General features: G+C 31.7%; 3 protein-coding genes across 3 annotated transcripts in view; all 3 read left to right on the top strand.

The window, feature by feature from the left end:
* Positions 1-7,543: 7,543 nt before the first annotated feature.
* LOC143052029 (uncharacterized) lies at positions 7,544-113,958 on the top strand. Its single transcript, XM_076225004.1, has 8 exons — positions 7,544-7,598; positions 100,812-101,146; positions 101,973-102,214; positions 103,812-104,001; positions 105,590-105,664; positions 110,316-111,735; positions 111,943-112,230; positions 112,536-113,958. The coding sequence occupies exons 2-8, from the start codon at positions 100,915-100,917 to the stop codon at positions 113,956-113,958; spliced, it is 3,870 nt and encodes a 1,289-aa protein (XP_076081119.1). The 5' UTR covers positions 7,544-7,598; positions 100,812-100,914.
* On the top strand, positions 22,935-34,281 carry LOC143051648 (uncharacterized). The gene is made up of 5 exons (XM_076224544.1): positions 22,935-23,241; positions 24,203-24,423; positions 25,228-25,324; positions 26,964-27,047; positions 31,212-34,281. The coding sequence occupies exons 1-5, from the start codon at positions 23,112-23,114 to the stop codon at positions 33,179-33,181; spliced, it is 2,502 nt and encodes an 833-aa protein (XP_076080659.1). The 5' UTR covers positions 22,935-23,111; the 3' UTR covers positions 33,182-34,281.
* Positions 113,959-141,885: 27,927 nt separating the features above from the next.
* LOC143050991 (uncharacterized) overlaps positions 141,886-144,179 on the top strand; it is an 8,613-nt gene continuing 6,319 nt past the window's right edge. The window contains exon 1 of the mRNA XM_076224069.1: positions 141,886-141,905. The gene's annotated coding sequence lies outside the window, so the exon portion shown is untranslated. The remainder of the gene's footprint in view (positions 141,906-144,179) is intronic.

Genomic DNA, 144,179 nt, shown 5'->3' on the forward strand with positions numbered 1-144,179 from the left:
GATAACATCAAAATCATCAATGGCCTCTTTTCCTATAGTTATATTTCCATTTGCATTATATTTATTCAAAGTGAATGATAGTCATGCAATTGCAGATTTTAGGAGTGTCGAAATAAAATTTAAGAATGGAATCAATTGTACGGGAATCGTTATTTCGTTGTAGAATAGCTAATTTTGTGTTAAACTTAGGAGATAACTATATTGTAGCGTTTATAACATGACATATGGACGTTTAGCAATACAAACATACATATCATAACATAGGTTTTGACTGGATGTGAAGATATCTATCAAACTATAGCAAATGAGAATACAGAGATCACATGTTAGGGTGTCACCTTGTTACATAGTAGATTCACAATTTACAATTCGAATCAGTTTGTCTGATCAGATCATGATATTTTAAACAATACATGCGTTCCCAAGTTCAGTCACTCGTGTTGAATACATTATATTACCTCTGCACAGTCCATCATTATCAGGTGCGGATGTATATATTTAAAAGGGTTCCAACCAATGCAAGCCATACATAAAAGGCCATATGTTCTCATTTGAAATCATTAGTTGTCCAACAACAAGGGGCGTTCCAACCCCATGAACATCCCCTGGATATCCCACTGAACATAGGTATCTACTTAGTGTATACTGTATAGAATGATATACTACATAACCTGAAAATTCAGTCGTTATATTACGCTCCCTATCGATTACTACATTGAAGGACAATGACCAAAAGGGGCGCTGTAATTATTTGAGTTAACTATTTCATGGAGTATAAGTTGTTTTTGAAAATGCAAATGAGAATATCCAGACCAACGAAAGATAACTTCTGATAATGTAATGGCGTTGCTCTTGTCAGCTAGTTAATTAACAAATCAGTGTGTCAGTTCATTTAAATTTGTTATCCCTAATATATGACTTTGGATTACTCATTTGCTTTTCTGTGGTTTCATGATATACTTGTTTTGCATTTTTCACCTTAATTCTTTTTTTTTTTGAGAATGTGTCGGTTAAAAACACTGCAAAACTCCTGTTAATGAAGTTGTTTCAATTAGGACTATGACGTGTCTTAGAATGCTGTTAACGATAACGAATGTCTATTGAAATAAGGATATATGCATGTACATAGTTGTCGTATGATGATCTTAGGATAGATGATTACTTATAAGGGTCACAGTCTAGTCATTAAAATTACGATGTCCTAAGTTGTAGAAGTGGTAAATTTTTTGGAGAAGTGAAATTCCATTACCGTTTCGTTTGCAAAATGTTTTCGTGAACACCATTAATGGAAAGTTATTTTATTTGTGCAATACAAAATATACTCGCAGTGTTTTATATTATGATGTTTAATAAAAAAAAGTTTAGAAAGTGTAGTTGTTATTTCTGCATTCAACCTTTTTGTGCTGTCAACTTGAAATTTAGTTTTTTGAATGCCTTGTAAAGTTATCATGCATTAATCCCTTGTGCATCTGCTTCAATTGTTTTTATAAAACCAAAAAAATATGACTTCTAGTTTGTGTGATGACTTGTTAATGACTTGGCAAGTTACTTTTTCTCATTATTTTGTACAATATTGACTGTAGTGTAGGTCATCATTTTGTACAATACTGACTTTAATGTAGGTCATTATCTTGTACAATTTTGACTGTAGTGTAGGTTTTCATTTTGAAATCTATTGACTTTAGTGTAGGTTATTATTTTGTACAATATTGACTGCGATGTAGGTAATTATTTTGTACAATATTTACTTTAGTGTAGGTCGTCATTTTGTACAATATTGACTTTAGTGTAGGTCATTTTGTCAGCTGGAAGTTGAGAATCACGTGGAAGATAATACGCCTATATGCATGAAAACATTAATCAATCACTTTTTAATTAATCGATAAAGTGCATTTTTTAATCAAATAAAAAAAAAACATCTTTCGTTTATTCCCACCCGTAACCTATCAAATAGTACAATTGATCGCCTCGTGATTAAGATAAAGAAAACAAACTTGCTGACAGATTACGCATCATCCTCAATAGACAAACTTCGTTTAATGATAACTCAAACGGACGCTCTACTTCTGTTTCAATAGTTGTGAATGTTAAGTCCATGGATGTTCGAAGTCATCGTCATATTTATTTCATTTAAACGTCGACAGTATTTATCCCGAGTCGTTTGGAAAATAGCGAATTTCCATGTCGTTCGCCATATTTGATTACCTGTTTCAGTTCACCATGAAGTCAGTCGGCCGGCCAGTTTGAGCTATTTTTAAAATTCCTTGGCGACGTAAATCGTCATTTCGCTGGCAAGATTATGGGTCATGCTAAACGTCACTGATGAGTTCTATGTAGACAAAATCTCTCATTTTGAGTATCAAGTTATAATCCTGGTACCTTTGATAACTAATTAAGGATGGTCAACAGTACGGTGAAACCACCAACCGATTTTTAGAGCAGACTTATATAAAAGGAAGGTGAAGCAAATGAGAAAACAACCTATTGATTTTCAGAGTAAACCTATATAGAAGGAATGTGGAGCGAATGGGGAAACCACCTATTGATTTTCAGAGCAGACTTATATAGAAGGGAGGTGAAACAAATGGGGAAACCACCTATTGATTTTCAACGTAAACTTATATAGAAGGAAGGTGAGCGAATGGGGATTGATTTTAGCTTAAATGTCAAGTTCACAGCTGCGATGGAACACTGAGCATACAAACATAAGATGTGCTATTTGTTGTTTATGTTATAAATAATACTTACTCTAAAGTCCTCCCTATGATTTAAAGGTAAAAATAAAATACTGAGCCAAGATGTGTTCAACAAAACCTAATAATAGTATTTATTTGACTCAATTTTAGTTAACAATTGTTATTGGCTGCAACGGTGTCATTGTATTTTTTACATTAAAAGAGAGGCAAAAGGTACCAGAGGCACAATCAATAAAATTGAGAATGGAAATGGGGAATGTGTCAAAGAGACAACAACCCGACCAAATAAAAAACAACAGCAGAGGGTCACCAACAGGTCTTCAATGTAGCGAGAAATTCCCGCACCCGGAGGCGTCCTTCAGCTGGCCCCTAAACAAATATATACTAGTCCAGTGATAATGAACGCCATACTCATTTCCAAATTGTACACAAGAAACTAAAATTAAAATAATACAAGACTAACAAAGGCCAGAGGCTCCTGACTTGGGACAGGCGCAAAAATGCGGCGGGGTTAAACATGTTTGTGAGATCTCAACCCTCCCCCTATACCTCTAACCAATGTAGTAAAGTAAACGCATAACAATACGCACCTTAAAATTCAGTTCAAGAGAAATCCGAGTCAGAAGATGTAACCAAAGAAAATAAACAAAATGACAATAATACATAAATAACAACAGACTACTAGCAGTTAACTGACATGCCAGCTCCAGACTTCAATTAAACTGACTGAAAGATTATGATTTCATCATATGAACATCAGGCACAATCCTTCCCGTTAGGGGTTTAGTATCATACATGTACCATCATAACATATATGAGAAGAACATAACCCGTGTCATGCCAACAACTGTTTTTAAAAAAAATAATGTGTTTAGTTCCGATGCAAAGACCTTATCAGTGACTCAATATTAACGCCAAAATATGCAATCTTTAATGACTTGACAACAGTATCGTAATTATATCCCTTCTTAATAAGTCTATTCAAAGGTTTTGTAAGTTTCTGAGGTGAATACTGACACCTTTGTGCTTTATAAAGAATATTACCATAAAAAAATGGATGTGAAATACCTGAACGTATTAGAAGTCTGCATGTTGAGCTATATTTACGAATAATGTCTTTATACCGATGATAAAATTTAGTAAATGTTTTGACTAGTTTGTGATATCGAAAACCCTGGTGTAATAATTTTTCAGTAATACATAAATTTTTCTCGTTAAAATCTAAAACATTGTTACATACACGAGCGAATCGTACAAGTTGAGATATATAAACACCGTAAGATGGTGACAAGGGAACGTCACCATCTAAAAACGGATAATTAACGATAGGAAATGAAAAATCATCCCTTTTATCATAAATTTTAGTATTCAGTTTTCCATTAGTGATATAGATATCAAGATCGAGAAAAGGGCAGTAGTCATTGTTAGTATTAGTTTTATTTAAAATAAGTTCAACAGGATAAATTTCATTAATATATATACTGAAGTCGTCATTATTGAGAGCCAAAATATCATCCAAATATCTAAAAGTATTATTAAATTTGTTTATCAGATGTTGTTTTGATGGGTCTTTGCTTATTTTTGTCATAAATTGTAACTCATAACAATACAAAAACAGGTCCGCAATAAGTGGTGCACAGTTAGTCCCCATTGGAATTCCGATAATCTGACGATATACGGAATCCCCAAAGCGAACAAAAATGTTATCTAGTAAAAATTCAAGGGCATATATAGTATCAAAGCATGTCCAATTAACATAGTTTTTTTTGTTTATTGCTACTAAAAAATGACCTAAAAGAGTTTGAACATATATATTCACATTCTGATTTTTTGAATGCCCATTTAATTAGGTGTGTGAATTTGTTCTTAATGAGAATGTGAGGCAATGTGGTATACAGGGTAGAAAAATCAAAACTTTGAACAGATTCAAAATCACCAATATAAGCATGCAATTTATCAAGTACTTCCAACGAGTTCTTGACACTCCAAAAGTAATTAATTCCACTATTTTGAACAATATATTATCAGACTTTTAATTGTACCAAGTGTGCTGGTAAGAAGAATAGACAATTTAGTAGTTGAACAATGGCTTGAAGACGAAATAAATCTATATTTGTAAGGGGTTTTGTGTAGCTTCGGAAGCCAATACATAGTTGGGACTTTCATTGTATTTGGCTCTGCTTGTAAAGCGGTGGCTAAAAGTTTATGTTTGTTACAGATTTCGTTTTCTGAAAATGGAGTCAGTTGGAATGTTGGTGAATTGGTGATTTCCTTTTTCAGAACCTCAATGTAAAATTTACGTCAAACAATAATAATATTATTAGCAGCTTTATCTGCGGGGACAAAAACAAATTCCTTGGCTAGTTCTTTTAGTTTATGTTTGATACGAGAAATAGGTTTATTGTGGTTATTGTTTATAGTAAAATGTTCTTTAAAATGTTGAATACGTAAATCAACTATCTTCATTACTGAATTAAAAAAAGAGTCCAGAGATTTTTTGTCAGCTTTTTCCCGTTTTATCCATTTCATACAGTAAGTATGGAGTGAGTCGTGGATGATATTACGACACTCATTCCATTTAATAATTGACGGGGGACGATATTTAGGTCCTTTACTGAGGAATGATTTTAACTCTCGGTCTTGAACGATGTTAAGATCTCCTGTTATAACATGGGAAATGGGTCCATAAATATATTCGGAATTACTGCAATTACATGAAGTAGGTGTATTTTCACTGATATTAACATCTTTACACAATTGACTATAATTAAACACAAATTTCCGGGTAGATTTCTTGTAAATATAACAAATAAGAGGTAGCTCGGTATTGTCAAAATATCCAGGAATTTGTTCTTTAACAGAATGGTCGTTAAATATACCGGCAATATTTACAAAATCAAAGCCTTTATTGACATACTTAATTTTAATAAAATGTTTTTTATGATCTTCAGGGCGATCAATTTTGGGAAATAATTTAGAATAACAATATGCCATAATAATTTGAACAATTTCATACTTAGGACTGCTATATGAAATTGTGTTGCAATCCTCCAAAATGTTATTTAACTTATTAACCGGTAACGAACAGAGTTTTGTTAACAGATAATGTTTGCCGTTGTTTTTTGAAACTCATAAGTCGAAAATAAACTGACAAAGTCATGGCTAAAAAGGGAAAAATGCAAACAAACAACAGTACAAAACACACAACATAGAAAACTAAAGACTTAGCAACACGAACCCATCAAAAAAACCGGCAGTGATTTCACTTCCTCCATAAGGGTATGCAGATTCTGCTCCACATGTGGCACCAGTCATGTTGCTCAAGTTAGAACAAACCCATAATAAGTATAATTCGGTAATTAATAAAGTTAGATCTTCTGTTCTATGTAATTATAACGCGACATAAAACTCAGGTAATTAAATATAAACGTCAGTATTTATTGGAACGCTCAAAGCCGAATACTCGAAATCCAGTAGCCATTTTCACAAAAAATCTTAAGTGTAAAATTAATCTTACGATAAAAATATTTAGTTGAATTTTTAAGGAATATTTTAAACTTACGATACATTTTACACTTAATTTTTTTGTGTGAAAAGGGCTACAGGCATGTTTACGAACAATCACATTGTAAATGTTACATGCATATAACTAAAAGGACTTAAACTTATCACCAAATATGTCTCAAGTCAACTTTGCCTGAGGAAGTTGAAAATTTGTTTCTTTTTTAACATATATTTTTTCAATAAACAATCAATTTTAGAAAGCTCTGTTAGAAGTCATGTCAGTTACGACATATTGACTGCTAAGCTGATGATACCTTTCAAGTAATGATAGTCTACAAGCAGAGGTACCAACCATGTGCCGTTAAACCTTACCCTATCAGCCATGTCATACAGCTGAAGGACACCTACGGGTGCGGGAATTCTCGCTACATTGAAGACCCATTGGTTGCCTTCGGCTGTTGTTTGCTCTATGGTCGGGTGGTTGTCGCTTTGACATATTCACCATTTCCTTTCTCAATTTTATTAACTTATGGAAAAGACACTATCAAAGTTCATTTGAATGTTGCATTCAATACAAATTGTTAAGCACATGCCATATTGGGCTCATATGAAAGATAATTGATCGAATATTTCAAAAAAATAAGTTTAAATGTAATTCGACTATTTTGGTCCCGTGGTATGTTTCATATGAAATTTAGGGAAAATGTGAAAATAAATCGAAATCCTTTGGGGGAAAGTCGCAAAGACACATACTGTAGCGATAACAGGGTTATGTTTTGGTGGAAACACGTTGCCCAATGTCTCTTGTCATTTTGGTAAAAAGGGTGGAAATGCAAGATATATGCCTTGAAATATCGATATCAGTAACATTCAAAATAGCTGATTTCAGAAGCTAGTTTTCTCAAAATTCAACCACTCAAACAGGTTGCTTGTCTAAATCGTTCTCAGTCAAGCAGTACACTAAGTTTGTTCTTTAACAAGGAAAATTCATTGATTACTTAATGTGGCAACACCTGAAACTAGCCCGATGAAGAAAAAGAGAAAATAGGGGGAGAGGCAATTGGATTGATCGATGTTTAAAGGTTTCTGTCAACTTGTTAATGTGTAATATATTAAACGAACGAAAACTCATTTTAAGTGTTTTAAGAAACAATAGTTATAATATGTTGGTTTTTATAAAATCCATTAAAACAATGAAGATTGTGTAAGAAACTTACAAACAAATACATTAAACAGATATAGACATTATTTTAAAATTTTTTTTTGTATACATCGAATTTCTCATTATATACTAACATATTTCCGTTGACAAAGTACAATTATTTCCTGACGAAAGGTCTGTCACAAAATGGCGGATGACTCCCTGATGTGAATGATTGGATTGTGAAACAAGAAAAGGTAGGGACTAATATCATTGTTTTCTTATTTAATAAATTACTGAAGAATAGACAAATGAATTTTGGCAAATAAGTTAGTCCTTTTACGCTTTCCAACATCGAAGTTTGATCTTACAGTGTTTGCATATATATTCACGATACTTCCGCCTCAATAACGTTAATGTTATTTGATTGCCAAGAAATGGCCTAATAATTGCTTCTTCCTGTAACAAATATGACTGCACGTGAAGTGAATAAATGTTATACACCTTTATTGTTTAGTTTGTTCCACACAGATAAGACGTATTAATGTATGATCAGGTTAAATACACAAAATCTGTCTGTTTTACTTGTTGAAGACAATGAACCTACAAACAACTGTCTTAGTCTTACAGTGAAATAATCGTATTGAGGATACCATTAACAACCAGACTTTGATAGAACCATTCAAAATGCTTATACAGTAAGTGAGTCCACATGACATGTCAACCAAATGAAGTAAAATTTTGCACACATGTTATGATAGTCAGTAGAAATAAATTTTAATTTTAAAAGTTTATTTTACGTTATTGTTAGATTTTATAGCGCCATCTTCTTAAAAGGGCTCAAGTTTGTACAATAATATCAAAATTGTGTTACTCTGAGTATGCTTGACAAGGTTATGTTTAACTGGTATTTGAATTGTTTTTCTTAACACGCATCATCAGTCCTTCGATACTTGGCAACATGTTAATGCCTGCGTAAAGGTAAACTTTGGGGCTGACCGGTTTAAAAGAAAATTATTTTGAGCATATTTTGGATACTTGGTAAAGTAGTAACAAAAGGATATAGCATCTCTTTAAGAACTATGATTTTTTAAATCTTTTCAATACCTTTATAAAGGTTTACATGTGTACTACAAATTTATTGATTTTTGAGCTAGGGTCTCTTTCACCGTTAACAATTGTTACATGGCAACGGAATAAAAATGGGTAATTTTCACATATTTTTTAACAAAAATCCGTGTATTTAATCATGAAAACTTATTTATCTTTTGACACTAACTTATGATATTTGGCATGAAGGTGTATAACATTAAGACAGTCTATATCGTAAAATGAAAACTGCCTTATGACCTTGACCTTTGAGCTCAAAGTCAAAATATTTGATTTCTTTACTTAATTTTATGACTGGAGCACATAATTTTCTCTCCATTGAAAGTTTTTTTTTATAATACTTGATGCACAATGTCTTGTTGTCCCTCTAAGCATCAATATCCGACCGGGGACATATAAATGCTGTTCGTTCGTCTCTGTCCGAGCATCGGTTCGTATTGTAAACTATCTATCATAATCTCTTTAAATATAAAGTATAAAAATAAAAATAATTCAAAACGTATTTTAAAACAACAGTTTGATATTCTGAACAAATTTAAAGTGATGATTAAAGCTAAGCATATAATAGATTCAAAATGACCATTTAAAAAAAAAAATATGTAGCAATTATATCTCAGATGTCAAATACTTCGAAAGATGTACGTGTAACATTTTGACCGAAACTGTAACAAAAATGATATAAAATAAATGTATCGATTTCAATGTGTTTTATTGGCCAAATGGTATGCAGATCAGAAAACAATATTAAGGTTATTAAAAAATGATGAGTTTCATCATAATTTTATACTTTTCTTCTAAATGGAGTGATACTTAAATGGATTGATGTTAGGTTTCAAATTTGATATCAATCTAATTGTTCGAATACTGGTTTGTCATTTAGGGGCCTTTTTCTGCTGACTTTCCGGTATTATCTTTGTTCATTTTTGAAGGCCGTACGGTGACTTATAGTTATTAATTTCTGTGTCATTTGATCTCTTGTGGAGAGTTGTCACATTGGCTATCACACCACATTTTCTTTTTTTTTATATTCTTAACCAAATACAACACTTTTAAATCAAAAGGTTTCGTTTAACCTTCAGGTAAAATATGTATAATGACGATAGTTCTATTCGTAGATTTACAAAAAATGTGGTGTGACTGCCAATGAGACAACTCCATATACAAGACTCAATTTATAAAAGAAAACCAGTATGTAACAAATAACGGTCTTCAACACGGAGCTTTGGCTAACACCGAACTGCAAGCTTCTAGTATAAAACCATTCAAACAGGAAAATCAATTTTGTTTGCTAGAAAATATATTTGATGATCTATATATATATATATTCTATTATGCAATTCTACTAAACTTTAATTCATTTTGTTAATTGAAATAAAAACGACAAATTTTGCATTTACTTTATTAATACATCATATTTTGATTCATTGTGTAATGAATAATGTAAATGTACATCGAAGCACCTTCAACTTTTTTCTGGAGTTTTTTAAGCACAAACTAATAATGACACTCTTGTTCCACAATTTTAAAATCTATTTCTTCAAGTGCAAAATACGAAAAACAAATATATGCTTTGTGAATTAAGTTTTAAAAGCCTTAAGCCACTCTACATATCGTTACGATGATATATAACCTGTTCATCAACTACACTTGTTAACCAGATATTATGCTTGGTGAAAGTTAGCAAAAGAGGGACGAAAGATACCAGAGGGACAGTCAAACTCATAAATCGAAAATAAACTGACAACGTCATCGATAAAAATGAAAAAAGACAAACCGATAAACCGATAAACAATAGTACACATGACACAACATAGAAAACTAAAGAATAAACAACACGATCCCAGGTGGTCCGGAATGGTAAGCAAATGACAGGTAAACATACAGCTCTTAGAAACTGTTTTATGATTGTCGACAGGTCACCTACTGAAGTTTCTTCAACCCCAATCAAGCAAACACATCGTTTTTATATCGACACAGACTATTTATATTTAGATGGGACTAGAACTCTATGTATCTGATACATACTAAGCTTAAACACTTTTCTAATTTTTGTTTATCAATGACTTGGCCACATGTGTTCTTTAAATGAAAATATTTGAGATGGCATTTTAAATTTGGAAACTGTAAATATATTATATGATATGTACCTACATGTAATACATTTAGAATATATGGTTTAAAGTTACTACACTTTATCATTTGCTCATAGTATGCTTTACTCATTGTGCCAAAATTTCTGTTTTTATCTTAAGATACTGGACCGTTAAAAAAACCATTACTTTTGTTAGTTTTGTCTGAATTGTTTTATATAATCAATTTAACGTAATTATGAAAACATAGTGTTTACCATAACAGATATTCAACACCATTGACTAACAAATTTAAACAAATAATTAGAAACAGTATAACAAGCAATCGCCTATTTGAAATCTAATATTCTGGTGATTTCTCCTAATCTTTAATATAATATCAGCTAAAATCAATTATATGATAATGAACGCCATTCAATATTAAATAGAAAAAGGGTTGCCATTAAAAAAAGTTTATAAATGATAATAAAAGGTTTAACCTTCAAACTAAATGTTTTAAACAACCTTGTCGCTATAAACGTAAACATGTCCGGTGTTAAAATATAAGTTTCCTGCAGATAATGATACTATCACATTAGAGTTAAAAAAAATATAGATAGGTATAGTGTTATTGTTTCTCATAAACATATTATAAGACAAGGTTGTGACTGAATGACGACTAAATTACATATTATATAGTAATCATACTGTTACATTAAAGTTAAAAATATAGTATAAAATTATTGTTTCTCATAAATATCTATTTCTTATTTGGCCTTTTAAACATTTTTTTTTTATTCGAGCGTCACTGATGAGTCGTTTGTAGACGAAACGCGCGTCTGGCGTATATATAAAAATGTTAATCCTGGTATCTATGCTATGATATAGACAACGATTGTACATGTATAATACTCCCTGCATTTTTTTAAATTACAATTGACTTTTCCTTTGGAAGCTTTTTGTAACAGTAATGCTAAAGATCTGCATTATATTGCACACAATACCAACTTCTAAGAGCCCTTGAAACATCCTTTTTCAGCATATTGAAACTGTTAATGGAATAAAATGGGAAATCTTGAACATGTATTTAAACAAATCAAATAAAATGACTCTGTTATGTGACCTTTAAACTGTTTATCTTTGAGCCATTTGAACTCTGGTTGATAGTTGTCTGAATGTTAGTCATACCACACCTTCTTATATTTATATTGTTGTCGAACAGGATTGGTCTCCTGAGTTTAGGGCTTCCTACACTCTCAGGATGTTAAAAATCCATTTCAGAATGTCATGCTTGTTAGTCTAGTAAAAACTAACATGATTAACTGAAAGCATGTGCTTGTCCTGATATGCATGTCATGCCTCATTAACCAATTCGTTATCATAATTATCAAAAAGACAGTAGAGTACAGTTACATGTATAATAAGAAGAAATCATGTATTCCAGTTCAGGGAAAGTGCAAAGACATTAAAACAGACCATATTTATCCAACCTCATATCATGCTTATACTTCAAATGTGCATGTATCACCCATGTTTGCAGTCAACCATTCATAAATGGTCTGATTTATAAACAGTTAAAATTATCAAACAATGTTACTTGAATATTATGTACCTGGTCCAACAGGAATAAAAAGGCCATCTCTGCTGAATAAATTCCTACTCAATTGTGATATCACCACTTCGGTCACTTTCTTATTTCCATTATGGTCTGGATTGGCACAGGACCTTGAAGATTTCCATAACAGCCCTAAATTTTACCTATGCACAGAGTACACCTTCAAGTTTGGTTGAAAGCTACAATATCAAATACATTTAAGAAGAAAAATCAAACTTGGCTAAAGCATTGAAAAACAACAGCTTTACATTTTGTATTACTGTCATGACTGTTGAGGACAAATGTTTAATATTCACAAAAAAACACATGTAGCATGATTATCAAACTCATTATGTATGTCATGCATGGTAATAATCATTTTAGCTTTCTTCATTTGTTGGTCACCTGGTCAATAAGCATGCAAATGTGAACATTCTTCCAAATTTGCTTTATACTAAAGAATATAAATCTCTTTCTATCTATCAAGAATAAGAATAATCCTTACATTTAGATTCATGTTTTACACGAAGATAAAAACAAAATTGCTTTGCATGTTTTAAATTGTCAAAAATGGATGCTAGTTATACAAGTGTTTTTCCAATCTATTCATGCTTATCAATATAACAGCTGCTTATTATTTATGTTTAAAATTTGAACCATGATAAGTCGACATTGTTTCATAATTTGACTTTTCATAACACAGCCTGTAACAGGTATCAACATAAACAAAAGTATACTATCTATAAAAGGGGAATGGGAAATTTACAAAAAATCCTAATAGCATTAACTGAAAGGAGATAATAATTATTTACCTACCTAAAAAGTCCACACCTGTATGATCTGAGATGATATGAGATGTATGATATGGGTGTCGTTTTCTAATGTTTTCGAGTATCAAGTTTCGTACTAGATATAAAAAAAAAGATATGTAAAATCAAAGGGAAAGGCGATTTATCTTAATCTTTATAATTTGCAGCAGTGTTAAGCATTATTACGTTTAATGCACCTGTTTAATACCCCGCCAATGCAGAGAAAAAATGTTTTGGTGAATTTTTATAATATTTGTGGGTCCTTTGTTCTGTTGTATATAGTTTTAGTGTCACTGAAGCATATTTTAATTATAATTTTAATCATCGAGTTATATTAAAGTAAACTATCAAGAAGGATCTTGTTTAGTCATTTCTCAAATGATGTTTGTATGAAAAGATATATTTTTCAGTTTAAAACCACTATTGGTGTATTCGTTTATAATATGTTGCGGGACATAACATTTTAATCAACATATTGTTGTACCGAGTTCTTGTCTAATCGTAAATGATAACACGATAACGTGTTTAACGGTAGGGACATAAAGAATTTTCTGCTGAACCATATGACTCTTTTATCGATGATACTGCTTCTGTTGCACCCATGAGCTCTAACATTTTTTCTAAGAACCTAAAACAATTGGTATGTTTCTATGTGGTTTCAATCACAAGAAGGCATGATATCCTATATGTACACGATATCTTTGTAAACATGTTATAAACATGTTGTAAGTATACGTTAATTTACGTTTTTTGATTGAGTTAAGCTTTCCAACTGATATTTATTGTGTGTTTTTTTATGCTGTGATGTGTTACTATTGTTTGAGAAAATGGAAGAAGGTTTGGTACCATTAGAACGTTCAATTCCGCTGCAAATGTTTGCACCTGTCCTAAACGTTGGTTTTCTCGTTTGAATGGTTTTACACTTAGTCTAGTAATTTTGGAGCCCTTTATAACTTGTAGTTCGGTGTGAGCCTAGGCTCCGTGTTGAAGGCCGTACATTGACCTATAACGGTTTACTTTTAGTAATTGTTATTGGGATGGAAAGTTGTCTCATTGGCACTCACACCACATCTTCCTATATTTAGTAACAAAAGTAGTTAGTTTAAATGTAAATGTCGGTTTTTGATCTTCCATTAAAGTGAGTCATTGTCCTGTCAATAAGTTGTTTGTATTATCTTTCATTTTTGCTGGTATGCTTTGTACGTGTGACTTTTTGTGTTTCTTTTGTACATATGATGTCGCTTTGTCTGTTTAAACATCCCGCGAGTATGTGATTGTACAGATGCAACATTAGCTATACACAATGGGCGCTTGTTTAATTTGCCAATTTTAAATTATATTTTTTTTTCATTTATTCTTATTACATCTTTACATAAGAGAAACGATAGGCAGAACAACTACTACCTTGAATGAATATATTTGGTTGCTTTGTAAATCGAAATGAAAAAAATAATGAACTACTTGTAGTACATTTAAAGCTTTAACATTTTAAGTACATTTGATTTTTAACCCTGTCTGCTAACATTGCCCATATTAAATTTTATAATTGTTTGTATATACATTGAACGACAAAATATGTGACGTATTAAATTTTATGACGTCAGACACGCAAATCAATGAATGTGTTTGTATATAAATGTTTTTATGTTTTGTTAAATTGTTTATTTTAAAATTGTTAAACGATGATAACTGTTGTACCAATATTTTGACTATTTTATTATTATGTCAGTTTAGTACACGCATCATTGTAAATATAAAGGAATTTGATGAGACTGTCATCAAAGTGAGAGGTTTAGCGCTATAAAACAAGGTTTAATCCACCATTTTCTACATTTGAAAATGCCTGTACCAAGTCAGGAATATGACAGTTCTTGTCCATTCGTTTTTGATATGTTTTGTCATTTGATTCACTATTTTTGTGATTTTACTTTTTTTAACAGGTAAGACAACAAATTTAAGAAGCTGAAAAGAAAAGTTACTCTTATTAGGTATATAGATATATAAGTATCGAGATGCACCTTTATGTAGGAGAAAATAAAAGCATTATAGCAAAATAAGTGCCTATGACACGTTTCCACTAAGATTGAACTTTAGGTATATCCAGAACATTGATTGTTTCTGTTTGTCTCTGATTTATTGATTATTTTTTCAATAACAAATTAAGACTTAGCATATTGCATGTGTTATGTAGAAACCTTTCCATTTTTAAGGCTATGTTGTGCCATCTAGATGTGTTTAACATATTTGTTTTATAAGTGTTGGCGTCTCATTAATGTAAATCCAAAAGTCCATTTATTCATGAAATACTGTGGATTCATTATTATTCGTTGGATACCAATTTTCATGGATTTCGTGGGTACCGGGAAACCACGAATTTAAATATTCAACGAATTGCAAATTTTCTAAAGGAATATATGCATACTTTGTCAAAACCACGAAATTAAATACCCACGAATATGCAAGTTTTCCTTAAACCACGAAAATTGGTAACCATGAAAATAAATGAATCCACTGTATAGTTTGTATACTTAGTCCATGGCAGCATAGTTGCAACATGTGGAATAAATATATCTGTTATCTTGCCTTTTTATTTGAATATCGAAAACATGGATATTTCAGAATCCTAACACAGAGGACAGCATGTTTAGTTTATCTAATCAGTATACAATCTAGCTGATAATATAGACAAATATCTATGGCGGAATCTGGTGAGGACGTGGTACAGTCAGTTGACAAGGTAGACAATAATCCGTCTCACAACAGTCAGACAGAGTTACAATCAGTGTCAAGTTCTAAGACAGGTACTTGTTTTTAACTCATATATTGACTTTTGTTTCCTTTGGTCATTTCACACACATATACGTGTGTTACCTCTCGTCATTTAATACATGTATTGACTTTAGTCATCTATATACCTTTTCCAGTGTCAATATGTTATGCAGTATATTTGGAGAGACAGAACAGCTATACAACAAACACATTAATTGTTATCGAAGTGATTAAACCTGCAGTCCCGGCCTCTCAGTAAATCGTCATCTGAGATCATTTCGGTACGACCTGCTGATCTCAGACACTCTTCCATCACTTTTCATAGACCACAGCGAGTATTTGTCAAAGGTTGACAGACTGGCTCATGGACAGTTTCCCCCAAGGTCACTAAAGAACAAAAAACAAAAAATTAGTTAATATCATTACTTGTTTCATGAAACTCAGGCATCGGTACAGGACTCTTAAAGTTTTAAGGAATTGTTCCCTCCTCTCAAACATCATGATTGAAAACAAATACCACCGTATTGATAAATGATTATGTGTATGACGGTCAAGACTATCATTCCAGTTTGACAACCACATCATTCACATGTCAAGATAAGATTCATTACTGATGAAGGTGTTCCTGAATTTTCTATTTAGTTGGTGATGTTGGATAATTTTAGATCTGCTCTTTACATATATATCATCTGATCATGATGTACATGTTTTGATCAGGAAAGAATCTAAATATACTGGCTTACTTTTTGATATGTTGCAAAAGTAACAAATAACTTCGCAGAACGAAACATGCGTAATAAATAAGATATATAATTTGTCTTACAGAATTTGAATGGAGTAGTACAGATGTTCGGCCGAATACACTAGAACCGTAAGTTTTTGCTATTTAATTGGTTTAATATATTGGTTAAGAACTGGACGGTTAATCAGTAAATTATCTTTTGTGACATCACAAATTATTATGTCTACGATGTCGCGTTTTCATCCAGTATGGCTACGATCTCACGTCCTCGTTAACGTTCTTCCTGGATATCACTTTATCGTGTATGTATCAAGGTAAATAACTTACTTTTAACTTTGGACCAGGGGGCGCTTTACAATTTCTGTAAACAAATAAACTATATACGCCATTTGCATATTTTTTATGATATCTGGAGTTGGAAGATTTTAATTATTTATTTTTTAATTTTAGAAATGAAAGTAAAGTTTTAGAAGGCACGCTTTTGTATTGATATAGAGCAGGTTGAATCAGCACATCAAATTGACACCAAAAGTTTGAAGTTTGATATCGTTCTAATGTCAATAATTGTATTGATGCCACATGAACAGCATACTTGTCTTGTGTTACTGTAGTATAACAATCAGAATTAGACAAGCATAACCACACCTTGAGGTTATTTCTTCATAGACAAAAAAGTATTATCGGCTTTCCTTAAATAATATCAACGTACTGCCATGATTTCATGGAAATGCATTATTTCTCAGGGGAAAAAAGTTGTTTGGGACAAAGTTAGATAGAGGAAATAACATACATGTAGTATATAAATGGACAAATTATAAAAAAAAAAAGTTTAACAATCAACTGGAAAACACAAATCAATCAATGGAGCGAGAGAAAATTTACGTTTCCGTGAAAAGAACATGAGTAACACAAAATAAGGAGAAACATTATTTGTCTGGTCGGATTAAAGTTATCGTGTGTCTCTTATGATTGCTTTTTCAGTCAGTGCTGACATCAACAAGTAGGTAAAGTTCTTATTTGGTCAGTCCAAGGGAATACATATAATAGTTCAGTGTTATATATGCCGATGAATCTGCCTCAAAACTGTACATTTCTTAGCCGATTATTATGCCTTGGCCTGCCCCTTCTGTTATGGTCAAAGACTGAAAATAACTCCTGTTAAACTTTGTGATTATGTTAGTTTTAGAGGCACATTCTATGTAAGGTTAATAGTATTTGGTATGTAATTGTATTAGATGAGAAAAATGAAATCACAAAATTACTGAACATGAAGGAAAATTAAAAAAAGAAATTCCATAATCAAATGTCAATATCAAAAGCTTACAGACATCAAACGAAAGGATAACAATTATCATATTCCTAACTTGGTACATACATATTCTTATGTAGGAAATTGTGGATTAAACCTGGTTATTAATCTCGCATGAAAAGTTTGCATGGCGCAGATTGAAGTGTTGCCGTTTCAAGTTGATCATACTATCGAAATGACATACACGTGAGACATATTTCTGTGTCAACAGTTTACTTTGTAACCATAAAAATTTGAAAAATCAAACACAAATCAATCCATAGTATTTAATTGATATTATAATAATATTGAAAATTTCCATAAAGATATTTCATTAAACTTTTTGTCTCAGTTCACCTTCTCCTTAAATTTGAAAGTTATATATCATAATTTATATTTACAGAATACAAACAGAAGAAGACAACTTGTTACAAGCAGTGTGTACTATTCTCTATACTGTACCTAGAGCATTTGAACACTACATAGACAGAGAGTACACAGGTGGTTTTCTCCAAGCTATCCGTGATTATAAAGATCAGTTGAAGACTAAACTCAGACCAGAGGAATGGGATTTACTCAGCCAACTATTAGGTACATTACTTACATATTTTACAAGATATACCTTAAAAGGTTTCCTATGTCTTAGTTATCAAAAGTACCAGGATTATAATTAATTACGCCAGACGCGCGTTTCGTCTAAATAAGACTCATCAGTGACGCTCATATCAAAAAAATTATAACGCCAAACAAGTACAAAGTTGGCGAGCATTGAGGATCCAAAATTCTAAAAAGTTGTGCCAACTACGGCTAAGGTAATCTATGTCTGGGATAAGAAATTCCTTAGTTTTACGCAAAATTCAAAGTTTTGTAAACAGGAAATTTATATATAAAAAAATGACCACATTATTGATATTCATGTCAACACCGAAGTGTTAACTACTGGGCTGGTGATACCCTCGGGGACGAAACGTCCACCAGCAGTAGGTTTTTTTTTAATAAAACTGATAGTAATTGAACAATAATTATTTCTGTAAATTAAATTTGCAAATGTAGTTGCTATACATCTGAATGAGGTCAACAATAAATCCTAAATCATATTAAAATTGTACCTTTAAAGGTTTTCTATGTCGAAGATGGTACTAAAACTAATTATAATCGAAGAATAATTCTTCTGTAACTTAGATTTGGAAATGGAGTTGCTCTAAATCTGAATGAGGTCAACTATAAATCCTAAATCATAACAGTTGGATCAAATAGATATAAAACAAGAATAAAGTCAAACAAGAAATTTGGAGATTTGAATAGTCCAGATATCTTCAGATTGATAAAAAAAAATGGGAATGTGTCAAAATGATAACAACCCGACCATAGAGCAGACAATAGCCGAAGGCCACCAATGGGTCTTCATTGTAGCGAGAAACTCCCGCACCCAGAGGCGTCTTTCAGCTGGCACCTTAACAAATATGTATAGTAGTCATACCAGTGACAATGGACGTCATACTAAACTCCGAATTATACACAATAATTAAAATCAGGAAGCATACAAGACTATCAAAGGCCAGAGGCTTCTGACTTGGGACAGGCCCAAAATTGCGATGGGTTAATCATGTTAATGAGATATCAACCCTCCCCATATACCTCTAGCCAATGTATAAAAGTAAACGCATAACAATACGCACATTGATATTTAGTTCAAGAGAAGGCCGAGTCCGATGTCAGAAGATGTAACAAAAAGAAAATAAACAAAATGACAATAATACATAAATAACAACAGAGTACTAGCAGTTAACTGACATGCCAGCTCCAGACCGCAATTAAACTGGTTGAAAGATTATTTCTTCATTATATAAATATCAGGCACAATCTCTCTCGTAAGGGTTTTAGTATCATACTATCATAAAGTATATGAGAAAGACATAACCCGTGTTATGCCAACAACTGGTTTTAAATACATGTGTTTAGTTCCGGTGCAAAGACCCCATACCTCTTTTCCATACATTTTATGAATAAACTTAAATTGTTTGAATTCAGGTTAATAGTTGCATGTTTCTTAATGAGACAACTATAAAGATTTGCAGTTGCAGATATATAGTATACCATTGAGTAGATTATTCTAAATCAGTTTAGCTCGCTGGTCAATAAAATACAATCATTTGCTGAAGTTTCATATATAGTTAAGTTTCTTATCGAGTAATTATGTAAATATCAATATTGAACTTTAAATCCAAAAAATACAGTACCAAAAAAAAAAATCAAAATGGAAAGTCCCTAATCAAATAAAAAAATAAATATTCAAACACATAAAACGAATGGACATTAACTGTCAAATTCCTGACTTGGTACATGTGAATTAAAACTGGTTTTATTGATAGAAAAACCTCTTATTTTTATGACAGTCGCATAAAATTAGAATATATTGACAACGATGTGCGAACAAGACAAACAGACATAATAGTTAAATTGTAAAAAATATAACTAAATTAGCCAAGCTCAACTGTGGTTCAAAAATTATAAATAAAGAACTGTTTTGTCAATCCCGCCGCGGTGATGCAGGCATCCAATAATACCGCTGTCCATTTATTTGTATGCACTTACCAATATTAGGTTCCGTTTTCTTATTTTAGATTGATCACAGTTATGAAACTTATGAAACTAAATTTGCCGTTTTAGCACTTAAACTCCAGTTTGTGTTTGAGCAAAAAAAAGTAAGACACCTGTATATAACGCGTGTAACACCTAAACACTAATAAAGTTTTGATTGTGTGGCATAACGTTTGTCTTATCGAGTTTTTCCTTTTATAAAACGGTTTTTTTGCCGTCTGTTAAATGGACACATTTTTCTTTCATTGTTGATTTTATTAATTGAGGAAATTTACAGTTACTGTTTACTCATAAAAGAAAGTTAAATCGGTCATATTGTTTTCATTTTATTAAAGTTATCGTATTTGATTGTTTTAACATTCGATTTTTTTTTCAGTTTCTTGATAGTATGTAGAGAATCGTAATGTCAAATAAGTTTGAAAAGGAATGTTTTCGATCACTAAACACAGATTCAATTATATTTAAGTTGGTTTAACTGTTCCAACGTTATGGTATTATGATGTTATAAACATTCCTTTTGGTGTTCATAATATATATAGTATATAACGTCACGAATCCCTACAACCAAACAGACATTATTATTAATAATAATTTTCTTTTTTTCAAGAAAGCAACTTTGTAGTTTTTTTCAGACTCTTTTATATTTATATTGATATTACATCAGACAACTAAATTTACAAAACTGTTCTTACTATCTTACTTGATCACCGTGGTTACCATTTGTTTTGTTTCTTTTCCAGTTCACCACAGACTATACCATTTCTATGATCAGATAGTACAAGACACCATTTTAGATAGTGAGGTTCTTGATCTACTGATTTGCAGTATCCTAAGCAAAGAAGACAGAGCAGAAATAGAACACTACCCAAGACAGTCTGACCGCAACAAATGTATTTTAAATCTTCTAATTGAAAGACCACAAGATTCCTACCAAGTCTTATTAGAAGTTCTTAAGGAATCCACGACTTGTCCAAAAGACCTGATAGAATGTATGGAAGGTCAACTTTATTCCCATCATAAACTTGTTTCTCAGTCCAAAGTTAAATCATGTGAGTATTTAGTTGTCAAATTGATCATTTGTATGAACTTGGGTGTCAGGTATTTTAAGTGACAACGTGACAAAAGGAATGATGGAGAGGAATCGACGCTTAGATAACAAAATACACAAAAAACTCATACAAGAAGAAAAATGCTCACAGTTACTAAGAGCAAGATCAAATTAACTCACTAGCTATTATATACGCGTGTGTGTACAGAAAACAATGCAAAAGTTATTCTTTTGTTACTGTGCGACTTGTCTGTTAGAATTGCCTCCCATCTATTGCAATTTATTAAAAATTCTTTCAAAATTGCAATCGTTTTACAAAACCAAATTGATCAGAAATATCAACAAATTGCTGTAGAAAACCAAAGTTTTGTCGTAAAATTACAAGGTGATAAAGCAGAGCATACTGACAACCCTATAAGACTTTGATTCCACTTACATGATATTGAAAATCAGTCTAACATTTTGTATACATATCTTATTGTACTTTATGATAGGCAGACATTTTAAATTGATATACAAATTTCCAAACTCAGCTGTCATATAATTTTTCTTTCGAATATTCGAACCGAACATTATTTGAGTTAACCCATTTTATATTAAATACAATATATGTAAAATTGCAATAGGATTTGTTTCATTATAAGTTTTCATGGGAGATAACCTAAGATCAATATTCCTTGAACAAAAAAGACTTTCCGAAAGAAAAAAAAGATTTCCTCTCATGTAATCGTCATTCGGTATGCAAGAACTTGTACCTGCTACTAAGACCTTATAAAACGTCACCAGTGTCTGAGAAGAAAGATGACGAACTATGGTGATTGCTAAACACTTTAGTCCTATTTCTAAACAAGGTAAAAAAAAAACCCAGCACAACCTTGTTGGTAAATATGCAGCAACGACTTCACAACTGATACATGATATTCCTGACGAATAGACTATAGGTACTAACGTTGTTAATTGTATACACTACATGCTATATATAGTGTTTTTTTTTTAGTTTTCTTTGTAAATTATAAACTTTTACAGTTTGGCCCATTTTTTAGTATTTTTAGTAGGGCTCGGTACTTTTTTTTTCCAGTCATTGTGTTATTATCATATCATGTATTCTTGTCTTTTTTTAGCTTGTGTGCTTTGAGTATATGCAATTTTGTTGTTGTTGTTGAATCATGTGTGTCTAGTTGTTTTTAATAAGATAACACAATGTGAACAGATGTATCCTTTTTTGAACAGTTTTATTTATATATTGTAATTTTGAATGACTGACATTAAAGTGAGAGGTTTAGCTAGCCATAAAGGGAATTTAATCCACCATTTTCTGCACAAGGATATGTCTATACCAAGTCAAGAATATTAAAGTCAATTTACATAAGTTTGATAAGTTTGATCTATTTGTTTACTTGACAATGGAATCACCGTTTTGCATTTTCCTTGAAGCTTAGTTTTGTGGTAAAATTTTACTTTTAAACCTTTATACGTGTGTAGCTTCTTTTAAGCAATCTTACTATATTCCAAAAAGATAAATCTGCAGTTGATAACACAGTAAATTGCTTTTCTGTTATTAAGTTACAGGGTTCCATTCAGTCAAAATACAAAAGAACTACCACAATCTGACTCAGAATTTGTCCAATACAGAATGTATCATAGATTCATTAATATCAAAGGGAGTGTTAGATCCTGACGATCGGTCAGAAATAGTCTATAGTGGAGTACAGGCCAAAATAAACAGAAAACTAATAGACCATGTCCGAAGTGAACAAGATTATCAGTTTTTTTCTTGAGGCACTGAAAGAGGATCCTACGAATGCAAAGCTGGCATCTGACTTAGAATCTACCGAGGTGAAACCAGAGGAATTCAATGTACTTCAAACAGGTTTAGTAATTTTCTTAACTAATGATAAATAGTAATGCATAGAACATCAACATAAAATATCTCAATATAGACAAAAGATGTGGATGTAAGGTTATGTGTCGCCCTTCTGGTCTTTTTCAAGCAACCCAACTGCATTATAACAGGTATAATAGGCTGTAAAAGGCAATGACAAACTGAGGAACAATTCAATAGACACAACCAGATGGATGCTCAAGCAATAAACAGATATGACAGACATACATACACAACAAAATGCATAATTTAGGTCAACTCGTTTAATTATTGAAAAGCAAAGTTAGCAATTTACACGTAACAGAAGTCAAGTGAATAACATCATTAGTCTATAGGTCTCAAGATAGTTTTATCTCCTGGATAGCCCCCAATGGGTATATTAAAAATTATAGACAACGAAGATACAACAGTAAACTATTATTATCAAAACAGTTCGGGGAACCAGTAGGGTTAACTATTTCTGCACAATATATTATGTCGTTGTAAGTTGTATTCCCTCTAATTCTTTCATATAAACAATCAACATATTTCTGGGCTTCAGTTGCCTTGTGGTCTAACTAGTTGAACTGCTGAATCACTAGTATGCCAATAACCAGGTTGTGAGTTTAAACCCCGTCCATGTCACGTGCGCAGGAGTATAATCTTTATCGAGTGTGATTGTGATCACGGAATAGCACAATTATGTTTAAAAGAGGAACGAAAGATTCTAGTTGGACAGTCAAATTCATAATCGAAAACAAACTGACAACGCCATGGTTAAAAATGAAAAAGACAAACAGACAAGCAAAAGTACACATGACACACAATAGAAAACTAAAGAAAAAGCAACACGAACAAAAAGTGGCGTCTAACATGTTTAACACCAACCAAGCAATCAATCCAAAACATTTCCATATGAATATCCATAAATGGGATTCCTAAAAAAAAAACACTCATTTTTAACTTACAGGAGTAAAATTACCATCACTTACATACACACCAGGGTTCCAGACAATGGTAACATTAGTTTCAATGGTAAAAGCTGTCCAGATTTCAAATAAAGAACCAGAAAGCCATGACACCAGCCTATCAGCAGACTTATATAGATTACAGTCTTGGTACAAAAAGATGCTTAAAATGAAACTAATGAATTCGCATCAATATCAACAATATTTTCAAAGAGTTAGAGAAGTAAGTTATTTTCTTAAGTTTACACAGTAAAAGTCTTAAAAAGAATATTCTATTGATTCTATTTTCGTTTATTGTTTCTTGTCAACAACCGATTGAACAATAACATTAATAAAAATTAATATATCATTAAAAAAGGGTTGACCCTGATGTATGCATTATCTTACTACACAAAATAGTTGTTTTTTTGCCTATAATTTGATTTTCTGGAAGCAGAGGTTGTCGGTGAAATGTTGTAATATTTTTATTTTTATTGTTTTTGACATATCTTTAAGAGAGCTCATCCAGAAATTTTTCACTACATGCTTTTGATTACTTTTCTCCCCTTTTAAAACATATTACTTATTATGAGGTAATATTTGTATTGTTAAAAAAACTGAGAATGAAAAGATGTACAAGTGATCGGAATAAAAAAAAAAAGACTTGTGATGTCAAATAAACACTGTATATCATTTTATTCTGGTATCACCTAAGATGAACAAAGGTTTATAGAAAAACATATTAATTAACATAGCATTCGCTTGTACATTTGTTGAGGAAACATCAACTATATAAATTGAAAATACTGACAACGCCATGGCATTGACAGAAGAAAAAAACAAACGACAGTTTACACAATACAGTACAACACATATAAAGACTGAGCAATACGATAACCACAACAATATAGAATGATTGAAGATGCTCTAGAAGGTTAAAAACAGATATTGCTCCACATTTGGCACCCGTCGTGTTGTCATACTTAAATTAGAAATAAATTTTGTTTTTTTAATTATCAATGTAACCATTTGTTTGATTTGTGAACAGATATTGGTCAGACTAGGTGAAAATGATAATCCTGTAGATATAACATGGAATGTTGGACTGCAAAAACAAGTTAGGAAGGTTCTTTGTGATTTAAAAGGTAGCCTTATTGACATGTAGCATAAATATGTGAAGAAAAACAAATATCTGGCTTTCTCACATAGACATAGTGAAAAAAAGTATTGTTATGGGTACATTCACAAAACACACACTTAAAAGTAAAGACTAAGCATCATGTATCCCTATAAAATATATGTTAACTTTATCAAATGCCCTGATTCTACTTCAATAGTGGCACCCGTGAGTTTACTAGGGCAACGTAAAAAACGAAATAATAATGCTTATTAATTAGGAAAAATGACAGGATTTGTCATTATTGGCTATTGAAAATGAAGAATGACAGGATTTTTTACTTCTGTAGCTCCGACCAAAGAATGGAAAACAGCCCAAGGCCACCAATGGGTCATCAACAAAGTGTAAAAATCCTGCAACAGTAAGCTTCCTTCCGCTGGCCCCTAAACCATTACATATACTAGTTCTGTGAAAATGGAGGTCACACTAAACTCCTTAACATATAAATGAACTAGAATTAAAAAGAAGCAAAATACAAGACATACAAAGACCGGAGTCTTCTGACTTGATACAGGTGCAAAAATGCAGCGGGTTAAACATGTTTTGTGAAACCTTAACCCTCCTACTATATCTTCTAGCCGATGTAGAATAGATGTACAATTATGTGTCACTGTAAATGGCATCTCTGAAGACCTTGTATTATAGCTAAATGTAACATTTGATTTTCCGATGCTCATGTAATTTCAACACAACATTTGAAATGGCAAAAGAAAGCACATGTTGGGTATCTAACACAATAGTAATTAGTCACAGAGCTACGGGACTTCAACCGGATGAATCAAGAGATTTTTTTTATATTATGCACTAACATCAATATGCCTGAATTGATTTGCTCAAAACTTTCTGTAACAAGATTTACAATTTATCATTCCAAGGCTATGGGAATTTGACCGTCAAATAAAATGGATAAATAAAAACCATTTTTAAATGTTATGCACCCGCTTTATTTGCTTGGATCACATTACTACAAATTTGAAATGTTATTGGGATTAGTGAATATAATCTTGCTTTTGATTTTGAAAATATTCTGAATTGTCATTCCAGATTTTCTGGGGATTTTTAACAGGTATATATGACAGTATATTCATATACCTAACGGAATCCTTATTCATGATTTCTTGTTTAAATCTGCTTTGATGCTTTCAAATATTCCGTTTTATTCGGCAACTACTTTAATGAGCACAATTATAATACATCATGAACTCAAGGTACAGCTGCTGTCCCATGTTTTGGCGGGACATATGTATCAAGTTGTTTTGTTTTATTTATGTCCATACTTTTATCAACCGATATTTGAAATGTGTTTTGTTGTTACATCACTCTCTCCTCCAGCCGCCCTTAATTGAATTATTTGCATTTGTCATGTCGAGGTCAATTTTAACTTGATTTGAAGTAGGGTGTGCTCGGTGTTAGAGATGCCTTGTAGTTCATTTGTTCTACTTTGTTCGGTAGAGACTCGTCGCATTGCCAATCATGCAGCATCTTCTAGTTTTTGAATATACATGTATGTGTCTTACATGATAATGTAAGTATACACGTTCGTTAGTGCATTTCCTTAGTGAAATCATGGTAATAGATCTCAGGAAAAAATTCTGTTCAAATTTCAGAAAAAGAAGAACATTCTGATCTTAAAGAGAAAATTTTGAAAATGGAAACTGAGCAGGACGAAGTTATACCAAAGAATATTAGAGGTATATTATTAGTTCAAATGCTTTGCAACTTTATATCTTGACAACAAACGTCTGTAGTAAACTATTCTGCTTTCAAACCAGTGGCAGCTCGAACAGAACCGAAATACTAATTGAAAAAATAAAATAACAAAAATACCGATTTCAAAGAGGAATATTCAAAACAAAAAGTCTGTCAAATGGCAAAATCAAAATTTCAAACAAATCAAACAAAGGAATAATACCTGTCCGATGGATATTACAAAAAATAGGCTAAACATTAAAAGTTATATGTGTTAGCGGCAATAAGTGAAATTAGGCATTAAGCTTAAATCCTAGGCAATAAACTAACGCCTAGGCAGTAAGTCTATTGCCTAAATGATGTTAGGCATTAGTCTTAAATCCTAGGATTTAAGCTTAAATCCTGAAAAATGTGAGCAGGCATTAAGCTTAATGCCTAAAATGTAAATGCGAGTAAATAAAAGACATTTATTCATTTAAATTAAAATATTTTTGTTACATAATAATATTATGATAACTGTGGCCTGTTTATCGACACTGTCCTTAGATTAGTCCTATAAGATATTCTTAGGACAGAAAATATGATATAGTTAGGATCGACTTACGACATTTCTTAGCATTCTTCACATCGAAAGCTATCTGAGGATTTCATTAGCTGGAATGTCCTAAGTATTGGCGTAAAAGAAAATAGCAAATGAAAAAAATGAAATATTGTATCAAATTCAACCAAAAACATTAATTCACACACCGATTAATTATTAGAAAATAATTACTAGTTTTAAATGAAAGGTATAATTGTAAATCTAAACTCTTTGAAACAAAATATAAGTAAAAAATATAACTACGTTTTATATTAGAATTGAACAAAATAATTGTTAATAGTAAAAATTAAATATATAATCGGTAAAATCATGTTATGCTTTGAGGGACCTGAATTCGAAGCGTCACGGTTTCATACTTAAAAGTTCATAGGAAAATCTCGTGCATCTTCATATAAATACTGAATACTTCAACTATTTTATTTTATTACTGCAAATAACATACGTTTGAGAATGAAAAGAAGAAAAAAAATCAAATTTCACCGATTTTAACAATGCAAAAGTACAGGACCCAGTGTCATCCTAAATATAAAAAAGAAGATGTGGCATGATTACCAATATGACAAATCTCCACAAGAGACCAGAAATAAATTAACAAATAAAATATGTTATTTATATTAAAATGCATCAAATAATAATTTAGAAATATAAAAACTTGATAGAAATTTGTGTTAAAAAATCATTTTGTTATCACAAATTGTCGAACTATTAACAAAGACAATTTACTTATCCAATAAAAAAAAATAGTAAATGGTGTGATAAAAAAAAATCCAATCTTAATTTGGTCTACTTTTGACAAGTTCAAACCAGCTCGACTAATGAAGTGTACAAATTTACTTTTTTTTAAGTCTTTTTGATACTTATTTATACCACACAAACACGAAAAAAGTATGAGTTTATTCTGTTTTTCAAAATTACTAAATAAACTTACTAATTTTGAAGATCTGTCAAATGAATGTATATTTATAAATGTAGAATTAGAAATATAATAAAAAAACGACTCTTTATCAAGAATAAATCACCCAATATGCATAAATTCCATAGTTTACTTATTGCCTAAAATTATCTTCGGCAATAGGATGAATAATCATCATCAGATTTCAGGCAATAAGCTTAATGCCTGAAAATTTCAGGCAATAACTTAATGCCTAGGCGTTAGCTTATTGCCTAGGATTTAAGCTTAATGCCTAATTTTACTTATTGCCGCTAACATATGCACAAATACAAATAAAAGAAGACTATAACACGTTAATAAGATGATAACAACGTCAGTACCTAGAATCCAGACTTCAAGACCGTCATGTAGTACTTGTAAATACCGTATCTAAGCTACTGAAAATTACATATAATTGACCCTGTCATCTTTGAGTCTGAACAAAATTGTATCATACAGTGCTATAGTCTAGCAGTTGTATATTTACGCACTAACTCGTCTTAGAGAAAGGACCACTTTTTTTTTGTGTTTCATTATTTCGAACTTTGAATTAGTCTGTTCAAAAAGAACCACAAGAATAAAAACATTCAAATCAGTGGAAAATAGGACAAAAGACTTAAAAGGGTGAATACTGAATAGAAATTAAAAACAACAGACGTATTCCGCGGTATCATAAAACATGTAAAAGGCCAGTAAAAAGTTGGATTGCATAAAATGTAAAACTTTGATGTATCAAGATCTCATGCGTTACGTTCAACGTTCTCGTATTCTATTCCTTAATAAATGAAAACATGTTAAATTTGCCGTTTCTGCATTTTTACTTTATTTTGCCTCGCCCAAATGTTATTTAGATTATATACAATGCTTAATCGCGTTATTATCACTAATTGCATAACAAGTCCGAATTTGAGGGATGTTATTTTTACTGTTCACGAGTTAGGTCCCACTTTTCATTGGAATTGTGTCCTTTATTGGAAATATTGCTGAATATGTCGTATATTTACAAGCAGGGTATTTATGTCCTATGGACACATTCGTCTTTGATTTAATTCTAACATCGTAGTGCCATTGGACATAGACGTGCATATTTATATGTAGTCATCGAAGTATGCCAAAAATACACCATTGGTTAGGCCAAACATGTTTTCATTATTTGTTTTACTTACGACATTGCGTCATTTCTGGATTCATTTCCTCGCACGCCTGTGTGACTTCATTTACCAGATAGACGGCTCATCTGTTTCCCTGCTCTATTAAAAGTTTCCAGCACTTTCAAAATCGTCATTCTGTAGGGGAATATAGAAATATTTTGTGTTCCATAAGTACGTAATCCTGATTACTGTGCGATTGAGCCAAGGTGACCATTTTCATATTTTGATTTCCCGAATATTTTGTGCAGTATAAAATAAAATGGTTTGACCCGTTTGCTCAACATGTGTTGGAAATTTCAATGCATACATTGTGTCACGTTTTAATGGAAGTCACATGACAGATTCGTCTGAAAACTGTTCCCCGGAACTTGACTTTTGGTATGAACACATAATGAAGTTGGATAATTTTTTGGCGATGTTGTTCATTGTTATAATCAATTTGTGACATTTACCATTGACCTTTTTGTCAAATACATCAATTTTATGGAACATTTTGATGTCTGTTTTTTACAAATTTAGTATGAACAATATAATCTAATATTCTTTTAAATGATTCTACAATTAGTTATATTCTAAATAGTACTGTTCCATGGTTAAACAATACAATATCCTCGTGTCTTATTAGAAGATATCATTGACTTTTTGGTAGTTTCAATTACAATGCTATCAAAATAAGAATATCGAAAGTGATGGCCACTAAGTCAAGCCCGTACAACACTTCAGGCCATCATCTAGTCTTCAACAATAACACGATAATTTTAAAAATGTGTAGGAACCTACTGTGAATTCGTGATTATTTATTAGATATTACCAATGTCATTTCAACTGATCGGGCGGAGCTTACGTTTTAATTTGCATAAGGACAGTCTATTTGAAGATGTGTGTGATTAGGATGATTGCCGTTATACTCATTACTGATTTCTAATCACCTATCAGTGTCATCAAAGGAATTTACAAAAGAATGACTGGACACTTTTTTGATGAGTTTATCCTCTAACACCTATCTATAGATGGACTGGTTTATTATGAGCGAACCGGTTAAACTCCGCCCAATCAAGTGAAATAAATCGAGTAATACCAATAATCGTGGGTTTTGTACGAAGTCAGGAATATAACAGTTGTTATCCATTCGTTTGATGTGTTTGACCTTTTGATTTTGCCATTTGATTTCGGACTTTCCTTATTGAATTTTCCTCGGATTTCAGTATTTTTGTGTTTTTACTTTTTTGTGGATACAGGTGAACCACGAATTCAAATGGTAAAAGAAAAATACATTTTCAATAGGATATGTATGCAGAGATTGGGAAAAAAACAGGAAATAAAAAAATTAAAAATAGAAATCCACGAAAAATGATACCCATGAAAAAAAAGGAAACCACAATACACGATATACTCAATCTACCTCTGAATGCCTGTTGTAAATGATAAAAAAAAATCATGCAAATTGAAAATATCTAAAAAACTACTTTATAATATGTTTCAGACCAAATAGAAAAAGAAATAAAAGAATGGGAAATAAAGGATAAGATGTGTGTGACTACAAGAGCAAGTGAGTACGTACTTGAGTGTTTACAGGACAACAGTTGTTTGACTTTAATTGCACCATCAGGAGTAGGCAAAACTTTTATTGCAAGACACATAGCACTAGTTTTACAAAAGGAAGGGTACAGAATAATACCAGTGAGAAAACCAGATAATATTAGTGATTATTATCAACCAGGTAAACAGACAGTCTTTATAGTAGATGATATGTGTGGAAATTTTACTGCCAACCAACAGCAAATTGAAAACTGGCAGCAAATGTTACCTGTAATAAACACAGTTATTGCAGACAAATGTTGTAAGATTATTGTATCTTGTAGGTTACAAGTTTATAGAGATGATAAGTTCAATATATTAGAACCTTTTAAGTCCTGTGAATGTAATTTGATGTCAGATAAGTTATGCCTTACAGCTGAAGAAAAAGATAGTATGGCAAGCATTTATATTGATTCAAGTTTAGACAATATTGATAAATTATCACAAAAAAGTGAATTCTTTCCTCTTTTATGCTCTTTATATCTTTGGGAAAAACATGGAGATGTTAAGGAATTTTTCAAAAATCCATTTTTCGTCTATCAAAATGAACTAGACAGTTTGAGTAGGCAAGGAGATGAGGGAAACTATAAACTATGCAGTCTAGCTTTATTAGTTCTCTTTAATAATCAACTGCCGTACAAATGGATCCAAGGTACAGTAACACGTGAGCAACGACATATTATCAAAACTACATGTGATGCTTGTGGATTAAACAGAGGTACTTCAAAGGCAAAACTTAAAGAGGCCCTTCTCACTCTAGAAGGTACATTTGTACATAAACAGAATGGTATACATGTATATAGAACTGTACATGATAAATTGTTTGATTTTCTTGCTCATTATTTTGGTAAAAAAATGACTCAATGTTTAATAGACCATGGCGATAGTGATTTAATACATGAACGTTTTATTTGGAGACAATCACAAGATGAAAAGAACAGTAACATAGACTTTATTATTGAAATACCAGATGATTATTTTGAATTATATTTAGAAAGGTTTATAAAGGACTGGTCAGCAGGAAAAGTGAGAGTTATATTCGAAAATAATAATATGGAAATACCATTATTTAGACAACAGCTATTACAGCACTTAAAACTACTGGACAAATCACAACAAGAATCTTTAGCCAGGGACAATGATACAGTGTTACCAAAGGAGCACCATGGATCAGGTGATACCCCACTGATAAGAGCTTGTTATCATGGTTATACTGATATGACACAGTGGATGTTACAAAATAATGTGGATGTAAATCAATGTCGAGACGATGGGACTACTGGACTGATAATGGCATCGTGTCATGGGCACACTGATGTAATGAAGTTGTTATTAGAGACGAATCCTAACATTGATCAATGTGACAATAAAGGTTGTAGTCCTCTGTTTATGGCAAGTCAGGAAGGACATTCTGATATAGAAAATTTGTTGTTGGAGAGAAATCCTAACATTGATCTATGTAACAATGATGGCTGTAGTCCTCTGTTAACGGCAAGTTATAACGGACATACTGAAATAGTGAAGTTGTTGTTAGAGAGAAATATCAAAATTAATCTATGTAACAATGAAGGCTGTAGTCCTTTGTATATGGCAAGTCAGAACGGACATACTGATATAGTTAAGATGTTGCTAGAGAGTAGTGCTTACGTTGATCTATGTGACACGGATGGATGTAGTCCTCTGTTCATGGCAAGTCAGAACGGACATACTGATATAATAAAGTTGTTGTTAGAGAAAAATCCTAACATTGATCTATGTGTTAAAGATGGTCGTAGTCCGCTAAACATAGCAAGTCAGAAAGGACATACTGATATAGTAAGGTTACTGTCAGAAAAGACTCCCCATGATGATCAATGTGATAATGGCATTTATTGAATATATTTTTGGTTGGTGTTTTATATCTCCTGCTATTCATCCCATTATTTTTTCTCTGTATGAATTATTCTGTTATGCATCCCATAACTGTTTCTCTGCTTAATATCTACTGATATTTATTCCTTTACTTCTGTCTATGCTTGATATTTACTGATATTCATTCCAATACGTCTGTCTATGTTTGATATACACTGCTATTCAACCCATGACCTCTGTCTTCGTTTGATATCTACTGCTATTCAGTCCATTACTTCTGCCTCTGGTTGATGTCTACTGCTATTCATCCCATAAGTAATGTCTCTGTTGGATACTTATTGCTATTCGTCTCAATATTTCTATCTAAGTTTGATGTCTACTGCTATTCATCTCATTACTTCTGTCTCTGTTTGATATATATTGTTTTTCATCCCATTACTTTTATATATAATGTTACCATGGTTACAAGACACATGCAGCATAACTTCACTTCACATCATTATCTCCTGATTTTTTCACCAGGAACAAAAAAGCAATCAAATTTGACTTGCAGAAAACCATTGTGTTGAACGCAATGAATATAATTGTACCGCACTCAGTAGACATTTTAATTTTATTATTATTCAGTTGTTTTTGATACTTCATGGTTTTTCTAATGTCACATATTTATTTCTACTGAAGCAGTCTAGGTATGATTAGTTTCTATTTTTTTTTTTTTTTTTGGTTTTTGTTGTTATCTATCTATGTATATTTTGTGTACTTTTAGTAGTCTTTTTGTCGTTTTCCTTTTTTGACATGGCGTTGTCAGTTTATTTTGTGTACTTTTAGTAGTCTTTTTGTCGTTTTCCTTTTTTGACATGGCGTTGTCAGTTAATCTTAAACTTATTTGGTATCTTTAGCATTTCATTTGTCTTTGATGTATACATTCTGAACTTTCCTCATTTTACTGAATGTATTAAGGCATATTTAAACTTCACAACTGCTTCCTTTTTTAATGGTATAACAATCTTTATAGTGTTGGATTATTGTCTTTTATCATATTATCATATTAACGATGACTTCTTTTTTCTCTTTTCTTTTCTTTTTTTTTTTTTTTTGCCTCTAACGTTTTTTCCTTTTCTTCAATTTTTGTACACGACAATAATTTTAATTGAGTTAACAATTTTTGCAATCATTACTTGGGTTGCAATATTTGCTACATGTAGCGTGTTGTACTACTTTTTCATATTGTATTTTTACTATCGTTACTTGTTTAACTGTCAGTGTATTCTCTATATTTTGTACAAAATAGTCATGTAAAGTAAGTTTATAGAGTATGCTGTCATAAAAAAAGTACTGGTTCTATTATTAAAACTAAAATTCGATAAATTAATTAGTATATGACATATGTCTTAGATTTTAGATTTAGGAATTTGTGGAACTAAGTAAAACTATATTGATATGTAAAACGTTCTACATTACACATGTTATTTGTATACATTTGCAATGGCTGACACTGTATGATTTGTATATCTCAAAATAATAAGCAAATGTATTAAGGATATTTGCTCCTCTTTTAAAAAAGCAAACTTTTTAAAAAGTAATAAATTGATAGTCTATAAATAACGTACCTTAAAAACATACAAATAGATATATTACTAATTAACGTGACAGGTTTTATTTTTATTTCAGAACCTTACTGCGTATTATCGATTTTACCCGATCTGCATGATGATAATAGCTTTTAAACAGGTAATACCCTGAAATTTATTAATAAGATCCTGCTAGCTACATATGTGCACCATTTGAATAAATAGAATTTCATTGATTAACTTTCCGCTGCATTCGGTTAACACAATAGGGTAATAGCATTTAAATAAAAACATTAAAGAGTTATCATGCGAGTTATCCATACTCTGGAACTGATAACTGAATTATTTGTACAGTTATTAAGATAACGATGCGTTTTACAGAAAAGGGGATAATGAACTGAAAGCAAAAAAATACCAAAAAATAAGAAACAAAAAAATAAAGAATGAAAAATATTTGGGTGTTTATTAAAACATTAAGAATAGAGAATAATTGGCAACAGATATAAGAAAAAATACAGCAAAAAGTAAATAATATTAAGAATAAAGATATTAAATGATCTCCAATACACACCCACAGCTCTCGAACAATCAATTAACTAATATTGTGGGAAATGGATTCTGAGACTGAAAGTTTTATGTAACTAAGATATCTATAAATTACAATTTTCAGTGAAAATATATATGTAATGATTGGTAACGTTTTACTTGTATGTATTGTTAGGAATTATATATTGTTTATATTGCAATACAAAACTATTGTGTTTGCTAAATTTGTATCAGAAGTAGATTGTTTATCAGTGTTATATGTATTTTTTTTATTTACTTTTTTCTGTATATTTATAATCAATATTAATATCACCAGTGAAAAGTGACTTACGGGTACTTTTTACTGGCAATGTCGGTTATGAGAGTTATCTGCCTTGGATGCATTCGTATTTATTTGTATGTGAACAATAATATTTAAATTATTTTTATTATTTATATTGCAGTGTAATTTTTTATAATTTGCTAAAATTCTTGTGACAGTTTTTACTTTTCTTTGCAAACATTCAAAATCAAATTGTTGTTCAATTTCTGAGATTAATTGTACCTTGATTTCTGATTGTAATCGTTTACGTTTAGGTCAAATCATTTTGAAATTTATTGAAAGATAAGTTAAATCAGCATTTAATTGTTCGAATTAATGTTTGGTACACACATAGTTTATGTTGTGAATATAAGGATTGAATTTGATTAAGCAGTTATCTATGTCATGAAAAGAAGTTGTATGAAAATGTTACCATGCTAAACGGAACATTATTATGATGATTATTAAGATATTGGTCTAGGAATTACAAACTAACAACATGGTTATATTGTAAATAACAACTATTGTATTCATTGATTGAACAAATGTATATATTTAGATTTTGAAATAATTAACATTTAAAATGAAACATGTGTTTGTTGTGATAAACTGAATGAAAACAACCAAAGCGATGCCCAAACTTGACCCATCTTCCAGGGGCCAACCAATTCTACCATGTGTCAGCTAGTCTACCCCACCCCACAGTGATCGCGTAATGAGAGCGAAAGTGCATACCAATGTACTCCTTACCCTTGTCAAATAATGTTTTATGATTGTTTAATAGACAATTCACCACCAGATACCAAATGATACAGATGTTTGCCAATGTAGATATAGACAGTAAGAAGATGGGGTTATATTGCCAATGAGACAACTCTCCAATAGAGATGTTCGCAAATAAAGGTCAATATTTGTGTAGACAATTAACAACCAGATACCAATGACATCGATATTTGTAAATATAGATAAGGAAAGTCAGAAAATGTGGTAGGATTGCCAATGAGTCAACTCTCCAAAGGAGATGTTAGAAAAAAAAAGGTTAATAAATGAGTAGACAATTAACCAACAGATACCAAATGACAAAGAGGTTCACTGCTGTAGCCAGTTAGAAAGGAGAATCTGCTGTCAATCAAATTTCTGTTATTTTCTGATTAAATGCAGTGACAGATTTTTGCCAAAACACATAATCTTAAGCGGCAAAAAAATGATCAAAACAAATGTTACTTTCCTATTTGTACAAGTCTGTGCGATCACGTTCTGCATGCCTTCCCACGTATCCTAGGTCTGCATCTGGAATATGTTTAGATTCGCTCACCATGACGTATATGAGGCCTTCAGCAATGAGCAAATTCCAAATCGTCTATCAGTAGTCTAAAATGTTTCAGGATAACCAATCGACATAAAGTAGGAAAACATATCAGATACTGTCACATTTGGTTGATATATAATCATTTCAAATAGTTTCAGCTTAAGTTAATTCATCATTTATAATTAGTTTAAAGGCTATTTCAGATGTTAGGTTGATTTGGGTTTTTTTTCGTTAAAACTGCCGTTTCAGATTGTATCATGTTTGGTTGATTTTTTTTTTTTTTTGAAAGGACCATTCCAGTTGGTGGCATACTTCGTTGAGTCAGCTGTATGTTAAAATTACCATTTCAGAAGGTGTCTTTTTTTGCTTATTTGTCAGTGTTGATTTAATGGTTTGTTATAAAGGATCATTTCAGATGGTGTTCGGTTTGTTTTATTAAATTGTTTTGTTTAAAGGGCCATTTCAGATGGTGTCATGATTGGTTGATTTTATTGGTTAGTAATATGGACCATTCTAGATGGTGTCATGTTTGATTGATTTATTTGTTTGTTAAAAGGACCATTGGATATGGTGTCATGTTTGGATGATTAATCAGTTTGTTAAATTGACCATTACAGATGGTGTCATATTTAGGTTGTTTATTAGTTTGTTAAATGGACCATTTCAGATGGTTACGTGGTTGGGTGGTTTATTAGTTTGTTATAATGACCATTTTATATGGTTTTATGTTTAGTTGATTTATAATTTTGTTAAAAGGGCAATTTCTGATTGTGTAATATTTGGCGGATTTAATTGTTTGTCAGATGGTGTCATGTTTTGATGATTTAATGATTTGTTAAAAAGGATTATGTCAGATGGTGTCATATTTTGATGATTTAATGATTTGTTAAAAAGGATTATGTCAGATGGTGTCATGTTTTGATGATTTAATGATTTGTTAAAAAGGATTATGTCAGATGGTGTCATGTTTTGATGATTAAATGATTTGTTAAAAAGGATTATGTCAGATGGTGTCATGTTTTGATGATTTAATGATTTGTTAAAAAGGATTATATCAGATGGTGTCATGTTTTGATGATTTAATGATTTGTTAAAAAGGATTATGTCAGATGGTGTCATGTTTGGTTGATTTATAATTTTATTAAAAGGGCAATTTCTGATGGTGTCATATTTTGATGATTTAATGATTTGTTAAAAAGGATTATGTCAGATGGTGTCTTGTTTGGTTTATTAAAAGGACGATTACAAATGTTGTCACTCATGTTTGGTTGATTTGGTTGTTTGTTAAAAGTGTCATTTTAGACGGTGTCATGTTTTGTTGATTTAATGGTTAGTTAAAAGTACCATTCAAGATGGTGTCATGTTTAATTGATTTATTTGTTGGTTGAAAGGACAAATTCAGATGGTGTTATGTTTGGTTTATTATTTTTTTTTTTCTAAATGGACCATGTGAGATTGTGTCATGTATGGGTGATTAATGAGTTTGATAAATGGACATTATAGATGGTGTCATGTGTGGTTGCCTTATTTGGTTATTAAAAGGAACATTACAAATGGTGTCACGTTTGGTTGATTCAGTTGTTTTTTAAAAGGACCATTTTAGATGGTGGCATGTTAAGGTGATTTATTGGTTTGTAAAAAAAGGATAATTTTAGATGGTGTAATGATTGTTTATTAAATGGTTAGTTAAAAGGTCCATTTCAGATGGTGTCATGTTTGGTTTATTTAAAACATTTTTAGATTGACCATTTCAGATGGTGTCATATTTGGTGGATTTATTAGTTTGTAAAATTGACCATTACATATGGTGTCATGTTTGGTTGTTATGGTTGTTTGTTAAAAGGACCATTTCAGATGGTGTGATGTTTGATTGATTAATTGGTTTGTTAAAAGGACCATTTCAGTCGGGGTCATATTTGTTGATTGAATGGTTTCTAAAAAGGACCATTACAAACGGTGTCAGGTTTGGTTGATTTGGTTGTTTGTTAAAATAACCATTTTAAATGGTGGCATGTTTGGGTGATTAATTGGATTATTAAAAGAACTATTTCAGATTGTGTCACGTTTGTTTATTTATAAGCTTGTTAAAATGACCATTTCAGATGGTGACATGTTTGTTGATTTATTAGCTTGTTAAAAGGACCTTTTGCAGAAGGTGTCATGTTTTAATAATTAAATGTTTTTTTTTAAATGACCATTTCAGATGGTGTCTTGTTTGGTTGATTTTTTTGTTTGTTAAAGGACAATTCAAGATGGTGATCTGTTTGTTTGATATATCTGTTTGTTAAAAGGAGACACTATCATCTTTGTGCAAGCGAATGTTCCATAACGATCAACCAACTGCTGATGGCGTCCGTAACATTTGAGAAAAAGAACGAGAGCGTTAAAAGGGCAAAGTATTATATAAACAATCTGTATATTGAGGTGACGTTAAGTCTCAATTGCCAGAACTGGTCCAATCCAATTAGTTATGATAATGCTATAGAATATAACTGTGCGGTTAATGACATTGAAATTCTTTTATGCGCAGTTAATTAAACGAAATATCACCCAATTCATTTTCAATACTTCATTTTGACTCGTGACTATGAAAGCTGCATCTACTAACAACATATTTGTATTCCTCATCTCAGATATGGACTTAAACACAGCCTTTCGCCTCATTTTCTCATCCATGAATTGTATGTCAAGATGACATATTTTTAGGACCCTCGATTCTAACTATTACAGACGCAACTACTGACCAAATATTATCTCTCTATGAGTTGTATCTCCTCAGCTATGGACTCCAAACTTTAATACGTCACTCATTTGTGAAATGTAGGTCAAGATTACCATATGTTTATCAGGACCCCTCGGTTATACACCACATCTATGAACCAAATCTCAACAACTATTACTTATTCTTCTACGGATTGATGGACTTTATTTCTGTGCAGACAGATGAAACACTATATTCCTTCCCGATTTTCATTTGACAAAAAATATAAAAATCTTAAAGCAAACAAATGTCATAGTATACCTCTCAGTAAAGGTTGTTAAATCATAGACATAATGTTTTCATTTCTATTCGGTTATGGTGAAATTTAAAAGTATCAACAAACAGTCATAACAATAGATTTGTATGATATGATTAATTATGCTCAAACTTACTACCAGTTATGAAACAAAATAGCATCGTTGAATGTCTAATGGTGACTTGAAGATGAAGGACAACAATAAAAACGTTCCAAATTTGGGTTTTACCACGTATTGATATTAATATTGTCTCGTGTACATTTACTCCATATCCCTTCATATGTTCATTGTATATACGACAGACTAAAACAACTGCTACATACTTCCACTAAAATTCAAAAAGCTTCAAAGAGTATAGCAAAGTATTCTCTTCGCAACAACTGACAAATCCTTGACAAATGTTTTCATTTCAATCTATTTTGTTGTTCTGTAAAATTGCAAAGTATTAACAAACATTATGTGGATATTTCAGAGATTTGAAAATCCAGTTCAGTTACTAAAACATGCTACCTTAAAAAATCCTGAGGTCGTTTACGTTAAAAGTAAAGATATCTTTATTATGATTATTTTTTTAAATGAAGAAAAAAAATCAAAATAGAATATAAAATACCTCTTTTGAGATAAAAAAAAAAAAACGCAACCTATAAATCATTTCCTATGTTCCGAAACGAGTTGGTACCTTGTTTACATTTCTAAACATAACCTTGTTTGGAAAATCCCCAAATACGGGTCACGCATTATGTGCATAATAAACCAATGAACATTCTTTGTTATAAGTAGTTGGCATTTTCTTTTAATATAAAAATTAATGAAAAAATGTATTTATTTCAATTACGTAAAATCCATAATTTTCATATACCGCAGAAAATAAAAATGTAGATCCGCAGAATTGCTTGTAACAATCTCAAACTCATATCATATAATGGACCGTCTAAGTGCCGGCCGATAATAAATGAACAGATACATTTGCTGGAAATATGTTCAGACTATTACAAACCCGTAGTCTAATTCGGGAGGTCACATGAGTGAAAAGGTAACGGGACTGTAGTTGCGGTATAAGGAACCTATATATCCGGATATTCCAAGACGATCAACCAACTCGTGATGGCGGCTATAACATTTACAAAGAGATGATTTCAACTTAATCCATTTGGAACTCGTGGTTTAATAGCGTCCTTGTTTGTAAGAATATAACGAACCAACAATTAAAATAAATGAACAGATACATGTGCTGGCAATTGGTTTTGACACAGTACACAGATAAAAGCATTTTTGTTAAAGTGCGTCAGCAGATGATAATAAGTTGCATTTTGTAAGAGCCAGTTGCATAAAACTTCATCATTTACTGATTCTAAAACAGTGTGCTTGTCATTACATTTTGTATTTTGTGTCTGTTTATGACGATCTTTGAGAACTTAGTATTTTAACAACAAACAGTGAGTTTCCATTTATAAAAAGGAAACTATATGTAAGATTCTTGAACACAATCTTTTGATATTGACATTATTGATAAATAATCTGCATCATTAAATCACGAATAACAGAACTTCCCTAGGTTAGTGGTTGATAATAACAGAACTTCCCTGGGTAAGTTGTTAATAATAACAGAACTTCCCTAGGTTAGTGGTTGATAATAACAGAACTTCCCTAGGTTAGTGGTTGATAATAACAGAACTTCCCTGGGTTAGTGGTTGATAATCATTTCCTTAAAACAATGAGATTTGATGAATTAATTATCCTGCATATTGCTGTAAAGCCCTCGCATGGTCAAAATAAGTTAGAGTGTTCAGTCAAATGCCCGGCTACATATTGCTGTAAAGCCCTCGCATGGTCAAAATAAGTTAGAGTGTTCAGTCAAATGCCCGGCTACTACATTTGTGTTGTCGATAAACCTATTGTCGGCTGGAAGAAAAAGGAGGAGTTTAATCTGGGGACTATTTTCAATATCTTAAGTGAATAATAAAATACTACTGACTAGTCCTTGTGTGGTTTTAATTCACAATCACTTGAAGATACCAACACCTAGTCACTTTTAAATGTATGTACCAAGTCACTTGAAGATACCTAACCCAACTCTATTAAAGGCGTTTGTACCAAGTCATTTGAAAATGCATGTATAATGTCACTTGAAGACATCTGTTTCAAGTCACTTGAATATATATATGTTCCAAGTCATTTCAATATACCTGTATCAATCACTTGTAGGTTTATGAACCAAGTCACATGAAGATGACTGTACGCGGTCATTTGAAGATGGCTGCACAAAGTTACTTGAAAATATATGTACCAAGTCTCTTTAAGATGTTTGTACCAAGTCATTTGAAGATACATGTACTAAATTACTTTAAAATATTTAAACTGAGTCACTTGAAGATACCTGTACTAGTCGCTTCAATATGTCTGTACAAAGTCACTTCAAGAAACCTGTACCAAGTCAAAGGAAGATTCATATATTACTTAAAGATAGATGTACCAAGTAAATTGACAAGTGTATGTACCAAGTCACTAAAAAAATATATGTACAAAGCCGCTTGAAATGTCTGTACCAAGTCACTAAAAAAATATATGTACCAAGTCGCTTGAAATGTCTGTAATAAATCACTTGATAGTGCATGTACCAATTCACTTGAAAAGGTTTGTACTAAGTCAATTGAGGATGTCTGTACCACGTCGCTTGAAATGTCTGTACCAAAGCACTCGAAGATGTCGTTACGAAGTCACTTAAAGGTCCATGTGTTCAAAGTCAGGAGTATGGCAGATGTTTTTTACTTGTTCCATGGGGACATTCCAGTTAATTTCTGACAGGTGGGGATGGTTGGGGAGATTTTTTTTCATACCTTTCAGAAAAAAACATCATGAAAAACTACCTATCAGATCTATAAATTAAGAACTATCAGATGTAGAGTTTCTGTTCATATTGGGTGGATGGGCTTTCATGGGGAAAATTGACTTATCAGAATTTTTTACTTCAAGGATTGTACCCATCAGAATTTTAAATACAATACCAGATAATGCATGATACGAAACTGTCTACATACCAAAGCACCTCTAAGATCTGAAATAGGTATTTTTTGTAACCCCTAAGATGTGATTATTTTTAATTATTTACTGCTGCAAGACCCTCAGCAATTTTGCGTATATGTGTACGTGTCAGATCAAAAAACCAAAAATTTCACCCCTAAGATGTATAAATTTTACACCCCTCAGAAAGGACCATCCATCATCCTTTAGCAGATATTAACTGGAATGGCCCATGGATTGATAGAGTTTGATTTTGTCATTTTTTATGGACTTTCCTTTTTTAAATTTCTCTCGGACTGCGATTTGTTTATTACCTTTTTCAGTGTTCAGAAAATTAACAACAAAAGATAAGCGGTGGACACCAAATCGGCGGAAATTCAAATTTTGAAATGCTTTTGAAATAAACTGACAATGCCATAGTATTTAAAACTAAAGATTGGACAACAAAAAACTCCACAAAACACCCAAGTTGCCACTTGAAAATTAATTTTCCCTTTTGTGCATTTGCTCTATGCCTTTTGTATTGCACAATATTTGTTGTCATCACGTCTTGCGCAAAGTTATGTATTATCAGTTCTTACCAAGCCAAGTTATTCATTTTCAAAATCCTTCTGCCCCAAATTCACTATACCCATCCCCATCCCCAGAAAATAAATGATCGCCGAAAAACCAAAATCCAATACTTCGAAAAGTCAAAAGATAACTATCCATCCACACAGTGATAACTTTAATAACTTCAATGACTATTTTTCCTATAGTTATATTCCCGTTTGCATTATATTTATTCAAAGTGGATGATAGTCCTGCAGTTACAAATTTTAGGAATTCAAGCAGGGAATCAACTGTAAGATAATCGTTAATTCGTTTTGGAATAGCTGATTTTGTGTTATACTTAGGAGATAACTGTATTGTATTTAAAGCTCCGACGACGCGTTAGCGCAGCCAGTACGAAGAATTGATACCCACGATAATAAATGAATCCAGAGTATATGTGTTTTAGACCAAACGCGCGTCTGACGTATAAAATTATAATCCTGGTACCTTTGATAACTATTTACATAACTGGTTCGATGCCTCTGCTTGTGGACGTGTCGTCCCTGAGGATATCACAAGCCCAGTAGTCCGCACTTCGTTGTTGACATCAATATCAATGATATGGTAATTTTTGTCAATTTCTTATTACAAAACTTGAATTTTTCGAAAAACTACGGATTTTCTTATCCGAGGAATAGATACATTTTGTAACCTTTGCCGTATTTGTCAAAACTTTTTGGAGTTGTGGGTTCTCAATGCTCTTCAATTTTGTATTTGTTTGCCTTTATAACTATTTTGATCTGAGCGCCACTGATGAGTCTTATTTAGACAAAACGCGCGTCTGGCGTATAAAATTATAATCCTGGTACCTTTGATAACTATTTACACCACTGAGTCGATGCTAGTACTGGTGGACGTTTCGTCCCCGAGGTATCACCAGCCCATTAGTCAGCACTTCGGTGTTGACATGAATATCAATCATATGGTCATTTTTATAAATTTCTCTTTAGAAAACTTCGATTTTTTTGAAAAAAAAAGGAATTTTGTATCCAAGGATTTGATTACCTTAGCCGTATTTGGCACAACTTTTTGAAATGTTTGGTCTTCAATGCTCTTTAGCTTTGTATTTGTTTGGCTTTATAACTATTTTGATCTTAGCGTTACTGATGAATAAAGGCAACAGTAATATACCGCTGTTCAAAATTCATAAATCGATAGAGAAAAAATAAATCCGGGTTACAAACCAAAACCTAGGGAAACGCATCAAATGTAAGAGAACTACGACACAATAGAGACATAACACTGAAATGTAACACACACAGAAACGAACTATAATGTAACAATGGCCATTTTCCTGACTTGGTACAGGGAATTTTATGAAAAAAATGGTGGATTGAACCTGGTTTTGTGGCATGCCAAACCTCTCGTTTTAATGACAGTGTTAATTATAACATTAAAATGACAACATTACACGACAGGGTTACAATAAATAAACAGATAAATGGGAGAAAATAAAGGACAGAGAAACAAACGAACAATAGCCATCAAAAGGTCTTATTTATCCGAAACACGCGTCTGGCGTATACAATTATAATCCTGGAACTTTTAAAAACTATATTCAATTACCAGCTCTTTGAAATATTATATGAAATGTTAGCAAACCTTGTTAACTAGAGGTGCACCAAATTGAGAAAATATTTAATGAATTTCGTTTCTCTTCTCCATAAACTGTCATCTTAATTGTTTTGACATGATTTAATAAAGGCAACAGTAGTATACCGCTGTTCAAAACTCATAAATCCATGGACAAAAAACAAAATCGGGGTATTTAAAAAACTTAAAAACGTTCGTGTGAGCATGAAATAGGAGATCTTTTAAACTAGCAAATGATAACACAGGGATCAAGAAAATATAACTCATAAAAATGTTGTCGTGTCGCCTTGAGATCTTTTAAATTGTCAATCCTCAATTTTAAATAATAGGTGCGTTCTTTCAGTCACAGTAGGAACGCTGAATCCGATGCCTCGTATTGAATTAATGTACTTATATAAAATCATTAATTTTGATAATAAAAGGGGGATCCAATCCCCAGAACGCCGACTGGATCTGCAACTGAACATAAATATGTACTCAGTGTATAGCATGCACTATTTTATTAAATATTAGTTGTTCTTTGAAAATGAAAATAGGACTATTCAGACCATCGAAAGATAATACAATAATATTATGGCGTCGCTTTGTGAGCTAGTAAATTAACAACTGTGTGTGTCAGTTCATTTAAATGTGTTGCCAAAAAATATATGAAATTGACTTTTATTTGCTTTATTGTGTTTTTAAGTCATATGAAACCTCAAATAAAAAAAATATGCATATGTTTTTATAACTTAGTGGAAACTTATGTACAGATAATATTTTCTGAAGAAAATTCTTTGATTTGTCTTCATTTAGAAGAAGTTTACTTTTCTTTAATTGCTTGCTTCCTGGAAGCAATTCGCTGACATATTTTCCGTATGCAAGTGACCTTCGTGTGACTCCTGTGATCGCGATACGCATGGATCTGTCCTTAAACTAAACAATTGTACATGTTACACACGCGCTCAATATCAATGCTTCTTTGTTGATTGTTTATAATAAGGTGACAATTTGTAAACTACGGCTTCAAAACAAGACAATAAAGTAGCTGCCATATTTTTACATCATAACAGACAGAGATAAAAGTAAATGACGATTATACTATATGTTTGTGTAAGAAATTACAAATTCGTGCACAGAAGACTAATTAGTGTATGATATACATGTTGTGTACAAGCTGTAATGTTGTACAACTTACAATTTGTACAGATTTTTTGTACAAGTTATCAGTGTTTTATGAAATTCTTAACGCAAATGAATGATACAAAAACATAGTCCTTATGTATGCATATTTCAGTCATATTTTTACAGCTACATGATACAGTCTCATACTGAGCATTGATACAAGAACATTATTAGACCACACAAAGACTTTTTTTTTAAATGCATAGTGTATAAGAAGAAAAATAGAATTATAATTTAAACCATTCAGGTATCCTCTTTCTAGTTTGAGGACAAAGAAAATAGCACTAAATGTTAGGTTGAAGTATATAAATTCGAATTTATAACATTAAACTGTTTCATTTTAGAAGATAAACCTGCACCACATTGTGCGAGTAGTATGTGTAAAAAAACTTATAACCTGTACAAAAACCCTGTACAAATTATAATCTGTATAAACTGATATATTGTACACAACATATATAAATACATTGGTTCAAGAATTGGATAAACATTTGTGTTCACCAGTCACTCGTTTCATATGACTTTAATGATAGATTTTTTTATTTTTTATCTTAATTTTTTTTTAGGAAGGTGTGGGTTAAAAAAATGCAAAAACTATGTCAAAGAAGATGTCTTAGGACTAGGACGTGGCTAAGGATGAAAAATCTAGAGAGAATCATTTCTAGTCAAATTTTCAATGGCACATGGACCCTTCAATTTTTGTTTTAACTTTTTTAGTTCATTTATCTATTTGCTATCAATTTATAACCGTCTTTTCAAGAGCTTGTTATTTTGAAACAGAGTAGCAAACATCCTTTATACTATTTGATAGTCTTCTGCTTGATAAATAAATTGTCCCTACATTAATAATATTTTACTTCGGCAAGCAGAATTAAAAAAATTATTATCATCGTTTATTTCAAAAAGATAACACATATATGAGATGCGTCAGATAGAAATCGATTTTATGCAAATAAACGTATAGATGTACATAAATATAAGAATTGCATTAATTTATGAACATTCAAATACGAAAGGGAAGATGAAGTTTGGTCTATTTTGAAGGATTCTTAAAATCAACACAATTTTCAAACAGTAACATACTTTGCATGGACATGTTTTAAAATATGTATTGATATTCATTTGCATCAGGTCGATTTCCATCCGATGCTCGTATTTAGTCCAAGAACTACTAAACAATAGCAAAGGTATTGCACTTATATGTAGCTATATTACAACATAAGTTTAAAATTCAATAATAGAAATACTAATAGTAACACATTTCAAAAGTATATTGTTATTAGAATTTTCAATATATGTGGGATTTTTTTTACATTCAATTGTGTCTTTTTTTTGTAATTTATTGGTAGACAAATTATTTCATTATAAATATACTCCTCTAGATATCAACAATGAGCGTTTATGGTATGCGCTTTTACTGTTTGGAACAAATAGCATATTACATGTACACTGAATCTGGCTAAACCGAACATCTGTATAAACCAAACATGTTCGTAAGCACCGTCGTATCAAATTGTATGCGTTGTGAACCTGATTAAACCGAACATCGGCATAAACCGAACAAAATCTTAAGTTCGGGAAAGGTTCGGTTTCACCAGGTTTCACTATACTTTGTTTCTAGAATTAACCTGATGCACATATCAAAAATCATTTTGGTGAAGTACTTTAAGAACTAAAATTGCTTTTTTAAAGATAATATTCTATAATGGGCATCCATCGCAAGTCTCCAAAAAGTAGACGTGACGATGTAATAATATTTCACTCATCTTAATTAATAGTTAGTGCTGTCCTTTATTTTAGATTATAGAAACTGTATCCATATCAAGTACATTATTTGCACCTGACCTGATGGTACAGCAATAATTGAAACACAGATTCGACTCCTTTTTTTACTGCTTCACTACATGTAACGGAGTCGAATTCACTTTCGAACATTAAATTCCCGATTAAGAATCCAATGTATTGTTAGTAATATTTTCCAAACGTTGTGATCGGTTTAAAGAGAGACGTATTATACAAAAAGGAAAGTCAAACTTATAAATCGAAACTAAACTGACAACGTCATGGCCAAAATAGAAGAAGATAAAAAGACAAATAACAGTTCACAAAACGCAACAGCGAATACTAAAGACTAAGCAAAACGAGCCCCACCAATAACGGGTTGTGACTCAGGTGACTCAGGTGCTCTGGAAGGGTTAATAGATCCTGCTCTACATGTAGCACCCGTCGGGTTGCTCAAGTTAGTACAAATCAGTAAATAATCTAATTCGGTAGGTCACATTCGTGAAAAGGAACGGGGTTGTAGTTAAGACATAAGGAATATATCTGATATCCTCTGTAAAACAGTTATCCCATAACGGTCAGTCAACTCATAATTGCGACCTAAGGAACCTATGTATCCGATATAATTTATGAAACGGATATTCGATAACGGTCAACCAACTCGTGATTGCGTCTGTAAAATTTACGAAGAGATGATTTCAACTTCACCATTTTGAACTCTTGGTTTAATACCTTCCTTGTGAGCAGCAACCCTCTATCAAGGAAATCATGATAGGAAATACAAGCCCGAGAATATCGTATCAATTGGATGAGATATACCCGTATGAAGGTGCTGCTGGAATGTTGCTACATAGACACGAAATGTTCTCCTTTGTCGTAAAGTTTTGCTTTCAACCGACACTCATTGTCAATTTCTAGATGTAAGTCAAGCTATGCGGTAAAGATATGGCAGAGTTAACTGTTTATTATGTATCCTTTATCTCTAGTTCGATTGAATAGATTCGTTCAACATAGTCACCACATTTTGAATTATTTAGTAAGACAACATCATCTGTGAGGCGGAACGTAAAATTAAAGGATGTTGCTCACTTCTTATCTTTCTTCCTAGTTAGTTCCTGTATAAAGTCAGCATCATAATAATAAAGAAACAACTAGGCATTAAGAGGGGCAGAATTGGTTCCCATTAAAATGCCGACCGTCTGTTGAAAAACACGTTTTCCAAACGCATTATAATTTTGTGACGAATAAGACGGTCGGCAATAATAAAAAAGATAATTATTATTGATAATAGTGATAAGAAAAGGGTCAATGATCTTTTATCTGTACTAAACATTTTTTATACAAATATCTTACGTCATAGATTCCAACGCCAACAGACTGTAACCCCTATTTCTAGTTTTATGTCGCAGGCTAGACAAAAACGACTTCAGACATTGCAATGACGGCAAAATATTCCGTGAAAACAGACATTTACCCACTGTGAGCCCCAAACATTGCCATACAATGGTAAAATGTTGTCACAACTGGAACACCTTTAAAACCTTGCCAAAAATGCAATGTTACTGATTAACTATTGATATGTCTGTTAAGTATAGATACGGTGTGTTTTTATTCATAAAAACTTTAAACTTTCAAAAGCAAATGTTGATTTACATTTGCGTTAATATGCAAGAACATCGAAAATAAGCTATATAACGTGTATGGGCCACACATGATTGCTTGTATATCCTTTTCCTTTTTTTACTTTTTATAATAGAAATACCATGTTCATTGTAATCAATGTCAATATCGACTTTGTATTTGTGTTTTTGTTTGGTAAGAAAATCTGATATTGAACCGACTGCTAGCAACATGTTGGAAGTTAAAGGTTGAATATATCAAATAGCCAATAACCATCTAAGTATATGTAATCTTTATATACATAAGTATAAAGAACAAACAAAACAAAAAATATTTTACAGGAAGAATTTGCTTATTAATCAGGTCTATAGAGCATTTAAACTCTTTGTTCGCTTGATTGTTTTCACAATGCATCCAGATAACTCAAACCGAGTATGTTAACAGACGTCTAGCATAGTTCTATACATTTAAATACGTTTTTGCTTGAATGGAGGACAAACTGAACAACTGGTAAGTATTTTAAAACGTTATTGTAATTCAATTTCAATGTTTTAATGCAATTTGAGAATTACCAGTAATATGTCATAGTATTGATTCTTGTGATAGTATTTATTTTGGGTGAAGGGTTCGTGTTGCGCGGTCAGTAGTAGTGTTTCGGTTACTGATACTTGTCGTTTTATTATTTTTCGTTTTTGTTTTGAAATGGGACAATCAGTTTGTTTTTGACTTATGAGTTAGAATAGCTTTTAAGAATAGTGTGTCACTCTTTTTTTTAATCGAGTCCCTCTGAACAATTTTAAAAGATTAACACATAGTCAACGATCTTAAATTTTATACAATCTGATAACTTTATGTGTTCATCTTTATAATTCATATTCAAATCATTTTGAAAAAAAAAAAAAAAATGGAAGTTTATGAAACTAAAGTGTAGAGTTGCAAGTGCTTTTATTGTTCTTTTTTAAATTGTCCCTTTATGTCATACTGTACTTCCAGTATGTAAATATTTATACATCGTGAACGTTGAGTTAGTTGACCATCAGTATGGATGCCAGCTGATATCTGATATTTCCTGTATAACTACAATCCTGTTCCTTTTTAAAAAAATGTGACATACCGAATTAAACTAGTTGACGGTTATGTAATACTATTGTGAACACGACGGGTGCCACATGTGGAGCAGGATCTGTTTGTCTTTTTCTCTTTTTGGCCAAGGCGTTGTCAGTTGTTTTCGATCTATGAGTTTGTTTGAATTTCCCTATGATATCGTTCGTCCCTCTTTTAAAATTAGGGATCCTGGTGTTTATTTAGAAAAGAGAGACAAAATAACGTGAAGGAAATTTTGTTATATCTTGATTTCTCTGGTTAGAGAAAAGCTAAACATTTACAATCTAATACACAACAGTTTATGACTATATATCATTTCACTTATTTTAAAGTGTACTATGCTATTGTGTTCGTGTTTATTCCGTGCTTTCATCATTAGAACGAATATCCAGGAAAGGATTGATTCCATACATTATGTACGTTGAAAACCATGTATTGTCTTGTATAAATACGTATTATTTTTACAACGAATTCGGTTGTATTTTCTAATGATACGGTATTGAAAATTTTGTTCGAAAACATAGTTTTAATCTAATGGGTGTTTCAATATTATTTAATTCGTTTACGAGACGAGACATTCAGAATAAGACCATAATAGTTTAAAACTTTCACCCACACATACATAGAAACACCATACATCATGTACATCGTAAATACAATATGGAATGTCTTTTTTAAATTATCTAGCTTGACAGTGAATGTACAACTTTTTAAAATTGGCTGTTTAACAGGATCCACAAACCAATTCGTCCGCGTCTTTAAAGGCACGACTAGTCTTTTTTCCATTGTTTATTTTCAAAATGCATCCTCTGAATTGTAATGGTAGGAACACTTGGTATGTTTATCAACTCCGATCTAAAAAGTTTGTATTCATCTAAATATTACTTTGTTTAAATGTTGGACGGTCACAATGATGGGTAAAAATTTCCTCGTACGTGATATGTATTTTTTGAAATTTGCATTTGTATGCTATTATTCACTTGCTTTATTTATGTATATATGGGCCTTCATATTGACCAAGGGACTATTGAAAAATAAAATAAGAAAAATTGTGCACGATTTGATAGCTTGATCAATCCAATGTCGACTGTTGTCCTTTACTATTAGTATGCTGTCAATTAGGCTAAATTTAATAAATGAATAGTTAACATTTAGCACAATCTTAAAGATAGTTAAAACAAATGACTTGATAACGGCCTGTCGTGGTGTTGTTAAAAGTATTGCAGAGTTCAACAGTAATTAGGGGGAATTTGAAAATTAAAATATTTGTTTTTATCATTTTGGAAAGTTATCGATTAATACTCATTATAACTGAGCAAATTACGAAAATGCTAATTGTCATTCTTTAAACAATATGCATGGTTCGATATCATATGATTAAAGGGGCACTAGCTACGAGATATATAAAAAATCTAAAGTATGAATTGTTTTGTTCAATTAATATAGAGAGTGAAATAGTGAAATAATAATTCGTTTTTAGCAGCCAAAATGGTTAAATTTTGTCAAATTAGACTAAATAACATTGATAATGAATTATTCACGTGCAAGTGCATAAATCGACCTTATTAAATCCGTATTCACATCAAATTCAATTTAAACCCTAAGCTGGAGATGGACAACGCGTGAATGAACTGGTTATTTCAAAATTGAAAGTGAAACAAAGGTAAATCATTCTAATTCGATCCACAAAACATTTTTCTTATACAAGTAAAAACGATGAGAAACATATATTTTTAATCTATGAAATACAATTAAAAATACCTACATGTAAAAAAATTTAATTGCACGAATTGGTTTAATCTATTTATATCTATATATATGTTTACATCGCTTATATGGTCATCTGAGGTCAATTCGATAGTTTATGAGATGGCGTCTGGTCTAAAATACAGACGAAGCGAAGTTAGATATAATCGACCCTATGCTCTGTAAATTGTTTAATTTACACCTTCGATAGTTTGGATAAACGTTTCATATTGTTATAAATAAAATATGAGAATTTGAAGAAAATCGGTAACCATGAATTTGACAGCTACTGCCCTTTTTGTTAGGTCAAATTTATAAAGGTCGCATCCTAAAAATATATAAGAATCATGGCATTCTCAGAAAAGGGAGAGAGAGAGAGAGAGAAACTCCGAAATATCTCATGGATTATTTATGTATTTTCCCCATTTGTACTATAATTTTTAGTAGAAACACTATTTTCATGGTAATTGATAATCGAATTTATATTTTGTTTAGTTAGAAAATCTGCATATCGAACCAACTGCTAGCAATATCGTGAATGTTGAAGGTTAAATATACCGATTAGCAAATTGTCATCTGCCTGCACTCGTAACATGCATATTTCGAACTTTACTTAATGTGTATGCATTTGCTATATTTTGTCGCTTGACTTGTTTCATTTTTTTTAAGAATATGTATAGCTAAATACACAGCAGTTTATCTTGTAACATCAGTACATACATTTCAAACTAGCACACTGTGTTATAGTGATCGTGTTTTTTTTAGATTTTTGTGCATCTAAAATGAATAAACAGGACAGGATTGATCGATTAATTGTATATCGTGTATTGTCTTGCATAAATACGTATCATTTGTTGCACAAATTCAGTTTCGTTTTTCTTTTGATACAGTTATGCATATTGTGTTGGAAAACCTTTTTTTTTTCATCTTGTTTCCGTAACAATTAAAATATATTCGTTATAGATACATTCAGAATGAGGCAGCAATAGTTTACAACTTTGGCACGTATACAATGATACAAAAAACTAATACGTCCGCGTCTTTTTAAAAGCCACAAGTATTCTTTGTTCCATTGTTAATTTTCAAATAACATCATCTTAATAGTAATTGTAACGATACGGGATATGTTTATCAACTCCGATCTGTAAAGTTTGTATTTATCTAAATATTACTTTGTCTAAACTGTCACAATGATATGTAAAAAAATAATCAAACGTGATAATTGCTTTTTAAAATTTCATGTGTATGCTATTACGACCTAGTTTTATGAAGGGATATGTCTTTATCTTGTCTAAGGGCAGGGAACATTGAAAAAAATGAGAGAGAGAGTTGTGTACGATTTGTTATCTTGATGTAGTCCAATTCCTGCTGTTGTCTCTATTCCTACTACTACGATAACAAGTAGGATAAAGATAGGATAAGATAAATGTATAGTCCGAAATACCTTACGGTTAATGTTAGTATAATTTTGAGGATAATTATAATGCCTTTGATAACGGTCGGTCATAGAGTTTTGAAGTTGTGCAATATTCTAAAGATGTGACCAAAGGCAATTAGAGGGGATTTTAAAAATTACAATGTTGAAACATTTTTGGAAAATTTCCCTGTGAACGCTTATGGCTGATGTACTTAAATAATTGAATCGGTTATAGACTGATCTAAAATGAAAGGGTTGTTCAGTATACTAGTAGTTTATTTTCTTGACTTTCCCTTAAGAATATTCTCAGAGGAAGACTAATTCAATAGAGATCTTATATAATGTACAGGCTTTTACTTTTCAATTTTTAACTTCTGAGCTCCTTTCAGATTTTTGTTTCAGCTGTAACAAATACCTGAAGAATATCCTTAAAGGAAAAGACGTCGATGTTTAACTTATAAAAAAACATGTCGTATTTAAACAAATTCCGGTTGATTTGTAACTTATATATTTGTCTTCCTGTTTTGGCACATATTTAGATGTGAACCTCGTTAAATTCCATCACAAAGTAGTTATTATTAATAATAACACATTAAAAAAGTGTAAATGAATTCCATTGAGAACAAACTTATCAGTTCAATTTCAATTATTAAGTATTCTTAAAAACAACTTTGACTTTTTTGCAGAAATAAACAAAATTTGTTTATCTGGTCTGATAGTGCAACACTGTTTTTATATTTGAATGGTAAAACATGTATCAGATATTGATCGCAGTTTAAGGATTTGTAGTCTTTTTCTATTTCGTATGTTTTATAAAATATGTTAATTTATCAACCACGTTGTTTTCGAAGGTCAGTGGATGATATTGGTTACATTACGCAGCGACGTTAAGGGCGTTTCGAAAAAATTCCCATTTTATACACAGGAAAAAGCATATTGAACTCAAAGTTAGTTTTGTTTGCCTATAGGCCAAAAATGCACGTTAAAAGCGTAAACAGAGGAGAAAATATCTATTCTGAATTGCATTCCAAACTTTTATTTATAGAAAAATATAAATACATTGGTGTCACGTGACTTCAAACTGAAAGTAATGACATTTCCCAAATAAGTCAAAAGGGCAGGTGCAAGATGAAATCGGATCGCCCTGGTTTTGGGCTCCCTGTAATCGGGATAACTTATTTTACTAGAAAAGTGCTGTGCCTAGTTTGATAGCAGAGGTTTTGTAAATAAAAAACAATAAAACGTGGAGAATTTTTTCGATTTATTGACTTTTTGGCACTTCGGGTTCTGAAATTTCCTTTAAACGAACGCTATATAACTAGGCACAGCACTTTTTGGAAAATTTGAAATGTCGCCTTTCTACCAATACCAGAATCAAGTGGGTTGGTATAGTTCTTGCACCTGCCCTTTTGAATTAATTTAACATGTCGTAGCATTATCGTCTTGAAAGGCGAGAGAAAAACGTTTGAATGACGCGGCGGAAGTCGGATCGGCTGACGGAAAAACTAAGTGTTTTTTTTGTACTCGCCGTCAAGCGTTTCATAATAAGCCTACGTCTTGTTTGGGCAGATAAACACATATTCTGTTATTGCTTGCTTAATTTATTGAAGTTTCAAATTCATAATTGTTTCTATTTCAGAGAATATTTAATTGTGATAGGCAGGACTTTCATAAAATAGAATATTTACATCTTCTTGCATTCCATCTCTTGTGCAAATGGCAGAGGTGCCACCCGTGGGATTTAGATGGGCTCTGACCCCTTTATGTCGCACTTAATTAATAACTTCCATTATTGTTGGGACACGCACCCCCTTTTTTGTCCAAGTCCGGAATCCACATCTCGGGTCCTAGTGATGATCTCATTTTGCAAGTGCAAGTATATTGGGAACTATTATCATTTTAATGAAAAAAGTGGGGTTTTTACAAACTTTATACCAAAATTCAGGATTTATTTTTTGCTCTTTGTCATTAATAATATTTAATTAATAAACATAAACTCCTACCTGCATATAAATATTCAGATTTACTAGTTGAATATCTCCTGTTACTCAAGTGCGCCTGGTATCAATTTGTAAAACATGATAGGGAGGTCTTTTTGAATTTATTCTGTAGGGACAAGGTGATTTTTTTGCATCACTGAATATGAATTTTCACCAGTCGCCAGGGCAGTATTTTGTATGGCTTGCTTTTTTTTTTTAATGATGTCCCTAGTGAATTTCTACATTTTCTTGGACAGAATCTTCCTTTTCATTCCATCTTAAAAAACAATATTTTACTAATTCTAACAGTCTTACAGTTACTTGGTAACTTTTTTTTCTGACCTCCCATTATTAATTTAATTCTGGTTGAAAGCACACAAAAGCATTAACAATTCTGTTTTCCTCGAATGAGTATACGTAAGTTTGATATTTGCACAAACGTATCTTTTTTGGGGTATTATTAAAGGATTAGAAGCTATGGCGTTGAGTATCTGATACTTAAAAAAAATGTTCCTTGAGCTCTCATGGTTTCCATGTATGCATATACAATGTATTACTAAAAGTAAATTTTAATCGCATCTGTGAAAAAATCCACATCCGCTTAGTTTCAGATACTTGTACATGTATATATGTACCTATGATTCAATCAGCAACCTTGAGTGACACATACATTTACATGTATACATTAGCCAAAATTTTTCAACCTGTAGTATATATTTGTACCAAGAAGTTGGAAACAGTGACCCATTTGTTCTGCCGCTGATTTCATATTAAATTCCTGCCTACCAGCAGGCCAGTGTCAACCAATACAAACGGACAGCCAAGAAAAAACTAAAAGTGCTTACATGTACATGTACGTCTCATTCAGCACAATCATTTTTTTTTTCATTATCAAGTGTCATTATATTTTAAGGTTCATATTAAACATGATAAAATCAGAAAACTGATTTCCCCATCACCTGCTGAGATATATTGGAGGCTACTGAATGGTACTTTTTTTCTGTCAGAATAAAAGAAATTCTATGTACCAGTACATGTACATAATAATTTTTTTGTTCTTCCCTCTCCAGGATTATATAATGTACATTATATATTGTATATGTATCATTGTTGAAGGCTGTACGATTACCTAAAATTGTAAATTTCTGTGTCATTTTGGTCTCTTGTGAAGAGTTGTTTCATTGCCATTGGCAATCATACCGCATCTTCTTTTTTAAGTACATGTACATGTATATATAATATACACATTCAGAAATCACTAAATTAATCACAGTTCTTACAAAAGTTTCAGGTGAATGAATCATGACATAGGGGATAGGACAAAATAGTCAGCATGGAAATTAAAATGACATACATGTATGAATGCTTTAATGTATAAAACTACTGCCTTCCATGCCTACCAAATATTATTGACAAGGGTACCATCAGTGGTTAATCTTTACCTGACCTAATCACAATCATGACAAAAAGTAAAATTACTTAATTGTTAATCAAAACTTCATTGACAATTATACCACATGCTGTTATCTTTAAATCAAAATTCTAGCTGTATTACAAAAATATGCATGGAATTTCAAAAAAAGAAGAAAGCAATTTCTGTCTGTGTTGGGGTCATGCTGTCTCATTGCCATACATCACATCTTATGCAAAACATGCTATATATAAGAATCTTTAGTCTACTAATACTGTGAATATTCCATCAAGTTTTCAAGTTTATATAATTATAATGTATATCCTTCAAATAGACTAAAAAAAGTGCGAGTAAATTTAGTCCCAATATAATAATAATTTATATTAAACAATGCCAGGACAATAAACATGATAAATCATAAATGTGAGATTTATTATTGCAGTTACAGAAAATCCTGGATACAAATAATGCATTGTAATACCATCATTTATATAAATTTATATTTTTTTATGCCAAACATTTATGTCATTATATAAATAACCAATTTTAGTTTAGACAAGAACAAGAAATGAAAACATTGCATTTTCTGATTTCCAAGTATAAACAAGCTACATTTACATGTATGTACATGAGATACACATCTTCATGTACAATACATATATACATGCATGTACAAAATGGAAATACCCATAATTATTTTGTTCAAAATTAACCATTATGTGGCTGTTATACAGATGTTTTAATTTGCTCATTATTGAAGCCCAACATCAATATCATACGACTTTCAGATGAACAACAACTGCATGATTACAACACTGTTTTATGCTTTTGAACTTTTTGTACACCTACAAATGTAGGCCTGTATTCAGTGTTTATCATGTTTATATGAAATGAAATAGAAAAATTATAAATCATGATAAAATATGATTTTCTTGTTCTTTCATGTCTCTGCAGGTGGCCAATATATAAACAACTATTTTTTCCCTGATGGAGAGTTGTTTCATTGGAAATCTGAGTGAATCAATTTTTTTTTATATGTCATATTCTTACTTTTATCATTACATGTACATGTAACTCAAATTAGTGGTGTGTCAGTGAATTGTATGCCTACATGCATATATGTATATCGCATGTATATCTGTAGGTAGGATTTATGTTTAAATCAAATAACTTTATCTTATAATTACTCCCTGTCATGTCTGTAATTGCCAAAAAATAACTAAACACTCATATTAAAGTCTTATAAATAAATATATTTCCTTCTTTCAAATTCATCTGAATGTCATACATGTCATACGTTCATCTGTAGATCTGTAATAAACTACTTGGTTAGATATTGCAGATTTTTCAAATATTTCACGAAAGAGACCATAAATTAAATCCATGAAACTGTTGCAACACATTTTTTTTTTAAATGTAATCCTTTTAGAACTACAATTGTAAGAAATATACAACTGTACAAAGTCTCCAAACTGCCTGTATTTAGAATTCATTTCAACTGAGGAAAAAGCTCTCTCCGATGGTAAACATCAACTTTAATGATCACGATGATGAAAAAGAAGCTAAACTGTTCACTTAAATATTCCTCTGTCTCACTGCATCAAAACACTAAACTCCAATTCAACTGGGTCTTGAAACAGCAAATGCTTCTGCTTAGTACATGATATACATGATATAGAATTGCTGTCTTTTTTCTTCTTTTCATTGAAATATTTGGTGGCTTTCCAAACAAATTTTAATCAGATTTTCGGTATTAAATGGTCATGATGAGTTATAAATAAGTAACTTTCTTCTGCTGTCTCGGTACAGGTGATCATCATTGCTGAAATATGAAAATGCAAATATAATGTACATGTATATATATTTAAATGAAATGTTTAACATGATATTTATGATTAAAGTATTAAAAAGTAAGTGCAAACATATTTCTTCAAGAAGTTACTGTTAAAATGCAAACAACATAATTCCCTGGTCTTTATTTAATAACATGAATAATTAAAGAACCTTAGTGAGCACGCTCACATACCCCACGTCCCCACATTGTCATTGGAGAAATTAAACAAGTGAAACTGCGAGCTACTGCTCACTGATGATACCCCCGCCACAAGTGGATAATATTAATAGTGTAAAAATATGCAAGTGTTCGGTAAACAGGAAGTTGTCGAGTGATGAATCTGAAAACGCATCACACGGTATAGCTGACTTATAAAAATCCTGAAACCAAATTTCAGAAATCCTTGTATTGTAGTTCCTGAGAAAAATATGACGAAAATTTTTAACTTGGTTATCATGTGTAAAATCATACAAGTGTTCGGTAAACAGGAAGTTGTCGAGTGATAAATCTGAAAACGCATCACACGGTATAGCTGACTTATATAAATCCTGAAACCAAATTTCAGAAATCCTTGTATTGTAGTTCCTGAGAAAAATGTGACGAAAATTTTCAACTTGGCTATCATGTGTAAAATCATACAAGTGTTCGGTAAACAGGAAGTTGTCGAGTGATGAATCTGAAAACGCATCACACGGTATAGCTGACTTATATAAATCCTGAAACCAAATTTCAGAAATCCTTGTATTGTAGTTCCTGAGAAAAATGTGACGAAAATTTTCAACTTGGCTGTCATGTGTAAAATCAGACAAGTGTTCGGTAAACAGGAAGTTGTCAAGTGATGAATCTGAAAACGCATCACACGGTATGGCTGACATATATAAATGTTGATACCAAATTACAGAAAGGGTGGATGTGTAGTTCCTGAGAAAAATGTGACGAAAGTTTCATGGGACGGACTGACTGACGGACTGATGGACGGACGGACTGACGGACGGACTGACAGACAGAGGTAAAACAGTATACCCCCCCCTTTTTTAAAGCGGGGGTATAATAAGTATAAGAAAAAAAAATTGTATAAGAAAAAATATTGAATAATAATTTCCTGTCAATATACATAGTATGTCCTTATTATCTACAAAATTTCATGAAATTCTGTTGTGTGTTTTCAGAGGAGTTGAGATGACAAACTGTTGCAGAAATACATTGAAGCAAATAAGTTCAAAGGGGCATAACTCCTAGAAAAATTTTGAACCGTAATTTCCTGTTGATATGCACATCTACAAAGTATGTCCTTATTATCTACAAAGTTTCATAAAATTCTGTTGTGTGGTTTGAGAGGAGTTGCGATGACAAACTGTTGCAGTAATACATATAAGTAAATAAGTTCAAAGGGGCGTAACTCCTAGAAAAAAAATTGAATTGCAATTTCCCGTCGATATGCACAACTACATAGTATGTCCTTATTATCTGAAAAGGTTTCGTGAAATTCTGTTGTGTGGTTTGAGAGGAGTTGCGATGACAAACTGTTGCAGAAATACATTAAAGTAAATAAGTTCAAAGGGGCGTAACTCCTAGAAAAAAAAATGAATCGCAATTTCCCGTCGATATGCACAACTACATAGTTTGTCCTTATCATCTGAAAAGGTTTCGTGAAATTCTGTTGTGTGGTTTGAGAGGAGTTGCGATGACAAGAAACAGGACTGACGGACTGACGGACGGGTCAAAAACATTATACCCTCCGCAACTTCGTTGCATGGGGTATAATAAAATTGAGAAAGGAAATGGGGATGTGTTAAAACAACAACAACCCGACAATAGAGCAGACAACAGCCGAAGGCCACCAATGGGTCTTCAATGTAGCGAGAAATTTCATTAAACATTTGAACAAGGATGTAATTTTTCACACACATTTTAATAAGGTGCACTACTTTGATAAAAGTTTAAAATAAAATGAGTTATATTTATTGAGATCAGAATGTGAGTTCCATTATTGCAATATTCAAAATGCAAATTTGCTATATAAAACATTACAATAACTTCTGAATATACATCATACATGTACATTAATATTCTTACAATGTAAAAAAACAGAAATTTATTTGCACAAATTAAAAAACACTCACTAGCATATACAGTAGTTGTCTTTTGTTTATGTAATTTATATGTGTTTCTTGTTTTTTTTTTTATAGATTAGACTGTTGGACTTGGTTTTACCGTAAGAATGGTTTTACACTAGTAATTTTGGGGCCCTTTATAGCTTTAAGTTCGGTGTGAGCCAAGGTTCCTTGTTGAAGGCCGTACGTTGACATATAATGGTTAACTTTTATAAATTGTTATTTGGATGGAGAGTTGTCTCATTGGCACTCACACCACATCTTCCTATATCTATAGACTATTAACACCTCCACATTCTGTATGCATGTGCCTGTTATTCAGTGGTTGTCTATGTTGCTGTGTTACATATTAGACTGTTAGTTTTCTCCTTTGAATTGCTAAAAAATACATTTGCAATTTAGGGGCCTTTTGTAGCTGAATATGCAGAATGGGCTTTGCTCATTGTTGAAGGCCATACAGTGACCTGTAACTATAGTTGTTAATTTTGGTGTCATTTGGACACTTGAGGAGAGTTGTCTCATTGTACAAAAGTTAGCTGATTGCAGGATAAAACAATTTACCTGTGTATAAAAATAAAACTCTCCAATTTCAAACCATCACTTTATATTTCATCAAACCTGGAATGGCATACTAGTGTATCTTGTAATTAACAGGTAAGCTGAAAGAAAAGGTAATCATTTAATTACAAACAGATACTTTTTTAAATATTAGGAACATAAACATGTGTATAATGATTCAAATAACTGTTAAATAAAAAAATAACGTCTGCCACGTGCACACAACCCTTATTAGATCGCAGGATTTCCTTCATAGATACATGTATAATGCCCATTTTTTCTTGGATTTCTAGAATTATACAAAATAGAGATCTGCCATGAACACCTTGTATCACCAGTACAGCGGATATAGTTACTTACCAGGGGTGGATCCAGCCATTTTAAAAAGGGGGTTCCTAACCCAGGACAAAGGGGGGGGGTCCAACTACATGTCCCCATTCAAATGCATTGATTGTCCAACCCAAGCATGATCGATATTGACCTCACACGGTAACGAAAATCATTGCTTTGTTCACATATAAATATCAATATGTAACTCAATCTAAAAATAATTGTTGATTAAAGAAATGATTTGGTCGTAGGTTGAGGATTAGAGATGTCTCATTATTTTCCCAAAACAAAAACGATTACTAAAGACATGTCCAAATACTTGTCAAAGAAGTTGGCACTCGTCTCATCTGATATAATTCTATATTAATTGCAACTCTCTTTCTGATAGAAGACCACTGTGTGTTTATTAAAAGTATAGTTGTTTCAATAATTGGCATTGAAATCTTTCATGTATATATGGTTTTTTTTTTATATTTTATTCCGAAAAGAAGTGTTGTGTACGGTGTTTAGCTGACCACATAAATCTGTCTGTATGGTGCACACACTGCACAGTCATTGATAGTTAAGTTGCTGCACACCGACACAAAAATATTATTTTCATACTCGTTTTTTTAACCAAAAATGTTCAAGGAATGAGTAATCACAGGTCGGTTTATGATTGGTAACTATTACTTTTGTCCTGTATTAGCCTTCTTTAAGGTAAAACATGTAAATGTCTCGACAATTATATGGAAATTGAAAGTTGGTGTTTACATACACAACTATTTGCGCATTTAGAAGTTAATTGTTCCTATATATATATATTAGAATATAAAATATAAAATATGTCTTTAATATAAATATGAAATAATCGATGCGAAAATTATTTTGGAGCAAGAATTTCAGATGTTGAAAACTGCACACTGAATGTTGAAAAAACAAAACAAAGATTTCGTTACCATGTCAGTTCAAAAACGATCATGCCCGCTTGGTTAGTAACTATATCAACTGTACGATGATACACAGTGATAATTGGCAAAAAAAAAATACATGTACATGTATACATGGTATATGTCTGTTTACAGTTACTCGACTGACCCTAATTTGAGCGCTGACTCAAAGCTATTTTATTCCTGTCATTAAGTGAAAAATTTATAAAACTCGTGTCAAAAGCGAAGTAAGGGTTGCCAATAAATTCAATCAATTGCCTGATACATCCCAATGTTCACAATCGTGAATATGACAGCTGTTCTAAGGAAACTTGCAACTCGTGTCATAAAATAAAAACTTCACCCCCATTTTTCCAACCAATAACCAAGGGAAATAATCCAATCATTAAAAATATGGGTAAACTCGGCCCATGGACAACTGAGACCATGGCACAACTCAAAATCATGCACAAAAAAGGAAAAGAAAAAAAACAGTATAAGTGAAATACTGACCTATACCTACCCTATATATATTGATGATATACATGTAAGATTGTAACCTTAAACAGACAGACTGACATGGCCATATATACAAGTGTGGTCATTTTAGCTCTTCTTTATACATGTCTTAAATCAATTTTCATGATTAACTAGAAATACTGAAATCACTGCCTGTAATAGCCAGCCCCTCCAAAATATAAAATCTAAAACAAACACCTGAATCTCTGTGAGCTACTGCTCACTAATAATATTCCCATACCCTTAAAGTATAAGGTTAACAGAAAGTTGTTGAGTAATGAATCTGAAAAAGCATGACACAGTATACATGGTATAACTGACTCTGACATGCATGTATAAACTCTGAAGCCAAATTTCAGAAATCCTTGTAACATTCCTGCAAACAGTGCTATGAAAAATATTCATGGGACGGACTGACCTAAGGATGTACAGACAGTAGTAAAACAGTATGCCCCAACTTTTTTAAATACTAAAAGTGGTGCCGGGGTACATGTACAAATATAAAAAAAATTGCCAACAGTGGCACAGTTCATTGATTATTTTTTGAATAATATTAAAATCCCATAAAGAGAATGAGTAAAATCTAAAAATATTCATTGTATAAAAAATCATAAGGGATCATTTCAGCAAATTTTCATGAAAATTTGTTCAAACGGTTTAAAGTCATTATTTGAAAAACGCGATAATTTCGACCCTTTATTACGAATAATGTCCCTATACATGTAGTACTCAAAAACAAGATATAAATTATATGTAATAGAAATGTGAGAATGGAAATGGAAAATGTCACCAATGGGCAGGGGCAGATCCAGTTATTTTAAAAAGGGGGGTTCCTAAACCTGGACAAAAAAAAGGGGGGGGGTATCTGTGTTCCTGATGCCTGGTTTGTATAACTGTTACAAATGAACACTTTCGTGTTGTATTTTATTTTGTCTCAGCGGCTTATGGTAGACTTACTTTCAGAGCAATAAGAATATGAGACGCCCTTAATCTACAGGTTCCCACAAAGAAATGTCTTTCTCTGTTTAGAATTTAAACAACTTTCTTGCAAGCAGGCTCCCCAAGAAAATTTTATAATTTGATATAGGAAGATGTGGTGTGAGTGCCAATGAGACAACTCTCCATCCAAATAACAATTTAAAAAGTAAACCATTATAATGGTGAAGTTGAAATCATCCCTTCGTAAATTTTACGGACACCATCACGAGTTGGTTGACCGTTATGGAATAACCGTTTCACAAATGATATCAGATATGTTCCTTACGTCGTAACTACAATCCCCTTCTCTTTCATGAATTTGACCTACCGAATTAGACTATTTACTGGATTTGTAATCACATAAGCAACACGACGGGTGCCGCATGTGGAGCAGGATCTGCTTACCCTTCCGGAGCACCTGAGATCACCCCTAGTTTTAGGTGGGGTTCGTGTTGTTTATTCTTTAGTTTTCTATGTTGTGTCATGTGTACTATTGTTTTTCTGTTTTGTCTTTTTCATTTTTAGCCATGGCGTTGTCAGTTTGTTTTAGATTTATGAGTTTGACTGTCCCTTTGGTATCTTTCGTCCCTCTTTTAAAGTACAGCCTTCAACACAGAGCCTTGGCTCACACCGAACAACAAGCTATAAAGGGCCCCAAAATTACTAGTGTAAAACCATTCAAACGGGAAAACCAACGGTCTAATCTATATAAACAAAACGAGAAACACGTATATATATTACATAAACAAACGACAACTACTGTACATCAGATTCCTGACTTAGGACAGGTGCAAACATTTGCAGCGGGATTAAACGTTTTAATGGATCCAAACCTTCTCCCTTTTTCTGAAACAATAGCATCCCTTCTGTTTAACGGGATACATACATGTATAGCTTAAAAACACGAAATCCCTGGCTTAAAAATACAAAATCTGGAGGTCCGGAAATTCGAAAAAAGAATTCCCGGATCCTGAAAGGGTCAATCCCCAAATCCCAATCTAAAAACACCCGGTCCCAGAGTCCTGATAAAGGTCCTATCCCCCCTCATAATTATTTGGACTAGGGGAGGGGTACAACATATGTTAAGCTCCAGATTAGGTGTTTCAGGTTCCTTTTGAGCAAGTATGTATATATGCACCCCTGTGCTCCAAATTAATAGCTCCACGATATCATTATTATTTGGATTAGAGCAATATGTACCCAACCAGGAAATTAATGACAGGTACTGAGGTAGGCAGCACACCTGCGAAACGAAAATTAGAAACGAATTTCGGGGTAAACGATGAGAATGGGCCCTTGGTATAATGCTGGGAATTTGTTTCATTCGATATCTTGTTCATTTATTGACGAGACTCGAAAGATAACTTAAATTTCAGCTATTTGTTGCGGTCTTGTTTTGTTTTGACCACGTGTATGTCATGCTTGCCCTCATTGGACTCGTTTTTATCTAATAGTATACAGTTTTTCGCCATCTGGGGCGAATGAGAAACACAACAAGCAACATATGTTTCATAATAAATACATGTCTTGTGGCTCACACTTACTTTTCTGGCTAGATTTTCACGTAGAAGTGAAAATAATTTTCGCTGCAATTTTTTTCCATTCTGGAAACTGCAAACATCTATTTGACGTCGATCGTCTTCTCATTGGTTGATCCGATGAGTCCAAAAGCCGACAATCTCGCCAAGAAAAACAGCTATTGTAACTGTTTTCATAATAATCCAGGCACAAACATACAATATTTGTATTTCGATAAATAAATTACATCATATTAATAGCCGTTTTTAGTTAACAGGCATGTATGTAATTTGATTTCATACATTTTCATCGATAGACGCAGCCTCCGCCATTGATGAATATATGAATAAATAATGAGGTCCTTACGGGGTTATCTGCCCCTGAAAATATCTTATGTAAATCGCCTTAACATCGCTGCGTATCCTTCATATCTATGATTGTTATAAATTATACAGCTAAACAAATCACACTATTCATCATCTTCTTATCTATATAGAGCTTTACAGTCATTTTGTTTGTCAGAGAGAATTAAGAAATGCTTCCCCGTCATTACACGCACACGAGGAATTTTTTCTATTGTTTCCATTCCAAAGGCACCATGTTCAACGTACTTGCAATGACATCGAATAGGCGTATCAATGTTAAGCTTTGACAATTGGTTTCATTCAAACATTACTTGCTTTGATGGATGACAGACAAGATAACGGGTATTAAGTCTTTCGAAACAATATTTGCTTTTCAACGATTTAAGAATACAGAAATAGTTTAAATGTTTTTCATTGAAATGTCACGAAATATAAACTAAAACAGGAATGTTTTGTATTTCAGTACTTTGTAACTAGCAGATATTGCAATAACAGAGGTAAAACATCGCGCATTCTAATATTTAATATAATGTTAGTTCTTGACAAAAGCACAATGAGCTCTGGTGAACGTGTTGATGAATTCATCATAACAATGAATACCTCTACACGAATGATTTCATTTATTTATTCTCGGAAAACAGTGTAATAACTCGTTTTAATATTTTCTGTGTATTCATCATATTCATAACACTATTATTCGTAAACACAATATTAGTATGTACTTTCTCCGTCAAATTATTAAACTGAACAGTAAAAATAAGTCTGTCCAAATCATACGAGGCGTTAACATGTTTTTGTTGTACTGTCGCACTTGAAATAGAACTATTTTAAACAAAATATTTTGAATCAGAATATGATTTTAAACTTAAATCAGTAAAATTTGCCATTGTTGGAAATACACTCACCATAGATACCAGCATCAAAACTTTATATTTACGTCAGACGCGCGTTTCCTCTAAAAAAGACTCATCAGTGACGCTCGAATAAAAAAAATGTTTAAAAGGCCAAATAGAGTTCAAAGTTGAAGAGCATTGAGGACCAAAATTCCTAAAATTTTTGCCAAATACATTTAAAGTAATCTATTCCTCAGGTAAAAAAGCCTTAGTTTTTCAATTTTTTTTCAATTTTATTTCATGTATTTGGAACTGTTACAATGATGAAGATAAAGCTATTCAACGTGATATCAATTTAGTGAAATTTCATGTGTATGTTAGTTTTATAAGAACATGATTAATGTTTTTTTATGTACATTTATTATAACCTTTTTTAACAAAACAAATTAACAAAAACTTCCGCATCAGAAATACACCAGCAAGTTTTTGTTCCATAATCCACTTCAAATAGCATCTTTTTAGCGTATGTTATATACATTTGTGGAGTTTGTTTTTCTTTTAGAACGACAAGCGATTCTTTTTAAGAATCAATTCGGACAAAACCATGTTTCAGTGAAATACCCTAAGGCATTAACAAATTACAAGAATCAATTTCCTTGATAAAACTGCAAACCATATTAAATTTACTTCAACATGTAATGCGTTTGCTATTTTGTCATTGCCAATCCAATCGGTGAATGTATTTGTTGAAGTTCCATTTTGATAGGTTTAAGGCAAAAATCATACGTTCCTCCGTGTATTAGACTGAAATACAACAAACGGCATTGATGTCCTTGAAGCTCATTTAAACTTTTGAAAAACATTGTTGAAGTTTAGGTAATTGATCGCTACAATAAAGGAACATTATCATGAATGTCAGACGAAAATAAATGTGAAACTTAACGTAACACTTTAGGACAAGCCAGCTTTGACACATTTGTGTGTAGGATGTTGAAAATCTTATTAATCCACACTGAATATGAAATGATACTTTAAACTACATGAATGGAAAATTGTTTTCGTGTTACGTGTATATGTATGGCGGGGAGGGTAACATAATAATATAACTCTCTGTTTGGAAAAGGTGTATTACCCTTCAAAATAAATAATCCTGAATAGTTCATTCGTAAAATATTATTGAAAAGTAATAACTTTTCCTCAAAACAAATTACTTATAAATTGACATGTCTTTTTCATACACCGTTAACGATGTTTTTCGACTAAGATTTGCAGAATTATAATCCTATTTAACCGTTCAAATAGGGATATTCTTTTTATATGTGTTCAGATTTTAATACGCTCTAAGGTTCATTTAGAATGTGAATTAAATCTCACTATTAAATCAAGATATAAACTTTAGAAATGTTTATCCATACACAATACAAATATTACTGTAACTGCACGTAGAAAGACACAAACGAATTGTTCACACTTATCACCTTAACATATGCATATCTGTAACCTTATGGAACCGACGATGTTGATAAAACCTAAGTGTTTTTTTTTTTTATTTTATTGAAATTAAGTTTGTCGAATGGGTGACCGTCTGGATAATTGTTATATATACCTTGTACAAGTTATCGGAAGTCTGTACTTTATTAGGTATCGTTTGTTGCTGTATATGATAGTTTGCTTTCCGTTCTTATGTTTTTGGACTTCAATCAGGTCGTTGTTTTTTGGTTGTTTTTTTTTTTATTAAATTTGTTTAACATTTGTTATGTCAGGGCCTGTTACAGCTGCCTATTGGGTATGGCTTTTGCTCATTATTGAAGAACGTACGGTTTCTTTTGGTTGGTAACTTTCTCTGTCATATGGTTTATGACAAAATGTTGTTTCATTGGTAATTATACCTACATTTTCTAATTTGTTTTAGTACAGCGTTCTAAAGAGTCAAAATATCTATGTCCGTTATCCCAATGATTAAATCTACCGTCTGTGTATTAACATGAAAACCGTCAGTCCTATAGGAGTAATTGCTCTAAAACTACTAATTTCAACCTTTTTAAATTTTAATTTTTTTAATGTATTTAAATGCAATTTAGTCAAAACAATTACTTAATTTTGGTAGAAGGGCATCATACGTTTATATCAATCTACATGCATACATCTTATACGTTCTGGTACTTTGCATCCACTTTATTATAGTAAGATCCTTTACAAAGCACAAAAATGTCGACATTCAAATCAAAATCTTCCCAAACCAGACTGATTAAGAAGATATACAAAAATTTGATAGGTACTACACTGATGTCAGCTCATTAATGATGGTACGATTTGATATTAATATCAATACACTCATAGAATTTATGCACCGTAAATAAACACATTTATTCTAAAACCAATTGTTGGCATGCTTGATTGTATTGTTACGAGTTATAATTTATGACAAAAATAAGCAAAGACCCATCAAAACAACATCTGATAAACAAATTTAATAATACTTTTAGATATTTGGATGATATTTTGGCTCTCAATAATGACGACTTCAGTATGTATATTAATGAAATTTATCCTGGTGAACTTACTTTAAATAAAGCTAATACTAACAATGATCACTGCCCTTTCCTCGATCTTGATATCTATATCACTAACGGAAAGCTGAATACTAAAATTTATGATAAAAGGGATGATTTTTCATTTCCTATCGTTAATTATCCGTTTTTAGATGGTGACGTTCCCTTGTCAGCATCTTACGGTGTTTATATATCTCAACTTGTACGATTCGCTCGTGTATGTAACAATGTTTTAGATTTAAACGAGAGAAATTTATGTATTACTGACAAATTATTACATCAGGGTTTTCGATATCACAAACTAGTCAAAACATTTACTAAATTTTATCATCGGTATAAAGACATCATTCGTAAATATAGCTCAACATGCATACTTTTTATACGTTCAGGTATTTCACATCCAATTTTTTATGGAAATATTCTTTATAAAGCACAAAGGTGTCAGTATTCACCTCATAAACTTACAAAACCTTTGAATAAACTTATTAAGAAGGGATATAATTACGATACTGTTGTCAAGTCATTAAAGATTGCATATTTTGGCGTTAATATTGAGTCACTGATAAGGTCTTTGCGTCGGAACTAAACACATTTATTCTAAATACAGTTGTTGGCATGACACGGGTTATGTTCTTCTCATATATGTTATGATGGTATGATACTAAACCCCTTACGGGAAGGATTGTGTCTGATGTTCATATGATGAAATCATAATCTTTCAGTCAGTGTAATTGAAGTCTGGAGCTGGCATGTCAGTTAACTGCTAGTAGTCTGTTGTTCTTTATGTATTATTGTCATTTTGTTTATTTTCTTTGTTTACATCTTCTGTCATCAGACTCGGACTTCTCTTGAACTGAATTTTAATGTGCGTATTGTTATGCTTTTACTTTTCTACACTGGTAAGAGGTATAGGGGGAGGGTTGAGATCTCACAAACATGTTTAACCCCGCCGCATTTTTGCGCCTGTCCCAAGTCAGGAGCCTCTGGCCTTTGTTAGTCTTGTATTATTTAAATTTTGGTTTCTTGTGTACAATTTGGAAATTAGTATGGCGTTCATTATCACTGAACTAGTATATATTTGTTTAGGGGCCAGCTGAAGGACGCCTCCGGGTGCGGAAATTTCTCGCTACATTGAAGACCTGTTGGTGACCTTCTGCTGTTGTGTTTTTTTTATTTTGGTCGGGTTGTTGTCTCTTTGACACATTCCCCATTTCCATTCTCAATTTTATTGATGACTATGTTCTACTCATATATTTTCTGATGGTATAATACTTAATCCCTAACAGTTTATCCCAGGTCTGGAGTTGGAATGTCAGTAACTGCTAGTAGTCCTTTAATATATGTATCGTTGACATTTTGCTAAGTTGGTTTTGTTACCTATTTTCGCATGTTTGCACCTTCCGTAAGCCAGGAATCTCTCTGCGTTATTAGTCAAATATGAATTCTAATCTTAGTTCATTTATATGGTTAGGAGTTTAGAACAGTGTCCATTTTTAGTAGACTAGCACACGTTTTTACTTTGTTGCCAGCTAAAGCCCACCTCAGGGTAGTGATTTTCTCGCTATGTTGAAGAAAGATCAGTGGCCTACATCTGTTTTCTGCTCCTTGGTCGGGTTGTCTCTGCGACACATTCCCCATTTTAATTTTCAATTTGTTCTTAAAAGTTAAAAATGATTATTCAAGATCTAAAAATATATCAGAATGCTGAAATAATAAGTTGGCTTCTCATGGGAGTCATCACCTTTAAATGGTGATATTTAATTTATTATATTTCAACTTAAAATAGGACAAAAATAGCAGCAATAACATATTGTAAAAGGATCAGCTAACTTGTAGATGAAATTGTCACTTCTCGTCTTATAGAAGTTGTTGACCCTAATTGAAGATTGAATTCTGTTTTGAATAAAGAAGATGAGGTCAATGAAATTATTTACAATACAGGTTCAACAAACAAACAATCAAATTTTAGTGATACATGATATTTCTTGTTTAAACCAATAAAGACTTTTCATGAATAAGGATGCACATAGACATAGATGGGTGACACATGCTCTTTACAACTTTTAAAGATTTGATATAAGCTAAAAATTTAACAAATAAACTACAACTGTTCTTCCGCCCATATTAACGATACTGTTAAAAAAATCGAACTTGTCTTTGATACTGACCTTTCCATAAAACAAATCAATTTCTTCCTTTGAATTATATCTTTTAAAGCAAATGCTACTGATATAAACTTTAACTTCTTTTAGCATTTTACATAGAAAAAAAACTTATTAATCAGGTGAAATAACAAAAAAAACGAACCCCTAGGTAAATTCAATATGGAGAGTCCCTTATCAATGGCAAAATCAAAAGCTCAAACACATCATACGAATGTATAACAACTATCATATTCCTTACTTGGTACGACATTCTCTTATGTAGAATTGTTGATTAAACCCGGTTTTAAAGCTGGTTAAACCTGTTATAATAGTATGACTATCTTATTAATCATAGAGTATTGTACAGTAAATGTTTAACCATATTACTATAATATATATTATATTTGTTTTTCAGTGATTAGTAAGATATAAAGTATGTGCTGCCATTACTGATACTGACAAACTGTCTTATTGTACAAAGTATTAACATTTTCTTTGTATACTAAAGAAATGATTTACTAGGCTTTATATTTTAAATATAATAAAATAGGTATCACCATAGCTTAACCACTTTATCAATAGCGTATCACCAGTGTTAGAGAGAGGTAAACTATCATCTCATTAGAACAACCGTGGTCTTATTAAAACAAATGCAAAGCACTATTTATTATTTCTCTTATAAAAGACAAACATTAATTTGGATTGAAGTGCTCTAGGTGAAGTCCAATATAGTCGTACAAGATCAAGTTTGTTAAATTCATCACATCATGCATATGTTTAAACTGTTAATACAAACTTACTTATACAGGTCACTACAAACTGATGAATTGACCAGTGTTTGTGCTCGACCAGTAAAATCGAGCACACATTTTACTCTAAACATTGTCTAGACTGTACTTAACTGTAAATAAGTGTACTCGACTAGGTCTAGACTTTATCTAATAAGTCTGATTCAGTACTTGATGATGTTTGTGTAGTCTGAAATGGTCTTGACCAAGGCTCGACCTGTTTCGACCTGCCTTGACACTCTTGACTTGTCTCGACTAGTCTTGACCTGTCTCGACCAGTCTTCACCTGTCTCGACTAGTCTTGACCTTCGAATTTTGTTTTGACTGGTGTAAATCAGCCCATCTAACTAAATTAAACATTGATCTTAAAAAGTTCAAGCTTATTTGGTAGTTTGATTTATTGCTGTGAAATGAAAGAATTTAATTTCAGGTAAAAATAAAAATTATTATATGAATTCAAATTGGCATCTTTAATTTTTTTTCATAACTTTTTCAAATCAACTTGGATTTTCATCAAACTATGCAGCATCTTATATATATATTAAGCTTTCTGAATCCAAGTTAATTTGAAAAAGATATAAAAAATATCTCTATTTTGTCCGAATTGCATATCCTGGCTTTTTTTTACCAAGATTACTTTATTTTTCAAATTTGACAGCAATACAACAAAAAAAAATGACCTGGGATTCAGTAAGTAAGTAAAGTCGAGACCTAGTCGAGTACACTTTAGTACAGTTATGTACAGTCAAGACAATGTCGAGACTAGTCGAGTAAAATGTGTGCTCGATTTTACTGGTCAAGCACAAAAACTGGTCAATTCAGACTCTGAGCAGTTTGTAGTGGGTTATAATGATACGAACCATTTATTTAAATTAGTGTGTGCAAAAAAAGGACGAATCGGTTTTTGTTTAATCAAGGATTGTGTGCGTTGCATTTTGTAAATGCAGCTGTTTTACAAATCGTGCTTCTTTTTTAGGATATATATACTATTGATGGATATTTTGTTTTGTTTACGTACCTGTTGCCAGATTTGATCTTTTTGTTTTCCTACCGAATCTTTGAGAGAAAGATTAATCGAAGAGATATGTTATTTATTGTGCAAGCTGTTTACCTCTCAATCTTTTACTTTTCGACTCCTTTCACTTTTGTTCAACTGTAATAGTTATCGCATCTATCCGTAATCTGTTTGATCTTTAACTCTTTTTTTTAGGGGGGGGGGGGGGGGGGGCACATATTTAAATAATTACTCCATTATATTCAACTCTAATACAATCACTTAGAAAGAATCAAGATTGAAGAAAAAAAATTTGAATAAATTACATTGGAAACACACTCATTAATCAGATTTCAATTATTTAATATTTTATAAAAAAAATACTTTTTTGGAAAAAGTAATAAAATAAAATCAACGGTACCAATTTTGTTGCACCAGATGCGCATTTCGACAATACATGTCTCTTCAGTGATGATCGTGGCCAAAATATTTGAAATCCAAAGCATATATAAAAGATGAAGAGCTATAATCCAAAAGGTCCAAAAAGTATAACCAAATTCCTGAAAGGAATCAGAGCTTTGCATGAGGGAGATACATTCCTTAATTTATAATAATTTATAATATTTTGTAATAGCAAATTTTAATAACACAAAAAATCCGCGTATTTTCATGCCAGTACTTCGTTTATCTTGTTTGATTCTGAAACACTGGTTTAATATTTTGCTTTTACAAAGATGTTATCTACGCTCGGCTTTACGTCTGCCTCTGTACACAGCTATTAATATTTAATATATCTTTCAAATAAATATATAGCATTATTGGCATATTGACATAACTTTAGTACTTGTTTTCTATTTAAACGGGATCTGAATTATAAGCATATTCAACTGCGGAAAAAGTATCTTCACTGCGCAAAAATCGCGTGCTTTTACGTGTATAATTACGTTAAAATTGTGTAATGTACAATTGGTTTTGGTAAATGGTTGTCATTACATACATTTTTCTCAAACTATATCGGAATATGGAATAACACAATTACGGTCTTTTTTTCTTCGGGAAGTTTGGATAAATTTGACCTCAGACACGGATGAATTAATGTTTTGTTTGTGCATACGTTATTTGGAAAAATGTTTGGTTACTACCGTTTATCTTTCAATTACGAAGAAAATTTAGTGTAAAGCCTCCCCTTGACAGTTTTCGGTTTTTCTTTTAAACAGTCATTTTCAACGAATGAATAAAGAATATGTCCTTACTTTCAGTTTCGCAATTTACAAGAAATGTTAAACAACGTCATGTGATTCCCAAGATCTTTTTTTAAAGCACGATATTCACAAGTTATGGCATTCTAAATGATTGAAAATAAGACAAGTACTACGTGTTGTGTTATTTGGTTTCAACAATATTATGCATTTTACACTCAAAAAGCTGGGTATTGTGACATATCTTTGGTAAAATTATTTTATGTTTCCACAAGATTTATTGCAGTTTGTGTTTTACTGATACGAGTGTTCATTTATATGAAAGCCTATGTTTTTGTTTGAAGCAATTCGAAATGAAACAGCGCTAATTCAAAACTTAGAAATACAAGTGTTGTTACATTATCCTGCATATCATACTATTCATCATCTTCTTATTGAAAGTCATTTTGTTTAACAGAGAGAATTAAGAAATACTTCCCCGTCATTACACGCAAATGATGAATTTTGTTTATTGTTCCCATTCCAAAGGCATCCGGTTCAACGTAATTGTAATGGTTTCTTTCAAACATCACTTGCTTACATAGATGACAGACTAGAAAATGGGTACTAAGTGTTTCGAAACCATATTTGCTTTTCAACGATTTAACAATACAGACATAGTTTAAATGTTTTCAGTGATATGTCAAGGAATATAATCTAGTACAGGAATGTTTTGTATTCAGTACGTTTTAAAAGAGGGACGAAAGATACAAGAGGGCAGTCAAACTCATAAATCGAAAATAAACTGACAACACCATTGCTAAAAACGAAAAAGACGAACAGACAAGCAATAAAACACATGACACAACATAGAAAAATAAAGAATAAGCAATACGAACCCCACCAAAAACTAGGGGGTGATCTCAGGTACTCCGGAAGGGTAAGCAGAACCTGCTCCAAATGTGGCCTCCGTCGTGTTGCCTATGTGATAACAAATCCGGTAAATAGTCTAATTCGGTATGTCACATTCATGAAAGGGCAGGGGATTGTAGTTACGACGCAAGGAACATATATGATATCATTTATGAAACGATTGTTCCATAACGGTCAACCAACTGGTGATGGCGTCCGTAAAATTCACGAAGTTGTGATTTCAACTTCACCATTTGTTTAACCTAGCAAATAAGGCCAATACAGAGGTAAAACATTGCGCATTCTAATATTTGATATAATTTGAGTTCTTGATAAAAGCACAATGAGCTCTCGTAAACGTGTTGATGAATTCCTCATTAAAATGAACTCTACACGAATGATTTCATTTATTTTTCTGTGGAAAACAGTGTATTGTCTCGTATTAATATTTTCTGTGTAATTATTATTATCATAACACTATTCACAATTTCTTCCGTAAAATTTTTAAGAAAAACTGTAAAAAAAATAAATTTTTAAACAGAAAGAAGTTACGAATACGTCCGCATCATACGAGGCGTAGAAAAGTTTTTGTTGTATTATTGCACTTGAAAAGGATCTATTTTAAACAAAATAGTGTTCAAACCGACTATGTGTATCAACTTGAATCTGTAAAACTTACATTCATTTGAGAAAAAAAAACTAATTATTTAATTTGAAACTCTCACAATGATGAAGACAGAGCTCTTTCTGCTATTGGTTTTGGTACGCGGCTTACTTGTGTAGTGAATACGCCTTAAATTCATATAACATGGGTCCTTCATAAGTAAAATCAACAAAATAATGAACTCCGATAAAAAATTCAGAACGGAAAGTCCTTTATCTAATGGCAAAATCAAATGATTAAACACATCAAACGAATGGACAACAACTGTCATATTCCTGACTTGTTACAGGTAATGACAGTTGTCAATTGTCTTTCAATGACATGCAAGACAAAATAGAAAAATTGTGTAATATCTTAATTTCTGTGATTACATTAGAATGTTTGATGTTTGCTGTTTGACAGAATAAACTAACTAATACATCTGCATCTTTAACGGCACAACAAGTCTGGGTTCCATTGTTCGATTTCAAAAGGCATCCTCTTTATTGTAATTGTAAAGATACTGGATATGATTATCAACTCCGATCTGTAAAGTTTGTATGCATCTAAATATTACTTTGTTTAAATGGGGGACAGTCACAATGGTGGGTAAATAGTTCCTCAAACACGATATGTGCTTTAAAAATTGTCATTTTTTTGCTATTACGAACTGATATATTATAGTATATTTGTATATCAAACTGTTGACTTATAGACTATAGAAAATTAGAATGAGGACATTTGTGTACAATTTGATATCTTTAAACAATTAAATGTCGACATTTATCTATACTTCTGTCAGTACGATGCCAGGCAGAGTAAATCAAACAGATTAATAATATGTCATACTTCACGGCTAACATAAGCATAATTCTAAGGATATTGATATCATGGTTTTTGATAACGACCGGTCGTAGAGTGCTAGAGTGGTCCACATTTCTAAAGAAGTGGTCAAAGATCTTTAGGGGGATTCTAAACCTTACAATATTATACATATTGGAAACTTTTCAGTAAACACTCAATATAATTTAGCAAACTGTCCATGGACTCTATCAAAATATGTATTGTCTTCCATTATACATTATGTATATGACGAGAACATAAGCTGGAGAGAACTACAAGAAACGAGGTTTAGAAAGTAAAGCCAGCTTGTGTAAAGAAATATCATCTAATAGGATACATTTATATTTTCGAATCATTACAAAGAAGAGAGATTACCACGAGAATTGCATATCTATAATTAATAGTAAAGAAAAAAAATGACATACAGGAAATCATTTGTTGCCTTTACACGTTATAGTTTATTTTCGATATTCGAGAGAGAGAGAGAGAGAGTTAAACTGCATCTCAATATTAAAAGTAAATACGTTTGAAGCATTTATGCTGCCAAATTTGGTATATTTTAAAGTTTATCAACATGTAACTCTGATGTGTCATTTGTTTTTATGGCTCGGGAGACCTAACATGGCCCGAACGACTTAGGTGTTTTGGTAAAAAGATAATACCGACTATGTAGATTGAATGATTAAAACCGATTTGGTTGCCAAATATTTTTTTCGGAACATAACGCCTTTAATTTAAGTTAATGTTTAAGAAACATGTGGACGCTAATCAATCTGTGTTTCCTTGAAGAGTTTTCTTGTAAGTTAACAAAAGGGGAAACTTCTTTAGGCCGTGACACTTTTTATCTTTGCACATTTCTTTTCAATATTCAACATTTCAAAGTTTATATACGATGTGTTTGATTCATCATATAATCGTATATACTATAAAAAAACAAATTTTGATTTACACTTGCGTTAATATGTAAGAACATCGAAAATAACTATAACGTATAAAAGCTACAAATGATTTTTTTTTACTATTAATTATATCAATGCAATTCTCGTGGTAATCAATATTCGAATTTGTAATATGTTTTGTTAAAAAATCTGATTATCGAACTTTCTGCTAATAATATATTAAATGTTGAAGGTTAAATATATGGAATAGCCAATAGCAATCTGTCTGCACACTTAACATGCATAATGATAAAGAACAAAAAGTTCAGATGTGTATGCATCTGCTTAATTTTGTTTTTCGACTTGTTTTCTTTTCTAATTTCTAATGACACAGTTATTCATGTTTTTAAGACCCAACTTTTCGTATTGTAAACGTTTTTATCTTTCCATCGATATATAATTTAGGCGTGTGTTCTTCCGGACCATTAAAGTTTTAAAAATGAACTCTAGTTGCAGTACTATAAGGACTGTGTTCAATGGTTCATTTACAAAGAAACATCCTCTTTGTTGTAATTGTTAGGATACTGGATACGTTTATCAACTTCAATCTGTAAAGTTTGTATTCATCTACATATTACTTTGTTTACATAGGGGACTGTCACAATGATTTGTAAAAAGGTTCCGCAAACGTGATATTTGCTTTTAACGATTTCGTTTGTATGCTATTACAAACTGAATTAAAAAGGTAAATGTCTATATCCTGACCCAGGGTAGATACCATTGAAAAATAAAAAGATGGAAAATTGTGTGCGATTTGATATCTTGATACAGTCCAATTTTGTCCGTTGTCTCTACTCTAATCATTACGGTGATGAGTAGGATACATAAGATAAATATGTAGTCCGAAATATGTTACGGTTAATTCTAATATAATTAGGAGGCTAGCTGTAATGTTCTTTGATAACGGGCAGTGGTACAGTGCTGAAGTGTGCACATTTCTAAAGATGTAGCCAAGGGTAATTAGAGGGGATTTTAAAAATAACAATATTTTGACATTTGGGAAATCTTCCATGTGAACACTCATGATTGATGTACTTAACTTTTTCAATCGGTTATAGATTAACCTAAAATGAAAGGGTTGTTGAGTATATTAGTAGATTATTTGCTTTTCTTTCCCTTACGAATATTTTTATAGGAAGACTAATCGAAGAGAGAACTTATTTATTGTACGAGCTTTTGCTTTTCCATCTTTAACTTCTGAGCTTTTTTTGTTGTTGTAACAATTACCTGAAGAATACGCTCAAAGGAAGAGTTATCAAAAAATAAATCAATATAAACAACATTAACACCATTAACATATTAAACAACAATTATTTTTTTTTAGATTGCAGTATAAAGACAATGATAGTGCATTGACTTGACATACCAACGATGTAGGGATTCGACTCGTAACGGGGAGAAAGCAAGGCAAAGCCTCGCATTTCCCCGGTTCTAAGCCTCATCCTTGCATCGTTGGTATGTCAAGTCAATGAACTAATATGTTCTATGTAATTGAAATTAAAATAACAAAAGAACAATAAAATTGAAACTGCTTAATAATAAATACAGGCAGCCTTTGTGAGAAATAAATAGAGATAAACCAAATACTTTATTCAAATAATTATATATGGTGTGTGGCATAGATGTATAGGTCGATCATGATTGCATGTACATGTACACTTGTACAAGGATAGATAATATTTATAAAGGTAGATGTTAATAATTTATAATGGGAGTTTTTTTTTCTCATTTGCTTTTTCCCCGACAAATGAGACTGTAAAAATCGGGGCCCCCTTAGTTGCTTCCCTGGGCAACTGAGGGTTGATGTAACAGGTGATTATTAATAAAAAATGTTAATATTAAAAAAAGATGTCAATCTTTAACTTCTCCCGGCCTCTTACATTTACTCATAAGTAATACTTTTAAAGACATGTGTGTGTAACAAAGTATGGTTGTTGTGTAACTTATATTTTTTCTCCTGTTTTGGCAAATACTTAGATGTGAATCTCGTTAAATTCGATCAGAAAGTAGTCATTATTAATAAATACAAATTAAAAAAGTATAAATGAATTCCATAGAGACCAAACTTATCAATCCGATTTCAATTATTTAATATTCTTAAAAAAACAGTGACTTTTTTGCAGAATATAATGAAAGTGTGTGTATCTTGTTTGATACTGAAACACTGGTTTAATATTTTAATGGTATTAACATGTATCAGATATTGATCGCCGTTTAAGGATTGATAGTCTTTTTCTATTTTTCTATGTTTTTTTGAAAATGTTAATTTATCAATTTAGTTGTAATGCCAAGGTCAAGGGAAGACTCTAGGGGGCGACATAGTGTACGCTCAATCTTCTGTTTAAAAATATATAATTTGTTTTCGTAAAAGTTGTCAAATACTGTCATATTCCTTATTTGGTACAGACATTTTCACGTGTAGAAAATAGTGGATTGAATCTGGTTTTAAAGCGCTTAACCTCTCACTAGTGTAACAGTTACATCACATGTCATCATATTTACAACGATATGTGAACAAAACAAACGTAATAGGTAAATTGTCAAAATAGGGGTACAGTAGTGATTATTGTGTAAATAGTTATCAAAGGTACCAGGATTATAGTTTTGTACGCCAGACGCGCGTTTCGTCTACATAAGACTCATCAGTGACGCTCATATCAAAAGATTTATAAAGCCAAACAAGTACAAAGTTGAAGAGCATTGAGGATCCAAAATTCCAAAAAGTTGTGCCAAATACGGCTAAGGTAATCTATGCCTGGGATAAGAAAATCCTTAGTTTTTCGTCAAATTCAAAGTTTTGTAACAATCTCAATGAAAATTTAACAAAGAAGCACACAAAGCATCTATCAAATTAAACAACCACGTTCATTGCTAAGAGTCGCGTGGTTGCCGTCAGAATGTTAACTTCAATGTGAAATCATTTTGTGGTACAAAGTATTTTCAAATTTATAATTATACATGGGGAAAAGTGACATACAGGGTTGAAAAGTTAAAAGTTTTATGAGAACTAATTAACTAAATAAACCTGTAAATTGTAAGAACTTGATAATTTTATTTTGACGAATTTATTTAGAGGTATAAATAACAAATTACATTACTATACGTAACATATACTCTTGTTGATTAATGAAGCATAGACGAAAATATATAGTATAACATCTTCACAAACATTAAACTCAATTTTAATATTTATACATATATCTTAAATATTATTGCAATAATTGTCACGTCATCTTTGGGTGTATAATATCTCTTTTAATAAGCAATACCACGTGCGGTGAAATGCATGAACGACGTTTTGTATCCCAATTGGATCATCAACAACGTACCCATTACGAACATTACTATGTGACATAGTGTTAAGCTTGAAAAACACTTCAGTTCATAGAGTAAATATCATGACGTGTTTCTGTTGATCTCCTATTTGTGACATTTTAACTTATTGTGTCTGTTTGTTTTGTTCACACATCGTTGTCAATATAATGGGATTTGATGCGACTGTCATACATGTGAGAGGTTTAGCTAGCTATAAAACTAGATTTTGTCCACCATGTTCTGCATAAGAAAATACCTGTACCAAGAAAGGAATATGACAGTTGTTGTACATTGGTTTGATGCGTTTGTGCTTAGATTTTTCCATTTGATTTGGGACTTTTCGTTTTGAATTTTCATCGAAGTTCAGTAATTTTATGATACTTTTGACTGGAAAATATTTTAAATGCCGTATTATTTGTGATTTAGAAGAGATCTTAACTTCGTTATCTCAATAAGCAAAAAGTGTAATTAACACTTTACTATAGTAAACGTATGTCACATTATTAAAGACTGACGAAATCAAATTTTACTTAATAAAAGAAACATGAAAGTATATTTACGTTTAATCATCCTGCATTCAGATATCATACTATTAAAACTGATATTCGAAATATTTAGATTTTAATTCTTTACACATAACTTTATTCAGCCCTTTACATACTGTACTTAATCGTTCAAAATATAATGTTACCTTTCAATGTTATAGATACAACTTGAGTGATATAAATAGAGCAAACACAGAAGTACGTTTGGAGCAATTATGATTTGCAAATGATGACGCTTAAATTGAGTTACGTCAACTAAATCAGTCGAAACAATTACATGACTATTCTTTTTTTATACATTGAGTTAGCCTTTTGTGTTAGATGGTGACTGTAGAAATTTCAGTATCATAGTATGTTCTGTATTTTTTTAATGGTTTTAATTTTGACGATTTCTTTTGAGAAGCAATGATTTTCCCACGTTTTCGCGTACGACCTTATTCCGATCAAAGCAATAGTCGGAAGCGTCTTTAATTTGCACTGAATTGCAGACTTTTGCTTTTTGTATGAGGTAATAAAAATCGAAAAATACACCCTATTATCCGGTGTTTTCTATTTCAATTGTACTATTTACGGGCAACAGAAACACCTGTATTGATAATACATTTTTTAAATGCATAAATCACAACATTTTCGTGAGAAGATCACATACTTGGCGCATCTATCTTCATGAACAGTCTGATTATAGCGTTATGTCATCAATTATATCGTGACTGATTATTTTAGCTGAGCAATCACTCAATGAAATCTCTACTGTCAACACACTGCGCTTAAAATAATTGATGTTCTATAAATTGTCTATGCAATATCAAAAATTTGGATGACCATTGATAGTTTTCAGTGTAGGCACGCAAAAGAGACAATGGTGGAATCGTCCATTAGAAATCGTATGGTATGTGCAAAGAGTATTCTTTAATATTATAGTAAGATTTACCTAGGAAGAATAAAATATATTACGCATTTCAAATGTGTGGAGTTTTGTAATTGGATAACAACACGGAGATGTCAGTTTATATTCAGAAAATTTCCGGGGTATATCAGACGTTTTGTTCCACTATTGGATCATCAACAACGTTAATATAACGAACATTACTATATATTATTTGTGGATAATTTTACCAACGAAAACCTAAACGACCAAAAGTATTCAAGAAAATTTTAAATACGATAACCAACGAAAAATAAAAAGTAAAGTGTCAATCTTTTATTATCAACCAACGAAAAATCAACAGTAAATAAGTTTTTGAAGTTTGCCAGATTTTCTTTTCTTCTAATGTTATCAATCTAAGATAGGCCTACACTTAGAAAACATCTAGTCGAAGCACCAGTCATGTGACTTGTATTGATTGTTTTGTTTTTAATGTGTACAGAAATCATCAAAGTGTCCGCTTGATATTCGGATATTCGAAACATATTGTATAAACTACAGAAGACCACAAAAAAAGATCTTCTGGTGCTTCAATATAAATAAAATTTGGTTTGAAATTGGTACATACACATATCAAAATTTAAAAAATCCCAGTTCATTCTGTCTTCTATATGCATCATTGTATATGGAGGGCTTACAGTTCAATTGTTCTAGCAAATATATGCTTAAACACGGGATAAAAGAGCAAGGGTGTTGACAAATATGTTACGGTTAATTCTAATATAATGAGGAGGCTAGCTGTAATGTTCTTTGATAACGGGCAGTGGTACAGTGCTGAAGTGTGCACATTTCTAAAGATGTAGCCAAGGGTAATTAGAGGGGATTTTAAAAATCACAATATTTTGACATTTGGGAAATCTTCCATGTGAACACTCATGGTTCATGTACTTAACTTTTTCAATCGGTTATAGATTAACCTAAAATGAAAGGGTTGTTGAGTATATTAGTAGATTATTTGCTTTTCTTTCCCTTACGAATATTTTTATAGGAAGACTAATCGAAGAGAGAACTTATTTATTGTACGAGCTTTTGCTTTTCCATCTTTAACTTCTGAGCTTTTTTTGTTGTTGTAACAATTACCTGAAGAATACGCTCAAAGGAAGAGTTATCAAAAAATAAATCAATATAAACAACATTAACAACATTAACACATTAAACAACAATTTTTTTTTTTAGATTGCAGTATAAAGACAATGATAGTGCATTGACTTGACATACCAACGATGTAGGGATTCGACTCGTAACGGGGAGAAAGCTAGGCAAAGCCTCGCATTTCCCCGTTTCTAAGCCTCATCCTTGCATCGTTGGTATGTCAAGTCAATGAAATAATATGTTCTATGTAATTGAAATTAAAATAACAAAAGAACGATAAAATTGAAACTGCTTAATAAATACAGGCAACCTTTGTGAGAAATAAATAGAGATAAACCAAATACTTTATTCAAATAATTATATATGGTGTGTGGCATAGATGTATAGGTCGATCATGATTGCATGTACATGTACACTTGTACAAGGATAGATAATATTTATAAAGGTAGATGTTAATAATTTATAATGGGAGTTTTTTTTCTCATTTGCTTTTTCCCCGACAAATGAGACTGTAAAAATCGAGGCCCCCTTAGTTGCTTCCCTGGGCAACTGAGGGTTGATGTAACAGGTGATTATTAATAAAAAATGTTAATATTAAAAAAAGATGTCAATCTTTAACTTCTCCCGGCCTCTTACATTTACTCATAAGTAATACTTTTAAAGACATGTGTGTGTAACAAAGTATGGTTGTTGTGTAACTTATATTTTTTCTCCTGTTTTGGCAAATACTTATATGTGAATCTCGTTAAATTCGATCAGAAAGTAGTCATTATTAATAAATACAAATTAAAAAAGTATAAATGAATTCCATAGAGACCAAACTTATCAATCCGATTTCAATTATTTAATATTCTTAAAAAAAACAGTGACTTTTTTGCAGAATATAATGAAAGTGTGTGTATCTTGTTTGATACTGAAACACTGGTTTAATATTTTAATGGTATTAACATGTATCAGATATTGATCGCCGTTTAAGGATTGATAGTCTTTTTCTATTTTTCTATGTTTTTTTGAAAATGTTAATTTATCAATTAAGTTGTTATGCCAAGGTCAGGAGAAGACTCTAGGGGGCGACATAGTGTACGCTCAATCTTCTGTTTAAAAATATATAATTTGTTTTCGTAAAAGTTGACAAATACTGTCATATTCCTTATTTGGTACAGACATTTTCACGTGTAGAAAATAGTGGATTGAATCTGGTTTTAAAGCGCTTAACCTCTCACTAGTGTGACAGTTACATCACATGTCATCACATGTCATCAAAAGATTTATAAAGCCAAACAAGTACAAAGTTGAAGAGCATTGAGGATCCAAAATTCCAAAAAGTTGTGCCAAATACGGCTAAGGTAATCTATGCCTGGGATAAGAAAATCCTTAGTTTTTCGTAAAATTCAAAGTTTTGTAACAATCTCAATGAAAATTTAACAAAGAAGCACACAAAGCATCTATCAAATTAAACAACCACGTTCATTGCTAAGAGTCGCGTGGTTGCCATCAGAATGTTAACTTCAATGTGAAATCATTTTGTGGTACAAAGTATTTTCAAATTTATAATTATACATGGGGAAAAGTGACATACAGGGTTGAAAAATTAAAAGTTTTATGAGAACTAATTAACTAAATAAACCTGTAAATTGTAAGAACTTGATAATTTTATTTTGACGAATTTATTTAGAGGTATAAATAACAAATTACATTACTATACGTAACATATACTCTTGTTGATTAATGAAGCATAGACGAAAAGATATAGTATAACATCTTCACAAACATTAAACTCAATTTTAATATTTTTACATAAATCTTAAATATTATTGCAATAATTGTCACGTCATCTTTGGGTGCATAATATCTCTTTTAATAAGCAATACCACGTGCGGTGAAATGCATGAACGACGTTTTATATCCCAATTGGATCATCAACAACGTACCCATTACGAACATTACTATGTGACATAGTGTTAAGCTTGAAAAACACTTCAGTTCATAGAGTAAATATCATGACGTGTTTCTGTTGTACTCTTATTTGTGACATTTTAACTTATTGTGTCTGTTTGTTTTGTTCACACATCGTTGTCAATATAATGGGATTTGATGCGACTGTCATACATGTGAGAAGTTTAGCTAGCTATAAAACCAGATTTTGTCCACCATGTTTTGCATAAAAAATACCTGTACCAAGAAAGGAATATGACAGTTGTTGTACATTGGTTTGATGCGTTTGTGCTTAGATTTTTCCATTTGATTTGGGACTTTTCGTTTTGAATTTTCATCGGAGTTCAGTAATTTTATGATACTTTTGACTGGAAAGTATTTTAAATGCCGTATTATTTGTTATTTAGAAGAGATCTTAACCTCGTTATCTCAATAAACAAAAAGTGTAATTAACACTTTACTATAGTCAACGTATGTCACATTATTAAAGACTGACGAAATCAAATTTTACTTAATAAAAGAAACATGAAAGTATATTTACGTTTAATCATCCTGCATTCAGATATCATACTATTAAAACTTATATTCGAAATATTTAGATTTTAATTCTTTACACATAACTTTATTCAGCCCTTTACATACTGTACTTAATCGTTCAAAATATAATGTTACCTTTCAATGTTATAGATACAACTTGAGTGATATAAATAGAGCAAACACAGAAGTACGTTTGGAGCAATTATGATTTGCAAATGATGACGCTTAAATTGAGTTACGTCAACTAAATCAGTCGAAACAATTACATGACTATTCTTTTTTTATACATTGAGTTAGCCTTTTGTGTTAGATGGTGACTGTAGAAATTTCAGTGTCATAGTATGTTCTGTATTTTTTAATGGTTTTAATTTTGACGATTTCTTTTGAGAAGCAATGATTTTCCCACGTTTTCGCGTACGACCTTATTCCGATCAAAGCAATAGTCGGAAGCGTCTTTAATTTGCACTGAATTGCAGACTTTTGCTTTTTGTATGAGGTAATAAAAATCGAAAAATACACCCTATTTTCCGGTGTTTTCTATTTCAATTGTACTATTTACGGGCAACAGAAACACCTGTATTGATAATACATTTTTTAAATGCATAAATCACAACATTTTCGTGAGAATATCACATACTTGGCGCATCTATCTTCATGAACAGTCTGATTATAGCGTTATGTCATCAATTGTATCGTAACTGATTCTTTTAGCTGAGCAATCACTCAATAAAATCTCTACTGTCAACACACTGCGCTTAAAATAATTGATGTTCTATAAATTGTCTATGCAATATCAGAAATGTGGATGACCATTGATAGTTTTCAGTGTAGGCACGCAAAAGAGACAATTGTGGAATCGTTCATTAGAAATCGTATGGTATGTGCAAAGAGTATTCTTTAATATTATAGTAAGATTTACCTAGGAAGAATAACATATATTACGCATTACAAATGTGTGGAGTTTTGTAATTGGATAACAACACGGAGATGTCAGTTTATATTCAGAAAACTTCCGGGGTATATAAGACGTTTTGTTCCACTATTGGATCATCAACAACGTTAACATAACGAACATTACTATGTTACGTAGTCCTAAGCGACACAGAACACTTTTAGAACATCAGAGGGTCACATAGTAAAAATCATGACGTGTACCCGTCACTAACACGGTTTTGATATAAAATCAACCGATTTACACATCAGATAATTGATTAATATCTTTCAGTTTCATAACAAATTATTGCATACACCATATAATGATTTTACTAGCTAATTACAAGATCCTCCAGGTTTGGAAAAATGTGTTTACTGCATGGTGAATTTCAATAAATTTTCCGTTTACAAAACTTTGAATTTTTCGAAAAACTAAGGATTTTCTTAACCCAGGTATAGAATACCCTATCAGTATTTGGCACACCTTTTTCGAATTTTGGATCCTCATTGCTTTTTAACTTTTTACTTGTTTGGCTTTATAAATATTTGATATGAGTCTCACTGATGAGTCCTGGAACCTTTGATAACTAATTAAACAAATATCTGGTACTGAAAAAAAAAACATTTAGGCAGAGATAATTCAGGCTGCAGACAGGGTATATAATGTGACATTCCCGGCTTACAGTTTATGTCACCTTCGCCTTTGGGAATTTAAACTCTAAGCCTTTTCTGAGACTTGAATACTTATATTTATATTTGTATTTAAACGTCAACTATACATATGCCAATGGTAATAAGATATTTACTTTTTTTGTACTGTAGCATGTTTAAAGAAAACTTCCTCATTAATATAATTATGATAATACGTCTTTGTTCCATTTCATTACGTCCATTGAAACATCATTCCTTTAAACCGATTAGTTCGCTTAACTAAAACACCTGTTAACAGAAACTTAACTCGATAAAATCCATTCCTGAAAACGCCATTGCATAACAAGAATCATTTATGTATCAATGGGTCATTTTTTTTTTATATATTGTGTTGTTATAATCAAAATATACCCATGATTGCATGGATTCATGCATACAATAATTAGATTTATAATCTTTTAGCTTTTTATACTAACTTCATCGGCAAGCATATCGATAGAGCAAAAATTGACGAGATCAATCGCGATTAAACGAAGTCATTATAAAAAAAAATGCCATATAGTTTTTTTGAGTTAACTTAGCCATATTTTTGTAGTTCGAGACTATGAAATATAATGTTATAATAGTCAAAACTATTTCTACACGCAGATAATGAATTGTGAAAGTGGTTGGACTATATATATGAATACTAATGATGACTAAAACATAATTATATTAATGATAAAGTGTTCACATAATATGACTCTCCTACTTAAGATCAAAACAAGATTAACGATGCTTATCAATGCCACAAATAAAAATAGCATACAAAGTAACTTCAACTATCAAAATACTTATCTGTAATAGAATGTTTTATGTAGACACGATACAATTATAAATTTACAACAATATCATTGTTGGAGACTTAAACCTGAAGTCGGAGACTTTTTTGTCACATACCACAAAGTTAATTGTAAGGATTTGAATTTTTAAGGTGAAAGATCACTTTAATCAGAGATAAACCTGAGACGACAAAGACACACCTGTTTACCTAGTTTTAGGATAATTATATTTTGACGAATCAATTTAGAGCTATAAATAACAAATGTCATTACTACACGTAAAACAGGCTTTTGTTGATAAATGAAGCATAGACGAAAAGATATAGTATAACAGATACACAAACATGATCATCCACTTTGTACAAGTACTTTTTAGTATTATACATATCCCTTATATATTACTGCAATAATTGTCACGTCATCTTTGGGTTTATAATTTATCTTTAAATAAGCAATACCACGTGCGGTGAAATAGACAATAACTGTTTAGTGTCTTCAAATTTCAGCTGTATTTGTACGAGGCTACGAAACAGGTGTAATGTAAGCTTTAGCGAGCTTTTACTCCTGTTTCGAGCCGAATACAAATACAATTGATATTTAAAGTCATAAAACAGTTATTGTCTCCATCCTGCAATTAATTCTGTATATTGTTTGTGCTTTGAAATACACCAAAAACTCTTTATTTGCATTAATTTTGGATTGCAAATCCCTTGAGGCCCGCGTAGTAATATTTAAATCAAAGTTAGCTGAAGACGGGATCGCAAAAAAAAATCTCGAATAGTCAACAATAATACATCGCTTGGTGAATAAACATAACATCTAATTTCAACAGTAAAAACAAATAACAAAACATTGTACAACCTGAAACAAAAGTGTACAAGTTGTCCTACGCTTCAGAATTTGGAACTGAAATTGACATTCACTTAACATGCATGCTGAAATTGACATGTTCGATTATGTTACACATGTACACATTCAAGTTTTGAAATCGATGATTGTCCTCGTAGAAAATACTGCTGTTCATATTTGTCTGTAATCAGAAAATTGAATTAATTCGTATGGCTCTTTAGAAAATACACCCTATTTCCCGGTGTTTTCTAGTTCAATTGAATTAATTCGTATTGCTCTAAAGAAAATACACCCTATTTTCCTGTGTTTTCTTTTTTCAATTGCACTATTTGCGAGCAATAGTAAAACCTATATTGATAATACATTTTAAATGCATCAACCACGACTGTTTTTCTTAAGATGATCACAAAATTGGAGCATCTATCTTCACGTACAGTCTGATTATGGCATTATGTCACCAGTCTTATCGTGATAGATTTTTTTAGCTAAGCAATTACTCAACAAAATCTCTACTGTGAACACATTGCGCTAGAAAAAAAAATATGTTCTATAAATTGCCTATGCAATAACAGAAATGTGGATGATAGTTGATAGTTTTCAGTGTAGGCACTCAATAGAGACGATGGTGGGATCGTTCATTAAAAATCATTTCGTATGTACAATGGGTATTCTTTAATCTAATCGTAAGATTTACCTAGGAGGAAGAAAAGATATTACGCATTACAAATGTGTGGTGTTTTGTAATTAGATAAGGACATAGTTATGTCAGTATATGTATTCAGAACATTAACGACGTTTTGTATCCCAATTGGATCATCAACAACGTAATCGTAACGAACATTACTATGTAATATAGTTTGAAGCTTGCAGAACACTTAAAGAACGTCCAAGTTGCATAGAGTAAACATCATGACGTGTATACGTCAATAATTCGGTATAGATATACAATTACCGGATTTACACATCATATCGTTTCATTACAAATCGTTGCACACACGATATAATAATTGTACTAACTTATTACAAGATATTTCAGGTATGCGGAAAACGTATTTACTGCAGGGTGAATTTAAACAAATATCTGTTACTGAAAAAAATATTTAGGCAAGGGTATATCGTAATATACATGTAATTTAGGCTTCAGCAAAGATATATCATGTGCCTTTACAGGCTTAGAGTTTGTACGTGTCAACTATATATATATGACAGTGATATTAAGATACCTCGTAATAGTTGCCAAAATGTTTAAACTCAACAATTCTATACTTAACCATGTTTAGTGAAAATTTCCTCATGAATATATCATGATAGTACGTCATGGTTCCATTTCATCGCGTACATTGAAACATCAACCCTTTAAACCGAATATCACAGTTCACTTAACTAAAAGATCTTTAAACAGATACTAAACTCGTTCATATTCTTTCATTAAAGGGAAACTTCGCAAAAAAATCAAAAATTGATATTATGTTCATTCAGTATAAAAAAGCTCAAATTCATAGCTCTTAAAGTTTTATTCCGCTAGATAAGCGATCACCATCGATTTTAAATTTAGAGTATCAATTATCTGCGTTCGGGCATTTTGTCTTCTTTCCCGTTTAATAACAACGATATGTCTATAAACCACAAAGGAACAAATCTGCAGTAACCGATGTAGTCGTAATTGCGTGTCGATATCTTTATCCGACTAACTAACTTGATACGGAAAATATTCTTATTTTTTCAAATTACCATGGTATGCTGTTTTTAAACTGTTGATATTGGAATTAGGTAAAAAGTCAAAGTTGAAATCATAAATAAGTGTTCCGTGAAAATTGTTTTCGAAAATCTAATTTGTTCATAATTCTTTAAAGTAATCAGAGACATGTATATATGTCTCTGAAGTAATAAACTTTTTTGAAATAAATTCTGATCTTCCCTCATCTGATCACGAGCATGGCTAAAGGTATTACTTCCAAAGGTATTGTGAGGGGTGTGAGGTGACACGTCCAGGTATTCAAGCGATTTCCTGTCGGGCTTGCAAGTACATGCATCGTTTCACTTCTGCAGGTATCGATCAGTGTACACGGCGGATAACTTATAACTTTCCATTTTGAACTATCAGATGTATAATATACAATTCTGTCATACCTGTCATTACTAAACTCATACGCTTGTTTATAAATAACATTTCTTGTGTAAAGAATATTATTCATAAAAATATAAATACTAAATACCCAAAAAATAAGATTTGATGAAATTAAAATCTACTTAAATATTTTTTCCAAGGGTGAATTTGGGAAAATGTAATATTTACTCATTGTCAATAGTGAAGGACAGCTTGGAACATACCAGAAATATTGATTTAAAAAAATGTACGCACTTGTCGACGATTCGTTTATACGACTGGGTAGAAAGTTACGGAACTATAGCGCAATTTAAAATATATACATGAACATAAGAAAAAAACATATATTTTGAATAAATTGGGGTAAAAGTTTTGTAAATAGACTAGTCCACGTATGAAAACAGTATGTAATCATCGAATGTCGATAGACTATTGTATACCAGAAGAAGAAGAAGAAGAAGAAGAAGAAGAAGAAGAAGAAGAAGAAGAGAACCAATTTGATTTAAATACAGGTCGATGTATAATTTGATTTGGTTCTTCGAAGTTGTGGACATAGTAAAATCACAGATTTCTATTTCAATAAGATTGTTCTCAAACAAAGGAAGGAATTCGTCATCACAATTGTTATATATGCCACTGGACGAACACTAATTATCCCCAAGGGATGTGAATATTTTGCTGGGAAACTATTGAGTATCAAAGTTTCAAATTAATTTCGGGATTTATTTTCTTTCTTGGTATTCAAGGGAAATATGACATTAAATTGGTTCTGTCTTTTTTTTAAAAAGATGTGTGTCTAAGGTGGACGCCACAAGAACCTGTAATACTAGTACGAGAGTATAGCATGTAAACATTCCTTCTCAATAATATGGTTGTATTGGAAATCTTTTCGTACAGATTGACAACTCATGGTCCGATATGCATGTAATATTTGCCGATGACGCCCATAGTTCTTTCGACCATCATCATCTTATTCTTTGATATTGCTGTTAACATCGATGGTTCACACCCAAACAAAATGGGAGTAATGTACCTTCAGAGCTTCTCCGTGGTATACACTTGTGAGACTTAATATATAGACGAAATTTCTGTATTGAAATGAATCTACATCTTCAAATAACGATTTTGAGTAATCACCTTACAAACCAAAATAAACGTATGGCAAGATATAACCATGAAGGAATTTAGTTTTTGTCAGACGCAAGAACTCATCACTATCATAAACGTATACGTATATATATCAAGAACAAGCGGTCGATGTCGATAGTCCGTTTTCTAACTGTTCAGAGTTAGACATGTCACTTGTTCATTCTTGGAAGCCTTCATATTTCCCGTCCAACGATGGGAACTCTTTCTGGTTGTGTTGACTATAAATGCTGGTATGGTAATTCTGTCGTTTATCTGTACAAGTGGTTGCATTTCCTCTCCTTTCCCAACTAACAAACTAACGAAACGCTACTAGTCTGCTTTCTCTAGAGCTCCTCATCAATGGCGCTTATACGTCAGGAAACTTACATGTATACTAATAATGATTGTTTCAAGAACAACGATGTATGGACGAACTATTCTAAATTCGTCAATATCAGTTATGCATGACTAAAATATAAGTTTTATTACAACTACTGTATTACTTATTTGGATTAATGACGGCTATCATGTTCAACATTGCACAAATATCATCATAGAATATTTTTTTTTAAATGTACAAAAATCCTCAAAAAAAATAATGCCTTAGCTTAGATCATTGATATTCTTTTCACAAAAAGTTCGTGTAAATGATTGTCAAATGAATTTAATTATGTAAGAATGAAATGTTATAAAGAAACTAAAAAAAAATCATGCATGTTATATGTTGTATTTTTTTTCAATTAAAAACTTTAAAATTGCGATAGTTTTAGGAGCATTAAACACAGCCAGATTTGAATACAAGTTAAGAAATTCCGGTAAAGTCAATGATATCAAACAGATGTGCAATGGTATATCAAATTGGGAAATATTGCATTTAGTTTTTATTAAAGATTAAAACTACAATTTTTTTACTTCATATTTGAATCTTTACGCCAATTGCCGCTAAGAAAGTAATCCAAAATTGTTTCCTTTTATTTTTATACACTTTCGGAATAATGAATCTGAATTTTATTTTCAATTAATTTACAAAATTTAATTATTGTATCTTTATTCTCATCGTGTATTACATCTTAGTGTATTAAATACAGCATACTCTTTCTAATCCTTTCTGTTTATCCTTTCCAAATAACAACATTCATACCTGTGTACGCTTGAACTCACACCTGCGGCTAAATAGCTACAAGGTAAACGAATTGACCTCAAGCCGAGAAATATACAGTGACCTTTACAAAATAATATACACACTCTGCTCACACATTTGTTGCATTCAAATGATTATTAAAACAATAACGGTAAATAGAACTGAAATATTTTCAGTTCAATATCAGTTAAAATGTTCAAAAAATATTTTATGAAAAAATCTCAACAATAATTAATGAAATTTATTCAAAAACATTTACTAGAGATAATTTTATAGGAGTTTAATTCAATCAATACAAAACGGTATATGCATATTCATTTTCGTTCATTCTTATATTGTGGTTAATAACTACGACCATTCGTCAGCTGTGCGCTTTTAATTACGTATATTGACGATAAGCTATAAGAGTTAAACAGATTTTATTTTTTCCCAGAATTCAACAAATCGGGCTAAAACGTCACGACCCACTCGAGAATTCAACCAAAAAAGTTACAAATACTTGATTTTCTCCGTTATTAGAAGGAATATAAATTTAAAACTTTGCAAATGTGTTTTTTATGTAAAGATGAACATAATTAGATGATAAGTAAAAAATCGCGAAATTTCCCTTTAAAACGAGATTGTAGATGTGTACTATGTGTATCAAACGGTAAGTTGTTTTTGTATTTAAAACTAGCCGACCAGTGTGAGCTGATATTAGAACTGATGAAGTCATTATCAAAATATAACATGCCATTCATTTTTTTACGAAAAAATGCGTTCGGATATCGCTTCCGTCATCAGACCGGCTTTTAAGTCATAGACAAGACTTCTGATTTTAAACTTTTTAACATAATTTTCAACATATTTTGGGACAGGACAATAATTTTCGCGTTATTCTGTATGTTTACTATGATTAAATTAATCTAATATAAAGAGACTCTATATATAATTTAGTAGTGAAGTCGTACAGAAGAAACTTGGAATTGTTGATTAATAGCAAATATAATTTATTTATAGTATACGTATATTCATAGTATACAGAGACGCGAAAATCATGGAATTTACAGAAAAAAATAACGACTTAGAGTAATTGTCATGTCTCGTTTACATAAACATAAGTTCATTCTTGTACAAGTACAATTTAACCTAGCCGATATAGAAAAATTAATAACAAAGAGGTTGAAACTGTGTAAAAGAATAGGTGGAATGAGTTGCCAATGTGACAACGCTCAACCAAAGTCACAATTTACAAAAGTAAACCATTAAAGGTCAAAGTGCCGTATTCAACAGAGAGTATTGGCTCACACCGAACACCAAGCTATATAGGGCCCCACAAATTGATATGATTTAATATTGTGTATTTAACATATTCATGACAATATCTTTCGTAAATACACAATGCAATTTCTTCCGTAAAAGTATTCAGCATAATTATGGATATTACATTTTTTTCATAATGTTTTATAACACAAGCTTATACGACCGCACCATGAAAGGCACACATAAAATAAGTTTTTGTTTTATTGTCCCTCTTGTATAGAAATACTAATTCAACAAACTATTTTTTGAAAGGAAAATGTTGATAAACTTTTTTGTTTTTTATACTGACCTCATCATTTTCATCAGCAAAAATATCAAACGAGCCCTCTAGCGAATGACAATATTTGAGATATTTTATTTCACTTCTATAATTACGTGGCATGGTGATATTCGAGTTGATATATGTTCACTTCTTTTTTACATAAACTGATGGTTATTGTTCAACAAGTAATTTAAACAAATTCACACTTTTACCTGTGACGTCACTTTTGTACCGTTATTCAATCGTGTGACAATGCATGTTTTTAAGTGCTGTTCCATGTACGCTTTTTTCTGTTGTAAGTAACCCCTTCGGTGATAACACGACCATCACTTATATGCATATATTATCTTTGCCGTATTTTGAACATTTTTGGGGAAATTTTGGGTCCTCAATGCTCATCAACTTTGTGCCTGTTTGGCTTTATAACTGCTTTGAACTGAGCGTCACTGATGAGTCTAGTGTAGATGAAAAATGTGTTTGACGTTTTGAATTATAAACATGGTACATTTGAATAACTATTCGGCCACTTTTTATTGATTTACTGTTTCCAAAAGTAAGAATTATTCTGTATTTTGTATTTCACTTCTATAATTACGTGGCAAAGTGATATACGAGTTGATATATATTTACTTCTTTTTTTACATTAACTGATGGTTATTTTGCTACAAGTAATTTAAATAAATGTACACTTGTACCTGTGACGTCACTTTTGAAGCGTTATCCATGAAAATGCATGGCTTTTAAGTGCTGTCCTATGTTCGTTTCTTTTTCTGTTGTAAGTAACCCCTTTTATAATTTTGTTATAAATTTACTGTTTCCAAAAGTAAAAATTATTCTAAATACTGAGGACTTTCTTTTGCCAGGTTTAGATATCTTTAGCCGTATTTGGCACATCTCTTTGGAATTTTGGGTCATCAATGCATTTCAAATTTGTTCTTGTTTGGCTTTTTTACTCCTTTTGCCTTTATTTATAGCAATCGTGAATATAAAGGTATTGATGTATTCAACATTAAAGTAAAGGGAATGTTTCTATTGAATTATATACAGGTGAACCCCTGTAATGTCAAGTATTAAAATAAGGGTTGTTTATTCAACATTTTCATTACATATTGTTTTTTTTTAAAGTGCTGCAATGCATTTTCGGCTGGCAGACATATTTTTGTGGTTTTTTTTACAGCATTAATAATGTGTTCGTCGAGAAGACACCTGAAACAATACGGGAATGATTACAATTTGCAAGATATGTATCACATGTGAATATAAAGCTTAACAGTGCATATAATATTTCTTTTATATCTTTAAACACGACGAATTTAATAATACTTCTATACCATTTAAATATAAAACATCATTCTGTTCCATTGTCCTTTTTAAATACATTTTTGTAGATGTAATTATGATGACACATTTTGTTTAACGAAACCGGACATATTCATTTTTTTTTTAACTTGACTACTTGAGTTCATTTAAACATTATTTTGTGATATAGAAAAGTTTGACAATGGTGGGTGGTGCGTAATTCTTCAAACCACATATCAAGTTATTACTAGAGATTTATTGGTATGTTATTAACACTGATTTTGAACAGTACATATTTTTGTAAAATAACATTTGAGCCACGGCTATAATTGAGAAGTAAGACAAAAAAGGTTGAGCGATTAAATAAATTTTAAACTATTGTTTTCCTACAGTGTGTTACTTATAAGAAAAGATCAAATGATCTGAACAGAAATACAATTTTCCTCGGAGTTCAGTTTGTTTTTGATTTTACTTTATACCCTAAAATTGAAGAAAATATACCAGTTACTATCTAAATAATTTTATCGGCCTATCCACGAAGAAATACGATAGGCATACATATACTACTTTAACATTCATTGTATGCATTACACTATAGGTCATCATACGGTCTTCAACAATGGGCAAAGCCCATATCGCATAGTCAGCTATCATAGGCCCTGTAAATCACAACTGTAAAACAATCATACGACAAGTTTAATGGCCGAATTAATGTACAAAAAAACATAGGGAAAAAACAAGTGACAACCAATGAATAACAGGATTCTGGCTTGAGGGAGGTACAAGCACACATAATATGGTTGGCTAAAACATGTAAGTGGCACCCAACCTTCTCCTAACCTGGGTCAGGGGTGTAACATTAGAACGGACTATACCAATCCTAACTCATCAGATGGATTCAAATTTAAATACATCTAACTAAAAACAAATTGGGCATAAGTGCAACTGGTGTCAAATGATATGAAGTAAATTTTGTGACCCATTAAAAAAATAAGTAAAAATGGAATCAATTTATGTGTTTAAAATTATGAAATAGATATAGATGTGTTTAAACAGAATACACAACCAAAATTAACATAAAGAAAATTGTACACGATTTGATATCTTGATACAGTTCAAGTTCGTATATTGTTGAGATTATTATTATAGAAAATAACGTATACCTTTTATGTGCAAACATATCAAATGTTTAACAAAATGTTTTTTTTTCAAAAGTCCCAGATTTGTTCCTGTTTTTCCATTTTCAAGAATATTGAGACGGCCCAATACTTGGCTGTGTGGCAGCATTCATTTTGTAATAATATAATACATTTTTATTCTTATTAGTTTAATTTCAACATAAAATACAAATATTACTAAAATCCTAATTAAATATGGGAAATCAGTATTCCATTACTTTTGATATTTTCATCATGTTCAGAGTGTCAAACGTATTCGTGTTCCGTTTCAATAAAACTTTAAAGCCTGTTAAATTATTGTTCATAATATAACATTAAAAGCTACCTCATAATTGTACACAAAGGTAAAAGCATCATACATTTAAAAAAAAACATTTAAACACGAATATAATTACGAAATAGGCCTTCGTTCCATTTCGTTGATCCCATTGAATTATCGTCCCTTTAAACGTCGTGTAATTGTATACTCGTACAATGTTGAATTAAACCTGTTTTGAAAGAAATAAAAGTTGAACGAGTGAAGTCATTTAAACGCCATTTTGTATCACTTCATTCAAACGCCATTTTGTATCATTGCTTACAAACGCCATTTTGTATCTCTACTGTGAGGAAGGGTGAGTGTTTTTCTTTTATTGTGTTTTAACAGACGATTTACGTAGATGCGTACAAACATAATTTTGATAGAAGTTCGATTGCACGAATGAAGTCGCGTGCATTTCATCTAGTATTTGGCGCGTATGGAAATGATTGCTTGACGATACTTTATTGTAGCATGACGTCATTGCAAAACATTTTTAAAAAGGGTGTTATTACATGTATGCCCATAACATACAAACGATATTGTTCGGATATATTTATTTATACAAACACAAATTATAGTTTGTTCTGTGCATTTTTTTACTTGCGTCATAGCTCCATTGCCCCTTACTAATGTCAAGCCTTCAAATATAATTCAACTGAATATTTGAATATCAATTTCTGTTGATAAAAGCGACATTATGTTTAATGAAGAATTATTGAAATTATTGGCAAGTAAAACACAAATTGGTGTTCCTTTGAATATAAAATAAATACCAAACAAATATGCAATACAATTGAGAATGAAAATGGGGAATATGCCAAAGAGCAAAAAACAGCCGAAAGCCACCAATGGGTTGTCAAATGTTAAAGGCGGATAAAATGTAAGAAATTAAAAAAAAGGCCGTGGATAAGCATAACATTAAACCACAGAACATTGGGTTAAAGTCCAAACAAATTATTTGTTTCCCTCACTTAAGAAAATCATAATAACATATAACGCGATTTCAGACAACTGACAGGCTTAGCTGGCTATTAAACCAAGTTTTATACACATTTTTTTTCATAAGGTATTGCGTATAGCAAATCAAGAATATGGCAGTTGTTTTCTATTCGTTTGATGTGTTTGAACTTTTGATTTTATCATTTGATAAGGAACTTTTTAATTTCTATTTTCTTGAAGTTCATTATTTTGTTATTTTATTTCATCATGTGTACCTCACTCTAGTGTCATATTTTGAGAAGGTTTTTTGCCGTTCCAGAGTACCTTAGATCAACTCTCGTTTAATTCAGTCTCTCGTTTGTGATTTAGTTATGAATGTAGCACGTTTTCGGTCTGTTCTTTATCTTTGCATGTATCATGTTTCTTTTTTCATACATCAAATTGTCAGTTTTACATCTACTTTTAAATGAGCCCTCTGGTTTTTTTTGTAAGATTCGTGTCTTTATTTTTATGTGGTGTTTTGTGTACAGTTATTTCTATGTTGATTGTTTTGTTTTTTGTCATGGCTTTGTCAGTTTATATTCAACTATTAGTTTTAATGTCCAATTGGTTCGTTTGCCTTTTTCTGTTTAAGTGTCTTATATATAAAGTTAGCCTCTTTTTTCATATGATCAGCATTTTACGTTCAAATTGTTTTTTTTATCAGGTTGCAGAAGCTTTATATATTTGTTATCTGTTTTGGGAAATCATGTGTTTGCAAAGTAGTAAAACACAATTGTTTTCACGACATAGGGTTTCAACCTTTACCCTCTAGGTACGATGGTTTAGTTATTTAGAGCGACTTCAAGGTACGGAAAAGAAAGGACGGTATTCGTCGTCTTTGTTGTCTTAATCTGCGATTTACAGTTTCAATTTATCAGCTTTTTTATATCTGGTTTTGAAAAGTCTCACAACTATCATGCAATGTATAAAAACAGTGTATTTTTAAAATTATATAGCAACTAAAAAGGAATATGACACTTGCTATAAATATATAAAAGCATTGTATTTAGCAAACCCCCTGCTACGACCATGCTATTCTTACAATGCACAAAAATATCATTAATAAGATGGGTCCAAGTTTTTACTCTTTCTATTCAAATTAATACATATATTTGAACAAAGACACTATATACTAGTATACATGCATAGTTACATCTACTTTCAATGTTGAACATCAACGCTTTGTGTACAATACACCTTAATTCTTTTGTGTGATCTCATTTTCAGAAGTCAGTGATAAACAGTCAAATCATGATTATTAGGGAGGAGCAAAAAGACTTATCATAGGCTTACACTTCATACATTGAACATTTACTAAATTAAAGTTGTCATGGCGAGTAATATGACAAAGGAAGAAGATAATTTTCTTCGCATTGTTTACTTAAATTACCGAGTAGGAACAACAGCGCTAAGGAGGTATTTTGACAGTGTTCATCCAAATTTGCCATCAGTTTTGTCATCTCCATCAAATAAGGCAATACTTTCAGACCTGTACAAACCACCCAGAGGCCAAAGGAAAATATTGTACCTGGAACAATGGAATACTTTGTATCCATCATCAGGTAATTTTCTCATTCGATTTAGAATATGAATGAAATGTAAAGTGGTAGATACTCAAGATGGTACTCTTATTTCTATAGGAAACTCATCATGTTAGCCTTTATACAAAATTTTAAAATGAATAACACTTTACCAATCTTGTCTTAATTTCGTGTTCTTATTGTATTAAGAAATAGATTAATTTTGTTAATTCTACAGTCATAAGACATTCAAAGAGAGTGGTGTAAAATGTTCCATATCATAAAAAGATAGTTTAAGGTTAAAAACTTTCTATTATGGTAAAATTCACATTTCATATTGGACGAGTAGCCATTGCAATGAATCATCACATTTGTTGTTATGGTAGCGTTACCTTGTTTAATAACGTAAAAATTGAGTGTTCGATGATACATGTATATCACAATTAACAGTATATGCAACCAGGTATCATTTATAATGTATTGATGAATTGCTAAACTATGCATTTCGTTCAAGGTTAATACATTTGGAAAGAAAATGTACATACTTACAATTAGAGACAGACAACAATTACCGAACTAATTTACAAATTGAGCAATGTATATGTAAATTACAAATAGAAAGAACCATACACGAATGAAAGGAATCATAAAAAAATGATTTTTTGGCATTAAGAAATCGCTAAAAGCATTACTGTCCTTGCATATTGTTAAAATAAGAAAAGCCCTTTGACTAGTTGTACACTTGAACATGAAATAGATAAGATATAAGTGCTAAAGCTGTGAGTGAATTTAAAGTTCGTCACATAGCAGTTCATGAGATAAAAATTAAAGAAAGATAACATATCCAACTGTTCATACTTTTTCCTAGGGTCACCTGTAGTTTCCTCTGCCGATTTGGATGTTACGTTGATGGTTTGTCTTCTACGAAATTTATCACCATATGTTTCACCACCAGCTTCAGGATTTGATGCGTTACCACTGTCAAATGATTTGTCTTATGGTGCGCACATAGCACGAATTAAGTATTATAGAAATGTCATTGTTTCGCATTCAAAAGATGGAAAACTATCAGATACAGTTTGCAACAGAATATGGATCGATTTGGAAATGGTAAGAATATTATTAGTTTGTATAGGACTGCAACATCTGTGCGTCGTCATCGGAATAGATTTGATTAGCGAAGAATTGATTGAGTTCAATTGAATGGATCTCTATGAATTTGTATAACAGGATTCCACACTACAAAAGGGAGGCTGGGTTTTATTCTGGGGGTTATGTTCCAAATTGTTTAGAATTGGGGGCCAAAAACAAGCAGTTTTCGTGTTTTAAGACAAACATTGTTGTATACATGTAAGTGTATGAATCTTTACGAAATTGTACCACAGGGTTCCAAATCTCATAAAGAAGGTTGGGATTGATTTGAGGGATTATAGCCCAAATCATTAGGAATTACGCACCAAAAAGGTGCCAAAGAAAATGGATTTTGTATTCGCGTTGCTAGACAATAACTTAAGTGTGAGTCTGTAGATCTCTATGAAATTGTACCACATGGTTTCACACCAAGAAAAGAAGTTTTGGATTGATTGTAGGGGTTATGAACCTAATCGTTGGGAATTAAGGGGACACAATACTTTTCTAATATTTGTTTTAATTTCTTATTTTTTCTAAAATTTCTCTTCGGTTTATCTCAAAGTTGTAAAATATAAGGGTTCAATAATATATGTTGAATCTTAACAATGCTTAACATATGTTCAGATTTTTTTTGGGCCCAACATAACAAGGAAGTCTAAATTGGATCCAAATTAAACTTTTTTTTTAGTTTAACGTTAATCGTGTTTTTAGCATGTTTCGATTTTCTACACTGTTGTCAAAATGAAAATTAAACCCTATGGAAAATGTTCTATAACGCGAAATTATCTCCCACCCTCCCCCCTTTTATGGAAAATTGAACCCCTAGGTACTTATTAATGCATTATAACAAGCTGGAAAATATATGCCAGTTTGTAAACCTGATATATGAAAGGTGTCGATTTTTCAAAGGTAAAGGTTGAATTGTCCATGCCTGAGTACAGATGTTTAAAATATTTTATAACATGTTTAATCCTTCCCAAGTACTTATTAATTATGTTAATGCTGTATTACTATATAACAAAAGTGGAGTTACTATGAATTTGAAAACATGAGGTCTATATGGGGGTTCAGTTTTTCATAGTCAGGGGTTCAATTTTCCATTGCTCAGTAAAATAAATTTTAATACATTTCTAAGATATTTTATTCCTACCAAGCATTTATTGATGGATTATAACAAAATAAAATAGCTAGAATATCTATTACAATATGAAAATCTAAGGTCTATTATTTCGATTAAACGCAGGAATTAACAGGAGATGAATATTATGATTAAAGAAGTACACTAAAAATTCATCTTGTGATATATAGGTTTGAAATAAATTACCAGTGACAATTCAATGAACACTTGGTTTAACATACACTTTCTGGGGGGCCATAACCGACTTCACTTAACACAACTCTATGTTATTGCCTACATTAATTTCCCGTAAACTTTGGTAGGTAGTTGTCTCCTTTGCAATCATTTCTTATCTCATTATTTAAGTATTACCTGCATGAAACATTAAATAAAACTGATGATTACTTTTCTTGATTTGTAAAATATTAACATGATTAATTCCTTGTTTCCATTTTAAAGGCGGTCCATGGTTTAGGAAATCAGCAAGATATTATAGATGCAAGTGATGCAAAATCTAAATGTTTGGACTACAACGCACTTAAAGAACTTGTAAATGTTGGTTTCAGTATTCATCGTAATCTGAAAAGATTAAATATCCATGGTAATAAAATAAAGAAGCTAAAATCAACTGTCAAAAATATGGAAAAAGGTAATATTTTATTTGAAAACAACAATCTGTGTGCACGACTCTATATGTTTTGTCTATACGTTCAGTCGCATGTATTCAGACAGTCTGCTTAAAATCTGTTTATATTTGTCTTGTTAACTACAATCATGAGCGATACTAAGCAATTACAATGCATTGAATGAATAAAAACAATGAATATTTCAATCTGGAATTATTTTGGATTCTAAAAAATTGTATGATGAAAACTAACCCAACTTAATAAGGTAAACCATCCGCGTATGGCTAATGTTACTTCATTTTATATATTTTAGTATTAACTTACTCATTCATAATTTTCCAAATTCCAATATTACTTGCTTAAAGTGGCATACATTTCTTTTTCTTTTTCAATTTTCCAGAATTTAAAATAAATCCAGATTCAAATATTTTCTTGGATAGACATTCATATCGTTTTCATAAGTACAAATATTGACATTATTTTGATTATTGTTTTATTTTATTTTTTTATATCAACAAAAGGAAAAATAAAAAATGTTATCGATATATACAGCTATGAGAGAAATGGTCATACATTCAGTCCATACCTACATTTTGACATTGCACGCAATCATGTTTTTCTCTGTCTGTTTATGATATCTTCACAATAAATCATCTGGGTGTGTACTGATTGAAATTTTAGTCTATGATATATTACAGTTATGTGTTCATCTATTCTTCTTTCTTTCTATCTGTAATATATATACACATCCATTTGTCTGTCCGAGAGTCCATCCGCCAACAGTTCGTGCTATAGCGTACTTTTGGTTAATCGATACTCACGCAATTTAAGTACAGCATTATGATTGATCGAAGAAATCTCTCTTTTAATTTCCCCCTAGTCTTGCACTAACACCAGACGAGTATGTCTTATTGAGTTTCTTAAAATATTACATTCTAAAATAGTATTTTATCCAAGAGTTATACGAATTTGACAGTCAGGAAATCGACCTTCATATAACATAGAGGCGTTCTCAATTTTATGTGTTAGTGTCATCTACTATATCGTGTATGCTTGGATCCTTTGTAGTTGTTTTATTTGTGAATTTTTTACCTTGAAAATTGTTTTATGGATTGTCATCCAAGAGTTTAAGGATTTTTAACAGTTATTCACGATTTAATGTTTTTTTTTTGCATCTGATTAATTGGCTTAAAAATATCCAACCTTATTCTTGAAACTATTTCAATAAGCTTTTCAACGGTGTTTCATGGGTTCGCAGATATTCATTTCATTAGTTGTTTTTGACTTTAGACCTTATTTTAGTACACGTAACTACAAGTTATCTCATATTATATCTGTACGCTATGGCTTATGTCTTTTTGTTAGTTGTGTTAATGTGATGTATGTAGATTCGATAAGTGAATCCTTTATAAACAGATTTTATAGTTTGTTTTAATATTTTGCTGTTACATCACTTTTCCATGTTAGTTGTAGGGTTGACCGGCTATATTTTTTTCTCATTTGAATTTTTTACATTAAAAGTTTGTAATTTCGATGCCTTTCGAAGCTTTCTATGTGGTATAAAACATAAATTCGTGTACTGCACAGATCTTAATTCTGTCCTAATTTTAGAAAAAGGACAACTAAAAGAGAAAATAATGAAAATGGAAATTGAGCAAGAAGAAGTTATACCAAAGAATATTAGAGGTATACTATTAGTTCATGGACATTTTATAGCTAACAGAGACTGTTATAATATACAATAGTATCAATACTGTAAGAAATGTTGAAATTATTTTTAACATTGATTACATTTCGTATCAGTATGTGTTTGTAGAGAATATACATTATATATTAATAACAGGACGATAAGCAAACACATATATATTACTCATTTACGAAAGGCTGGTAGTTGACTCTAACAGCAATGATATAGATCACAGTTTTATAACTATGAAATCAAAAGAAAAAAGAAAAAGAAATAATGCCATCGCAAAAAGGGTTCTGTTAATTTTTTTGGACAAATAAACTGCATTTTATTATGAGGCAGACTTCATACAGGAACTGTTTAGGAAGAAATAAAAGAAGTTAGCAATATCCTGTAACTCTACTTTCCGCTATCCTACCGTAGTCTAAAATCGTTCATCTTGTCAGTTCGTTAGGTATTTGTGTTTGAACTTAACACACGGGGAAACTCCGCATTGACGTCACTACGCTACTTCCGGCGTAGAAAAACAATGTAGAATACGTTTTTTCTGCACTTTTGAATAAAAAAACATTTCTGAAGGTAAGTTTTCATTGTTGTTCTCAATTATTGCTAAAAAATGCCAAATTTCTAATGCCCGTTTCAATCCCGACTTCCGAATGTCTAAAAACATTCTAGAACTTCACAAAATCCCACTTCCGGCCTCCATTGCTTTGTGTACATTCCATTCACCGTCATCAATTTTGTGGCAGGCAATACAGGTCAAGCAAATCGTATTTTTAGGAATTTTAAAATGACATGCTCCTTACGTCTTTCGCGATTTTCCCGCGAAAAAAGCCCAACCAAAATGAAAGGAAAACTAATTGAAAAAACGATGCCCATGCCATAATTTTGTACAGGAATATAGAGTAGGTTAATGAAAAATAATTTACATTTATTTTTCATAGAATTTTCTTTTTATTCATTATAAAAAGATCGATATTCTGACCATCATGACTGTAGATAAATATTCATACAGAATTCCACTGATGTCAAAAGGGATGGCAAAAAAAGAGTTTTCCTGTTGAATAAAACCCAAAATTATTGCGAACTATTTTGAAGCAATATCCCACAAAGAAATAACGTAATTGCCGTAGACTGGAAAATCCCCTAATTGACAGTAGAGCAATTTGATTGGGTAGAACGAATTGACATCACGTGATTTTGACGCCATTGAAATTTAAATGTAAACAAACAAGGTCAGAAGGTTCAGTATGGGACAGCATCGTACATTTAGTTACTGACAAATAATTATGAGTTACCAAGCTTGACAATGCATGGTAATAAAAAATGAAAGCTAAGTGTACAGAAAAAATAAGAAAAAAATAGCCTTAGGATAACGACTTATCATTACACCTGGAATAAAGATGATGTTCTTTCACAAAATAATTCAAAATTTTGTGACTATGTCGAACACATTTATCCCATTGAACTTGCGATAAAGGATACAACAGATACAGTTTAGTCTGCCTCATATCTTGACTTACCTCTAGAAATTGACAATGAAGGTCGGTTGAAAACAAAACTTTTCGACAAAAGAGATGATTTTAGCTTTCCAATTGTGAACTTCCCATTTCTAAGTAGCAACATTCCAGCAGTACCTGCATACGGTGTTTATATTTCCCAAATGTTTTGTCGTGTGTACTATTGTTTGTCTGTTTGTCCTTTTCATTTTTAGCCATGGCGATGTCAGTTTATTTTCGATTGGTGAGTTTGACCATCCCTCTGGTATCTTTCGTTCTTGTTTTATTCCATTGTTTTCTCTTATCATAAGTCATGTAAGAAATAGGATAATTCAATTGTGCATGTATAATCCTTGTTTGGTCTACAAGTCATTGGCTTCATTTCAAATATCGGTGTTTTAGAATTTTTAAATTTGCTCACCCTTTAAGTGACCTACCGTGTGTCCCTTTTCAAACGTCTCCTTACTAATGCCGGGTATCAGCAAAAGTATCTTTAATATGTCTTCTGTGTATATACGCAATGATAGGCACTTATTTAAATATGAGTCTGCATGCCTCATCTTTCTGAAAATTATTCCAGAACATTATTAACGCTGATAGACTTTCATCATCAACACAATGATGGTCAGATATTACCTTATTTGCATTGATTCCTGATAATGTTATGTTTATTTGATACTTTTTGTAAAACCATCATCTTAGAGACTTTCATCATCAATGATGATCAGATAAGCGGTCGAGTCATTTCAGCCTTTCATTCTTGTTGTTATATTCTAATTGGGACTTTTAAATAATTGATTGCAGAAACACCACAACCTCATAATTTATGTTATTTTTTTCGAAGGATTTTACAATTAGTTTTTTTTTTAATAGTACTGAGCTTTGGTTCACTAAGGCATTGTTTCGGTGTCTTCGCTAATTACAGTAAGTTATAGTATGTTCATTGAGGACTTCCAAACTCATCGGATTAAAATGTTGATGTAGGACTAAACACTATGTAAGAACTGGTAAAAACAATCAAGTTTCTGATAAAATGCAAAATTAATGAGGAGAAAAACTTTGTGAATGGTAGACCAAATATGAAAAAAAGATGTGGTATGATTGCCAATAAGAAAACTCTTCACAGGATACAAAAAGACACAGACATTATACAACTTTAGGTCACAGTACGGCTTTCAACAATGAGCATAGCCCATACCGCATTGCCGGCCTTAAAAGGCCCCGATATGACCATGATGACAAAGGTAAAACAATTCAAACGAGAAATATTACCGCCTAATGTTTGTACAAAATAATGAACGAAAAACCAATACTTAAAATTGCAACAAACGACAATCACTGAATTACAAAGTCCGTTTTATGAAACAAAGAAGCTTTAAATATCTTTTATTTCTTTACGATAAGTATGTTTTTATTTCTGTGGACAAAGCTTCAATTATTCTTGTCTGCGTATGTAAATCGTACTACTACAAGTGTCTTATAAAAAAATAATGAATACATGAGTATAAGGTAATCCCGCATACAGAACATTTCATTTGACAAGGATGAGATTGTGTCGATTCATAAGACCCTCATGGCATCAACGAACATTAAATTGAACAGAGAATCGGAGGACTTAGCTTGTTTGTTTTGGATACAAAAGCTTCTCAAAATAATTCCGTACAAACAACGGTTCTTTTCTCATCTGCATGTTCGACCACATAATTGTACATTAGATGACAAAATGCTTTTGGCAGTGGAATAAATGTCTTTACTCGCAAAGTGGTATTAACCAAAGGTGGATTCTAAAAAATCTCTAAAGGATTTCAGGATAATTTTTGAATATCATTCTTTCTCGGCAAATTAGTTTCATCAACACTTTTGATTTTTCACCCCAGTATACCACCATTCCGATTTAAAATTTAAAATGTGTCTAAATGATTTATCCACAATGCTTTTCAATTTCAAAAGGGTAGCATACGCTGTAAATTTATTACTTTGGTATGCCATACAGCAATTTTTTTTTTTAAATTTTATTACATTTACAATAGTCAGGATTTTACATTACCCTTTCAGCACCACATGACTTAAGTGTTAAAGATTTTCAAGGATATAACAACAAAAGACTATTGTGTTACCAAGATATAAGCAAACAAGAATATAATTTTATGAACATCTCTGTTTGTCTATGTGTCTCTCCTTTCTTTCTCTCTCTCTCATGAGGTTAAAATGTGATGTGCATGTTGTTTGCTCTCTTTAATAAATAGGTCATGAAGATATATATTGATACCAACTGTTGTTAGACTTCCATTCAGAATAAATAATTATAAGGGGCCAAACAATTTTTAAGTTCAAAAACTGTGTTGTATTTTCTTGCATACTTCTAAGCTATAAAAAAAAACCATTAAAATAAGCTTTCGTCTACAAAACCTAGAAAAAAGTTTGTTTTTGTTCAATGTTCACATATATGGTTTTAAGACAAGCAAATAACACATTTAAAACAAGTCTGATTTCACTTGACAATCATAAAATATGTCCAATAGTTGTATCTTAACATCTACATAAAGAACATAATTTTGTGTTTTTGATTTCAATCTTGAATACAAATGTAATTGTAGGAATAATCCTATGTAAAAACTTATATTGGAAATTATACAGATATGTATCACTACAACCTTTCTGAAGTATACATAATTAATTCTTCCAGTCTTCAATGTTATAATGAAGATTATGTTAAACGTGAACTAAAAGGTACAGCATGCTACACAGATGATTACGTGATCACTATGATGGAGTTTCTTATTGACAACATATTTGTTGAATTAGGTGGTAGACTGGTTCAACATTTTTTTGGTATTCCTATGAGAACAACATATGCACATCTCCTTGCCAACATCTTCTTATTTTCATATAAGTCGGAACTCTTCAGACACTTTCAAAAACAAGAAGATAAAAGCAGCCAGATAATTTAGTTACACATTCAGATACGTTGATGAAGTTGTTTTCATTAATAATCCAAACTTTTCTGATTGGATTCCTTGGGTGTGAAAATGTGAAATCATTTACAAAAAAAACGTGCTCTGATAGTGTATGACTGTTCCAATTTATAAAATGTAATTTATATAACTCGTCAACTGTTCATTCTAATTAATTACGCATTATCTAATTGTAGACCAAATAAAAAACCACGTTAAAGACTGGGAAAAAAATGATAAAATGTTTGTGTCTACAAGAGCAAGTGAATACGTCCTTGAGTGTTTAAAGACCAACAGTTGTTTGACCTTAACTGCCCCATCAGGAGTGGGCAAATATTTTATAGCAAGACACACATCACTAGCTTTACAGAAAAGAGGGTACCAAATAATACCAGTGAGAAAACCAGATGATATCAGAGATTATTATCAACCTGGCAAACAGACAGTCTTCATCGTAGATGATATTTGTGGAAATTTCACTGCCAACCAACAGCAGATTGAAAACTGGCAACAAATGTTACCTGTAATAAATACAATTATTGCAGACAAATGTTGTAAGATTATTGTATCGTGTAGGTTACAAGTATATACAGATGATAAATTTAATGTATTAGAACCTTTTAAATCCTGTGAATGTAATTTAATGTCAGATAACCTATGCCTCACAGATGAAGAAAAAAATATTATGGCAAAAACTTATATTGGTGCAAGCTTGGACAATATTGATAAGTTATCACAAAATAGTGAATTCTTTCCCCTTTTATGCTATTTGTTTCAAAAGCAAAAACATGAAGATGTTAAAGATTTTTTCAAAAATCCGTTTATTGTCTATCAAAATGAGCTGGACAGTTTAAGTAGGTGTGGTGTTGAAGGGAAGAATAAAATATGTAGTCTAGCTTTAATAGTTCTCTTTAATAATCAACTGACAGACAAATGGTTGAAAGGAAAAGTGACAGAAAAACAACGACAAATACTGGAAGACACATGTGAAGCTTGTGGATTGAACAGGAGTACTTCCAAGGCAGAACTGAGAGAGGCCCTTCTCACTCTAGATGGTACATTTGTATATAAACAAAATGGTAAACATAAAACTGTACATGATAAATTGTTTGACTTCCTTGCTCATTATTTTGGTCAGAAAATGATAGAGTGTTTAATAGACCATGGTGAAAGTGATTTAGTCCATGAACGCTTCATATGGAGTAAATCACCAGATGACAAGAACAGTAACATAGACTTCATTATTGAAACATCAGATGATTTTTTAGATTTATATTTAGAAAGGTTTATAAAGGACTGGTCAGCAGGAACAGTGAGAGTTGTATTCGAAAATAACAATATGAAAATACCGTCATTCAGACAACAGCTTTTACAACACTTAAAACAACTGGATAAATCACTACAAAAAACTTTAGCTAATGCCAATGATACAATGTTACCAAAAGACCACTTTGGATCAGGTGATACCCCTCTGATAAGAGCTTGTTATCATGGTTATACTAGTATGGTACAATGGATGTTACATAATGATGTAGAAGTGAATCAATGTCGAGACGATGGGGTTACTGGACTGTTCATGGCAAGTCAGAACGGACATACTGAAATAGTAAAATTGTTGTTAGAGAGGAATCTTAATATTGATCTATGTGACGATGATGGCCGTAGTCCTCTGTTCATGGCAAGTCAAAATGGACAAACTGATATCGTAAAGTTGTTGCTAGAGATGAGACCTTATATTGATTTATGTGACGAAGATGGCTGGAGTCCTCTGAACATAGCAAGTCAGGAAGGACATACTGAAATAGTAAAGTTGTTGTTAACAAGGAATCCTAATATTGATCTATGTGACAAAAATGACTGGAGTCCACTGAGGCAGGCTAGTCAGGAAGGACATACTGAAATAGTAAAGCTGCTGTTAGAGAGAAATCCTAATATTGATTCATGTGACAAAAATGGTTGTAGTCCACTTTACTCTGCAAGTCAGAATGGACATACTGAACTAGTAAAGCTGTTGTTAGAGAGAAATCCTAATATTGATCTTTGTCAAAAGGATGGAGGTAGTCCTCTTTACATTGCAAGTCAGAATGGCAATACTGAAATAGTAAAGTTGTTGTTAGAGAGGAATGTTAACGTTGATCTATGTAACAATGACGGTGTTAGTCCACTTTGCATTGCAAGTCAGAATGGACATACTGAAATAGTAATGTGTTGTTAGAGAGGAATCTTAATATTGATCTATGTGACAATGGTGGCTGTAGTCCTCTGTTCATGGCAAGTCAAAATGGACAAACTGATATCGTAAAGTTGTTGCTAGAGATGAGACCTTATATCGATTTATGTGACGAAGATGGCTGGAGTCCTCTGAACATAGCAAGTCAGGAAGGACATACTGAAATAGTAAAGTTGTTGTTAACGAGGAATCCTAATATTGATCTATGTGACAAAAATGATTGGAGTCCACTGAGGCAGGCTAGTCAGGAAGGACATACTGAAATAGTAAAGCTGCTGTTAGAGAGAAATCCTAATATTGATCCATGTGACAAAAATGGTTGTAGTCCACTTTACTCTGCAAGTCAGAATGGACATACTGAAATAGTAAAGCTGTTGTTAGAGAGAAATCCTAATATTGATCTTTGTCAAAAGGATGGAGGTAGTCCTCTTTACATTGCAAGTCAGAATGGCAATACTGAAATAGTAAAGTTGTTGTTAGAGAGGAATGTTAACGTTGATCTATGTAACAATGACGGTGTTAGTCTACTTTGCATTGCATGTCAGAATGGACATACTGAAATAGTAAAGTTGTTGTTAACAAGGAATCCTAATATTGATCTATGTGACAAAAATGATTGGAGTCCACTGAGGCAGGCTAGTCAGGAAGGACATACTGAAATAGTAAAGCTGCTGTTAGAGAGAAATCCTAATATTGATCCATGTGACAAAAATGGTTGTAGTCCACTTTACTCTGCAAGTCAGAATGGACATACTGAAATAGTAAAGCTGTTGTTAGAGAGAAATCCTAATATTGATCTTTGTCAAAAGGATGGAGGTAGTCCTCTTTACATTGCAAGTCAGAAAGGCAATACTGAAATAGTAAAGTTGTTGTTAGAGAGAAATCCTAATATTGATCTTTGTCAAAAGGATGGAGGTAGTCCTCTTTACATTGCAAGTCAGAATGGCAATACTGAAATAGTAAAGTTGTTGTTAGAGAGGAATGTTAACGTTGATCTATGTGTCAATAACGGTTGTAGTCCACTTCTCATTGCAAGTCAGCAAGGACATACTGAAATAGTAAAGTTGTTGTTAGAGAATTCTCCTCGTATTGATCTCTGTGACAATATATATGTGTATAGTCCTTTGGGGAGGGCAAGTCACACAGGACATACTGATATAGTAAAGTTGTTGCTAGAGAAGAATTCTAATATTGATCTATGTGACAAAAATGGCTATAGTCCACTGAGACAGGCTAGCCAGGAATGTCATACTGATACAGTAAAGTTGTTGTTAGATAATTCTCCTCGTATTGATCATTGTGACAATATATATGGGTATAGTCCTTTACATACGGCAAGTTGTAAAGGACATATTGATATAGTGAAGTTGTTGCTAGAGAAGAATTTTAACATTGATCTATGTGACAAAAATGGTTGTAGTCCACTGAGGCAGGCTTGTCAGGAAGGACATACTGAAATAGTAAAGTTGTTGTTAGACAGGAATCCCAATATTGATCTATGTGACGCAAATGGTTGTAGTCCATTGGATATAGCAATTCAGAAGGGACATACCGATATAGTGAGATTACTAAAAGAGAAGAATTCAAATATTGATCTAGGTGAGGATTGACGTTTGGAAATATGTTGTTGGTTGGATGTTTTGTTTCATCTGATGCTTTTCGTCCAATTAAGTCTGTCGTTGTTTGATATTTACTGCAATTTATCCTATTCTTTCTTCCCATGTTGGATATTCATTTCATTATTCTGTCTATGATTGATATCTCTGCACTATATTTAATTACATTTGCCTAATTTTTTATTTACCTTGCTTTTCGTCTATGACATGCTTACTTATTTCTTTGATAAATACTGCTATTTATCAAATTACTTCTGACTCTGCTATTCTCCCCACGACGTCTTTGTCTGTTTGATATCTTTTGTTATTCATCATATTACTTCTGTGTCATTATGATATCGGTTGATATTTATCCCATCATTTTTGTCTCTGTTAGATATCTACTGACATACCTCCCTTTACTACTGTCTTGACTTTATAGCGAAGAACAGAATAGACATATTTGATTTTGATGTGCAGTAAAACCAATTTGTAGATGCAAATAAATATAGCAGGTACCACAGTCAGTTAATCTTGCAATTCTATTATTGTTTATTTGTTCTTCAATGTTTTCTAAAGTCAGACATCGCAATAAATCATTGCATATTTGTTATAATTTTTCATTGTTTTTTTAAATCATATTTTTCGTACCAAATTGATGCATGTTTCATTTATTGGTCATTAAAACCATTGTGTTGGTGCCAATTAATATAACTGTTCAACACTCAGTGAACATCGCAATGATATTATCTTTTTTTGTGCTTTGGTTTGATTATAATTTACCTGTTATTTTTCATTGTTATTATCTTATGTTTCATAAATCAAATATAGCAAAACCATTCTGTTGATGCCATTTAATATAACTGTAAATTTGAGGTTCTCTTTCGTGTCTGTATACAATATTTTTTGTTTGTTTACAATGCATTATGGTATTACTCTGTGTAAGCGGCTGTAATGGGACCTATATTTGCATACTGTATACGTCATTATATCTCTTGTGGTGAATTGTCTTATTTGCAATCTGACCATAGTTCATTTTGCAGTTTGTCTAAAGATTCTAATCATGTATACATATTTTATTATGATTTCTTGTTTTTTTTTTGTATTATGTTCTTAACAGTGCTTGTAGTAGGATTCTTTGTTCCATAATGTAATTTTATATTTCATTTAAATTTTGCTTGAAATGTTTTACTGTTTTAACTTCTTAAACATAATACGTATTAAATCAACATACGTTTTATAAAACTTGTGTTGTTGGATTATTCATTACATGGAGCGTGTGACTATAATATTTTCTTCATATTTTCATTTGATGATTTTTTTTTTCTTTTTTAACTATAAATGTTGCTTTCTGTCTTTCTACTCTACGTTTTGTACATGAAACACATTTACATCAAGCTTACACATTTTCTGATATTCATAGGGACTTCCGTTCTATTTTCCTCGGAGTTCAGTATTTTAGGATTTTACTTTTGCTTTCATTACTTGTCTTGTAACATAATTTACTTAATGGAGCGTGTGGTAGAAATATGTGTTTATACTGTCATTTTACCAATTTGTTTATACAATCAAAATTGAAAAAAAACTTTTACAAAAATCTGAATAATGATAGCCTTTAGTGTTCACACTTTGATGTAATAAAACAAAAATAGTAACTAATGCTAAAAAAATGTAATTAATATTTGATTCTTCTCTTACATCTAGGATATAAGAATTGTAGAAACATGTTAAGAAACTCATTATAGTGATTTGTTAAAAATTCTAAGAAGCTTATATATTACTTGCTTACATTTTCTTTAAACTCAAGACAGACCGTTTAATTAATTTTGTCTATTTGTATTAATGACATTCGGCCCTCTTTGAAAAAAGAGCAAGCTTTTGAAAAGACTTTTATAAGTTGATAGTTTATTAATACAGAATTTGAAAAGCAATCAAATAAATCTGTATCCTTTTTTTTTTATAGATATTTTTTATACATTTGTACAGTTTGTTTTTTTGGTGTGTTACATTTCGGTGTTGTGTCTCTGTTGTGTCGTAGTTCTCTTATATTTGATACATTTCCCTCAGTTTTAGTTTGTAACACGGATTTGTTTTTTTTTTTTCTCTATCGATTTATGAATTGTGAAGAGCGGTATACTACTGTTGCCTTTATATACTAATTATTGTTATAATTGATAAATACTGATTGCTATCTTTTTTTCATTGTCATGAAATTTATATATAGTTCATATTTGTAATAAAAATATTTAGTTAATAAACATTATTCAGAATGGAAATATTTATTAGCTTTATATATATTAAACATTGTTCTTACTTTTTTCTGTTATTCTGGATTTATTACTTTTCGTTTGATACCAATTTTCATTGATTTCGTGAATACAAGTAAACCACGAAAATAAATGTATAAACAATTACAAATTTTGTATAGGGTTTTATGAAGAATAAAGCAAAACCACGAACTCAAATATCCACGAAAATGCAAGTTTTCCTCTGAAAATTAGTACCGGAGAAAATAAATGAATCCATAGTATGTATCAATGTTCAAATCACTAGTAGAAAATGACATTCTTTTCACTTGCGATATAATTATGAAAATTACCTCCCTTTGATAAGTTCATGTCTATGTCAATTTCGAAAGTTCAAGATATTTAGATTTTTTTTATTATTATTTCAGTTAATTTTTTTAAGAATTATTTAGAAATGTCTGCAACAATTCTAACTTCTTTTGCTAACTGTCAAACCCAATGTTTTGTTACATTTCTGAGATAAAAGATTCAATTATTTGTTTGGAATTGTAATCATCAAAGTGTTTTTAGCGTCAATTTTGAAAGTATTTGATAGATAAACTTAAGAAAGACTGTTAAGTCAAAGCTGTTATCTCAAACGCAGATTGAATAATAATGTATTGATTGTGTAATGTTTTTTTATGTTGTAAATAGTGAAATTATAAAGAAATAGTCCAATTGTGTTTGAAGAATGTCTTAATATGAATTGACAATCAGTTATTTCATGATAGCAGGGGATATAAGTTTACCAAAAAAAAAATAAAAAAAATAAAGTAAAATTTTTTTTTTTAATATAATGTTTGAAAGTAATGTTTAGTTGTATATTGTGTTGTATAACATGTAAAAAGTTGGGTAAAAAATATTCCAATCTTTTATGATGAAGGACTAAATCTGATTTGGTAATCATCATGGTCATGCAATTCGTAATTGTCAGGTAAAACAATTTGAAAGAAGAAGCGTGTTAGTTTGTTAAAAGGAGATTTGAATCTATGGCAATGCAAAGGAAATGATTAAGAAATTAAATATTGGTTTAGGAACTGCAAAATTACATTATATAAAAGAAGTTTTATGAAAATGAAAAAAAGCAACTAAGGCTATGCTGAGAATGTTCACTCCTTTATTTCCAAGTAACAAGTTTTTTAAAAAGACTGTTATAAATTGATAGAATATACATAAGGGATTTCAAAAATTAGACAAACAGTCCATATTCTAGTTTTTGAGATATAACGAATTGAAAATGTAGCTGGAAATGATTCTAACTCAATTTTCATACAGTTTACCTGTTCAAAGTTTCTTTTCAAATACTATGAAAAAATAATAATGATTTTACAAAATTTTCACAAATTGCTCTTTAAACTATATTCAATAAAATTTTGAAAAGAAAAGTATTAGCGTGCAAATGATTTATTGTCAATACGTTGATAAAGCTTTGGAACTCTGAATATCTAATATTGTTTTTATGGTCTGTACATATGTAATTATTTGAATGTTGAAAAAATAAAACATTAAAAACGATGAATATGTTTGTTGTGATATGTTTTATGAAAGCAACCTTAGCCTGACCCAACCTCGACCATCCTTTAGTATGTGTCAGCTAACCGACCCCTTACAGTAAACCAAGGGATGAAGGTCAAATTGCATACTACGGTGTACTTTATCCTTGTCAAACCAAAATTAGAGGACGTTGAATGACTTTCAAAGAGACTTGGGTGTTTAGAAAAAAATAAAAATAACACGTTTCATAGTTTCTTGCGTCCGAAGCGCTTTTCTTGATTTACCTTCATCAGGAACGACCAAAGCCAAACAATTAAGATCCGAAGATGTATAAGTACCGAAACCGTTGAAGAGCTTTATGTCAAAAATACCTAAAGTAAATAGCCAAATTCATCTAAAGCCAACTTTGCCTGAGAGGGAGTTAAAACCTTAATTTCTTAATAATTTATCATTTTATAAACGGACAATTTAGTAAAGTTTGTTCAATCATGTCAGTACCAAAATGCTGACTACTGAGCTAATGATACCCTCGGAGACTGATATTCCACCAGCAGAGGTATCGACCCAGTGATGTAAAAAAATGAAATAACACTTTTAACAATTTCTTGCGTCTGAAGCGCTTTTCTGGATTTACCTTCATAAGTAACACTCAAAGCCAAACATTTGAAATCCGAAGAGATGTTAGTCAGTGTCTGTTAGAGAGGAGACCCAGTTATCTAATCATTTTCTGTTATTTTCTCAAAACAGTTCAAAGGCTGATAGGATTTTGAGGGAGTCTTTTGATTTTTGCCTAATTCAAAGTCAGGAGTAAATTTTGACAATCAATACCTATGATAGTTTACTTTTATAAATTGATATTTGGAATGCAAATTGTCTCATTGGCACTCATACCACATCTTCCTATATCTACAAATTATTCGAAACTTATGATATGAAGATATATCCCCCTTTCTCTGGAAGGCATTAGTGTTCTTATTTTTTTCTCCTGCCGATCGTATGTTAAGATATCGCCTTCGTCTAAAAGTCAGAACATAATGTGGCATCAATCCACAATTTTTTCTCCGACAATCGACGATCGAAAGAATATAAATCATCCTCATCTACAATTCAGAGGTGGGATGTTATAGTCAATCCGCGACTGCTTCCATGATGATCTTGTGAATAGAGAATTCATCGTCATCTAAAAGTCAGAGGTGGTAGGTAATAGTCAGTCCACGATTGCTTCCATGATGATCAAATGAGTGGAACTCATCCTTATCTACAAATCAGAGGTAGTATGTTGTAGTCAATCCGCGACTGCTCACGTGGCAATCAAGTGAATAAAAATCATTGTCATCTACAAGTCAGAGGTGGCATGTTCTAGTCAGTCCGCGACTGCTTCCATGACGATCTAGTGAATAGAAATCATCGTCCTCTACAAGTCAGAGGTTTTATGATATAGTCAGTCAGCCACCGCTTTCATGACGATCTAGTGAATTGAATCTTCGCCATCTACACTTCAGAGGTGGGATGTTATAGTCAGTCTGCGACTGTTTCCATGACGATTAAGTGAGTGGAAATCATCCTCATCTACAAGTCAGAGGTGTAATGTTATAGTCAGTCCGCCACTGCTTTCATGACGATATAGTGAATAGAAATCATCGTCATCTATACTTCAGAGGTGGAATGTTATAGTCAGTCTGCGACTGCTTCCATGACGATCAAGTGAGTGAAAATTGTCCTCATCTACAATTCAGAGGTGGTATGTTCTAGTCAGTCCGCCACTATTTCCATGACGATCTAGTGAATAGAAATAATCGTCATCTACAAGTCAAAGGTGGTATGTTATAGTCAGTTATCCACTGCTTCCATGACGATCTTGTAAATAGAAATCATTGTTCTCTACAAGTCAGAGGTTGTATGTTATAGTCAGTCCGCCACTACTTCCATGACGATCTAGTGAATAGAAATCATCGTCATCTACAATTCAAATGTGGTATGTTATAGTCAGTTAGCCACTGCTTCCATGACGATCTTGTGAATAGAAATCATTGTCCTGTACAAGTCAGAGGTTGTATGTTATTGTCAGTCCGCCACTACTTTCATGACGATCTAGTGAATAGAAATCATCGTCATCTTCAATTCAAAGGTGGTATGTTATAGTCAGTTAGCCACTGCTTCCATGACGATCTGATGAATAGAAATCATCCTCATCTTCAAGTCAGAAGTGATATGTTATAGTCAGTCCGCGACTGCTTCCGTGGTGATCTAGTGAGGATGAATCAATGTCATCTACAAGTCAGAAGTGAAATGATATAATCAGTCCGCCACCACTTCCATGACGATCCAGTGAATAAAAATCATCGTCCTCTACAAGTCAGAGGTGGCATTATATTGTCAGTCCGCGATTGCTTCCATGACGATCAAGTGAGTAGAAATCATCCTCATCTACAAATCAGAGGTGGTATGTTAAAGTCAGTCCGCGACTGCTTCCATGCCGATCTAGAGAACAGAAAGCAGCGTCATCTACATGTCAGAGGTGTAATCACTAGTAACTCGAATTTAGCTTGAACGGACAGAAACGCCTTACCGGCATTTAAAAAAGATTAATGAAAATTGAATAGAGATTGACAAAAATTAAAAATTATTTTTAATGCATTTCAATCAATATCCAATCATTTTAATACCAGTCAAGTAGATTCCCTAGCGGTAAAACAAGAGAATTTGAGATCTGGTTAAACTGTGTCAAACTAATTAGCCACGCCCCCGTTAAACGGAATCAAACTGCTGTTAAGACCTTTTAAACTTTAAAGTGTCCGCCTTTTTGTAAGGTAAATCATTCAAGCAGAACAGCATCCTCGTGTATCTATATTTAACACGCTCCGAGCGTTATCGATATTTAACTGGTAGTTAGTTTTATATACAATATGTTTTATATATGTTTTCCAATATTTAATGTAAATATATGTAATGTTTTATATGCATATTAGAATGTATAATGTTATACAAGGGGTAAGACTTTAATAAAATTCTTAATCTGAATATATATAAACGGCATGCTTCACAATCAAAATAAACGAAAAATACATATACACTGTAACTAAATTTATAAATATTGATGCACGATTAAAAAAGCACAAAGTGTCAATCTGTTAAAAAATAAAATAGCTCTTTATATCAAATTATTCGTTTTCAATATTGTTTACTCATATGAAAACTCGTGGCATGTAAGTAAGGTATCATGGTCTTTTAAATAGACTTGCGAAAAATAAAAACCGGAAAGATTACAAGAAAGTCGTAATTGTGCTCATTACAAACATAGAAGTGATATTTTTTTTTTAATCAAAAGACAATACATAGATTTGAATTACATTTGAAAGGTGAAATGATCACTTATATATCTTTTTAAATGTGTCCTTGTTGTATTCGTAGAATTAATGTATTACTGCATATTTTCCGTTTTTCTTGTTCTGTATTCCTTTATTGACGTACTCGTACATTTAAATGAAAATTGAAATGGGGTAACGAAGGGACTATCTTTATGTCCGCATGTAGAATATTTCTTGCAATAAATGTACAATTGACGAACTGGACTGGCTATTAGGCCCTTGCACGGTCGGTCATGGCCCAAATGGAATATTAAACAAAAAACCTTATCTTTATATTTTCGGCATTCAAAAACGTGTTTAAGACCAACAGGTAAATTAAACATTGCAAAGTTCGTCGGATAAAAATCAAACATTTCTTTCCGCAATGTTTCTGTCATATATAATTGTAAAAGGCATATTTTAGCGGCAATTATTTTATAAAAAAGTTAATTGGCTATTCTAACTTCACAAGTTTAATCTAGATGCTCACGTTGCAGTCCACGTTTAATATTCAAATACATTTTATTGGTGGGGATTTCATAATGTGGACGAATTGTTCTATAAATTCTTTTGAACATAATTGCGGAAAAGGCCTGTTTAAGTGCGAGAAGGAAACACGTTTTCTTTTTGCGGAAACGTGAACGAAGGATCGTGCTACAAATAAAGACCTACTATTGTTTGTCAATAACTCAAATTTACAAAATAGTGAAATATAACTGATGATCAATGTCAAATTTATTGGAAAGTTTTGTGATCATGACACCACCTATGTTATGTACTATAAATACTCGAATTTGTCAATTATACCATATCTTCTTATTTGTAAATTAATAAATTTTAACAAATACGAAAATGAAACGAAAAGTTAAAGACCAAACAGCCTATTGTTTATGCGCATCAACTAACGCAACTTGGTAGTGACATAAAAGCTCTTTGACGTTGTTTCTTGGCAATGAAAAAAACGTCAAATTATAACGTCCTATTTCGCGTTTTTCACGGATTCCAACATGGTGCACGCTTAAAAATTCGTCTCCCAAGAAAAGAGGAATTAAACGTCGAACTGATATGTTGTGGAAATTTAACACAAATGGACACAAAAGATACTCCACTATATTTAACCTTCGTTCTAATAAAAACAATAAAATATAAATTTTGATCTCGACTTTTTGCGCCGATCTGCATTTCATTTTTTTTATTCTTTCACATGCGTAGATTTTGTCTTACATTTCCGCCGATCTGCATTTAATTTTTTTTTTATTCTTTCAATTGTGTAAATTTTGTCTTTCATTTGCGTCGATTGTGTACAGGTTACCGGGGTTATTAGATAGGTGAAAGTTTTTTTATAACCAATTTATGTTTTCTGGTCTGTGCGTCCGTTCGTCCGCTCGTTCGTTCGTCCGTCTGTCCCGCTTCAGGTTAAAATTTTAGTCAAGGTAGTTTTTGATGAATTGAAGTCATATCAACTTAAAACTTAGTACACATGTTCCCTATGATTTGATCCTTTTAATTTTAATGTCAATTTTTCAAAATTTTCAAAATTGAGTATTCAGAAGGTCAGGCCGATAAAAAAATATTTCTAGAAGTTTTGACATACTGGCAACGTATGCATGTAACTGATGTCTGGATGATTATCGTAAAATAATGTTAGATCGTGCAATGAATTTAAAATTTATTTATACTGCATATTTGACAAAATCTTCTAATTATGACAAAGGGTCATTGTCGTTTGTCATTTGTTTCATTTCAAATTGTCTTAAGAAGTAATGGTAAACATTTCGCCTGATCTCACTGAAGATTAACACTTTAGGTTTTTTTTGCTTTGTTTGTATATTTTGTGATAATGTCCAATTGAATTTAAATATCATATAAGGTTTACATACCTATATATGAAGATAATATTAATTACATAGCTTGAATAAACATTTATACAAACAAAGCAAGGAAGCCAACCAAAGTTTCACCCTACATGCAGTAGGAAATTAGCTGTAAGGCAAAACATATAAAATAGTTGTAAATTTAACTTAACATGACAAAAACAATTGCGCCAAGGATAATATCCAACATAAAATCTCTCCCTTTCATTTAGCTAATAAAAACTATGACCGGAAAGATTGAAAACAAATTTCGATTTTCAATGCAAGCAACAATTTTAACTTTTTTTTAATTTCCAAAATTAGCAGTTTAGATTTATAATATTTTATCCTGTTGGAGAAATCTTACTTTGTAGTTTTCAACAGAAAATTATTTCTAAACTAATTTTTGAATTAAAACTTTTTGTAATTTATATTACTGTCTGGTTTATTCAAAACACGTGAGGGAGTAATAACAGGGATTGTATTTCATGATAGATGTATAACGTTTTAGAATCAAAAACTTTAATTCATATATCATACCTATAATTTTAATTTCCTTATATCTTAAATATTCAGAAATAATGAGTTCACAAACTAGATGGAATAATTTCTATACGTTCGTCTTAGTCGGGAAATATAATGGTATTAGAAGTCCGTCCATGCTTGTGCATGTCCGTCTGTCAACAGTAGAAAATGAGTTCGTTACGGCAAACTTCTGAAATTGACGCGAAAAAACCCACACACATATATATAGTCTGATATAGTCAAATACTCTGTAGTTAGCCAGTGCCATCTTTCATTTCTTTTTTTTTTCAATAATTTTGCTAATGAGGGGCAGAGGACAAAAACAGACTTTCCTAACAAAAGCGATGAGAAAGGTTATTTCAAACAGTTTTCCATTCCGACGGATGGGGTTTCTGAAGGTTATTATTGTGCGGCAACAACATCATAAGATCTGATACTGACACGTGCATTTAATCTCTTGCATTACCGGATAATAAAGTAGGTTAATATAGTTGTTGGTCTTGGAAATTTAAATGTGGGTTTCAAACATCCAATTTGCGATCGTTTTCAAATAGTGCGCCAGCAAGGAAAGTTTGTACTATGACGTCAGATGCAATGTTCTGAAGAAAGACAACTCTTTTCTTCAACACGAACGAGAAAAAAACTTGAAAATTACTCATAACTTTTTTCAAAAGTCGGTGACATACACTTTTTTTGGCTTTATTTTGAAGAGTACACATGGCACTTTCCTTCTTGAAATTATTATGTAGAAATCACTGGTAGATATTTTTTAATACTGGAAACGTTTTTCGTTTTTACGTTTTATTTTTGGCGGGAATGAAATAAATCATATTTTTAAAGATCAAAACAATACGAGTCTTAAACCTCGAACCTGTATTTGATAGATACAAATCTACTGTTAAACGTGAAACAAGAATTATGCTTGTAGGTTTGATATAAAGGATTTTTTGGAGAGTTTATATAACAAGCAAATATTATGTTAATATTCGGGAAAACACGAAACTAAGGTTGCTATAGCGATAAAACTAAGTCGGTGACCGCCAATTTTTTTCATCATATTTTGTTCCTCAAATCATGAAATACCTTCACACAAAATTTTAAGGAAAAATTACTGGTAGAAATAAATAGGCTGTTTGGTCTTTAAGTACTGTGTCCATGCATGTGCCCCCATGGGACGAAGTGACTTAATTCTTGCTTCAACATGCATCTTTACTTTGTTCCTCTTATGAGATCCTCATTTATTAGTCAATTTTATCGTCAGTTTTTTTTTATGAAAGAAATTTCTAGTGCAATAAATAATATTTAATTCCAACCAAAGACTTGAGGAATTAACAATTTATTGAGATATTTTACATCGAAAAATTTGAAAAATGTTTAGTTTGTACTCCTTGTCAATAATAATGGATAGTTCAAAACATTTAGATACTAATTTACAATTCGACATGCATTGTGATATATGTCACTGAACGTTACATTCCATGATTAATTTCGTCTTCATCAAATATTGTTGTTGGTTTCTTTTTTCTTTTAATTTAATATACATGAATACATTACAAGTTATTCCTATGCAATCTCATTTAGATATTTAATGCAAAGTAAATTTTAAAGATGAAATCTCATTAGTTCGATAATGCTTAAAACTAAATAAAAACCTGGGAATATTTGTATATAACTGCTATATTTCAAATCCCTGACATTATTTTGTGTAAATGAAGAAAGGAAAACAATGATCGCTATCTAAGTAAATCTACGTCTCAATCCAGCCCCATAAAGATATAACAGAATATTCAAGATTTCCGACTTTTCTTAAATATAATTGCCAATGAAATAAACTATGCTGGAGTTTTCAAATTAGCCAAATTAATTTGTGTGTGTATTTCTAACCACTGAAACCGTAACACTGCCGTAGTGCACGTCGATTGTATCTGTAACAGGAAGGCGTGCAGTAACCATGCTACCTAAATACTTAGTTAAAAAAGTACATAACAACACTCTCTTTGAGCTTAATACACTTACGAACATACTTCCTATTTTGCATGGATTGGTAGTAAATGCTTCTTTTCACCTTGAGTCCTTGAAAGGAAAGTTCGCCAAACAATAAAACTTGATATTATGTCCATTCTGTATAAAAATGCTCAAATTCATAACTATTAAAGTTTTATTCTGCTAGATAATTATGAAGATCACCATCGATTTTAAATTAAGAGTATCACTTCTCTGCATGCGACCATTTTATCATCATCTTCTCCGTTAAGAAACCAAAAAGGACCAGAACTACAGTAACCTAATGTAGTCGTAATTGCGTGACGGCACGGTTGTTTTATCAGACTAACTAACTTGATACGGAAAATGTTAATTCCCATGGTCTGTCGTTTTAAAACTTTTTTTTTTTTGGGGGGGGGGGGGGGGAATTAGTTGAAAAGTCAAAGTTCAAAGTCATAGTCAAAGTTTCTGTGGAAAGACCTATTGTTTTTCTTCTGATTATTTTTTTTTCTTCCGCCAAATTTTGTTCTTGCGATAAACATTTGTTTCTCAATATGTCGCTTAGATATTTGGTATATGATATCGAACAGTTTATGCGCTTTTGAAATTTACCCTGCGTAACCGAATACTTTTCTTTGTAGGAGTTATCTCCCCAAACACTGTTTTTCTTGTGTCCACGACTCCTTCGCAACTGTAAAAGATTACGACAAATTTATTTTATAAAATTGCTCGTTATGTCCTTTGCATGATTTGTCCTATTACGACCAAAGCAATATGAACGCTCCATATGAGAGTTATTTCCCCTTTTGTATTTGAAATTTTGAAATGTATTTTAAACTGGAACACCATAAGTGATAGAGACCTAGGATCTTTTGATTTGAGGTCCTTGGTCCAAAATAATGAAAAATAGGTCAAGGTCAAAGTCAAGGTCATATTCTAATTTTTGAATTAGGCTTATTTCCACTCATTTCCAAAAAACTGTATAAGATATCGACAAATTATTTTGACTAAATTGTTAGTTGCGACATGTCTTAACTTAATAATTTTAGTTGAAAGGGTGCGTAGACAATGAATGGGAGTTTTTGCCCCTATCATATCTAAAATTATATGTAAAGTGATATAACTTATTAACCATACATATTAGAGACCTAGGGTCTTTTGTTTGAGATCCTCAGTTTGTGACCTTGAAATTGAGGTCAAAGTCATAGGTTAATTTGACGTTCTAGATTTTGACCTTTGCTTTAAATTCATAGCTATACATCATAAAGCCATATGAACTGACATTTTAGACTGATTTTTAATATTTTAATATCAAAATAGATACATGTATTAACTGGTGGAAAGACAATTGAACAATTGGTTTTTAATTATATTAGGAATTATTATGAACTATTTTATGCGTTTCAACTTTCAATATTTGTGTTTTTGGACAATAAAGTGAATTTACAAGCTACTACAAACATTCAATTGGGAAGAACTCATGCAACAGCAGTAAAAAGAAGATATGTTTCAGAAACAGAAATATTTGCCGTGTAAACTGTCGGTTTAAAGTCCGAATAAAGGTGTAGGGACGTCATATTTCTTCTAATTTGCGCAATCGTATATATTTTTTGGCGCAAATGACACCATGTAATTTTAAAACATGTGGCGCAAACATAGCATTGAAGAAAAAGTTGTGTCGCAAAAGAACGCATTTTTGGCGCAAACAGATCTCTCTCAATATTTTCCAGGAAAACTAATGAGTATCAAAGTTTCAAATAAATTTCGGGATTTATTGTCTTTCTTGGTATTTAATAACAGAAATTTCAAAAATAAACTGCTTGTCCACTTTAGGGATATTCTCGAAGTTAAAACAAACTTATATTGCAAAATAAGAAAAAATGACATTAAATTGGTTCTGTATTTTTTTTTTTTTTTTGCTGTCAACATCGATGGTTCACACCCAGCAAAATAGGAGCAATGTTCCTTGAGAGCTTCTCCATGCTATACACTTGTGAAATATATAGACAAAATTCGGTATTGAAGTGAATCTACATTTTACAAACAGGATTTAAAAAAAAAACGATTTTGAGTGATCACATACCAAATCAATATAAACGTATGGCAAGATGTAACCATGCAAGCATTTAGTTTTCGTCAGACACAATTGCAAAAATTATCACTCTCTTAAACGTATATATGCATGAAGTTTCAAGTATCAAGTCGTTAGAACAAGCGGTCAATGTCTATATATCATTGTCAAGTCCGTTTACTAACTGTTCAGAGTCAGGCATGCCACTTTTTATTCTGGGGAGCTTTCTTATCTTATTCGCTCTCACCCCATATGGAATTTACTGACCCCATATATCTCGTACATGTATAAGGTCACTAACACACCATGTAGCTAATAATATCCCCCGTCCGACGATGGGGACTCTTTCTGATTGTGTTGAATTTAAAAAACTGGAGCTCATCCTCAATGGCGCTTATACGTCAGGAAACTTACATGACATGTATACTAGTAAAAATTGTTTCAAGAACAACGATGAAGGGACAAACTATTCTAAAATATTCAATGTCAGTTATACATGACTATGATACCAGTACCTTTTATTACAACTACCTTATTACTTATTTGGATTAATGAAGGCCATCCTGTTCAATATTGCACAAATATTATCATAGAATTTTTAAAACAAGAATATGTCCCGAGTACACGGATGCCCCACTCGCACTATTATTTCAAAAAGTAAATGTATCATTATAAAAAAGAAGATGCATGTGGTATGACTGCCAATGAGACAACTGTCCACAAGAGACCAAAATGACACAGATATTAACAATTATAGGTCACCGTACGACCTTCACCAATGAGCAAAGCCATACCGCATAATCAGCTATAAAAGGCCCGATATGACAATGTAAAACAATTCAAACGAGAAAACTAACGGCCTTATTAAAAAAACTGAACGAAAAACAAATATGTAACACATAAACAAACGATAACCACTGATTTATAATGATTGTTTGTATTGCTTGACCCTTATGGGTGTAATTTTGCAATAAAGATTTATTAAATTTAAGTGTATTAAATACGCCATACTCTTTCTGGTTATCCTTTCCAAATAACAACATTTATACTTGTGTACGCTTGAATTCACACCTGTGGCTAAATTGCACCAAGGTATTTCGAATGATCTCAAACCGAGAAATAAACAATGACTTTGCAAAATAATAAACACGCTCTACTCACACATAATTTGCATTGAAATTGTTATCAAAACAATAACGGTAAGGAACGACATCAAAAGATCGATGCAGGATAAACAAAACTTAAATCAAATAGTTCGGGGGTAGGGGGTAAAATTCTGCAAGAGTTTTGTATATCTAAAATCGATTTATACATATATCCCTATTGGTAAATCATCTTTTCCCAAGTTAAGTTAAGAGGGGGGGTGGAAAAAGGGGGGGGGGGGTCAGTGAACAAACTTTGTGAATTAAGTTTTTTATCCTACATAGAACATAGAACTTTTCATTTCGTCCATAAAAAAAACGGAAATATTTTCAGTTCAATATCAGTAAAAATGTTCAATAGATATGTTATGCAAAAACAATCTCAACAATAATTTATGAAAATAATTCGAAAAACTAGATAGTTTTATTCAATCAATACAAAAACGTACACGCATATTCATTTTCTTTCATTCTTATATCCCCAAAGGGTGACTGGGGAAACGAAATATGGTCACTTGGTCTTCTCCCGACCGGCAGTAAAACGCTTGCCGAAATGGGGCGTCCGTTTGGCTGTGCAGGATGTATCAATATCGCAGTCACGTCCGGTCATACAAATAGAAATCACAACTATAGACGATACATGCTCAAATTAACAAAATCGTGTTTCATGAAAGAACCAATACACCAAATTGATTTTATAGGATTCAGTTTAAAATTTAAACCTGTCAAAGGATTGCTTTACTTGACAAGAACTATTCAAATGTAGGACAAAAATCAGCTTACAAGTTGAACATGAAATTTGTTCAAGGAATAGTACCAAGCATGTGACTAAATGACGGGTATATTTGTAACAGAGGTATCGCAATTGCAGATGGATTGGTGGATAGTTACTGTTTGTTCAACGTTCAGTGACAAGTATCTCATGCTAATGGCAAGATCAAACTAAGTTGGGCAGACGTCAAAATCGAAATTTGTTGAATTTGGTTTGACTGACCGGAAATGATATTACGTTTTAAAACAATTAATCTAATTAGACTGTACATTTTTTTCTTATTTTGACCCTAAAAAAAATTAACAACAATACAGTCTCATAGTATTTTGAAGTATTCAAAGATAATGAAACGTATGATATTTTTTACAAATAAAAAGCAAGTCTGCCGAAAAATCATTGATATTTGAAAGACAAATGTATAGTGTGTTCATTGTAAACTTAAATCAGATTGCGTATATATGTCTCAGTCAGAAACACTCCTCGAATTAAAAATCAGCGATCGATTTAAAATTCACGCAATAATATTTTGTCGAAGGTGATCGAGATGCTCTTATTAGGTTATTCAAATTCTCGGACATTTATTTTTTTCGAGAACACGTTAAAGTTATTAATATCAATTAATAATATCAGAGCCATATAATACATTTTTTATATCTGCATTAATCTGGTACTATTATACTAAGTACCACAGTCCCAGATTATATTCTCTGTTAATATGCATCCTTCTTTTTGCCTTGTTTTTTCCTAAACACTTTAGGACTGTATATCGGGGACACTGCCGAAAAAAATCTTTCAAAAAGCAAATTAGAGTTTCAGCCTTTAAAATGTGTGTCAGATAATTTGACCACATGACAAACAATACTACAATATACATGTACCATATATGTCATACCCATAGATATGGGTATTACATCTATGAATATACATTGGTCAAGCACGACAGATTCCGATGCAAGACACGTGCCGTTACAAAGCCAGTTTACACGCATCCGTGCACACACGTTTGTCGAATATGCCATATTTGATTGGATTAATGTTACCGAAAAGCACGCCTAACTTAAACTAATACCCAATCAAACACCTTTGTCAGAAACATAAGTAATACATGGAAAAGATTACAGAGATTTGGTTGTGTATTCAATATTTGAAAAAAAATAAGCTCCTTATTCAAACTTAGAAGTAAAGAATGCCTGAATTTCGAGTACCTAATGAGAAAAAAAATGAAATAAAAAAAAAAAAAATGCAAATTATATCTATTTCGAATTTTTCTCTATATGTTATTATAGTAGTCTAAGTAGTCTATTCGTACAAAAACAAATCACCAGCAATTTAAAAAAATGAGAGACCATAAAAGATAAATCTAACAAGACTTTCAGAGGTGTTTGCCAAAAAATATTTAAAATAAAAGATTTTTGTGTAGACGAGTAACAACATTGCATTAACAGGATTAGTAAATTTTACCAAAATGAATGAAAGCGAGAAGTCGTTTCAGAAATAGATTATGAAGTATAAGGTACACCAAAATTTTAAAATGATATCATCGTTTAGCAAAAAGAAATTTTCTTTGCTATTAGAATTGGTACGTCAATATTTTTCTGACAAAATTATATCTTTTGCTTTAAAATTAACATATATATGGTTCTGATCTTATTAAAACAATGTCACTTAAGTGTCGATAATTAATCGTATATTTTGGCGTTTGCACTCCGATGCATTTGTTCAAACCTACCGGAACCTGCTGTTTACTGCATGGTTGTTGTTTAATGTATTTACAAGTGTTTCTTGTTTTTTCGAATATATAGACCGTTAGTTTTTCCGTTTGAATGGTTTTACATTAGTCAGTTTGGGGCACCTGATAACTTGCTGTTCGGTTTGAGCCAAGACGTCGTGTTGAAGGCAGATGAGTAGAAATGTATAGTTTTACACGTATATGCATCTAGTAATGACTAGCAGAGCACTAAAAGACTCAAGACAAACATAAAGTTGGTATCCGGTATACAATTACATGTACGTGGCGCATTTAAAACTAAGCTAAACGAAATTTTAATTTTCCAGGGGAATTAGACCCAACAAAAATGATTTAATAAAAGTTTTAAAAAGCTCAGGACAGTATTGGTTCAATTAAATGCTTAACGTACCGAGGCAAATATTAGATGCATATCCTCGACGAGAAACATTTTTAATCAGACCGGATTCCTTCATATAGATTAATGTTTGCGTACAATATCCATTGGCATTCATCAGGCATGCTCAGTTTGTTCCCTTTATTGGCTTTTAAATAACTACCAACTTTCTCGTTTTTATTTCAAGCAAAATAGGCTCTTTTTTTATCACAGTCACTTCTTTTTTTTATCTCAAGAGCTGCTGCGTGTTTACAAATAAAAAAAACTAATCATACTTTTCGCTGCATTTTTAAAATCTGGCTTCATTAACTATAAGAAAAATAGTTCACACACATATTTCTCATTATTTCCTTTTAATTGTAAATATTTGTAAGAGGTACATTTTTTACTTTTCTGACTAAAATCGATAACGCTCAGAACGGTTACACGAGGGATGTTGTTCTGCTTGAGTGATTTACCTTACAAAAAGGCGAACACTTTAAAGTTTAAAAGGACTTAACATCCGTTTGATTTCGTTTAACATCTAAAGGGTGGTTAGCCTTCGGTATTTGAATTTACAGATAACTAAAAATACTGACACTTCATGCATTTAAAAAAAGACTTTGCTGAGTTTCCATAAGCTTAATCAAAATATCATAACGATCTGACAAAATGCCTTCGTTTATAGACTAGTGAGTTCCTTTCTACGAATTATAAGAGTTACAGCTTTGCCAAATGACCAACGTACCGATTTCTTGGGACATAATGTCAAAAAAAAAAATGACCCCGGTAGACTTTTTGTCACTTAAACACACAACATAAATCAATAAAGAGTGAAAATGACAATACATGTATATGCACTTTGAAGAAGGCCATATTTTTCTCTGAATGTTTATGGCGTTTTTACAATACTAGTACATCCTTGTAACCTGATTCGTAATTTAGTCTTCGATACATTATTTCTTAATTCATTTATATTGTCTTTAAACTAGGTTTTAGTAACAGTGTAAGACATAATAGTGTCCTGTGAAAAGTTGTCCACCAGGACATTTTTTCATACCATTTTATTATTTAATAATGTCTACTGCCATGAAATATTGTACATTAGAGTTGACAGAATTTAGCAGCAAATTTTATGAAATAATGTCCACCTACAGGACAAGTGTTTATAATAATTGTTATCAAATATTGTGTCCTCCAAGGAAAATAATATTGAACAGCATCTGTTACTTGTTTGAATTTAAATCATTATACATAAGATAAGGATGGTATGGGTGCCAATGAGGCAACTCTCTAAACAACATTGTATTAAAAGTGAGCAGTTATTGGTTAACAAACATCCAGTAATAAAAAGACAGTGAATATCCTTTAATATTGTAATCATATAAAATAAAATGTCATGGCAGACATTCTGTCCTGTGGAAAAATGTCCCCCTGGACAGATTTATAGAATCAATTCATGTCATAGTTCATGGACACTTTTTTAATATTTTCATAGGAAATTTTTTCCGGGACACATTTAAATAAATAAATAATGTCCATGGACAGTATTTACTATGAAATTATAAAATTATTCCATGGGGACACTATTAAATCCTACAACAACGGTGTTTTGGTTGTTGTTTTTGGGATGTATATATAACCTGCCACGTCCAGTATGTTTTTTATGTATGATGTTTTGTATCGATCTAATAAGTTCATTTTTTTTCAACTGATCTTTAAAGTTTGTTCTTATTTTGTGTTGTTACACCGTTGTCTCAGGTCTGGGTGGGTTTAGCACTCACAAATATGTTTAAAACCACACATTGTTTATTTGTCTGTCCAAAGTCAGGAGCCTGTAATTCAGTTGTTGTGGTTGGTTCATACTTGATATATTTTTTTGACAATTGTGCTTTTATAATAAGGCAGTAAATTGAACTGTTATATATTTTTCTTTTCAGGGCCTTTTATAGCTGACTATACCGCGATTGGTTTTTCTCATTAAATTGAAAGCCGTACAGTTTTTGTCTATCATTGCTTAATTCTACTTCATTTGAATTCGAGTGGAATGTTGTCTCATTGACAATAACACTACATCTCCTTATTTTCATATTGATATTTAAGGTATTGTTTATAACGGCGGTATCATTTTTTGAAGTTATACTAAGGGGTTCTTTAATGGCTAAGAGATTTGGTTTCAGCCAGAAAAACAAAATCAGACTGAAGTTACCCTAAGTGTTTGTTGGGGTAGGTTTGAAAATATAACGATATATAAACAGATAATATGCATTAGTATTTACAATGGCAGCATGACGAGTAATACATCTGAATCAGACAATGATTATCCTTTGATCACCACTGGATTTTTGTCGGGTATTTGTTACAGAGTCTTTGTGTTTTAATGTTGAGTTTTATGGACTGTTGTTGCCTCTTGTTCAGAGACAAATGCTGTGAAATGTTTATCATCTCCTCACGATAATTTTATTTTTGTCTTTGTATGTAAATCGTACCACTGCGAATGTCTTGTTAAGGAATTAGGAATAAATTAGCACTCAGGTAATCCCACATACAAAAACATATCATTTGATAAGAATGAGATTTTGGCGAATCATAAGTTATATGGTTATTGGTGCCTTCAACAAAGATTACTTTGAAGAACAAATCAGATGACTTACAAATGTACCTAAACTTTACAAAATTTCGTACAAACAACGGTGCATTGCCGAATCATCTGCATGTTCGACTAAACATTGTCTATTAGATTGACAAAAAAATATTTCTGCAGTGAGAGAGGGTCTTCAGAAATACTGGGAAACTGTTAACTCGCGTAGTGGTATTAACAATACGTAGATTCTAAAAAAATCTTAAAATATTCTAGACAATTTAAAACTTTATCTTTTTCGGAAATTAGTTTTTTTAAAACTTTCAACCCTATATATCACCATTTGCCATGTCAAATTGAAAAAAATCGTCTAAATGAAATACTCCTCAATGCTTGTCAACATAAAAACGGTCACATACGCTATAAATTTATTACATGGGGATACCATACGGAATATTGTGTTGATTGTGAACAAAAAGGTAAAACATGTTACAAGGCCGGACAAGTGACCAGTATGCTGGAGTTTCTTATTGACACCATATTTGTTAAATTTGGACGTAGACTTTTTCAACAAATTATCGGTATTCCTATGGGAACAAACTGTGCGCCTCTCCTTGCCGACCTCATCATATTGTATATGAATCTAAGTTCCTTCAGACACTTGTCAAATACAAGAAGATAGAGGAAGCCAGGCCAAAAACTTGAAATTAAAGTCACTGCTTCCTCCGCCTCATTTTTAGACTTCTAATTTCACAAATACGGTCATTTTATAACCATCATCTATGTCAAGTTACAAATTATCAATATGCCCCACCTTAGCAGCAATTTACCAACTTCACCTGCATATGGTATCCAAGAGCATGCAGCAACTGCTCAGACTTTATAAAACGTCACCAGTGTCTTAGCAGAAAGTTGATGAACGAGGGACGTGTCATAGAATGTCTTGTTCTCATTCATCAGAGTACCAAGACCTTGTTGATAAATATTTCGTTCCAACGTCACAAATGATACTCGATAGTCTTCAAGTATAAATTCTGGTACTGGCGTTGTTATAATCTTAATAACGTGTTATAGTAATCTTTTTTTTGTCTTCAAGAATATTATTTGTACTGTTTAGTCTGTAAATTAGGTGGTATTCATTGGACGTGGCTCTGCACTTATACATCACATCATTGTTTAATTGTTCTATTATAATTTTTGTGTTCGTGTCTTTCATTTGTATGCTTGCTGATGATTCAGTACATGTGTGCCTGTTTGTGTTTCTGTCTTGCGTGAATAGTAATTAAGATAATAATACAACGTTGAGTGCTGCAATATTTTTGACATTTTTACCGACTATGTCTGTTTTGTTTTTTTTTGCACACATCGTTGTCAATATAATGGAACTTTATACGACGTGAGAGGTTAAGTTTGCTATAAAACCAGGTTCAATTCACCATTTTCTACATTAGAAAATGCCTATAACAAGTCAAGAATATGACAGTTGTTGTCCATTCGTTTGATGTGTTTGAGATTTTGTTTTTCCCGTTTGATTAGGAACTTGCCATTCTGAGTTTTCCTTGGAATTTGATTTTTTTGTGAGTTTACTTTTTTTCGGTATCTTTCTCCCCCCTTTTACTGTATGTACATGAAAAGAATTTATATCGATTTCGAAACATAAATTTTGGATGTTTTTTTCTATATGCTTTATATATATACTACACTCAGGCACCCCAAGGATCCAACAAGTTTGAAAAAGACCGTCAATTGTCAAAGCAACATCGGACTCAATGACGCCATGTCATCAAACTCTGTCATAATCTTTTGAATGTTTGAAAATCTTTCTGTACTAAGGAATGTTTTGTCTTCTTTATGGGAAACTTTTTTTTTTACAAGAACATATCCTTGACAATAGTTATCAAAAGTACCAGGATTATAATTTTATACGCCAGACGCGCGTTTCGTCTACATAAGACTCATCAGTGACGCTCAGATCAAAATAGTTATAAACCAAACAAATACAAAGTTGACAAAGGGGATAACCTCTGACTATTGTATTGTGCAATAAAACACAACTGGGTGATAGGGTAATTTTTCCAGCAATATAATTAACAGCTTACTGGTATTGGGTTCCTGCATTTTATACATGTATACCAAATTTATTCGTTTATAGTGTATTAATGTACGTTTTTTTTTATTGAGTTAAGCCTGCCAATTGATATTTTATCGTGTGTTTGTTTATGTTGTGATGTTATGCTATTGTTTCAGAAAAAGGGAGAAGGTTTGGATCCATTAAAACGTTTAATCCCGCTGCAAATGTTTGAACCTGTCCTAAGTCAGGAATCTGATGTACAGTAGTTGTCGTTTGTTTATGTAATTTATACGTGTTTCTCGTTTCTCGTTTTTTTTATTTTATAAAGATTAGACCGTTGGTTTTCCCGTTTGAATGGTTTTACACTAGTAATTTTGGGGCCCTTTATAGCTTGTTGTTCGGTGTGAGCCAAGGCTCTGTGTTGAAGGCCGTTCATTGACCTATAATGGTTTACTTTTTTTAAATTGTTATTTGGATGGAGAGTTGTCTCATTGGCACTCACACCACATCTTCCTATATCTATCATCATTTGAACATAAAATAAAAAATATAATGCAATCTTTATGTTTATGTAACACGCTTTCTCATTAGCTCCTGTCAAGCGTACAATTTCAATGGAACCGTCGGAGCCGCTTCACAAAAATTCCTTGCGTATGAATCTTGTGACATAAACACTTTGCATAACAATTACAATTACTACGTCAGATGACTTTTTTTCAAATGTCAGAACTAGATGACTTGGATCTTTTGGGACCGTTGATATCACATTATAACTTGGAAGCAGATGTACTGAAAGTTTTAGAATCAACTAATCTAACTGTATATCGACGAAAATTAAAGGAAAGTATCAGAAGCTGATCTACAACATCCGGCAGTGCCAGTGCCAGTGGAAAGTACTGCAGATTAAATAAACACAAGTGGTGTTTTTGGTGATGATCCTACTGATGCAGTTGCTTGTAGGTTTCAAATGAACAATTTTAAGCTGCACAGCTTATACCTTGACCGTTTTACATTTCACAATCATTTCTCTCTTAAGCGTGTCAAGCATGTTTTAACAACCTACATCCCGTAACAATAAACGGGAACTATTCAGACTGTCTTTGTTATTCTACTTCATAATTCACTTTTCCTTTAAAATGCATGTTTCTAAAACTGATCACTGTCAGTTGTGTCATCCTTTTTATTCTTTTCTCTTTCCAATTGAAATGATATTTAGTTTTTGGGAAAAAGGGGGTTCTCTGTCAAATCAAATTTGGGTTTGCCTTCAGGGGAAAAGGGGGATGTGCTAAACATAATTTACTTAATGGAGCGAGTGGTAGGGATAAGTGTTCATACTGTCATTTTACCAATTTGTTTATACTATCAAAATTGAAAAAAAACTTTAAAAAAAATCTTAATAATGACAGACTTTAGTGTTCACACTTTGATGTAATATAATGAAAATTAATAGGCAATGATTTACAATTAAAAAATTTGTGAAAAGTGAACACAATTAAAAGTTAGCGGATAAAGATATTATATCGTTGTGTTGCAAAGAATTTTTACTTCGTCTGAGGTTTTAATCAGATATTATACATTCAAAACATGCCGTTGACGTTATTGTTATCAATTGCGATGATTTAAAACCAAAACTTCAAATTAATACAAGTACAACAAATAGTCAGATTGATAAATCAATGAAACTGTATCTGCTTTACAATTGAAATAATAGTACATGACTCATATCACCAATACATGACTGTTGTACATATCACATGTTAATAGATTGTAGATTTAGTATAACTGTAATTGACTGAATCAATCCGTTATATGCCTGTGGGTGATTTTGTTCTGAATAACTTATTGTAAAATGATAAAAAATAATACCATAAGATAATATACTTTAATTTTCATTTTGTTTCAAATTAAAATAAAAAATCTGACCAGTTAGCTTGAAAACTAATAATTTTGGTTTTATTCAATAAAATCAATTGAACCTCCCTTTGTGTCACCTCCTCAATCTGATTATTTTATCACTGTAACAATTTAAAATGCCCAAAACCAACAAATCCATACGTTAATATGAACTTACTGGGTACCACGAAAGGAGTCGGCATTTATGTTTTTAATTATCGCTTTTTTAAAACAAACGTAACGTCCCCTAATATCGTCCTTAGTTTGTTGAGAAATCTTATATCTATTGGGTGATATTTAAATGATTTAATTGTTGTTTTCAAATTAAATACTATTAGATAAGCCTGTGTGACAACACATATAATTGTGATACGAACAACACTTCATATTTATCTTGTCATTTTGTGTACAAGCTTTCTGACCTGTAGGACGGTAAGTTTGAATGTTTTCCCAATTAACACCCTTAAATGAATTAGTATTGAAACTTTGTGTAAAGGCTATTAAAAAAAACAATAAATATAGTACTTTTTTTTATTTTATCTGATCTGTTGTGTGAGAGGGATCAATTAAGTTGCCTTGTTATTTTCATAGGCTTAATAATAAAAGTTGTATTAAAAAATGCAGGAGGGGACATAATCTTTTTTTATCTGACCAGTTTATATTTTGGAAATTCATATCCTTCCACCTGGTGCAATTATATTTTAACAATTCGTACGTTAACAATTTCCTATATCTAACTTAAAATCAAGTGTAACACGTATCGTTATATGCAGTGTATATGTCCTTAACGGGCAAACATTTGGTGAAACATGTAAACATCATACTTATCCTGTCATTTTGTGTACAAGCTTTCTGACCTGTAGGAAGGTAAGTTTGATAATAAAAATATTCCTTCCTTTTTTCATTTTAACTGATCTGTTGTGTGAGGAGGGATCAATTTAGTTGTCTTGTTATTTTCATAGGCTTGATAATATGATAATAAAAAGTTGTTTTAAAAAATGGAAGAGAGGGCACAATCTTTTGTATTCTGACAAGGAAATTTTGTTAAGTCATATCCTTCTACCTGGTGGAATTATATTTTCACAATTCGTACGTTAAAAAAAATCCTTTATCTTACAAAAAAATAACATGTGTCATTACATGCAGTATATTTGTCATTAATAGGCAAACATTAAGGTGAAACATGTGATACGCCATCGAATTTACATGACCTTTCGATTAAGGATGTTTGCTACTCAGTTTCAAATTAACAAGCTTTTCATAAAACGAGTATATATTGATAGAAAATTGGTAAAGGAATCAAAAGAACAAAAATAAAATATATCAATTTGCTTGTTTTCGAGATATAAGCCATTGCAATTTTGGTGGGAAAATGTTTTCTCTTGACTTTTCAGAGCTTTATCATTGACAAGTTAAAGTTCTCAAAAACTGTTAAAAGATAACAACGAAATTATAAGACTTTTACATATGGCTTATAATGATACATGTAAAAGATTTTTAAAAAGAAAAATGAGGGTCAATGGACAAAATTTTGTAAGGCATTCAAATGGATAGAACCAAAGGATTCCGAAAATCTGACAAAAATTCCAAAACAGAACAAGCAAACTTTCTCAAGAATACATAATTATGTCAAAATAAAAAATCCCGGAAATTAGTCTAACGTATTATTCGTTAAGCATACGTACCTTTTGTCAAATTGTAAGAAAGTTCTATTAGGTAAACATTTGTGATATGTCTTGTTTGGGTAATAAATAACTAACACAATATTTGAGTAATGAATCATTCCGTCCGAAGCGCATCCTCCATTAAAATATCTCAAAATCAAATATTATAATGCCGGGAATATAAAACCGAAGTAGTGGGAAACCTGTATGGACAAAGGATATTGGTTTAAAACGAACAATTTAAGTTTGCTATAAATCATGTCGGTACCAAAGTACTACCTACTATGTTGATGATATTATCGGTTGATGGTTTAAGATAGGGGAAAACAGGTTATGATTGTATCAATTGCGATGGAAATGTATTCTATGTCAACTGTTATCCTTTATATGTATTTTTGTATTTTCTTTCGTTCTGTTACTGTTTGATTGACCTTGACCAACATCTGCTCTTTAATATAAACTATATATGTTCGTATATGAAATATTTGTGTCTCTAGTATTCTATAGCTAGGTGAAGATGGCTATTACAATTTGGAAGAACACTTTGGAATTTTTGACTTTCAGTGCTCTTCAGCTTCGAAGTTTTTTTCAAAGGTCGCCTTATGTGGACGAGGCGTTCGTCTGGTGTTGTGATTGTGTATTGAGGTATTATAACATTGCAAACCAAATAATGATTTAAGCAAAATATCATGTCTGTTATTAATTACACGTCTACGTTAAATATATCCCCGATCGGATAAATCTTTTCTAGAGTAACATTTGTACAATATTTTTCATTTTAATTGATGAATAGATACAAAAAGGAAAGGTTAAGGAGCATTATCTGTTAAATTCATGTACACCTATTCGTTTCAAATTTTCATATTTGATTTATAACATGCTAAATCGAATGACCAATTTAATAATAGTCTAAAATAGACAATTTACAATTCGTGGGCTGGATTTTATGTTTCCTCGAGTCATGAGTTTTTTTGTTTGTTTTTTTTTTAGCTTGAACGCCATATTTTAACCATCAAGGTAACCGAAGTCTGTCAATAATAATATGACCCCCAAAAAACATAAATGCAAAATCAAATAGTTGATGATCTCGTACAGTCTGATATTTAAATTAAAAGTAAAGGTGTTATACTATCATATCGTTATGTTGCAGAATATTTAGCATGATAACCAGTTCTTCTAAGGTTTTAATCAGATATCTTTGACGATGTTTTTTTAATGATTTCAAACAAAAAAAAACTTACTGCTGATTTCATCGAGTGTGTTGCAAAAGGTTTTTACTTTGGTTAGCTTTCTTGCCAGCTGAACCATGAAGTCGTTATTAGGTAAGGTAAACTACCATCCTTTTCGAGTAGAAAAGTCCGACAGGACTATTTGTCTGTGGGACTAGGGTACTTCGAAAGGAAGGTAGCATATCTTACTTAATAATGACTTCTCGGTTAAGCTAGCAAGAAGCAAACAAACCAAATATGTTACACATGACTACAAACTCGGTGGAATAGGCTGTAGTACAAGTATATCAAATTGTCAGACTTGATTAATCAAGGAATTTGCATCTGTTTTAAGATTGAAATATATGTACGTGACTTATATCACAAATACATGTCACATGTTAGTAGATTGTAGAATTATTGTTACTGTATTTGACTTAATCAATATGTGTTTGGCTGCGGGTAAAATCGCTTAGAACAACTGAAGAAAAAATGGAAAAAAAATAATATCAGGTAATACACTTTATTTTTGTTTAGTTTGAAATGAAAATAAAAAAAAAACGTTAGCCTGCACACTAATACTTTGAATTTTTTTCAGTAAAATTCATTAAACCTCCCTTTATGTAACCTCCTTAATATGATTTATTTATCTCTGAGATAATAATTTAAAATGCCCAAAACAACCAAATCCATACGTGAAATTGAACTTACTGTTGCAAAGTATCACTAAGGGAGTCGGTATTAATGTTTTTAATTATTGCTCTTTTGAAGCAAATATAACTTCTCCTGATATCACCCTTAGTATGTCGAGAAAACAATTATTTATCGGGTTAATATTCAATGATACAGTTATTGTGTTTAAATTCACTATTATTAGATATACCTTTATGACGACAAATACAATTGTGATAAGAGCAACACGTAATATTTATCTATTCAGTCCATGTACACACTTTCTGACCTGTAGGATGGTAAGTGTTCATGTTTTCTCAATAAATACCCTATATTAGTATTCAAAATCTGTGTAAAAGGCTATTAGAAAGATAAAAAAAATTGTACTTTTATAAAACAATATGTGGATAGTTTTACCTTTGAAAACTTAGTGTGTAATACAATCGTAAGAAAAATGCGATTGATATTATTAGGAAGTGGTTTATAAACCCCGTGGGTGCTTATATTTCATAGCTTTTCTTACACGCTTAAATTTTGTACTAGTACTACGTTTTCAATTGTAGATTATAGGTTTGTAAGGTTGCATTCTCTTTTCTGTCAGACTGGATTTACTTGAACTCGACCTCATTTCAGATATCAGATATTTAGGTCTATGTTACGTTAGCAAGTCTGTTTCTCGTATACTATTAATAAAATGTATTAATGGGGTTTATTGAATGATTGTAAGAGGTACATAGTTTCAAAGGTACCAGACTCATTCAAATTGATATGCAAGAAGGGCGTTTTGTCTACATAAGACTTATCAGTGATGCTTAGATGAAGATACTTAGAAAGCAAAACAAGTACAAAGTTGAAGAGAACTGATGATCCAAAATTCCAAAACGTTGTGTCAAATACGTCTTAGGTAAAAAAAAAATTCTAAACTTGTCAGGTGTATATGTCTGTCTATCATGTATCATCTGACATTGACCTCATTTTCATGGTTTATTTTAACTTTCTATGTTTTGGTCATTGGTTTGTTCTTTTTTTCAATTATTATATACAATAGGTCAACTATATTTGTTTTTTGCAATAATTTCAAGGTAACATGTTTGTCTGACATGATTCATCTGACCTTGACCTCACTATCATTAGTTTTTGACAATGTTCAGTTTATGTAAAACTTGTAGTAAAACCTTTCTCTTCATGACTCAAAATCAACTAACAGTAAAGCAGGCAAGACATTGTATCACATACTATATTGTTACTATTATGTCACCCTTTGGAAAAGGGGGACATATTGTTATTCTTACGAATTAATCTTCCTCACTTTTTGTCCAGCTTAGATCTCGGAGATGACTTGATAAACATTGATACAACTGCACCATAATGACAATCCTCATGTGCAAATGTGCACTTAGGGTTTGGAACTTTCAAGATGGCTGCCGTTACCATCGAAACGGCAAAAATGTAAAAAACTGAAAAATGGTTCAAACGTAATGAAACTTTCAGACATAATAACTCATCGCTCGGAAGCGTGCCATTCATTTTAAGAACTTTTAAAATGGCTCCGATGCCATGGAAACAGTTCAAACGTGAAAAAAGAAAATGAATCCTTAATTTATTCCTAGTTAATCAACCGTTACAGAAACTATCCCTGCGTAACAAAAGAATTAGTATGAACTATAGAATTAATTGCCGTTGCAAATTTTAAGACGGCTGCTGTTACCATGGAGATAAGGCTATAAGTGCAATATTTACCAATATGGGGAAAAAACGTCAGAGTAACATTTTCTTACAGATTTCACCTCATTTCCGGTTAAATGTTATTAAAATGTCATCTGTCTTTGAAATGTTCAAAATGACCGCCGTTGCCATGGAAAAATAAAAAAAAAAATCCAACATAAAACACCTTGCAAATTTGAGGCAAAATTCTGTAATCAAGAGTATGTGTATACGATCAATTACAAATCTGTTCTGCAACACATCTTCTAGAGTATGATAGAAGAAAACGAAAATATAATTTGAGGTGCTTTTATTCTATACAAAAATCGTGCTTTGAAAGGAAAAAAGCGACTGAGAAAACGAGAAACACAAAGAGTACACATACGTGACATTTCTGCATTTGCATTAAAGTACACATTCGTTAATCGAACAACTGCTAAAATATACACTTTAGCTGAAATCAATCGATGAGCGTGTAATTAAATTGTACAGATAAGATACATGTATCGTGTGATACACAAGCGATTGAAGAACAAAATGGACAGTTAATATGCTCCGTCATATACACATGTTGTCTGTTCCAAGGTCCCCTCTAAAAAGACTAATAATTAAGGTCCACGATAATGTACATGAGTATCACGTGAAGCCTTCTTTCCCCTCGCGTATGTGTCTAATTAAAAATTCAAAAGAGTTCCCGAACTATATATACACATCAATCTTATTCTACCAGAAGAGAAAAATGGAGAGGGTAAAAGACGGGGGGATCAAAGGCATGTATAATAGATGTGCCCTGTGGCGTTGGTACACTCAAAATGGTTGCTACTACAGTGACAATGTCCATTACGCGGTGACATCAACAAAGCAGAAGA

The sequence above is a fragment of the Mytilus galloprovincialis genome, chromosome 11 (genome assembly GCF_965363235.1).
Source record: "Mytilus galloprovincialis chromosome 11, xbMytGall1.hap1.1, whole genome shotgun sequence".
NCBI classification, from domain to species: Eukaryota; Metazoa; Mollusca; class Bivalvia; order Mytilida; family Mytilidae; genus Mytilus; species Mytilus galloprovincialis.

Excerpts from the sequence above, each read along its gene's own strand:
- LOC143051648 (XM_076224544.1), top strand. The coding sequence starts at position 23,112 with ATGTCCGAAGTGAACAAGATTATCAGTTTTTTTCTTGAGGCACTGAAA. Across the intron at positions 23,242-24,202 it reads ATTCAATGTACTTCAAACAG|GAGTAAAATTACCATCACTT; the intron begins GTTTAGTAATTT and ends TTTAACTTACAG. Across the intron at positions 24,424-25,227 it reads ATTTTCAAAGAGTTAGAGAA|ATATTGGTCAGACTAGGTGA; the intron begins GTAAGTTATTTT and ends ATTTGTGAACAG.
- LOC143052029 (XM_076225004.1), top strand. The coding sequence starts at position 100,915 with ATGGCGAGTAATATGACAAAGGAAGAAGATAATTTTCTTCGCATTGTT. Across the intron at positions 102,215-103,811 it reads TATGGATCGATTTGGAAATG|GCGGTCCATGGTTTAGGAAA; the intron begins GTAAGAATATTA and ends TCCATTTTAAAG. Across the intron at positions 104,002-105,589 it reads TGTCAAAAATATGGAAAAAG|AAAAAGGACAACTAAAAGAG; the intron begins GTAATATTTTAT and ends TCCTAATTTTAG.